This window comes from Xenopus laevis, chromosome 3S (genome assembly GCF_017654675.1).
Source record: "Xenopus laevis strain J_2021 chromosome 3S, Xenopus_laevis_v10.1, whole genome shotgun sequence".
Classification (NCBI taxonomy): domain Eukaryota; kingdom Metazoa; phylum Chordata; class Amphibia; order Anura; family Pipidae; genus Xenopus; species Xenopus laevis.
In genome coordinates this window covers 3,172,153-3,294,048 of record NC_054376.1, presented here as the reverse complement: position 1 = coordinate 3,294,048, position 121,896 = coordinate 3,172,153, and the positions used below count along the sequence as shown (strand labels likewise).

Genomic DNA, 121,896 nt, shown 5'->3' with positions numbered 1-121,896 from the left:
ACCACTGATCTAGTCTGTGAAATTCCTCTTGCCAAATACTGGTCTCAAAGATTCTGAATACCTTTACAGTATTGGCTCTCACCGCCCTATAGGATTTCAAGTTCTTTTGAGTTGAGAAGGTTTGACTTCTGCAGTGTAAGGCCTGGGAGTCTTACCTTTGAACCCCAAGGAAGCTGGTGGGCTAAAAACTGATCATGCTTATTATATAATTCTCCCCACCCCAGATAGTTGCCTCGGCCAACACGCATTGCCAGGGCCCCTCTCTTCTTTAGATGCCCATCTTGCTCAAGTGTCATGAGACAAAAAATGTTGAAGGACAAGTCAGCATGTAAACCCAAGGACCGTTCCTGCAGGTTCTATCTATTGAGAACATCAGTGAGAATTAACGTTGTTCTTTTGTTTTCTTTTGGCAGTTTTCAAGGCATTTCCAGCTCCACCAATAAGTCACCTGGGGTGCTGGGTGGGTCATCAAAGAACAAAACAAAACCCATTTCAGCCATTGTGCATTTTCCTCTCATTTATTTATATATTGATTCATTTTTACAAACGTCAACCTGCACCCTGGAGTGTATAGACCACTGTGCCTTGACTGTATCCACAACACCTCCATCCTTATATATATATATAACATAGCGTCTTTCAATATTTTATGTGCCCACCTTAACCTACTCATGATATAATACTAACATTCACACATAGGGAGACCACAATGCATTGTTGAACCTTCTGTTACAGGATTACAGTGTTACATGTGGAATAGAAGATACTGGCCAGGGATCACCCTATGTTAGTCAGGCAGCAGATGGAATAACATAGGGAGAGTACAGTGGAGACTTCATTAACATTTACTCTGGAATACTGGGGGGATATAATTATTGATTTAAACTTGGGATGCACCGAATCCAGGATTCAGTTTCGGGATTCGGCGAACTGAATCCGAATCCTAATTTGCATATGCAAATTAAGAACAGGGAGGGAAATCGCTTGACTTTTTGTTTTCCCCTTCCAACTCCTAATTTGCATATGCAGATGCATATGCAAATTAGGATTCGGTTCGGTATTCGGATTCAAGGGTTCGGCCAGACCCAAAATAGTCGATTTGGTGCATCCCTCATTAAAACCTTAATACGTCATAGGGCCCATTTACAACCACAACTGCAGGTACAGTTCTCATGAACAGAAAGGCAGTTCATTAAAATATATAACAGCATTGACCAATTGCAAGGTTGCTTTGATTACACGTTGGTCAATAAAATTAGTTGAATTTGCAATGAGTCTGATAGTTAGGGCTTAATGACCCTAGCAACCAGGCAGTCATTTGGACAGTCTCTATTTTTTTGGTTGCTGGGGTCAGCGACGCCCCCCAACAACAGACAGCATTTATAATTAAAGGGGACATACACCTTCCATAGGGCCGTCAGTCAACAGCTGTAGAAGTGTGCAGCATAGCTCTACTCTGTTAATCCTTTATCTCATCATCACCAAACACATATTTTAAAACTCTGAACCCCTAAACAAGACAATGTCCTCCCTTCTCGTTACAATATAATATTAACAAGTGAAAATTGCATATTCCTCTCCGTATGTTACATAGCAATGAGATAACTGATAGAGCTCTCATTGGAGGGTCTTTTGTCATCTAGGGGCACCAAAGACTAGGGATATTTGTCCCCTTTAAAAGAACATAGTCAACTAATATTTCCTTTGTTTATTCCTCCCTAATACTGTATTTGGCACACAACATTATTGAATATATATATATATATACTGTAGCACCATATTCATTTGAGGCTTGGGACATTATTTCATTATTCATATTTTCATCATTCATATTCATTATTTGTTATTCCTTTAGATGAAGGCTGATGAAAGCTAATTGGCCAAAGGAGAGAGCTCCGCCCCTTGCTGAAAACCAAGGTGTTTAATTAATATATTCACAAAAATTACGAACACTCGAGTTCCCGATGTAAAATACAATATTACAGGCGGCTGATTTATTCTTTTCCGGTAATATTGGTACCTACTGGATACGTATCATCAGGAGGAAGTGCAGAGTATCCGTAATACATGGATAGATGGAATGGATAATACTGCAAGCTTTCACCCAGACTTTATTCCCTTCTCCAAGTCTATTAGTTGTATAGGGATAACTGCCTTTCTTATTTTATGGGATCTCGCTGTATAGGGTATGACCATACGAAGGTGGCTGTTCCTGCTGAATTGTGCTTAGTACAGGGGAATACCTATGCTGCCATAGTTTTATGGGATCTCTCTGTACAGAGAACTTAGGACGACTAGTAAAATTCAACTTTTGGGTGTTTCCAATCACACATCCCCACAGCCAAATGACCATAGCTTGTTGGTCATAAGTGATGACAACACAATGGGTTGGGTAGGGTGTGGGTTAGGAGAGAGTGGGTTTCTGATGTCAGCTTTATTGTCTATATTCAACTTGACATTATAAGTTAAACTTCCCCTTTAAATTGTATCATAAAGAATATTATTGCATCTTTACTTTCCCTTTAGGAGCTTGCATTATTATCCAGCTCAACCAACAAACCATCTTATTGTTTCATCCGTATGGATACAACCTAACACCACATTCACTGCTATATCCGACTTCGAGTGTACATGTTTGCAAGAGCGTGTAGCGTGAACACATCTTATTGGCAATTACTGTAAAAAGAGAGAGAGGCTTCTGCATAAGTGATCCCCAATTTTCCCATGAATTTAAATTATGAACTTTGTACACTGAATTGCTTGGATAGTTTGTTTCTTTATCCAGGAAGCTCTAATGTGGCCCCGTCGTATAGAAGGGCCCCCGATCTTGAGAGATAAATTTTGATAGACAAGTCACTGAAAACACTGAGGCACAGAAGAACCAGTTTTAACGCTTAGGATAAACGTGGATAATATGCTGTAAAAAAAAGAAATTTTTTGTTCAATATCCATCGTTAGTTTCCTGTAGACATAACGACATATTAGAGTGTGAATATTTTAGTAATACAGACATGGAATTAACTGGGGAGCCAAGGAGCCCTTTGAAAGTTTCTCCATGAAAGAGCCCGACATTATATCCAGGTCAACTTCCTTCTCTCCAATGGTTTCCCAAGTTCTAAGTGCGGGTGGAGAAGACCCAACGGTTCGTGTCCAAACAAGGTTCTTCGATTGCACATTCCGTATATGAGTGTAAAGTGCTATGGCATTATATTGAAATGGCAGCTTGCGTTTCGCCTTTTTTACCTTGCCGAGCCGATGTTTTTATATTGGCACATTAGGAGGTGCTTAAAAGTCTTCTTAAAGGTGGTGTTGCAGAGAGCGTAGCAAGCAGGGTTGATGGTGCTGTTGATATAACAAAGCCAGTAGCCTATTGTCCAAACGGTGTTGGGCACGCAGACGTCACAAAAGGTGTTGATTAAAACCATGACGTTGTACGGTGTCCAGGTGATAATGAACGCCAGCAGAATGGCCAAGATTGTCCTTGTGACTTTCTTTTCCCTGGAAGGTGGAAGCTTCTTCTTAGGAGGCTGTTTGGTCATTTTTACGATTTTGCGGGCAACGATGTTCTGTTTATCTTCTCCATTGCGTCCGTTGGCCCCTGGGACAATCTCCACGGTGGTATTAGAACAATTGCCCTTTGGGGACTTTGTCACTATTCGAATGCACGTGAGCTTAGAATTCTTTATCTTTGGATTGGGTTGAGATCCTGAAGCCTGCGGGACGTCTTTGGTGGCACCTTCATCCTTGGTGTTGATGACACTGACTGATGTGGAGTCATTGGAAATCTCTTTTTCTTCTCCTTCTGTCTGAACGCAGTTTTCAATCCCAGAATTGCTTGTGGCTTTGCCATTTTGGATTTTGCCGTGATCCAACCCATGTTCGTTGGCAGAAACATTGTTATTATTTGGTTTTACAATTTTTCCTTGGACATTGCTAGGAGATATTGGATCTTGATTGGGTGCTACCTCTTTTTTGCCCTTCTTTATCCGACTCTTGCTCGCTCGCGAAATCTGCCAGTACAATATGGTCATGATAATGACAGGTAGGTAGAAGGCAGCAATAGCTGTGCCGAATGTGACTGCAGCATTCGAGAAGAACTGAATGTAGCACTCACCTTCTGGAACAGTTCTCCCACCAACAATGAACTGCCAGAAAAGTATAGCAGGTGCCCACAGAATGAAAGAGAGAACCCAAGCGGCAGCGATCATCATACCTGCCATCTTGGTGGTTCGCCTCACTGGATAGGTTAGGGGTTTGGTGACACAGAAATACCTATCAAAGCTGATAATGAGAAGGTTCATAACCGAAGCATTGCTGACGACATAATCCAAGGCCAACCAAAGGTCGCACACCACAGGTCCTATTGGCCAGTACCCAATCACAGTGTAGAGAGTGTAGAGGTTCATGGAGAAGACACCGATGATCAAGTCAGCGCATGCTAAACTGAACAAAAAATAGTTGTTGACAGTCTGTAGGTGTCGGTTGACTTTTATGGAGACCATGACCAAGATGTTTCCGATGACGGTGACCAAGCTGAGGGAACCAGCTACAATCACAATGAAGACCACTTCTACAGTTTTGTAAGGGCTTCCCATCATGGTCTCATTTGTTGAGGAAACGTTGATTAGGCTTGAGTTATTCATGTTTGCAGATCAGACTTACACCTCCTTAATGACTTTCTAGACACCATTTACACCTGGGGGGAGAGAAGAAAAGGAAACTCATTACCCACCAGAGTAATAACACTGTTACCAAGTGTGAGTTAGAACATGGGACCTGCATTTTTTTATGCTTAAAGGCGAACTGCACCCAAAGTCTGTTTTTTGCCTAATGAATGAAAATGTTGTTCTAATCAACTTCCCAATAAACATGAATTAACTGTATTCAATAGTTTTAAAGTTACGTAGAAACGTAGTTGCTACTGAAAGCCATATGGGCCTGGCTGGTTAGGTTTTCAGTATTGCTGGTGAAACAATGTTGCAAACGTCAGCTGACCTGGGAGGAAGTGACATCAGTTACAGTGTTTCAAGAATTAGAACCAGAGAATGGCCAGACAGACGCTGCTTTCAGTAGCCATTACACTTACAAATAGCTCTAAAAGCAGCAAAAATGGTTAATGAATGTATATTGTAAAGATACGTAATTGTATGTTTTCTTTCAGTACACAAAAAACTGTTTTCAAATAGAGTAACATTTTAAAGAATTTAGGGTTAAAAACAAAGTTGTGCAGTTCTGCAACCTCAATTCCAAGCAGAGAGACTGACAATTTGACTCATTCTCCTCTGAACATAGGTTCTTGAATAATCCATTGAGTATTACAAACAGGGAATGGATGAACCATATCTCAAGGGAGGATCACAGAGTCTGCGATGTACATGGATGTAGAATCCAAATAAAAATACAGGATTCTTCTTCTTCTCTGTATATTTGTATTTATACATATGGGAGGAGGAGGTGCCATATTGATTCCCTTAGACAGTACAGTATGAGGGTATAGCTTATTGTGTGCCCAGAACATTCCTTCTCTGTATATTTGTATTTATACATATGGGAGGAGGAGGTGCCATATTGATTCCCTTAGACAGTACAGTATGAGGGTATAGCTTATTGTGTGCCCAGAACATTCCTTCTCTGTATATTTGTATTTATACATATGGGAGGAGGTGCCATATTGATTCCCTTAGACAGTACAGTATGAGGGTATAGCTTATTGTGTGCCCAGAACATTCCTTCTCTGTATATTTGTATTTATACATATGGGAGGAGGTGCCATATTGATTCCCTTAGACAGTACAGTATGAGGGTATAGCTTATTGTGTGCCCAGAACATTCCTTCTCTGTATATTTGTATTTATACATATGGGAGGAGGAGGTGCCATATTGATTCCCTTAGACAGTACAGTATGAGGGTATAGCTTATTGTGTGCCCAGAACATTCCTTTTCTGTATATTTGTATTTATACATATGGGAAGAGGTGCCATATTGATTCCCTTAGACAGTACAGTATGAGGGTATAGCTTATTGTGTGCCCAGAACATTCCTTCTCTGTATATTTGTATTTATACATATGGGAGGAGGCGGTGCCATATTGATTCCCTTAGACAGTACAGTATGAGGGTATAGCTTATTGTGTGCCCAGAACATTCCTTCTCTGTATATTTGTATTTATACATATGGGAGGAGGAGGTGCCATATTGATTCCCTTAGACAGTACAGTATGAGGGTATAGCTTATTGTGTGCCCAGAACATTCCTTCTCTGTATATTTGTATTTATACATATGGGAGGAGGTGCCATATTGATTCCCTTAGACAGTACAGTATGAGGGTATAGCTTATTGTGTGCCCAGAACATTCCTTCTCTGTATATTTGTATTTATACATATGGGAGGAGGAGGTGCCATATTGATTCCCTTAGACAGTACAGTATAAGGGTACAGCTTATTGTGTGCCCAGAACATTCCTTCTCTGTATATTTGTATTTATACATACGGGAGGAGGAGGTGCCATATTGATTCCCTTAGACAGTACAGTATAAGGGTACAGCTTATTGTGTGCCCAGAACATTCCATCTCTGTATATTTGTATTTATACATATGGGAGGAGGAGGTGCCATATTGATTCCCTTAGACAGTACAGTATGAGGGTATAGCTTATTGTGTGCCCAGAACATTCCTTCTCTGTATATTTGTATTTATACATATGGGAGGAGGAGGTGCCATATTGATTCCCTTAGACAGTACAGTATGAGGGTATAGCTTATTGTGTGCCCAGAACATTCCTTCTCTGTATATTTGTATTTATACATATGGGAGGAGGAGGTGCCATATTGATTCCCTTAGACAGTACAGTATTAGTGCAGGTAGGTCAGCCGTTGGCAAGAGGTGAAGGAAGAGCTGCTGTTGCTCCTCAGGGATGAAAAGGGAAGAAATCACAAAACCATTGATCCTGTTTGTTAGACTTGATAAGAGGATGGAGCAGCTCAGACAGATGTATTATTTATCAGAAGGGACTGGTGCTTAGTCTTTAGTGGATAATTGGAGACACGTTGGAAACCTTTCCTATTAGATCAATGCCATGGGCTGATCGTCTGCTTTATCTGGAGAACATTCCAGAGTCATTGTAAGGTTCCTCTCCATTTCATTAAACAATCGTGCGTATTGTGAATAGATAACGGAGGCATGTCATGGACATTAAGCCTACAGCTAAGGCCAGCTAGTCATTATCAAGGCTGGAGTAATTGAAAAGAGTGGTCTTGCTTTCAGATTGGGTGTTAATTCTCATCATGAAGAACACCTTTAGACACCAACATTTCCAAAATCATCTGATACCCCTACAGCATCAGATTGGGGGTTTGGGCCACAAGGCCTTTCACATCAGGGCCCCTGATCCCCCAAGGGCCTCACTCCCCAGCCACAAATTCCCCTCTATCCCCCCTTCCTAGTGATGCTGATATGGGTCATCAAGTTAAAAAAAAAACTTCCAAAAGCCTAACAATCAAATGTGTTAACAATTACAGTACGTCCCCAACCCATCTTAAAAGCCACCTACTTTCTTCTAAATCCCACCCCTAAGGAGGTCCATCTTACACCCCCCTACTGTACCCCCATGACCCCAATTGCACAAGGTTGGCTACATTTCTCCTAATTTAAACATGATTGTGTAGAGCATTATGTGTTTACTCATGGGTTCCACAGTTCTCCAACACTTTTTCATAATCAGAGTAATTGTTCCTCTAACCTCACATGCAGTACATTATAAGGGTATAGCTTATTGAAGTCACATATCAATGACATATCTAAAAATATTTTTAGTTATTTAATTCTATAAAAGCCCCACCCATGCCACAGTGGTGTAAACTATGGAAACCCTATGACAGTAATAAGGATAAGCCAAGCAAGCAGAGACCCCACATGTATTAGCATGTAAATAATATGGCATTAAGAATACTTTCTAGGAATTAAAAGGGTTCAAATATTTTGTTGAACATTTATAGGAAAATAAAGATGAATTCCCCTTAGAGCATATAAATTGTTAACCTAATGAAAGGAAATATCATTAGGAGCAACTTTCCAATTAACATTCATTACAAATTTTCATTGGTTTTAAAGTTATGGGTAAATGTCATTGCTATTGAAAGCTGTGTCTGTCTGGCCATTTCTCTCCTCCCGGCTCTGACTTTTGAAACAATGTTGCAAATCAGTTCTCTTCCAGCAGACAGGTCTGTGACTCTGCTGCTTCTGTTACATTGTATCAAATGTCACCCAGGCGGAGACTAAAAATGGCCGCACAGACACAGCGTTCAATAGAAATGACATTTACCCATAACTTTAAAACCGTTAAAAAATGTTAATGAACGTATATGGGGAAGTTGCTTAGAATGATATTATCTTTCATTGGGCAAATATTTATTTTGAGGTTTACATCCCCTTTAATGCCTATGAAAATGAAATGAAAAAAATATAAACAAGGAATCATTGGACACTAAAGGCACTGTTTCACTGTGGCCCCTTGATTCAATTTTAAGGGGGTTATTGATGATCACTACTCTCAAAAGGAATGCAATGCGGAGTGCATATTGGATATTCATTAAAGTACTTGAGTCCAAATGTGCTCCAACACTCCCACATTCTGCCTCTTCGGTTGATTAGTTGCCCAACTGTGGGGGGCAATTGCAGGGAGCATGGCCTTAAAGGGGTTGTTCATTGTTATTCATTATTGTTATTATTACTTTTTATTACTTATATTTCTATTCAGAACTCTCCTATTCATATCTCAGATCAGATCATGGTTGCTAGGGTAATTCAAACCCTAGCAACCAGATTGCGAAAACTGCAAACTCGAGAGCTGCTGAATAAAAATTGAAATAACTCAAAAACCACAAATAATAAAAAATGAAAACCAATTGCAAATTGTCTCAGAATATCCCTCTCTACATCCTACTTACAGTTAACACCCCCTTTAATTAAGGGGAAAAGATGCTGCATTGTGGTTTATAAAATAAAAATATGCAATTTTATATATATATGACATCTATAGTTGTAACTAAGCGCATAAAAGGTTCCTGTTGAGGAAGAACATGCATTATCCATATGGTCATTTTATTTCATGCTGCTCCCGTTTCTCTTTGCAAGTTCTTCCCCATGTTTGAGGTGCTCATGGCTTTCCCCTAAGCCCAGGGCAGTGGGGTGTCACTATACAATGCTGTCGAAAGCTGGGGGTGCATGGCTGCTCCACGTCCCATTCCCTTGCAGTGAGAGATTGGCTAATGCACAGCTAACAACACATTCACTTCTCTTTGCAAGTGAATAGAAGTAAATGCATTGCTAACGGTGTCTTACCCCACGACTCGTCTTCTGTGGTCACAAACATATCGTGGCGGCAATCACAGTCTTCCTCGTCGCTCAAACGCTTTATAACTTCTGGGCACCAAAATAGTGATTTTTTTTTAAAAAATGATCCCAGAATTGATAAAATTCCAATCATAGATGTTCCATGTGGTTTCTGTTTCCAAAGGAAGAGCAAATCTTGGTTTTCTGAGATTCGGAAGATTCGGTGCAGAATGTTTACAACTTGTGCCAAATGCCCCAATGCAACATGTGCCAGATAAACTGAAGTAACATGAGCTAAATACACCAATGCAACATGTGCCACATACACTGAAGTAATATGAGCCAAATACACCAATGCAGCATGTGCCAGATGCCCCAATGCAACATGTGCCATATACACCAACGCAACATGTGTCAGGTGCCCCAATGCAACACATGTCAAATGTCCCAATGCAACATATGCCAAATACATTAAAAGTAACATGAGCCAGATACACCAATGCATCATGCACCCGAAACACCAATGCAGCATGCACCTGATGCACCAATGCAGCATGTGCCCGATGCCCCAATGCAACATGTGCCAGATACACTGAAGTAACATGTGCTAGGTACACCAATGCAGTATGCACTAGATGTCTCAGTGCAACATGTGTCATATACACCAATGCAACATGTATTAATGCACTGTAACTGCATATACTTTTAAACTGTTTTATAAGCTCTTATTTGGTGCATTAGTGTTTATTATTGTTATTTAACATTGAGGAGAAGGATAGAATTGATAAAATGGTAAGAAATGTCCAATGGTAACCCATAGCAACCAATCAGATATTTTCGATCAATGAATGAAATCCAGAAGTCCAGTTGGCTGCAGGGAGTAACAATATAGCAGATAGACAGATAGATCGATAGATGATATACAGACAGAGGGACAGACGTATGGATAGATGGCTCGATAGATTATGGATACACACACACATATTCACATATACACATAGATGATAGATAGATAGAGAGAGAGAGAGAGAGAGAGAGAGAGAGAGAGAGAGAGAGAGAGAGAGAGAGAGATACAGAGAGAGAGATACAGAGAGAGAGAGAGAGAGACAGAGAGAGAGAGAGACAGACAGACAGAGAGATTTGATTTGACAGACAGAGAGACAGACATAGAGAGAGAGAGAGAGAGGGAGAGAGAGAGACAGATAAATAGAGAGAGAGGGAGAGATAAAGAGAGAGAGAGAGAGCGAGAGAGAGATACAGAGAGAGAGATACAGAGAGAGAGATACAGAGAGAGAGAGAGAGAGAGAGAGAGATACAGAGAGAGATACAGAGAGAGAGAGAGATACAGAGAGAGAGATACAGAGAGAGAGATGGATAGACAGAGATAGATAGATAGATAGATAGATAGATAGATAGATAGATAGATAGATAGATAGATAGATACAGAGAGAGAGAGAGAGAGAGAGAGAGAGAGAGAGAGAGAGATTGAGAGAGAGAGAGAGAGAGAGAGAGAGAGAGAGAAGAAGGACTGAAAGACAGTCAGTGAGAGTGAGAAATAGAGAGAGATACTGTAGATAGATGGAAAGCTGAAGCAAGAGAGTGAGTGAGTCTGTTCTGGCAGAGATATACAGTATATAAATATATATATATAAGTATAAATAACAGGGATCCGTTTGGGTTTGATATCATTATGTATATATTAGTAAATACTCATGTTTATTTATGTGTAAATATGGACATTAGGCAACTTATTAACTCAGCACTAACTCCACAGAGGGATTTAAGGAGCCGCTCACTAAAAATACATTCCTGAATATTCTGTCATTTCATCCGGTGCTGATTTATCTGGAGCAGAAATTCTCATTTTAAACAAAGTCATAAAAAAAAAAAAGGTTTCAGGTCTTTGATAAATGCGAGAAATAAACATAGAATTTATCGGGGATACAAAGTAACACATTCAGGAACATCTGTATCGTTTCTTTTTATACTTTAATTCACAAGAAACCCCTTTTCGTTAATTGGCTTGAGGAGCCCCTAAAGGGGTTTGACTCACTTGCGCCCCCTGTTGAAGGGAAACATATTTTCCATTTCCAGTTTCAAACCTTTATTTGCCAGAGACTCTCAGGGAAGTTCATTGGTTTGGGAGAAGAAATTCCACCCCCGGTGGGGCGACTGGGATCCGTCACTAGTGAAATAATAATAATAATAATAATAATATAAATGAAATCCTTTTGGCTTCTCTCTCTCTTCCTCCGCAAGCCACGACTTCTCCCCGGCTGCTCCCAGGACATGAATCATTTATGAACCTGCTTCCACGTTGCCCTGGGCTTCTGAATCTTTAGTCACCCAGCGGCCGCAGCCCCGCAAGGACATTCTATTTAATATTCGCCTCGGCTGCATCAATGTCAGGTCTGTTATTTGGAGCAGAGAACGACAACAACTGAACTACAAGTCAACACTGAGGCAGGAGAAAAGGGGCTTGGACTTAAACCCCCATATTCTGCCATATTTGAAAGTGGGGTACAGGGGTGTAACTACAGAAGAAGCAGACCCAGCGGCTGCAGGGGGGCCTAGGAGGTGCAGGGGGCCCCATGAAGTCCTTATTAAAGGATAAGTAAACCTTTAAAATAAATGAATGTAGAATTGATGAAGGGGCTATTCTAAGCACTTATTTCATTTATATTCATTATTTATTTTATTTTTATTCCAAGATATTAAGGGATACATGTGCTGTTAATATGAATGAATTTTGTTACAACAGCGCCACCTGCTGGTCAGTTTCCCACCAGTCTGACCACCAAGTAGTCAAGGAAGTTGTCAGGAGAAAGAAAGAGGCTGATGTTCTTCTGCTTAGGAAAGATTTGAGAAAGGTTTCTAATTGTTTTCCTAAGCAGAAGAACATCAGCCTCTTTCTTTCTCCTGACAACTTCCTTGACTACTTGGTGGTCAGACTGGTCAGAAACTGACCAGCAGGTGGCGCTGTTGGAACAAAATTCATTCATATTAACAGTACGTGTATCCCTTAATATCTTGGAATAAAAAGAAAATAAATAATGAATGTAAATGACAAAAGTGCTTAGAATAACACTCTCATCAATTTTACACTCATCGTATGGAGGAGATGCAGTTGGCATTTGGGGTGGGGGGTCCCTAGGTGACCCCGGTTACCCAAGATGGATACTGCTCGGATGCAGCACTTGAAGGCCTAAGAGCAAACAATCCCTTGCGTTCGTATATGAGGGTTTATATCCCTATGTCATTGGAGAGTAGAAATTCTGAATGTAACCAATGAAAGAGCAGGGGTTCCTGCGAGCAATCTAACTGGCAAAATACAATATATAGGTAAAAAAAAACAAAAAGTAGAGTAGCTGTATGCACACAATGTCCCTTGAAATCTTTAGGCAAGGGCTTGTGTTGAAGATTTCCCCTTTAAAAAGAATTTTCCCATAATATTTCCCCATATATTTTTTGCTTCTATAACCTCCCCCACCACCAGCAGGTCAGGGAAGTCTCCATATACATTTGATTCCGTTCCATTATCTTATTGACTCGTCATTGGAAAATTGTAGCCAATCCACAAAATAATGCTCGGCCGGGGGGCAAAGAGGCAATGTCAGCTACACGGGGAGAAGCTCGGGGGCAACAATAAAGGAAAAATTAATATTCCATCAGCCAAATTCACAGGAATTGGAGGGGGTTGGTTTGAAACAGATAAATCAGGTTATATAGAGAATGACCAATGAGCTCCCTCTAGTGGCTGTAGCAGGTAACTGAGAAATCCCTTTGATCGGACGTAAAGTTCCATTGTTTGAATTGGGACTTGCTCAGAGGCAGGTCAGTGTGCAGGGGGTCCCCACACTAAGATTTTTCTTGCAAAGGGGGTGGTGGTGTCAGGTTACACGGATGGACAGTCGCCCAGTCTGATTACCCCTTTGATTAGGGTTTCTGTACTTATCACAGGGACCCCCTTTAGATTGTAAGCTCTTGGGATCAACGGACTCGAATCTTACTGTTTCATCCCGTAACCCTTGTTTGTTAATTGATTGTAAGACCCTCCTCCCTCCTTGATATCAAGCCCTGCCCTGTATGAATAAATGATGATGATGATAAATTGCGCTGTCCAATCGTTAACGCCCTTTCTCATGGGAACAAGCGCAGGGTATATATATATATATATCACACGTGCCATTGACTGATGTCAGCTTGGAATTCTGCTCCGGAATGCTGAGTTTATTTGCTGTGCGTCGGCTCGGGGGTGCAGGGAGTTACAGTCCAATAACAATTGAAGGCCAACGTGTGCCATAAACTCAGGGAATCAAACAGATTCTGTCATTTCTCTTCCAACCGTATCCCCCCCCCCCACCAGACATTAGTTGGCTGTGCCGATCAATACAGCCTGGGCTAACTGACATGTGACAGAGAGGGGGGGTCCCTAGGTGAAACTGTCAGTTATAGTTATATATGTTCTCTGCCTTAAGGGGATTTTCTATTATACAACTGGCAGATATCAAGAGACAGAACAAAGGAACGGAGAGAGAAAACTGCCCCCCAAAACCCTGGCAGTGAACAGACAGATAAATGTTACGGACAGATCTCAGTTGGTGGCAACTTCTCATGAGATTAAACATTATACAGAATTTGACCCCCAGGGGGGCACCGATACTCCGCAGACTGTCACAACCGGCAGCAAATCAGCTTGGAAAGGCGAACAAGAGGCGACAGTTGCGCTGAACTCAGGTGCGTCAATGTGCTCTGATCCCTCTGATATGGAATGAAATAACTCAATGCACATGAAGTAGAGTAAGGAGATAAAGCCCCCCAGGTCTGGCTAAGGATTCTGGGATTAATAGTGAAAACAATTAAAAAGAAAATAATTAACAAAAGGGACAACGTGTGGGATGTAGAGCCTCTGAGCCACCTTTAGGGCAGAGACACGCGCTGCTATTCCGGGAGATTAGTCGCCCATCGAGAAATCGCCTCAACTGTCTTCCCGTCGCTAGAATGTAAATCAGCAACGGGATAGCACTCGAATCGCTCCGTTTTCCTAAGTCGTCCGAAATTTCCTTGTGAGGCAACTTTGGCCGACTTCCCAAAACAAAGCATTCCAAGTGCCATCCCACTGGCATTTTACATTCTAGCCTTCGGGACGGCACTCGGATCACTTTGGCTTTCTGAAGTCACCGAAAGTCTCCACTTGAGGCAACTTTGGGCGATTTACATTCTAGCCGTCAGGATGGCACTCGAAACGCTTCGGCTTTCCGAAGTCGCCCAAAGTTTCCACGTCAGGCAACTTCGGAAAACGAAGCGTTCCGAGTGCCATCCAGCTGGCATTTTACATTCTAGCCTTCGGGACGGCACTCGGATCACTTTGGCTTTCTGAAGTCACCGAAAGTCTCCACTTGAGGCAACTTTGGGCGATTTACATTCTAGCTATCGGGATGGCACTTGGATTGCGTCGGCTTTCCCCGAAGTTTCCTTGTGAGGCAACTTTGGGTGACTTCCCAAAACGAAGCGATCCGTCCCACTGGCAATTTACATTCTAGCCGACGAATGGCACTTGGATCACTTCGGATTTCTGAAGATGCCCCCAAAGTTTCCACGTGAGGCAACTTGGGACGACTTCAGAAAACTAAGCGCTCAAAGTGCCATCCCGCTGGCAATTTACATTCCAAAGTCGCCCAAAGTTTTCTCGTGAGGCAACTTCGGGCGACTTCTTCCCAAAACGAAACGTTCTGAGTCTGAGCGCTAGAATATAAATCACCGGCGGAAATGTAGTTTGGGGAGAGTAGTCGCCCGGAAAAGAAGCGATTTGTCGCCGGGCGACTTATCTCCCAAAACAGCGGCGTTTGTCTCTACCCTTAAACCTCAAAGGGAAGGTGGGGTAAAGGAGGTGCAACGATAGTGTCTGAGTATCTGAATCAATTGGAAGGTACCAAATGTCTCCTTGGCATGGGGGGGTCCAGTGGGTTCTGATTTATAGTTGCACAAGGAAACTGGTTAGTTGTCAGTTTCACAGCAGGTTAAGTGACAGTAACTAATGTCTGAAACAGATCGACCCCCTCCTAAGGTTTGTGGGGCAGAGGAGACTAAAAGGATTGGGCAGAGGGATCCATTTATGTCAAGATATGAAGCTGGAATTATCCTTCCCCCGTTTTATCTATTGTGACTTTATCCCCTTGGGGCCCAAAGAGCTTTGGAGATGTCAGAGAAGTGTCCAAGGACATCACTTACTTTCCCAAGGTCACAACATAAGGAAACTAAAGTCTCCAGCTTCAAATGTCGGACTAAAGTCACAGCCTTTATATGTGATTCCATTAATTTGATCCCAGAGACTATTATCCACTGTTACTATAGGCACCATCTCTCCCTACTATACCTGCTATCTCACAGTCACACTCCCTTCCCAGAGACTATTATCCACTGTTACTATAGACCCCATCTCTCCCTACTATACCTGCTATCCCACAGTCACACTCCCTTCCCAGAGACTATTATCCCGCTGTTACTATAGACACCATCTCTCCCTACTATACCTGCTATCCCACAGTCACACTCCCTTCCCAGAGACTATTATCCACTGTTACTATAGACACCATCTCTCCCTACTATACCTGCTATCCCACAGTCACACTCCCTTCCCAGAGAATATTATCCACTGTTACTATAGACACCATCTCTCCCTACTATACCTGCTATCCCACAGTCACACTCCCTTCCCAGAGACTATTATCCACTGTTACTATAGACACATCTCTCCTACTATACCTGCTATCCCACAGTCACACTCCCTTCCCAGAGACTATTATCCCACTGTTACTATAGGCACCATCTCTCCCTACTATACCTGCTATCCCACAGTCACACTCCCTTCCCAGAGACTATTATCCACTGTTACTATAGACACCATCTCTCCCTACTATACCTGCTATCCCACAGTCACACTCCCTTCCCAGAGACTATTATCCAATGTTACTATAGGCACCATCTCTCCCTACTATACCTGCTATCCCACAGTCACACTCCCTTCCCAGAGACTATTATCCACTGTTACTATAGGCACCATCTCTCCCTACTATACCTGCTATCCCACAGTCACACTCCCTTCCCAGAGACTATTATCCCACTGTTACTATAGACACCATCTCTCCCTACTATACCTGCTATCCCACAGTCACACTCCCTTCCCAGAGACTATTATCCCACTGTTACTATAGACACCATCTCTCCCTACTATACCTGCTATCCTACAGTAACACTCCCTTCCCAGAGACTATTATCCCACTGTTACTATAGGCACCATCTCTCCCTACTATACCTGCTATCCCACAGTCACACTCCCTTCCCAGAGACTATTATCACACTGTTACTATAGGCACCATCTCTCCCTACTATACCTGCTATCCCACAGTCACACTCCCTTCCCAGAGACTATTATCCCACTGTTACTATAGGCACCATCTCTCCCTACTATACCTGCTATCCCACAGTCACACTCCCTTCCCAGAGATTATTATCCACTGTTACTATAGACACCATCTCTCCATACTATACCTGCTATCCCACAGTCACACTCCCTTCCCAGAGACTATTATCCATTGTTACTATAGACACCATCTCTCCCTACTATACCTGCTATCCCACAGTCACACTCCCTTCCCAGAGACTATTATCCCCTGTTACTATAGACACCATCTCTCCCTACTATACCTGCTATCCCACAGTCACACTCCCTTCCCAGAGACTATTATCCACTGTTACTATAGGCACCATCTCTCCCTACTATACCTGCTATCCCACAGTCACACTCCCTTCCCAGAGACTATTATCCACTGTTACTATAGACACCATCTCTCCCTACTATACCTGCTATCCCACAGTCACACTCCCTTCCCAGAGACTATTATCCACTGTTACTATAGACACATCTCTCCCTACTATACCTGCTATCCCACAGTCTCACTCCCTTCCCAGAGACTATTATCCCACTGTTACTATAGGCACCATCTCTCCCTACTATACCTGCTATCCCACAGTCACACTCCCTTCCCAGAGACTATTATCCCCTGTTACTATAGACACCATCTCTCCCTACTATACCTGCTATCCCACAGTCACACTCCCTTCCCAGAGACTATTATCCACTGTTACTATAGACACCATCTCTCCCTACTATACCTGCTATCCCACAGTCACACTCCCTTCCCAGAGACTATTATCCACTGTTACTATAGACACCATCTCTCCCTACTATACCTGCTATCCCACAGTCACACTCCCTTCCCAGAGACTATTATCCACTGTTACTATAGACACCATCTCTCCCTACTATACCTGCTATCCCACAGTCACATTCCCTTCCCAGAGACTATTATCCACTGTTACTATAGACACCATCTCTCCCTACTATACCTGCTAATTTTCTCTGCTTTGATGCCCTCAAGCCCAACTGGGGAAACCAATGTGGAGACTATGGTCTCAAATTATGGGAATGAGTATAAAACTAGATGAATTAAACAAACAGCGCTAAATATTGGGATCCAGTAAGAAGGAATATTCTCATTGTGAGTGTGCAGTGAATGGACTCAGGTAGCAGATACCTCTCATGTAATTACGTAGGCGGATTCCTTGTTTTGATTCAATCATCGTGGCTAAGTCTGACACGTTATTGATGGAAAAATGTTCTATCATAACAAATGTTTATTAGGATGTATTAGTGACTGTGTATATATATATATATATATAGATAATTAATAGGACACGCTCAAAAATAAAATATAAATAATAATTAATGTGAAGCTTCCATGAACCTCTCTGCTGCAGTTTATTTTCTGCCATGAGCAGATTTTCACCTGAGCTGTTGGATGTCCCAGGAGACAAGACTCAATAAGACTCTCGTGCCTATAGAATGGGGTTTTTCTACAGGAAATTTGTGTTAATGGGACCACTAGAACTCAATTAATTCTGTTACATTATTACAATTCCAAAGCTTCCTCTTAATGCTCCAGGATTCATTAACTTGATATGGAAATTACTATTGTTTTCATTGCTATCAACCATCTACATGTTTCCTGCAAAGTATCATCAGCGCCATTAATATTTCCCCAAACAATCATTGTGGCTCACTGATTTTGCTCAGTCATTTGAATATTTAATGTGGGAGAATCTCTTTAATACACACAGAGCTGAGATTCCAACCACAAACATTGTTCTTCTATTGCTAAAGGCAAATCTGCATGTCTGGCCTGAGGTTTCTTCTTGTAAACTGAACTCAACATGATCAGACTGGTCCATTAATAACTCAAGATAAAACAGATAATAGTCTCTGGGAAGGGAGTGTGACTGTGGGATAGCAGGTATAGTAGGGAGAGATGTGTCTATAGTAACAGTGGATAATAGTCTCTGGGAAGGGAGTGTGACTGTGGGATAGCAGGTATAGTAGGGAGAGATGTGTCTATAGTAACAGTGGATAATAGTCTCTGGGAAGGGAGTGTGACTGTGGGATAGCAGGTATAGTAGGGAGAGATGGTGTCTATAGTAACAGTGGATAATAGTCTCTGGGAAGGGAGTGTAACTGTGGGATAGCAGGTATAGTAGGGAGAGATGTGTCTATAGTAACAGTGGATAATAGTCTCTGGGAAGGGAGTGTGACTGTGGGATAGCAGGTATAGTAGGGAGAGATGGTGCCTATAGTAACAGTGGATAATAGTCTCTGGGAAGGGAGTGTAACTGTGGGATAGCAGGTATAGTAGGGAGAGATGTGTCTATAGTAACAGTGGATAATAGTCTCTGGGAAGGGAGTGTAACTGTGGGATAGCAGGTATAGTAAGGAGAGATGTGTCTATAGTAACAGTGGATAATAGTCTCTGGGAAGGGAGTGTGACTGTGGGATAGCAGGTATAGTAGGGAGAGATGGTGCCTATAGTAACAGTGGGTAATAGTCTCTGGGAAGGGAGTGTGACTGTGGGATAGCAGGTATAGTAGGGAGAGATGGTGTCTATAGTAACAGTTGATAATAGTCTCTGGGAAGGGAGTGTGACTGTGGGATAGCAGGTATAGTAGGGAGAGATGGTGCCTATAGTAACAGTGGATAATAGTCTCTGGGAAGGGAGTGTGACTGTGGGATAGCAGGTATAGTAGGGAGAGATGGTGCCTATAGTAACAGTGGATAATAGTCTCTGGGAAGGGAGTGTGACTGTGGGATAACAGGTATAGTAGGGAGAGATGGTGCCTATAGTAACAGTGGATAATAGTCTCTGGGAAGGGAGTGTGACTGTGGGATAGCAGGTATAGTAGGGAGAGATGGTGCCTATAGTAACAGTGGATAATAGTCTCTGGGAAGGGAGTGTGACTGTGGGATAGCAGGTATAGTAGGGAGAGATGGTGCCTATAGTAACAGTGGATAATAGTCTCTGGGAAGGGAGTGTGACTGTGGGATAGCAGGTATAGTAGGGAGAGATGGTGCCTATAGTAACAGTGGATAATAGTCTCTGGGAAGGGAGTGTGACTGTGGGATAGCAGGTATAGTAGGGGGAGAGAGTAGGGGTGAGGTTCTAACCTAAAACAGTGTTACAATGGGTCCCCAGTCTACCCATTAGTATATCACTGATATTAGTCTGTACCCCCAGACTACACTGGGCCCTGCTAAGTGTGTGTTTGTATAATAACATCAGGTTGATGATACAATGTGTCCCCTCCCCGGTCACACAAACCCGAGGGTCCCCAGAGTGACGTGAGGATGTCCCTTCCCATCACATTAAAGGTCAATGGAGAAGTTTGTTGGGAAGGAAATTCCCGGCGGCTGGAGGCTGCTCAGCCGAGCTCCACTCCAATGAGATTTTCACAAATTCAATTCATGGAAAAACAACATCCTTGTAGCCTTATTCACCCTGAAATGAGCTCCCAGTTCACCCAATGGGACACTGAAGTTCACTGCCCCGTTCTGTCTCCAGTGGAACCAGCTCTTAAAGGAAAAGCGCTAATGGACTCGATCAGTGCACTGACCCATGGACCTCGGCCAGAGAGCTTGCTGTTATTTCCCATAGGGCCCTGTAACTAACAGCACTAGTTGTGTGTTATTGTGTTATGTGTTCACAGAGATAAGAGTGGATGATCATGTTATAATAACTCTGCAACCCTGGCACCATCTTGCCTTAGTAACTACCTATAGAGGGCTGTTCCTGCTGAACTCTCTATAGTGTCCTTGCTGCTCCTATGTCTGACATACTCCACCATAACTGTACGGAAAGACATGGGAGCTGATAACGAAGGTTCTCGCCAGGCTGTCTAAGAACAATGGCGCTTTACGCAAGGCCGAACCTGCATAAGATTAATAGATCCTTGTATTTGTGATTTTCAACCTTAAACACCATCTTTAGTCTCATTTATCAGCGCCAGGAAGGGAGAATCACACCCTGCTGCCTGATATGGGGACTTCAGAACTCCCTGGATCTTTAAGGGTTAAACGGCAGGAATTTAAAGCACGTGAGGCTGCAACCAGTGTTTCTGATAAGGTTCCATTGAACTATTCACATTTAATCCCTTTGCTGAACCGAAAAACTGAAACTCAGAGAATAAATATTAATAAGGAACATGGGCACTTGCTCTTCCCTTTATTACTATTATCCTTTATTTATATAGCGCCAACATATTCCACAGCGATGTACATTGATTATACAGCAGTCCCTACCCCAGTGGTGCTTAAATCTCATTTCCAAGGGCCCCCCTCTACCATAGGACCCTCTGTACCCCCCAGATGGCAGCCCGGGGGCCCCATGATGTCCATTGGCTCTCTATTTATCCTCTAGGCTTTACTTCCCCTTGAAAAAGGGCGATGGAGACAGAACTAAAGGCATTTCGAGAGAGACACGGATCCGATCAGACTCATTAAGATTCAAGAGAGGCCGACGCGCACCCACATAATCTCCCATTTAACCTCATTTACATAAACAACCGCTCCCTTGTGCCACAAAACGAGGACTCGCTGTTTAAGAGATTACGCCGGACGCCATTCACCGCCAGACCTTAAATACTCTATAAACTGTTAAAGCAACAGGAAGATTCCCCTTAAAGGGATGGTTCGCCTTTAAATTAACTTCTAGTATGTCATAGAATTCCAAGTAACTTTTCAATTGGTCTTCATTTTTACTGTTCTGTCGTTTTTGAATTATTTGCCTTCTTCTTCTAACTCTTTCCAGCTTTCAAACGGAGGGTCACTGACCCCATGTAAAAACAACTGCTCTGTAAGGCTACAAATGTATTGTTATTGCTAATTTTTATTCCTCATCTATTCAGACCCTCTCCTGTTCATATTCCAGTCTCTTATTCAAATCAATGTGTGGTTGCTAGGGGAATTCGCACCCTAGCAACCAGATGGCTGAAATTACAAACTGGAGAGCTGCTGAATAAAAAGCTAAATAACTCAAAAAAAAATACAAATAATAAAAAATGAAAACCAATTGCATATTGTCTCAGAATATCACTCTCTACGTCATACTAACAGCTCATTTAAAGGGGAACAACCCCTTTCATTTCAATCTTTTCTGAGGGCTCAGGGCTCATTGCAGGGGATTTGCAGAGAAATGGATACGGTAACGGGGTGCAGCTAATTACACCGTCTAATGAAGTTTAATGTCCCTTGTGATCCCCCCCAATTAGATTGGGGAATGGAACATCCCGGAAAAGAAATCTATTATTGGGGTAATGGAACAAAAGGTGCAATGTTTTCTGCAGGTCCAGTAACCCATAGCAACCAATCAGCCGGTGGCATTTATTGGCCCATAAACACGCAAATAATGTTAAACTGATTCCAGAAGGAACAGCACTGGACGTGTTGCGCTTTAAGCAGCTTTCTGATTGGTCGAGTCTCCCTTCTTAATAAATCCCTGTGCTTCATACCCCTCCTCCGAGCTTTCCAACAGCCACAAGCCAGAGGGCCACGGAGACAGCTGAGATAAGGCAGGTCCCCCTGTAGGGCCACACAAGGGCCCGTCACATGTCTAAGCAAATAGGATTCCAGTGAGTGACTTGGACTTACTCCAAAATCCGATTCCAAGAGACTGAGCACGTGCAGAAATCCATGGAAATCCAATATAACACAGAGATAATGGGAATGGGAAGCAGTATCTACCCACAATGCACTGGGGAACGGGTTTAATACAGGGAAATTACAGAAGATAAAGGAATAATTGGGTTTAAAAAGAAACATAATTAATATTGAACTGACTCAGAGTCTCTCCGTGCCTGATGATATCTCTCATGCATCAATCACTAGGGAGCTGCCATGATAACGTAACGCACTTAGCGCTGGGGGTGGGATCAGTCCCTCTGATATTGATCACATGGGCTCGGGATGCCAAGGGACTGGCACGTGCCAAAGCATTTCCCTATTCTCTACTTGTGAAATGATAGATGGGAAGGAAGGTTATGTTTAAAGGGGAAATAAACCCCAATGGAAAAATAATTTCTAAAAGACAGAGAAGGGCAGAGAAGCCAATACACACCATGATACAGAGCAAAGGGGGATCCAACGCTTCCATGACAGGGGTTGTTCTGTGACCATATAAAGGCACAAGGCTGCAGGCTGAGTTATACAGGGAACTCTGAGTATCACTCATGTATTATAAGGGATAATGTACCCCCTACTGTAAATGATAAGGATATTAGAAGTCACTGAGGGGTTGTTCTGTGACCATATAAAGGCACAAGGCTGCAGGCTGAGTTATACAGGGAACTCTGAGTATCACTCATGTATTATAAGGGATAATGTACCCCCTACTGTAAATGATAAGGATATTAGAAGTCACTGAGGGGTTGTTCTGTGACCATATAAAGGCACAAGGCTGCAGGCTGAGTTATACAGGGAACTCTGAGTATCACTCATGTATTATAAGGGATAATGTACCCCCTACTGTAAATGATAAGGATATTAGAAGTCACTGAGGGGTTGTTCTGTGACCATATAAAGGCACAAGGCTGCAGGCTGAGTTATACAGGGAACTCTGAGTATCACTCATGTATTATAAGGGATAATGTACCCCCTACTGTAAATGATAAGGATATTAGAAGTCACTGAGGGGTTGTTCTGTGACCATATAAAGGCACAAGGCTGCAGGCTGAGTTATACAGGGAACTCTGAGTATCACTCATGTATTATAAGGGATAATGTACCCCCTACTGTAAATGATAAGGATATTAGAAGTCACTGAGGGGTTGTTCTGTGACCATATAAAGGCACAAGGCTGCAGGCTGAGTTATACAGGGAACTCTGAGTATCACTCATGTATTATAAGGGATAATGTACCCCCTACTGTAAATGATAAGGATATTAGAAGTCACTGAGGGGTTGTTCTGTGACCATATAAAGGCACAAGGCTGCAGGCTGAGTTATACAGGGAACTCTGAGTATCACTCATGTATTATAAGGGATAATGTAGCCCCTACTGTAAATGATAAGGATATTAGAAGTCACTGAGGGGTTGTTCTGTGACTATATAAAGGCACAAGGCTGCAGGCTGAGTTATACAGGGAACTCTGAGTATCACTCATGTATTATAAGGGATAATGTACCCCCTACTGTAAATGATAAGGATATTAGAAGTCACTGAGGGGTTGTTCTGTGACCATATAAAGGCACAAGGCTGCAGGCTGAGTTATACAGGGAACTCTGAGTATCACTCATGTATTATAAGGGATAATGTACCCCCTACTGTAAATGATAAGGATATTAGAATCACAAGCCACAATTTGAAGAGACCCCCTCCCCAGAAAGACCAACATGGAATATCCCTTTTACTTTAAACAGATTAAGAGAATATTGTTGCCCTTCACATCATGTCAAGGGGAAAGTGTTGGAAGAGTTACTGGCTGCTCTGCTGTTACCTCTCAGCTGCACCAGCAGAATAACATGAAATCTTCAAAGGCAAAGGGCTGCCATTAAGATTCCTGACACATCCTGGTGCCGTGGTTAGTGTCTCCATTACCAGAAATAATTCTCTTTATAGATACATTCTTGTTGAAGCAAAGGAAAGAGTTTGACCTTGGCTTCAGAGTCCGTTGGGCTCAATCGAACTTCCATCATTTCAGCGTTAAAATATTTATGGGTTTATTTATGGGTTTATATCCCCTTTAACTCTCTACTTAACGCAGGGAATTAAAGGGGATATAAACCCATACATATTTTGCCTAATGAAATTAAATGTATTAAATGTATACTAAGCACAATTCAGCAGGAACAGTCCCCTAATTTGCTCATAGTCTGTACAGAGAGATCCAATAAAACTATGGCAGCATAGGTATTCCCTGTACTAAGCACAATTCAGCAGGAACAGTCCCTAAGTTTGCTCATAGTCTGTACAGAGAGATCCCATAAAACTATGGCACATAGGTATTCCCTGTACTAAGCACAATTCAGCAGGAACAGTCCCTAAGTTTGCTCATAGTCTGTACAGAGAGATCCCATAAAACTATGGCACATAGGTATTCCCTGTACTAAGCACAATTCAGCAGGAACAGTCCCTAAGTTTGCTCATAGTCTGTACAGAGCAATCCCATAAAACTATGGCAGCATATATAAATAAAATATATATTGCCTATTTTATGAACTACTCTGCATTGTGACATTAGTCATTGCATGTTTCTTTAATTTCCCACTATTGTGACATTATTCATTGTTTTATGAATTCCCTCCATTGTGATGTTAGTAAACACATTTTATAAATTAATCACTTTTTGTAACACAGTTCAACACCTGTTTATGAAATGCCCTCCATTGTGAAAATGTTCCCTTAAATCATCCCAAATGTGACATGTCAACACTTGTTTTATGAATTTCCCTCCATTGTGACATTAGTTAACACCTGTTCTATGAATTCTCCTCTTTTGTGACATTAGTCAGCACCTTTTTTATGAATTTTCCTCCATTGTGACATAGCCAGAACCTCTTTTATGACTTCTCCTCCATTGTGACATTGATCTGCACCTCTTTTTTGACTTTTCCTACATTGTGATATTAGTCAACACCTGTTTAATGAATTTCCCTCCATTGTGATATTAGTCAACACCTGTTTTATAAATTCTCCTCCATTGTGACATTAACCAGCACCTCTTTTTTGAATTCTCCTCCATTGTGACATTAATCTGCACCTCTTTTTTGAATTTCCCTCCATTGTGATATTAGTCAGCACCTCTTGTATTAATTATCCTCTATTGTGACATTAATCAACATCTCGTCTCCATTGTGACATTAGTTAGCACCTCTTTCTTGAATTCTTCTCCATTATGACATTAATCTGCACCTCTTTTTTGAATTTCCCTCCCTTGTGATATTAGTCAGCACCTCTTGTATTAATTATCCTCTGTTGTGGCATTAATCAACACCCATTTTTTTTTAATTCTGCTCCATTGTGACATGAGTCAACATTACCATTAGTCATTCTTGGCTATATGAATTTCTCCCAACTGTCTCCCAACCTCCCCTGTGACATTAGTCGTTGCTTATTTATGAATATCTCTTCATTGTGACATTAGCCAATAGCTGTTTTATGAAGTTCCCTCTGTTGTGACATTAGTCAGCACCTCTTTTTACGATTTCCCCTCCATTGTGACATCAATCAACACCTATTTTGTGAATTAGCCTCCATTTTTATACTATTTAACACCTGTTTTATGGATTTTCCTCTGTCGTGACATAATCCAGCTCCTCTTTTATTTTGTGAATTTCCCTCCATTGTGACATTAATCAACACGTTTTATGAATTAGCCTCCATTGTTATACTATTCGACACTTGTTTTATGAATTTTACTCTGTCGCGACATAAGTCAGCTCCTCTTTTATTTTGTGAATTTCTCTCCATTGTGACATTAATCAACACCTCTTTTATGCATTAACTTCCATTGTGACATCAGTCAATATCTGTTTAATGAACTCTCCTCCATTGTGACATTAGTCAATATCTATTTAATGCATTTCCCTCATTGTGATCTTCCATTGTGACATTACTCTTTGCCTAACCTTGAGTGTGTGAGCTGTGTAACTGTTTAAATTAGGAATATCTTTTTCACTCCCAATCCCCCCCCCCCAAACTTTCTATTCTTGTTCCACTGGGACAGAGAGGGTTAAATAAACAGAAATTTAAATCAATGGGGCAGAAAATGCTCAGAAAGAAAATGGAGTTGAGGCCGAGAGTAATAAAAATGCCACATCCAGCCGCCAGTTAGCGCCACTGTCATGGACCGGCCCAATATATCACAATGCATTATATATATCTGGTGTTTCTGTGTATTATACAGCCCTCCTGCTGTATGGAATATGCCACAGATTAACACTGTGGCTGGGAAATAGGGTGTCAGGCAGCAAGGGGAAAGGGTGGGAATGTCGGAAGGAATCCCTAGTAATGATACGGATGCTGAGCTTGCACTCTCCTCTCCCTCTCTCCCTCTCTCCCTCTCTCCCTCTCTCCCTCTTTCCAAGAGGAGAGTGTTGGAAGGGTTACTGTCTGCTCTCTCTCATTTCCCTACAGAAATAGGGATTGGTAACACTAGATAGGTACCTAATATATAGAGACAAGAGGAAAGTGTTGGAAGGGTTACTGTCTGCTCTCTCTCATTTCCCTACAGAAATAGGGATTGGTAACACTAGGTAGGTACCTAATATATAGAGACAAGAGGAAAGTGTTGGAAGGGTTACTGTCTGCTCTCTCTCTCATTTCCCTACAGAAATAGGGATTGGTAACACTAGATAGGTACCTAATATATAGAGACAAGAGGAAAGTGTTGGAAGGGTTACTGTCTGCTCTCTCTCATTTCCCTACAGAAATAAGGATTGGTAACACTAGATAGGTACCTAATATATAGAGACAAGAGGAAAGTGTTGGAAGGGTTACTGTCTGCTCTCTCTCATTTCCCTACAGAAATAGGGATTGGTAGTACTAGATAGGTACCTAATATATAGAGACAAGAGGAAAGTGTTGGAAGGGTTACTGTCTGCTCTCTCTCATTTCCCTACAGAAATAAGGATTGGTAACACTAGATAGGTACCTAATATATAGAGACAAGAGGAAAGTGTTGGAAGGGTTACTGTCTGCTCTCTCTCATTTCCCTACAGAAATAAGGATTGGTAACACTAGATAGGTACCTAATATATAGAGACAAGAGGAAAGTGTTGGAAGGGTTACTGTCTGCTCTCTCTCATTTCCCTACAGAAATAGGGATTGGTAACACTAGATAGGTACCTAATATATAGAGACAAGAGGAAAGTGTTGGAAGGGTTACTGTCTGCTCTCTCTCATTTACCTACAGAAATAGGGATTGGTAACACTAGATAGGTACCTAATATATAGAGACAAGAGGAAAGTGTTGGAAGGGTTACTGTCTGCTCTGCTTTCCCCCTCCCTAGAGTAATTGGTAGCAGTTTCTCATAGAATAAATAAAATGCCCACAGTGCATTAAGTGACAAATGAGAGAAAGAGCAGCCTGACGTGACTTTGCTTAGAGAAGAATGAGCCAGCACTCAGCCACGGGGACTCTTCCTGCGCCAGTAAATAAACGCTCTATGGCCTTTGATCAGATTGTGCCTCGGAGGTGTCGACAATATTTCGTTTTATTGGATAACGCGGTGAGATTTCTCTTTAGGGATAAACAAGAGAAGCGCAGGGATATTACCTTTATTGGATATAGATTTGTATCAGCAGAAAATGATTAAACGCCTATAGGATAAAGATAGAAAATGATTTCCGGGAGAGAGGACTTTGTGTGCGTAGGCAAGGCCTACCCTGGCGATTGTGAGATTGGGGGCGAAAGTCTGCGTGGGGATCTATTGTATATAGAATGAGTGGCTCTTCTACATGGAACCCCCAGATGTTCTTTAGCTGTAACTCCCAGAAACTCCTGGCTACCTTTGCTTTACTGTACACACCATCAGAGTTACAGTTCCTTAGCCCTGGGCTCCCAGGTTGGTGGGAGCCCAATTAAAAAACAAACTCAATTGCCTGGTCCCACCCCTGATCCACAAACCATCAGTACCCATTAGGCCCCCTCCGAAAAAAATCTTTGGAGGGAGCCCAGTGCACATGAATCCCTACCTGCCCCCCGTCTGTCTACTCTGTGCCACCTCCCATCCCCCACCGGCCCGATAGTTGGAACTATAGAAGAACTAGACCCATTGCTCTATATTACACCATTGCTCCCTGCAGAGTAGAGTTGCCTCCTTTCCTCCAGACTAACTCTGTGTGAGGAGGCGGGTCTGTGACGTATTGGGAGGCGGGGTTGTGATGTAGTGACGTATAGGGGGCATGATGTGCCGTCGAGGGGTGGAGCCATGACGTGGCGGACGACGGTTGTCCAATCACCACATCAATCTCGGGGAATCCTGCCTGGTTTTCTTAGTTTGTAAAAACTGGACAGGTGGCAACTGTACTACAGAGGCTGCTATTTATTAGCCTATCAATCATCAGGAACCCCTGGGTGGTAATCCTGCCCACAAGTAGAAGGGCCCCCAAAGGGAAAAAAATTCCCCTCGACATACCCTTGATTTCCATTATACTAAAACCCCATCCACGATCCACCCAAACACTGGCTACTTTTATACAAGCTGTGTCCCTTTTCCCAATTTAGGAATTGCACCCTCTTGGGGCCTCATGGTATCCCCTGACTAAACCCCGCCCACTCCCCTACAAGCCCTTCCCACTTTGTATCCCACATACTGAACCTTTTGTTGACTGGACTCCCTGTCCCCTCAATAGCAGCTCTGGTTGCAGTTCCTTAACCTGACACCAGGGGATGGTGAGACTGGGGGCAATGGAGCCTGCGTGGGCAGGGTCAGATGTGGGGGCACCAGTGCTGTTGTCTCAGGGGCCCCCAGCCACAACCCCTTTCAATCCACGCACCCCCGTTTGCTCCTGCTCGAGCATGTTTTTCTTTATTACCTTGTTTTTGGCACATAATTGTGCCAGGCACAGACAAGCCCCCACACTACACGGGCCTTGAGGACGTTGAACTAAACAAGTTACAGTCTCCAAGGCTCCGGGACCCAGTCAGCCCCTGTCATTATGATGGATATTTCCAGGTACCGGAGCTGCCAGCAGAACCTTTGCCATTAATAAGCTCTGTCTATTGGACTGCCAGCGGCTGAGGGGTCCCTGTCACAGAGGTGGGCCCCTACCCCTGCCCAACATAAAGAAATGAGTGGGGTCAGAGCCCGGCAGCAACACTCAGATGCATTAAACACTGTCAGCCCATCAATCACAAGCTCAGGGGGCAAAATACACAATTACACACAATGCAGCGATAGACTATGAGAAATAGGAACATTGGAGCTCCAAGTGGAGACGTCATCCATAATAAAATTAAAGGCGCATTGCACCGTCACAAATTGTATTCTTTTCAAACAGCGCACGCCAAATAACGACTTTTCCCAGCTGCTTTTTATTGTTTACTTTTGACCGTTTCCCGGAAATTTACATTTAAAATATAAACTGTCTCCTTTTCCTCCAGTGCCATGTTTCCCTCGGCAGCCCAGTAAGACCGCCCCTCTTTATAAATTGTTACAGATTGATACAACAGGAGCCTCTACTGAGCATGCTCCCCGAGCTGCCCTGGAACTGACAGTAAAGGAAGGAACTAATTGATACATTAAATTGTATCACTGAAGAGTCAATGGCAGCTTACACAGTGGTGGGAGCAATTAAAGGGGTTGTAAACTTTTAGTATGATGTAGAGAGGGACATTCTGAGACAATTTGCAATTGGTTTTCATTTTTTATTATTTGTGGTTATTTAGCTTTTTATTCAGCAGCTCTCCAGTTTGTAATTTCAGCCATCTGGTTGCTAGGATCCAAATCCCCCTAGCAACCATACACTGATTTGGATAAGAGACTGGAATATGAATAAGAGAGGCCTGAATAGAAGGATGAGTAATAAAAAGCATCAATAACAATAAATGTGTAGCCTTGCAGAACATTTTTTTTTAGATGGGGTCAGTGACCCCCCCATTTGAGAAAGTCAAAAGAAAAAAAAGCAATTTATTAAAAAATATAAAAAAAATAAAAAATGAAGACCAACTGAAAGGATGCTTGGCCATTTTATAACGTACTAAAATTTGAGGTAAAATAACCTCTGACACGACTATAAGAATTTTATATTTATAATGCCCAAATTACTGCAGATGTGGGCACAGCATTTATTAATTAAGTGCGGCAAGAAATGCGCCAAATTAAAACATTCGGAGATCCAGATTTTCTTCAATTGTCTCGTCTTTATAATCTCCGGGACAGATTGTACTGAGAAATGTTATGCTGGGAAATTAATCTTGTTAATAAAAAACAAGTCTGTCAGCAAATGTAAATTGCATCAGTCTTAATTAATGATCGTTTGGTTAAGTAATTAGAAATCTACAGGCGTTAATACAGCAAGGTATTGGGCGGGGGGTTAAATATTTGTAACCCTTCAGCTGTGCTTGAGTTTCAAATCCCAGTGGTGCTTTAATTTAACTACAACTTTATCTGCTGCACAAGTTACATTATCCCTTATATACTCACAGTTCCCTGTATAACTCAGCCTGCAGCCTTGTGCCTTTATATGGTCACAGAACAACCCCTCAGTGACTTCTAATATCCTTATCATTTACAGTAGGGGGTACATTATCCCTTATAATACATGAGTGATACTCAGAGTTCCCTGTATAACTCAGCCTGCGGCCTTGTGTCTTTATATGGTCACAGAACAACCCCTCAGTGACTTCTAATATCCTTATCATTTACAGTAGGGGGTACATTATCCCTTATAATACATGAGTGATACTCAGAGTTCCCTGTATAACTCAGCCTGCAGCCTTGTGCCTTTATATGGTCACAGAACAACCCCTCAGTGACTTCTAATATCCTTATCATTTACAGTAGGGGGTACATTATCCCTTATAATACATGAGTTATACTCAGAGTTCCCTGTATAACTCAGCCTGCAGCCTTGTGCCTTTATATGGTCACAGAACAACCCCTCAGTGACTTCTAATATCCTTATCATTTACAGTAGGGGGTACATTATCCCTTATAATACATGAGTGATACTCAGAGTTCCCTGTATAACTCAGCCTGCAGCCTTGTGCCTTTATATGGTCACAGAACAACCCCTCAGTGACTTCTAATATCCTTATCATTTACAGTAGGGGGTACATTATCCCTTATAATACATGAGTGATACTCAGAGTTCCCTGTATAACTCAGCCTGCGGCCTTGTGTCTTTATATGGTCACAGAACAACCCCTCAGTGACTTCTAATATCCTTATCATTTACAGTAGGGGGTACATTATCCCTTATAATACATGAGTGATACTCAGAGTTCCCTGTATAACTCAGCCTGCAGCCTTGTGCCTTTATATGGTCACAGAACAACCCCTCAGTGACTTCTAATATCCTTATCATTTACAGTAGGGGGTACATTATCCCTTATAATACATGAGTTATACTCAGAGTTCCCTGTATAACTCAGCCTGCAGCCTTGTGCCTTTATATGGTCACAGAACAACCCCTCAGTGACTTCTAATATCCTTATCATTTACAGTAGGGGGTACATTATCCCTTATAATACATGAGTGATACTCAGAGTTCCCTGTATAACTCAGCCTGCAGCCTTGTGCCTTTATATGGTCACAGAACAACCCCTCAGTGACTTCTAATATCCTTATCATTTACAGTAGGGGGTACATTATCCCTTATAATACATGAGTGATACTCAGAGTTCCCTGTATAACTCAGCCTGCGGCCTTGTGTCTTTATATGGTCACAGAACAACCCCTCAGTGACTTCTAATATCCTTATCATTTACAGTAGGGGGTACATTATCCCTTATAATACATGAGTGATACTCAGAGTTCCCTGTATAACTCAGCCTGCAGCCTTGTGCCTTTATATGGTCACAGAACAACCCCTCAGTTAATTCTAATATTGTTTTATGGGATTTCTCTGTACAGACTATGAGCAAACTTAGGGGACTGTTCCTGCTGAATTGTGCTTAGTACAGGGAATACCTATACTGCCATAGTTTTATGGGATCTCTCTGTACAGACTATGAGCAAACTTAGGGGACTGTTCCTGCTGAATTGTGCTTAGTACAGGGAATACCTATACTGCCATAGTTTTAGGCAAGAATAAGCGAAATGCCCTTTCAGTAAGTCCTTATTGTCCCCCAGAGCCCTAAAAGTCCTAAAGAGTCTGTTGAGTGATGTTGAAGCCGACAGCATTAATCTCTCTCCTGTCTTCTTCCAATCACCTTAATCCTCATTGACACTAACACTGCATTATCGAGACTTGACACTTGATAAAGGGCAATTTGGCTCGAAAAACATGTAGGGTCACATTTACTAAGCTCGAGTGAAGGATTTGAATGAAAAAAACTTTGAATTTCGAAGTATTTTTTTGGGTGCTTCAAGCATCGAATAGGCTACTACAACCTTCGACTTCGATTGGAATGATTCAAACTAAAAATCGTTCGACTATTCGACCATTCGGTAGTCGAAGTACTGTCTGTTTAAAAAATACTTCGACTACCTACTTCCGCAGTTTAAACCTACCGAGGTTCAATGTTAGGCTATGGGGACCTTCCCCAGCACACAGCTTTTTATGATCGAAGAAAAATCGTTCGATCGATTAAAATCCTTTGAATCGTTCGATTCGAAGGATTTTATTGTTTGATTGAACGATTTTACTTTGAGGGTCGAATACGAGGGTTTATTAACCCTCGAAATTTAACCCTTGATAAATCTGCCCCGTAGTGTCAAATAAAGGAAATTTTGCACTCTACGCGTTGATATTGATGATATTGTACCTTGGATGGGATACAGGAGCAGAACCATAGGGTTAATAAGCTACGGGAAAGACATCAGATCCAGTGGAGAAAAAGTGATTTTCACTGCATTAGTGAGACTTGACTCATAATGGGGAAATAAAGCATCAAAAACCCATTACCTCCTTATATAAAATCATTATCATTTTTAAAGGGGAAGTTAAACCAAAAAAAGCATACATTGAAATAAATGTAATTCTAATCACCATTCCAATATACTTTATATTGATAGAATATGTATAATACTTCAATTATGAAGTTTCGGTGCTTTTCCTCCAGCCAAGACTGCAATTCCCCACACGTCCCCCTTCCCCATTCTGGGGTTATCAGAGCTGCAAAAAAGAGAGAATAATAACCGGCATGGCATTTTGGGAAATGGAGTCTTGGATGGAGAAGATGTGACAGTCCCTACATTGATTTAAAGGTACAGGAAGAGCAGAGACGAGAAAGGGACAGACACAATGACAGTTACACAGAACTATAAACCCAGTGAGAATGAGGAATGAATGGATATTGGGAAGTTGTATCAGGAGTCAGAAGCAGCAGTGCAGAGAAGAGAAAGGGACAGACACAATGACAGTTACACAGAACTATAAACCCAGTGAGAATGAGGAATGAATGGATATTGGGAAGTTGTATCAGGAGTCAGAGGCAGCAGTGCAGAGAAGAGAAAGGGACAGACACAATGACAGTTACACAGAACTATAAACCCAGTGAGAATGAGGAATGAATGGATATTGGGAAGTTGTATCAGGAGTCAGAGGCAGCAGTGCAGAGAAGAGAAAGGGACAGACACAATGACAGTTACACAGAACTATAAACCCAGTGAGAATGAGGAATGAATGGATATTGGGAAGTTGTATCAGGAGTCAGAAGCAGCAGTGCAGAGAAGAGAAAGGGACAGACACAATGACAGTTACACAGAACTATAAACCCAGTGAGAATGAGGAATGAATGGATATTGGGAAGTTGTATCAGGAGTCAGAAGCAACAGTGCAGAGAAGAGAAAGGGACAGACACAATGACAGTTACACAGAACTATTAACCCAGTGAGAATGAGGAATGAATGGATATTGGGAAGTTGTATCAGGAGTCAGAGGCAGCAGTGCAGAGAAAGGGACAGACACAATGACAGTTACACAGAACTATAAACCCAGTGAGAAGTAGGAATGAATGGATATTGGGAAGTTGTATCAGGAGTCAGAAGCAGCAGTGCAGAGAAAGGGACAGACACAATGACAGTTACACAGAACTATAAACCCAGTGAGAATGAGGAATGAATGGATATTGGGAAGTTGTATCAGGAGTCAGAAGCAGCAGTGCAGAGAAAGGGACAGACACAATGACAGTTACACAGAACTATAAACCCAGTGAGAATGAGGAATGAATGGATATTGGGAAGTTGTATCAGGAGTCAGAAGCAGCAGTGCAGAGAAGAGAAAGGGACAGACACAATGACAGTTACACAGAACTATAAACCCAGTGAGAATGAGGAATGAATGGATATTGGGAAGTTGTATCAGGAGTCAGAAGCAGCAGTGCAGAGAAGAGAAAGGGACAGACACAATGACAGTTACACAGAACTATAAACCCAGTGAGAATGAGGAATGAATGGATATTGGGAAGTTGTATCAGGAGTCAGAAGCAGCAGTGCAGAGAAGAGAAAGGGACAGACACAATGACAGTTACACAGAACTATTAACCCAGTGAGAATGAGGAATGAATGGATATTGGGAAGTTGTATCAGGAGTCAGAGGCAGCAGTGCAGAGAAAGGGACAGACACAATGACAGTTACACAGAACTATAAACCCAGTGAGAAGTAGGAATGAATGGATATTGGGAAGTTGTATCAGGAGTCAGAAGCAGCAGTGCAGAGAAAGGGACAGACACAATGACAGTTACACAGAACTATAAACCCAGTGAGAATGAGGAATGAATGGATATTGGGAAGTTGTATCAGGAGTCAGAAGCAGCAGTGCAGAGAAAGGGACAGACACAATGACAGTTACACAGAACTATAAACCCAGTGAGAATGAGGAATGAATGGATATTGGGAAGTTGTATCAGGAGTCAGAAGCAGCAGTGCAGAGAAGAGAAAGGGACAGACACAATGACAGTTACACAGAACTATAAACCCAGTGAGAATGAGGAATGAATGGATATTGGGAAGTTGTATCAGGAGTCAGAAGCAGCAGTGCAGAGAAAGGGACAGACACAATGACAGTTACACAGAACTATAAACCCAGTGAGAATGAGGAATGAATGGATATTGGGAAGTTGTATCAGGAGTCAGAAGCAGCAGTGCAGAGAAGAGAAAGGGACAGACACAATGACAGTTACACAGAACTATAAACCCAGTGAGAATGAGGAATGAATGGATATTGGGAAACTGCTTAGTATAATATTATTTCCAAAAGCAGCACACTCAGCCAGGCACCCATTATTACCTCTGTGTGAACAAGAATTACTCTCCCTTAGGAGCTGCCAAATGAACCACAGACGCTATTTTTAGAACAGCAAAGACCCCGCTTTTGACCTGAATATTTTAACATAAATACATTCCATGTTTGAGCTTCTGACACCTGGAGATTCCTGCTCCTGCGCTGCACCATCATTATGGGAGATCTGAAGCACCCGCATAGGCAAGTAGGACCCAGATGCACAGGAGTCAGAGTGGGATTCACTCCTATCAGCTCTGAGCTATAATCTCATAATATACTGTCTAAGGGAATCAATATGGCACCTTCCTTCTCCCATATGTAGTTAGAGATGGTGTCTATAGTAACAGTGGGATAATAGTCTCTGGGAAGGGAGTGTGACTGTGGGATAGCAGGTATAGTAGGGAGAGATGGTGTCTATAGTAACAGTGGATAATAGTCTCTGGGAAGGGAGTGTGACTGTGGGATAGCAGGTATAGTAGGGAGAGATGGTGCCTATAGTAACAGTGGATAATAGTCTCTGGGAAGGGAGTGTGACTGTGGGATAGCAGGTATAGTAGGGAGAGATGTGTCTATAGTAACAGTGGATAATAGTCTCTGGGAAGGGAGTGTGACTGTGGGATAGCAGGTATAGTAGGGAGAGATGTGTCTATAGTAACAGTGGGATAATAGTCTCTGGGAAGGGAGTGTGACTGTGGGATAGCAGGTATAGTAGGGAGAGATGTGTCTATAGTAACAGTGGGATAATAGTCTCTGGGAAGGGAGTGTGACTGTGGGATAGCAGGTATAGTAGGGAGAGATGGTGTCTATAGTAACAGTGGATAATAGTCTCTGGGAAGGGAGCGTGACTGTGGGATAGCAGGTATAGTAGGGAGAGATGTGTCTATAGTAACAGTGGATAATAGTCTCTGGGAAGGGAGTGTGACTGTGGGATAGCAGGTATAGTAGGGAGAGATGTGTCTATAGTAACAGTGGATAATAGTCTCTGGGAAGGGAGTGTGACTGTGGGATAGCAGGTATAGTAGGGAGAGATGGTGTCTATAGTAACAGTGGATAATAGTCTCTGGGAAGGGAGTGTGACTGTGGGATAGCAGGTATAGTAGGGAGAGATGGTGTCTATAGTAACAGTGGATAATAGTCTCTGGGAAGGGAGTGTGACTGTGGGATAGCAGGTATAGTAGGGAGAGATGGTGCCTATAGTAACAGTGGGATAATAGTCTCTGGGAAGGGAGTGTGACTGTGGGATAGCAGGTATAGTAGGGAGAGATGGTGCCTATAGTAACAGTGGATAATAGTCTCTGGGAAGGGAGTGTGACTGTGGGATAGCAGGTATAGTAGGGAGAGATGGTGTCTATAGTAACAGTGGGATAATAGTCTCTGGGAAGGGAGTGTGACTGTGGGATAGCAGGTATAGTAGGGAGAGATGGTGTCTATAGTAACAGTGGATAATAGTCTCTGGGAAGGGAGTGTGACTGTGGGATAGCAGGTATAGTAGGGAGAGATGTGTCTATAGTAACAGTGGGATAATAGTCTCTGGGAAGGGAGTGTGACTGTGGGATAGCAGGTATAGTAGGGAGAGATGGTGTCTATAGTAACAGTGGATAATAGTCTCTGGGAAGGGAGTGTGACTGTGGGATAGCAGGTATAGTAGGGAGAGATGGTGTCTATAGTAACAGTGGATAATAGTCTCTGGGAAGGGAGCGTGACTGTGGGATAGCAGGTATAGTAGGGAGAGATGTGTCTATAGTAACAGTGGGATAATAGTCTCTGGGAAGGGAGTGTGACTGTGGGATAGCAGGTATAGTAGGGAGAGATGGTGTCTATAGTAACAGTGGATAATAGTCTCTGGGAAGGGAGTGTGACTGTGGGATAGCAGGTATAGTAGGGAGAGATGTGTCTATAGTAACAGTGGATAATAGTCTCTGGGAAGGGAGTGTGACTGTGGGATAGCAGGTATAGTAGGGAGAGATGGTGTCTATAGTAACAGTGGATAATAGTCTCTGGGAAGGGAGTGTGACTGTGGGATAGCAGGTATAGTAGGGAGAGATGGTGTCTATAGTAACAGTGGATAATAGTCTCTGGGAAGGGAGTGTGACTGTGGGATAGCAGGTATAGTAGGGAGAGATGGTGCCTATAGTAACAGTGGGATAATAGTCTCTGGGAAGGGAGTGTGACTGTGGGATAGCAGGTATAGTAGGGAGAGATGGTGCCTATAGTAACAGTGGATAATAGTCTCTGGGAAGGGAGTGTGACTGTGGGATAGCAGGTACAGTAGGGAGAGATGGTGTCTATAGTAACAGTGGGATAATAGTCTCTGGGAAGGGAGTGTGACTGTGGGATAGCAGGTACAGTAGGGAGAGATGGTGTCTATAGTAACAGTGGGATAATAGTCTCTGGGAAGGGAGTGTGACTGTGGGATAGCAGGTATAGTAGGGAGAGATGGTGTCTATAGTAACAGTGGATAATAGTCTCTGGGAAGGGAGTGTGACTGTGGGATAGCAGGTATAGTAGGGAGAGATGTGTCTATAGTAACAGTGGGATAATAGTCTCTGGGAAGGGAGTGTGACTGTGGGATAGCAGGTATAGTAGGGAGAGATGGAGTCTATAGTAACAGTGGATAATAGTCTCTGAGAAGGGAGTGTGACTGTGGGATAGCAGGTATAGTAGGGAGAGATGGTGTCTATAGTAACAGTGGATAATAGTCTCTGGGAAGGGAGTGTGACTGTGGGATAGCAGGTATAGTAGGGAGAGATGGTGTCTATAGTAACAGTGGATAATAGTCTCTGGGAAGGGAGCGTGACTGTGGGATAGCAGGTATAGTAGGGAGAGATGTGTCTATAGTAACAGTGGGATAATAGTCTCTGGGAAGGGAGTGTGACTGTGGGATAGCAGGTATAGTAGGGAGAGATGGTGTCTATAGTAACAGTGGATAATAGTCTCTGGGAAGGGAGCGTGACTGTGGGATAGCAGGTATAGTAGGGAGAGATGTGTCTATAGTAACAGTGGATAATAGTCTCTGGGAAGGGAGTGTGACTGTGGGATAGCAGGTATAGTAGGGAGAGATGTGTCTATAGTAACAGTGGATAATAGTCTCTGGGAAGGGAGTGTGACTGTGGGATAGCAGGTATAGTAGGGAGAGATGGTGTCTATAGTAACAGTGGATAATAGTCTCTGGGAAGGGAGTGTGACTGTGGGATAGCAGGTATAGTAGGGAGAGATGGTGTCTATAGTAACAGTGGATAATAGTCTCTGGGAAGGGAGTGTGACTGTGGGATAGCAGGTATAGTAGGGAGAGATGGTGCCTATAGTAACAGTGGGATAATAGTCTCTGGGAAGGGAGTGTGACTGTGGGATAGCAGGTATAGTAGGGAGAGATGGTGCCTATAGTAACAGTGGATAATAGTCTCTGGGAAGGGAGTGTGACTGTGGGATAGCAGGTATAGTAGGGAGAGATGGTGTCTATAGTAACAGTGGGATAATAGTCTCTGGGAAGGGAGTGTGACTGTGGGATAGCAGGTATAGTAGGGAGAGATGGTGTCTATAGTAACAGTGGATAATAGTCTCTGGGAAGGGAGTGTGACTGTGGGATAGCAGGTATAGTAGGGAGAGATGTGTCTATAGTAACAGTGGGATAATAGTCTCTGGGAAGGGAGTGTGACTGTGGGATAGCAGGTATAGTAGGGAGAGATGGTGTCTATAGTAACAGTGGATAATAGTCTCTGGGAAGGGAGTGTGACTGTGGGATAGCAGGTATAGTAGGGAGAGATGGTGTCTATAGTAACAGTGGATAATAGTCTCTGGGAAGGGAGCGTGACTGTGGGATAGCAGGTATAGTAGGGAGAGATGTGTCTATAGTAACAGTGGGATAATAGTCTCTGGGAAGGGAGTGTGACTGTGGGATAGCAGGTATAGTAGGGAGAGATGGTGTCTATAGTAACAGTGGATAATAGTCTCTGGGAAGGGAGCGTGACTGTGGGATAGCAGGTATAGTAGGGAGAGATGTGTCTATAGTAACAGTGGATAATAGTCTCTGGGAAGGGAGTGTGACTGTGGATAGCAGGTATAGTAGGGAGAGATGTGTCTATAGTAACAGTGGATAATAGTCTCTGGGAAGGGAGTGTGACTGTGGGATAGCAGGTATAGTAGGGAGAGATGGTGTCTATAGTAACAGTGGATAATAGTCTCTGGGAAGGGAGTGTGACTGTGGGATAGCAGGTATAGTAGGGAGAGATGGTGTCTATAGTAACAGTGGATAATAGTCTCTGGGAAGGGAGTGTGACTGTGGGATAGCAGGTATAGTAGGGAGAGATGGTGCCTATAGTAACAGTGGGATAATAGTCTCTGGGAAGGGAGTGTGACTGTGGGATAGCAGGTATAGTAGGGAGAGATGGTGCCTATAGTAACAGTGGATAATAGTCTCTGGGAAGGGAGTGTGACTGTGGGATAGCAGGTACAGTAGGGAGAGATGGTGTCTATAGTAACAGTGGGATAATAGTCTCTGGGAAGGGAGTGTGACTGTGGGATAGCAGGTACAGTAGGGAGAGATGGTGTCTATAGTAACAGTGGGATAATAGTCTCTGGGAAGGGAGTGTGACTGTGGGATAGCAGGTATAGTAGGGAGAGATGGTGTCTATAGTAACAGTGGATAATAGTCTCTGGGAAGGGAGTGTGACTGTGGGATAGCAGGTATAGTAGGGAGAGATGGTGCCTATAGTAACAGTGGGATAATAGTCTCTGGGAAGGGAGTGTGACTGTGGGATAGCAGGTATAGTAGGGAGAGATGGTGCCTATAGTAACAGTGGATAATAGTCTCTGGGAAGGGAGTGTGACTGTGGGATAGCAGGTATAGTAGGGAGAGATGTGTCTATAGTAACAGTGGATAATAGTCTCTGGGAAGGGAGTGTGACTGTGGGATAGCAGGTATAGTAGGGAGAGATGGTGTCTATAGTAACAGTGGATAATAGTCTCTGGGAAGGGAGTGTGACTGTGGGATAGCAGGTATAGTAGGGAGAGATGGAGTCTATAGTAACAGTGGATAATAGTCTCTGGGAAGGGAGTGTGACTGTGGGATAGCAGGTATAGTAGGGAGAGATGTGTCTATAGTAACAGTGGATAATAGTCTCTGGAGATACCAAATACCAGACCAGAGATACCAGGAGAAACCAGATTCTAGACCAGAGATTCCAGACTGAGGATACCAGGAGAAGCCAGATACCAGACCAGAGATACAATACCAGGCCTGGGCTGGCAATCTGTGGGTTCTGGCAAATGCCAGATGGGCTGCTTAAAGGTGCCATAGAAAGTCAGGTTTTAGTTGGCTGGTGGTGGCTATTTGGTCCTCTGTGTACCTGAAATGCCAGGGCCTATTTTAATTCTCAGTCCAGGCCTGTACCATACTGGGGATACCAGCAGAAACCAGATACCAGACCATAGATACCAGGATAAACCAGATACCAGGAGAAACCTGATCCCAGACCAGAGATACCAGGAGAAGCCAGATATCAGACCAGAAATACCAGGAGAAGCCAGATATCAGACCAGAGATTCCAGACTGGGGATACCAGCAGAAACCAGATACCAGACCAGAGATACTAGGAGAAACCTGGACAAAGGTCCACTGATCATCTGGCAACCTCAGCAAATGAGCAGACCACACTGATAAGGTCTCATCCATCCCCACAAGGTGTTAAGTCCATTTTCATTGTGTCTCCTCTTCTGTTCACTCTTCCTGCTTCCAAACAGATCCCGCTAGAGGCTAATGTTCCTGTGCTGAACATAAATATTTAATGTGCATCACGTCTCCTGCACAACTGTCACTTCATTCGCTGCGCTGAAGCTATTTACCCATTGCATTTCTGTTCATACCTCTCTGTTAGCCTCAAGTTCTGTTTATTAGCCACACCAGACACGATAGCCTTTAGGAGTGGTTTGAGTTTGGGGTCATAAGACTAAGTCCATTAGTGTTGTCACGTTGACGGCATTGACCGTAACGAGGTCCATTACTCTATGGTTGATGGCACAAGGAGTGTTTCACTGGCATGGGCCCCCAAGAGAGATCCAGGGTGATCAAAGCATACTTACCCATTAGAATGTGAAGGACTTTGCCATCAACACCACCCTTTGCACCATCTCCTGCTCTCTACCTCTCATATAATGTTGCCCTTAGTTAGACTGGTCCTGAAGCATTTGAATGTTCTGATTGGGTACAGTCAGATCAGTCCTGCAATAATTGTGAATATGCTGAAGTGTAGCACATTGTAGTGCCACACAGTAATCATTTTTAGAAGAGTAGAAGAGTAGACATACGGTTCCAGATGGTCTAGTTTTGAGGATATTCCAGAATGGGTTTGATGAGAGAGGAGGAACCTGACTGCACAGATCCCTGACTACAACCCATCTTGTGAGATGAATTGGAACCCTGATTGTGAGCCTGATCCCCAACATCAGTGCCCAACCTCAATAATGATCTTGTGGCTGAATGGAAGCAACTCCCAGCAACAATATTCCACCATCCAGTGGGAACCTTCCCAGAAGAGTAGAGTCAACTTTATATTAATTAATTGGTTTGGGAATGTGATGTTGGACAGGTTGGTGTGTGTTTATCTACAGGACTCTTTGGGCCCAGGGCCTCCAATATTAATGCTGTTTTTATTGTGTTTTTAACATTCTGCTCCTCATTGTGACATCACTACTGAAATCGCCCGGATCCTCCCAGCGGAAGCATTTATATCCATCCACTTACCCTGATTTGAGATTCACAAGTGGATTCCTGGCGATTTCTAATCATGGAAATTCCCAGCACGTGAAACGTGAGCCAATTGATACTTTAACCTGCGAAGCCTTGATACACAAAAGCGTGAAATGTATTTAATTAAGGGGATTTAGACCGTAGAAGGGACGGAATTTCGGCATTCCACAGCTGCACATTCAGCATAAAATAAAAATTTGTAGAGATTAAAAAAATTAATCTCTTTTTGGCAGGAGGGACATTTTTGCTTTATTTGAAGCCTTGTCCCGAGGCTCCGAGCCGGCACCAATTGGAGGCCCTTATTAAAAATCAAAAGGGCTATGGAATTGCTTTGCTCTGATCGTTTTGGGTAAAACAGAGATGAACATATGCGCGTGGGTTAGGGCGAGCAGATGTCCCAAACTCATTAAATAGAGGCTTTCAATTCCGACTGTCAGCTTGCGACGCTCTATGAAGAACTGACTCAGTGTTGAAGCCTTAGTATTTCCGCCAGAGCTGCCCAAGGTTTGGGGAAATGGGGTCCCTAGAAAGTACATTGTGCTCCTAGACTTGAGGGGTAAGGAGCCCATAGTTGACTACCTGAAGCAATTCTTTGTGCAGCTGGAATCAGACACCAAATTATATGGGTTCATTTTGCTCAACGGTTAAAGAAGTCTAGACCCAAAGGCCCATGTCTCCAGCCCAATTTGGCACAAAGTACAGTTGGGATATGAATAAAGATTGATTGGTCGGTTTGTTTTGGGAATACACTCAGCTTTTACCCAGTCATTTCCCACAGGACATTAGATTATTTGTGGGTTTTCCATTGGACATTTATCCAGTGCCAGGCCTTAGGCAACCAGTAGCATCGCCTCCCTCCCCATGACGCCCGAGCGAAGAAGTACGAGCCCACGCGTAAGAACGAGTAAATAGACGCGGACTGTCCCTCTATACAGGGCACACATGAGGGGAATGGAGACAGGGTCCTGGACTAGGGGTAAGAGGCAAAAAAGGTAGATCAAATGTATAAAAAATAAAAAAAAATAAAATGAAAAAAATTATATATATATATATATATATATATATATATATATATATATATATAAAACCTTGTGTGAGAAGCACTAATACTGTTTCAGCAGAAGCCAAAGAATGTTCAAGTCTTATTGCCATCTGTCTGTAGGAATCCTATTTCTCTTTAATGGATTAGTGGCATCATGAATGTGTAGTATTCTTTATAAATAAGACAGATTTACACTTTTTATTATAAGTTTGTACAGAACGAGAATGATGCAAAGAAAATAACTATCCACTCCACTACTGTGCTAAAGAGGTCTGTAACCATATAAAGGCACAAGGCTGCAGGCTGAGTTATACAGGGAACTCTGAGTATCACTCATGTATTATAAGGGATAATGTACCCCCTACTGTAAATGATAAGGATATTAGAAGTCACTGAGGGGTTGTTCTGTGACCATATAAAGGCACAAGGCTGCAGGCTGAGTTATACAGGGAACTCTGAGTATCACTCATGTATTATAAGGGATAATGTACCCCCTACTGTAAATGATAAGGATATTAGAAGTCACTGAGGGGTTGTTCTGTGACCATATAAAGGCACAAGGCTGCAGGCTGAGTTATACAGGGAACTCTGAGTATCACTCATGTATTATAAGGGATAATGTACCCCCTACTGTAAATGATAAGGATATTAGAAGTCACTGAGGGGTTGTTCTGTGACCATATAAAGACACAAGGCTGCAGGCTGAGTTATACAGGGAACTCTGAGTATCACTCATGTATTATAAGGGATAATGTACCCCCTACTGTAAATGATAAGGATATTAGAAGTCACTGAGGGGTTGTTCTGTGACCATATAAAGGCACAAGGCTGCAGACTAAGTTATACAGGGAACTCTGAGTATCACTCATGTATTATAAGGGATAATGTACCCCCTACTGTAAATGATAAGGATATTAGAAGTCACTGAGGGGTTGTTCTGTGACCATATAAAGGCACAAGGCTGCAGGCTGAGTTATACAGGGAACTCTGAGTATCACTCATGTATTATAAGGGATAATGTACCCCCTACTGTAAATGATAAGGATATTAGAAGTCACTGAGGGGTTGTTCTGTGACCATATAAAGGCACAAGGCTGCAGGCTGAGTTATACAGGGAACTCTGAGTATCACTCGTGTATTATAAGGGATAATGTACCCCCTACTGTAAATGATAAGGATATTAGAAGTCACTGAGGGGTTGTTCTGTGACCATATAAAGACACAAGGCTGCAGGCTGAGTTATACAGGGAACTCTGAGTATCACTCATGTATTATAAGGGATAATGTACCCCCTACTGTAAATGATAAGGATATTAGAAGTCACTGAGGGGTTGTTCTGTGACCATATAAAGGCACAAGGCTGCAGGCTGAGTTATACAGGGAACTCTAAGTATCACTCATGTATTATAAGGGATAATGTACCCCCTACTATAACGTAAATATTAAAATCCCACCATAATCGCCATTCATGTTGGGGTCCCACTAGGGGGTCGAGGTTTAGAACATCTGTAACTTGATATATGATTACCGTTAACAGAGACTTTTTTAAGCAGAAAGAAATACAATTCACTGATGAAGGTTAATCAGAACAGGCAGCTCAGGAATATTCACCAATACGCCCCTTAGGCGTGACGATACCATTTCCATGCAGCGCCCCTTTATTATTCACTTCTTAGTAAATTGTGTATCAGCCTAATGCATTAACCTGGCCAGAAGAGAAACACTTATGAAGCCTTGGGCCTTAATTATAGATCTTAACGGAGCCTGACACTCAATAGGCCATTGCCGCAGCTGCTTGGAGCAAGAGCTTGAGATCTTTGAAACCTTTTTCTCCAGGGACAGAGATCCTTGTCGCAATATCCTGCGTTTCGCTTAAAGGGAAATTAAGATATATATATATATATATATATATATATATATATATATATATATATATATATATATATATATATATATTTATATTTATTTATATAAGTAGGTTTTTATCTTTCATTTTTTTTTCCAAGCGCCGTTGTTTTTATTCTTCGCCTTTGATCACGGCGGCGCTGCGGGTTTGAAGGCAACTGCGAGATGAAAGACCCGCGGCACTCAGAGACAGACATTAATCATAAAGATGTCACTTATTGAGTCTACAGTCTCTTCCCTCAGTATTTGTACTTATATACGGGGATGGGTGCGGGGATGGGTGCTGCCATATAGATGGTCCTGTCATAGCAAATATATATACAGAGGAGAAATTTGCTCTTTTAGGCACTGGTTGTGCTTTTTAAAGGTCAAGCCCCCATCTAGCTCTAAGCCCTGTTGGATCAGCCATAGTGTCAAGAATATTAAGACTGGCACCCAGGGTCGGACTGGGTCGGCAGGACATGGGAGAAACACCCTTTTTCCTTAGGGAGTTTAGTGGAGTAGTGGTAGTGGAGCTTCCCCAGCAATTGTGTCGGTGGAGCCTGCAACTGGGGTGTGGGTCCCCCAGCAGCAGTCCTGGTGGGCCCTGAACTAGAGTCCTGCACAGGTCCAATTGGAAAGACTCGTGCCCAACTCAGACCAACTGGCCCCTAACCTGACCCACCCCCAACACATCCCCCTACCTGGACCCTATAAGTTAAACTTACCTTCCAACCCAAAATCGGAAGTGACTTTACCATAGACTGGAAGTGACGTCACTCTGGCACCCATTCATCCGAGAATGTGCCAAAAAAATTGGCTACAACACTAGGGAGGGCCGGCTGGGTATCCGGGCGGGTTACCCATGGACTACCCATATGGTAAGGGAATCAGGAACTTTCTACCCAGAACCCCACCTACTTGGTATTCCGCTGGTACCCACCGATTGTGGACTCTACTCTGGACACCCCAGTCCAACATTTCTGGCACCCAGAATATATTGTAGTCTATTGCCACTTTTTCTTCTGCAACTTTTTCTGCACCAAATTCATTGGAGTATATAAGCATTTTTGGAAGACAACTCTTTTATGAAATCTTTTTTTTGGGGTAGTGGAGAGAGGAAGGTGTATATATATATATATATATATATATATATATATATATATATATATATATATATATATATATATATATATATAAAACACACCTATATATATAAATGTGATGGCAGTGTTTCAGTGGGGAAGTTTAGTAGAGAGGGCTGGGAGGAAGTATCGGCACAATGAGGAGGGTACTAGATTGCTGCCCACCCTCATCCTGCCCTGAAATTAAAAAGTAAACTCAAACCCACCCAATCCAATCTACCCCACTCATTAGTCACGTGCAGGAAAAAGTCAACCCACACTGACCCTAAACTGTAAAAACCTTAAGCCACACTAACTGGCAAAATGTTGCCATTGTAGGACCCGTGCCCAACCTGGACCCACGTCTTCTCACTCTGTGTGCTCCTCTGGTTCCAAGGCATGTAATCTTTGGTAGTAGAGGAGGAATGCACTTCCCCAGTCAGACTCCAACCCAACCCTAAAGGTTGGCCAAATTTTCAATCTGACCCCGTCCAACCGGTGGTCAACCTGTGGGTCAACAGGGGTTTCCCGCACATCACTACCGCCCACATAGCATTTAAAACGATTCTAAAAAAACACAAGAATCAGCTCTGAAACTCATCGTTCCTGTTGCAAAGCAGAAATATAACCATTCTCGTAACCCTGATTGATCCACAGAGAGTTATTGTGAGTATTTTTCTCTCTCTCTGCCTAATAAGTATCGGCCTTTGTAGAGATGAGAGTATTCTCAGAGTGCAAACATTGATCTTATAGTCGAGCAGCCACCCGGGTGCCCCGTTCCTCCTGACATTTATTACTATCAATTTAACGGGCGGCCTTCTCTTGCCAAGGAACAATCCCTGAAGACGCAGCTATAGAAGAGGGAGGACAATTGACTTTCTCATTTCATGTAGCGTCTGCAAAGAGTCATTATGTTTTAACTACCGGTCAGGTGTGAAGGATATTTAAATAACAAAGAGCCTTTAGGTATTGACTAAGTTCTTCCCATTGAAAGCTGTTCCAACCCAGGGGAACGGCCATGGCTGAGATACCTCCAACGTCCCACCTATGGAGAACTTGCTCTATGGATTGAACACTGTCATGGGGGAACAGCAGGAGAAACGGCTTTCATATGGAGCCCCCATGTTCTCCTTTCAGCATCTCCATGGAAACGAGACCAGAATAGATTATCATTCTACATATAGGTCACAATTATCAGGAAGGAAGTTTATATCTTTAGGCAGAGAAAATTCTCTGGCTTGGCAGGTACAGCATGGAGGCCATCAGGATTTAGGATTAAACATTGCCGCACGTTCAAAGTGAATAATGTAATTGGTTTCTCGGGCTGTTCCCAGCATTCTCTTGGGACTGTCATTCAACCTCGAGGGTGAAGAAGAGTTAGGCATCCTCCATCCACCCCACCCCCCCAAATGTTTAGCATTTTTGGAAACTTTGAATGCAGAGCTTTTGTATTAGGGTGGTGACAACAACTATTAGACCAACAAGTCTCAGATGTTTAATTTATACTAAACCATCACTTTTTGGAAGTTTCACTAATGGAACTACTGAAAAGTATAGTAGAGGTCTTCAGGATTAGCCCCTAACGTCAACGGTTGCTCATAGTGTCGGACACTTTTTCTAATGTCCTCTTGAGTCTTCTAGGTGCACATCTTTGCTTTGGGCAGCACTAGGGGGCATGTCAATGGCATAACCTTCTGGGAAACAGCTCCAGGACACTGATACAGTATGTCTAGTTAAGTTCTGAGTTATCTAAAGAAACGTTGGAACTTATCAGAGCTAGTCCAAGTACTGATGGCACCCTGACTGCCTGATCTCCCCCCGGACAACTTACTTGATCTGACCCTCTCTAGAACCAACTCAGATTCTGCTTGGTTTGCATGACTCCATCAATGGTCCTTGCTCCTCTGGTTGCTCTATATTCACCCACTTCCACCTCTCATTTAGCCCCTTGTTGCCATAGGCCTCTGCTGCCTACCCCAAGTTCCTAAATGTGGCCAAAGTGCTTTATCAGGGTCATCATCATCAATGGCTGGACAGACTGGAGACCTGGGGCCTGGCTTCATAAAGCAATTCTGTATAATCCAAGTCCTTCAGGGTCAATGACAAAAGTATGATACAGTGGGCACCTTGCCTGCTCTGATACCTCCGTTCTTAGTGTAGCATTATTATGACCAATGAATAGGTTGGCCTTCAAATGATAAATTAGCAGTTTTGGCCAACATACTGCTAAAGTTCCTCCTCACTACCACCAGAAAGACCTCCCCTAAATGACATCATCATAGGGGCCCACGTTGAGGAGCAGGTTAGGGGCAGGTGTGGGTCAGCAAGCTAATAGGGATGTTAAGCTTGGGGTCCCCACTTTCGGGAGTCAGTGGGTGTAAAAGAGTCAATTTCATGGAAGGTGTATGCCTTTAATATCATTCACAAATTGATGAGTCTTCGGGAAACTGACCGATTGTCACTGGCACTCCATGAAATCGCTCCTCAGTACCCAGTGGGGTTATAATAATGAATAAGAAATGAATAATTGTGACCCACTAAAAACCTCCTACATCTATGGGAATTACCTGTAGGAGGTGGAAACTCAATAACAAGGTGAAAGATCCATTCGGTAAATTAGAGACTCCGGCAGCAGTTGCAGCAGCACCGAGTATCAATGTCTGTGTGAATCAGAGTAATAATATCTTTATGTTTAATTATGGAACGGAACATGGACCAATAAACTTCATAGGACTGTATTTGCTGCCAATTAACCCTTGACGGTTTGAGACCCCCGCTCTGTATTAACAAAGAGCTATGGGCAATTATGAGAGAAATTGTTTTGGTCTCCAGAGCAATCTCCTCGGGCCGTTGCTGTTAACTAACCACAAAGAACAATTTCATTGTACATTAGAGAGCATTAATAGGGTTCCCTAAAGTCAAAAGGGATCTATTCCTCTGTAGCCAAGCAGAAAATAGCTCTATAGATAGGGCTGCTGCCCCCACGTTCAATGATACGCTTTGGGATTTCCAATAAGCACAAAACTCTCCTTCGTCTTTGCCTGTCAAAATGTTCCTGCTGAATTGTGCTTAGTACAGGGAATACCTATGTTGCCATAGTTTTATGGGATCTCTCTGTACAGACTATGAGCAAACTTAGGGGACTGTTCCTGCTGAATTGTGCTTAGTACAGGGAATACCTATGCTGTCATAGTTTTATGGGATCTCTCTGTACAGACTATGAGCAAACTTAGGGGACTGTTCCTGCTGAATTGTGCTTAGTACAGGGAATACCTATGTGCCATTGTTTTATGGGATCTCTCTGTACAGACTATGAGCAAACTTAGGGGACTGTTCCTGCTGAATTGTGCTTAGTACAGGGAATACCTATGCTGCCATAGTTTTATAGGATCTCTCTGTACAGACTATGAGCAAACTTAGGGGCTGTTCCTGCTGAATTGTGCTTAGTACAGGGAATACCTATGCTGCTATAGTTTTATGGGATCTCTCTGTACAGACTATGAGCAAACTTAGGGGCTGTTCCTGCTGAATTGTGCTTAGTACAGGGAATACCTATGTGCCATAGTTTTATGGGATCTCTCTGTACAGACTATGAGCAAACTTAGGGGACTGTTCCTGCTGAATTGTGCTTAGTACAGGGAATACCTATGCTGCCATAGTTTTATGGGATCTCTCTGTACAGACTATGAGCAAACTTAGGGGCTGTTCCTGCTGAATTGTGCTTAGTACAGGGGAATACCTATGTGCCATAGTTTTATGGGATCTCTCTGTACAGACTATGAGCAAACTTAGGGGACTGTTCCTGCTGAATTGTGCTTAGTACAGGGAATACCTATGCTGCCATAGTTTTATGGGATCTCTCTGTACAGACTATGAGCAAACTTAGGGTCTGTTCCTGCTGAATTGTGCTTAGTACAGGGAATACCTATGCTGCCATAGTTTTATAGGATCTCTCTGTACAGACTATGAGCAAACTTAGGGGCTGTTCCTGCTGAATTGTGCTTAGTACAGGGAATACCTATGCTGCTATAGTTTTATGGGATCTCTCTGTACAGACTATGAGCAAACTTAGGGGCTGTTCCTGCTGAATTGTGCTTAGTACAGGGAATACCTATGTGCCATAGTTTTATGGGATCTCTCTGTACAGACTATGAGCAAACTTAGGGGACTGTTCCTGCTGAATTGTGCTTAGTACAGGGAATACCTATGCTGCCATAGTTTTATGGGATCTCTCTGTACAGACTATGAGCAAACTTAGGGACTGTTCCTGCTGAATTGTGCTTAGTACAGGGGAATACCTATGTGCCATAGTTTTATGGGATCTCTCTGTACAGACTATGAGCAAACTTAGGGGACTGTTCCTGCTGAATTGTGCTTAGTACAGGGAATACCTATGCTGCCATAGTTTTATGGGATCTCTCTGTACAGACTATGAGCAAACTTAGGGACTGTTCCTGCTGAATTGTGCTTAGTACAGGGAATACCTATGCTGCCATAGTTTTATGGGATCTCTCTGTACAGACTATGAGCAAACTTAGTGGCTGTTCCTACTGAATTGTGCTTAGTACAGGGAAATACCTATGCTGCCATAGTTTTAGGATAACTGAATGAATTAAACAAGGAAATGCATATTACAAATCTTTAGCCCCAAGCACAGAGCTATGACCATAGTTTTTTGCGGAATTTTGTGTTTTTTTAAACACCACCAGCACATATGTTGCTTTAATGAAGACCAAGTGGACCTCCAGAGGAGGAAAAACCAGACCTTTCACCTTCCAGATTGAGTAGAAAAGAGAACAAAGTCCTCTCAGAAGCCACAGCTGTTCCCCAACTCTTTTCAAAGGCAGTCGGCTTCGCGTTGGCTCTGTAGTCAGTCTGGGCTCCTATTTTTCATTTTTCAGTGTATAAACTAGAGGAGCCTTTGAAGGCTTAAGATGTATATAGAGAATTGCAAGCTGTTAACCCAGCCCTTCCCTCTCATTTACATTGTTCCTCCCGCAGAATGTGCCAATTGAACCCAGTCAGGAAGGATTCTGTGCCTCAAATGTCACAATATGGTACAATGTCGCCATTTAGTATGACAACAATTGAGCAGCAACGTGTCTTTTCTTTTATCCAATGAACTGGAGTCCAAGGGTCTTCTATAACAATGTACGCTGGGATTTCTGCTCTGCTATTGAGTTCTCATTTTCCTCTGCTTCTTATATTGACCCTTAGTCCATAATAGCCCAGGGCTACTTATTCAATAGACCTGTTAATGCTGGAGGTACAAGAATTTACATTATATGGCTTAGTGCTGCCCACCCATCATCTCATTCTCAAACCAAGGGCAACATGAAGATGCCCTTGTGTTGCTGCTATAACTGTCCCTACTTTTCTGGGAAGTTTGGAACATTGTTGCTGGGAATTGCCTCCATTCAGCCACAAGAGCATTAGTGAGGTTTGACAATGATGTCGGGACTCACAGTTGGGGTTCCAATACACACAGGGGTTCAGTTGGGTTGAGGTCAAGGTTGACCATTGCCATTGGTTCAATGTTTCACTGAAGAGCACTATACTGAAACCAAACTCCTCATTTTAGATAGGGAAGAAGCAGGGTCTTCACGAGAAGTGAAAGGTGCCCAACAATTAGGGATGTAGCGAAACTGTTCGCCGGCGAACTAGTTCGCGCGAACTTCGACTGTTCGCGTCCGCCGCAAGTTCGCGAACGTCGCGCGACGTTCGCCAATAGGCGTTCGCGTCAAAATCGTTCGACCATTCCACCATTCGATCGCTAATTCGATCGAACGATTAAAATCCTTCGATCGTTCGAATCGAACGATTTTCGGATGTTCGAACACATACTCGGCGGTTCGCTACATCCCTACCAACAATACAGGCTTTGGGGGAAGCCATTGTTAAAATTAATTAGCACTTAATGACAATTCAGCTGTGTCTTTCATGTGCTGGGTGTTTCATTTCAATAATTGTAATGCTGCAAGTTGGGCAACAAGAGGGTAAAATGTGAGTGTCTCCAACTTTACATGATACCTCCATCTTACACTACTGTCTCCACCTTACCCTACTGTCTCCATTGTGTCCTAATGTCTTTATCTTACCCTGCATCCTTCATCTTGTCCTACTATCTCCATCTTTCCCTACAGTCTTCATCTTGCTTTACTGTCTCTATTTTCTCCTACTGTCTCCATTGTGTCCTAAAGCCTTCATCTTGCTCTACTGTCTCCATCTTGTCCTACATCCTTTTCTTACCCTACTGTCTTCATCTTACCCGATTGTCTCCATCTTGCCCTACAGTTCCCATCTTGACCTACTTTCACCATTTTGCCCTCCTTTCTCCATACTGCCCCACTGTCTCCATCAAGCCCTACTTTCCCCATCTTGCCCTAAAGTTACCATCTCCTTTTACTATATCCCTCTTGCCCTACTGCTTCCGTCTTGCCCTACTGTCTCCATCTCTGTCCTACTGTCCCCATCTTGCACCACAGTCTCCATCTTGACCTACTGTCTCCATCTTGTCCTACTGTCGTCATCTTGTCCTACTGTCGTCATCTTACCCTACTGTCTCCTTGTCCTACTTTCTCCATCATGTCCTACTGTCTCCATCTTGCCCTACTGTCTCCATCTTGTCCTACTGTCTCCATCTTGTCCTACTGTCTCCATCTCGTCCTACTGTCTCCATCTTGTCCTACTGTCTCCATCTTGTCCTACTGTCTCCATCTTGTCCTACTGTCTCCCTCTTGTCCTACTGTCTCCATCTTGACCTACTGTCTCCATCTTGTCCTACTGTCTCCATCTTGTCCTACTGTCTTCATCTTGTCCTACTGTTTCCATCTTGCCCTACTGTCTCCATGTCTGTCCTACTGTCTCCATCTTGCCCTACTGTTTCCATCTTGACCTACTGTCTCCATCTTGTCCTACTGTCTCCATCTTGACCTACTGTCTCCATCTTGTCCTACTGTCTCCATCTTGTCCTACTGTCTCCATCTTGTCCTACTGTCTCCCTCTTGCCCTACTGTTTCCGTCTTGCCCTACTGTCTCCATCTCTGTCCTACTGTCCCCATCTTGCACCACAGTCTCCATCTTGACCTACTGTCTCCATCTTGTCCTACTGTCATCATCTTGTCCTACTGTCGTCATCCTACCCTACTGTCTCCATCTTGTCTTACTGTCTATATCTTGTCCTACTTTCTCCATCATGTCCTACGGTCTCCATCTTGCCCTACTGTCTCCATCTTGTCCTACTGTCTCCATCTTGTCCTACTGTCTCCATCTCGTCCTACTGTCTCCATCTTGTCCTACCGTCTCCATCTTGTCCTACCGTCTCCATCTTGTCCTACTGTCTCCATCTTGTCCTACTGTCTCCATCTTGACCTACTGTCTCCATCTTGTCCTACTGTCTCCATCTTGTCCTACTGTCTTCATCTTGTCCTACTGTTTCCATCTTGCCCTACTGTCTCCATGTCTGTCCTACTGTCTCCATCTTGCCCTACTGTCTCCATCTTGACCTACTGTCTCCATCTTGTCCTACTGTCTCCATCTTGACCTACTGTCTCCATCTTGTCCTACTGTCTCCATCTTGTCCTACTGTCTCCATCTTGTCCTACTGTCTCCCTCTTGCCCTACTGTTTCCGTCTTGCCCTACTGTCTCCATCTCTGTCCTACTGTCCCCATCTTGCACCACAGTCTCCATCTTGACCTACTGTCTCCATCTTGTCCTACTGTCGTCATCTTGTCCTACTGTCGTCATCCTACCCTACTGTCTCCATCTTGTCTTACTGTCTATATCTTGTCCTACTTTCTCCATCATGTCCTACTGTCTCCATCTTGCCCTACTGTCTCCATCTTGTCCTACTGTCTCCATCTTGTCCTACTGTCTCCATCTCGTCCTACTGTCTCCATCTTGTCCTACCATCTCCATCTTGTCCTACTGTCTCCATCTTGTCCTACTGTCTCCCTCTTGTCCTACTGTCTCCATCTTGACCTACTGTCTCCATCTTGTCCTACTGTCTCCATCTTGTCCTACTGTCTTCATCTTGTCCTACTGTTTCCATCTTGCCCTACTGTCTCCATGTCTGTCCTACTGTCTCCATCTTGCCCTACTGTCTCCATCTTGACCTACTGTCTCCATCTTGTCCTACTGTCTCCATCTTGACCTACTGTCTCCATCTTGTCCTACTGTCTCCATCTTGACCTACTGTCTCCATCTTGTCCTACTGTCTCCATCTTGATCTACTGTCTCCATCTTGTCCTACTGTCTCCATCTTGACCTACTGTCTCCATCTTGTCCTACTGTCTCCATCTTGACCTACTGTCTCCATCTTGTCTTACTGTCTTCATCTTGTCCTACTGTTTCCATCTTGCCCTACTGTCTCCATGTCTGTCCTACTGTCTCCATCTTGCCCTACTGTCTCCATCTTGTCCTACTGTTTCCATCTTGCCCTACTGTCTCCATGTCTGTCCTACTGTCTCCATCTTGCCCTACTGTCTCCATCTTGACCTACTGTCTCCATCTTGTCCTACTGTCTCCATCTTGACCTACTGTCTCCATCTTGTCCTACTGTCTCCATCTTGACCTACTGTCTCCATCTTGTCCTACTGTCTCCATCTTGATCTACTGTCTCCATCTTGTCCTACTGTCTCCATCTTGACCTACTGTCTCCATCTTGTCCTACTGTCTCCATCTTGACCTACTGTCTCCATCTTGTCTTACTGTCTTCATCTTGTCCTACTGTTTCCATCTTGCCCTACTGTCTCCATGTCTGTCCTACTGTCTCCATCTTGCCCTACTGTCTCCATCTTGTCCTACTGTCTCCATCTTGTCCTACTGTCTCCATCTTGACCTACTGTCTCCATCTTGTCCTACTGTCTTCATCTTGTCCTACTGTTTCCATCTTGCCCTACTGTCTCCATGTCTGTCCTACTGTCTCCATCTTGACCTACTGTCTCCATCTTGTCCTACTGTCTTCATCTTGTCCTACTGTTTCCATCTTGCCCTACTGTCTCCATGTCTGTCCTACTGTCTCCATCTTGTCCTACTGTCTCCATCTTGTCCTACTGTCTCCATCTTGTCCTACTGTCTCCATCTTGACCTACTGTCTCCATCTTGTCCTACTGTCTCCATCTTGTCCTACTGTCTCCATCTTGTCCTACTGTCTCCATCTTGTCCTACTGTCTCCATCTTGACCTACTGTCTCCATCTTGTCCTACAGTTTCCATCTTGCCCTACTGTCTCCATCTTGTCCTACAGTTTCCATCTTGCCCTACTGTCTCCATGTCTGTCCTACTGTCTCCATCTTGCATTACAATCACACCATTCTACCTTCTATTTTCAATTTGACCAGTTATACCTGCATTGCCTTCACTACTTAGACTTGCTGCTCTGCAGGACCCGATGATGTTCATGGCCCTGTGCCATTGTCCCTACTTGAAGACCTCAGACCCAGCACTTATATAGGGTGCAGATCATTTTGCTTCAAGCATTTTGTGCCACTTTATCATTAGTCCTGGAGCAGTAGGGACTATTTCTGATCTGTTTTCTCCTTTTGGTAAACACACCACACACTGCCAGGCTGTCAGTTACAATCTGCGTGTTCATTCTGTGCTTAAAATCCAAGTGACTGGTATCCAATAAAGGGTCAGTTCTGTAATGAATTGAATAGATGAACCAGCAATGGCAGGTCATGGTCAGAGAGACTTTTTGTTAACTAGAAGCCAGATGCCAGATATTCTTAGTCTCCTCCCTGCGGAGCTGACGCTTCGATTCTTTTGAACCAACCTTATATAAAATCTGCATGACTCGCATGACTCACCTTCAATCAACACAAGCAGATTTTAGGGGTTTATTAGGAGCCAGCCAAGCCTTGATTACTAATTAGCCATGTAGCAAGGAGATGTCATATTAAAATGGCAGGCCGCCCTGAAATGACTGTATATAACACATACATGGCACATACTGTATATAACACATACATGGCACATACTGTATATAACACATACATGGCACATACTGTATATAACACATACATGGCACATACTGTATATAACACATACATGGCACATACTGTATATAACACATACATGGCACATACTGTATATAACACATACATGGCACATACTGTATATAACACATACATGGCACATACTGTATATAACACATACATGGCACATACTGTATATAACACATACATGGCACATACTGTATATAACAACTGTAAGAAGAAGCTCCTGGTCCTAGTGTGTGTAAATGTGATAGGGACCTTAGATTGTAAGCTCCTCTGGGGTTTTATGGGAATAATGTTAAAAAAAAAACCATTGTGGAAAATGTCACCGATATAATAGTAAGTATAATATTAATTACAGCTTAGTAGTACTTGAAACAAATACTAGGTATGGCCATGGTAAACATATAACTAGTACAGAATACCAATAACTGGGTTTTCCGTGCAGACATTTTTTTTTTCTTTTCAAATATTTTTGGTTGTTATTGCTGCTTTTTTGAGCCTTAGGCTCCAAACTATAATTAAACTTTTAGCATTTGAAATATAAAGAAACCAATAAATTTCTATCTAACCTTCCCCTCCCCCCCCCCAAATCTCTGCCCTGTATTTTCTAGTCTTGCCTTGTGCCCGAGAGATATGGGGGACGCTGGAACATATTGTGCACATTCCAGACTCTGCGCTCGGCAACCAATCAAGCCGGCACATATTCACATTTTCTAATCACCAAGTTTACAATGTCTCCTAATGACAAGCATTAACCGGCAATTAGTAAAAGAGAAAACTGTCATTCTTTAACGGCGCTGCATATGGAGCTTCTGGCCTTGTGTTTGCTTTACACACGGGGAGAGACAAATCGCTGGACTGGGTTTACTGCTCACTCCAGAGAAAGGAAAGTAAGGAATTACTGTTGCTTTAAAGGATAAGTAAACCTTTAAGATAATTGAATGTAGAATTCTATGCACTTTTGTCATTTACATTCATTATTTATTTTCTTTTTATTCCAAGATATTAAGGGATACATGTGCTGTTAATATGAATGAATTTTGTTCCAACAGCGCCACCTGCTGGTCAGTTTCTGACCAGTCTGACCACCAAGTAGTCAAGGAAGTTGTCAGGAGAAAGAAAGAGGCTGCTCTGATGTTCTTCTGTTTAGGAAAACAATTAGAAACCTTTCTCAAATCTTTCCTAAGCAGAAGAACATCAGCCTCTTTCTTTCTCCTGACAACTTCCTTGACTACTTGGTGGTCAGACTGCTCAGAAACTGACCAGCAGGTGGCGCTGTTGGACCAAAATTCATTCATATTAACAGCACATGTATCCCTTAATATCTTGGAATAAAAACAAAATAAATAATGAATGTACATTACAAAAGTGCTTAGAATAGCCCCCTCATCAATTTTACATTCACTTATTTTAAAGGTTTACTTATCCTTTAAGTGATATTTTCAGCCTTAATCATCCCTATAAATACGGAACCCGCCGCTGCACCTTCCTCGTGGCTGCGTAAGCAGTTACTTTATATTTGTCGCAACTTAGAGGAAGATGATTCAGGCACAGTCTATATATATATATATATCTCCTACTGGGGAGGCTGCGCTGCTATTGTGCGCCGGGTACAAAGGTAGAAGCAGTTATTATATTATTATCTTGCCCCCGCATTCTTTGTGTGCAGACTCCTCGTATGGGGGATTTTTATAATTTTTTTTCATAATTGGATTTTATTTCGATTTTAGAACTTTTGATGGGAAACTTTTTCCTGCTTCCAGTTGTGCTGAGTATAGCATGAGTGGCTGCATTGCACATTTTATACCGTATACTTGAACTTATACGGTTAACTTCCCCTTTAAATTATATAAGGTGCTATGGAAAGGAACTGCACTCCATGAGGGATCAATATTGGGATCAATATGGGGGGCCATAATCACCCTACTAGATCTGCAGGCTCTGCTATTTATGCCAATGGTGAAACCAAATCTCTCCCTCCCCCATGGGTCTGCCAGTCACCTAGACAGAAGATAAAGAAGTGTAAGCACTGTGATCATATCGAGCCCAACCCATCTGTCCCCGAAACTCAGAAACCCGTCGCATGGAGCCTCTTAAACAAGCAAAACAGTCCTGGTGCCAAATTCCGAAGCAAAAGGGAGAGCGAAGCTTTACGGTAATCAAGAGTAGGTCCTACAATGGGCCCGCGTGTAAAAAAACGTGAAATTCAAACATTTTCACAAAAAAATGGTGCAATTTGAAAGTTTTCACGAAAAAATTGTGAAATTTGAGCATTTTCACGAGAAAATCGGAAATTGACGCGGATATTTGCTGAGAATTCGTGTCAGGCGAATTTATTCGCCCGTCACTAGTTACTTTGTATCAACTGCAAATGTGACGATTGAGGATGCGGATAATGGATCCATTTAAAATGTTCCACAGTCAGTAAAGAGGTTTTTCTAATCTATTCATTGTGGTAATGGATTTGATACAATGTGAATATCAGAAACTACATAAACTGGTTCCGTGTCATTACGAGTCTTTATTACATTATTATATTCCCTACGAGCAAATGTTTAGGGATACAATGACTTGCACAGAAATATCTTGTTTAACTCTTGTGTTGTACTATCTATTTATCATCTTTAAATCTATTTATCTATCAGTAATTTATAAGTGATATTTATGTGTTATCTAAGGGTTGTGTGCACAAATAGCTTCTTCATCACTATAGCAGGTATATGGTGCCTATAGTAACAGGCTATGGAGTGGACTGTGGGATAGCGGGATATAGTAACAGTGGATAATAGTCTCTGGAAGGGAGTGACTGTGGGAAGCAGGTATAGTAGGGAGAGATGTGCCTATAGTAACAGTGGTACGATAATAGTCTCTGGGAAGGGAGTGTGACTGTGGATAGCAGTATAGTAGGAGAGATAGTACCTATATAACAGGGATAATAGTCTCCTGTGGATAGCAGGTAGTAGGAGAGATGGTGCTATAGTAACAGTGGATAATAGTCTCTGACTGTGGATAGCAGTATAGTAGGGAGAGATGTCTATAGTAACAGTGGATAATAGTCTCTGGGAAGGGAGTGTGACTGTGGGGATAGCAGGTATAGTAGGGAGAGATGTGCCTATAGTAACAGTGGATAATAGTCTCTGGGAAGGGAGTGTGACTGTGGGATAGCAGGTATAGTTAGGGGGAGAGATGGTGCCTATAGTAACAGTGGATAATAGTCTCTGGGAAGGGAGTGTGACTGTGGGATAGCAGGTTATAGTAGGGAGAGATGTGTCTATAGTAACAGTGGATAATAGTCTCTGGGAAGGGAGTGTGACTGTGGGATAGCAGGTATAGTAGGGAGAGATGTGCCTTAGTAACAGTGGATAATAGTCTCTGGGAAGGGAGTGTGACTGTGGGATAGCAGGTATAGTAGGGAGAGCAGAGGGGTGCCTTATAAGTAACCGTGGATAATTAGGTCTCTTGGGAAAGGGAGTGTGGACTGTGGATAGCAGGTATAGTAGGGAGAGATTTGGTGTCTATAGTAAACAGTGGATAATAAGTCTCGGGGGAAGGGAAGTGTGACTGTGGGAAAGCAGGTATAGTAGGGAGAGATGGTGCCTATTAGTAACAGGGATAATAGTCTCTTGGGAAGGGAGTGGACTGTGGAGATAGCAGGTATAGTAGGGAGAGATAGTTACCCTATAGTAACAGTGGATAATAGGTCTCTGGGAAGGGAGTGTGACTTGTGGGGATAGCAGGTTATAGTAGGGAGAGATGGAGTTTACCTATTAGTGAACAGTGGATAATAGTCTCTGGGAAGGGAGTGGACTGTGGGATAGCAGGTTATAGTAGGGAGAGATGTGTCTATAGTAACAGTGGATAATAGTCTCTGGGAAGGGAGTGTGACTGTGGGATAGCAGGTATAGTAGGGAGAGATGGTGCTATAGTAACAGTGGATAATAGTCTCTGGGAAGGGAGTGTGACTGTGGGATAGCAGGTATAGTAGGGAGAGATGGTGCCTATAGTAACAGTGGATAATAGTCTCTGGGAAGGGAGTGTGACTGTGGGATAGCAGGTTATAGTAGGGAGAGATGTGTCTATAGTAACAGTGGATAATAGTCTCTGGGAAGGGAGTGTGACTGTGGGATAGCAGGTATAGTAGGGAGAGATGTGTCTATAGTAACAGTGGATAATAGTCTCTGGGAAGGGAGTGTGACTGTGGGATAGCAGGTATAGTAGGGAGAGATGGTGTCTATAGTGACAGTGGATAATAGTCTCTGGGAAGGGAGTGTGACTGTGGGATAGCAGGTATAGTAGGGAGAGATGGTGTCTATAGTAACAGTGGATAATAGTCTCTGGGAAGGGAGTGTGACTGTGGGATAGCAGGTATAGTAGGGAGAGATGGTGTCTATAGTAACAGTGGATAATAGTCTCTGGGAAGGGAGTGTGACTGTGGGATAGCAGGTATAGTAGGGAGAGATGGTGTCTATAGTAACAGTGGATAATAGTCTCTGGGAAGGGAGTGTGACTGTGGGATAGCAGGTATAGTAGGGAGAGATGGTGCCTATAGTAACAGTGGATAATAGTCTCTGGGAAGGGAGTGTGACTGTGGGATAGCAGGTATAGTAGGGAGAGATGGTGTCTATAGTAACAGTGGATAATAGTCTCTGGGAAGGGAGTGTGACTGTGGGATAGCAGGTATAGTAGGGAGAGATGGTGCCTATAGTAACAGTGGATAATAGTCTCTGGGAAGGGAGTGTGACTGTGGGATAGCAGGTATAGTAGGGAGAGATGGTGTCTATAGTAACAGTGGATAATAGTCTCTGGGAAGGGAGTGTGACTGTGGGATAGCAGGTATAGTAGGGAGAGATGGTGTCTATAGTAACAGTGGATAATAGTCTCTGGGAAGGGAGTGTGACTGTGGGATAGCAGGTATAGTAGGGAGAGATGTGTCTATAGTAACAGTGGATAATAATCTCTGGGAAGGGAGTGTGACTGTGGGATAGCAGGTATAGTAGGGAGAGATGGTGCCTATAGTAACAGTGGATAATAGTCTCTGGGAAGGGAGTGTGACTGTGGGATAGCAGGTATAGTAGGGAGAGATGGTGCCTATAGTAACAGTGGATAATAGTCTCTGGGAAGGGAGTGTGACTGTGGATAGCAGGTATAGTAGGAGAGATGGTGCCTATAGTAACAGTGGATAATAGTCTCTGGGAAGGGAGTGTGACTGTGGGATAGCAGGTATAGTAGGGAGAGATGGTGTCTATAGTAACAGTGGATAATAGTCTCTGGGAAGGGAAGTGTGACTGTGGGATAGCAGGTATTAGTAGGGAGAGATGTGTCTATAGTAACAGTGGATAATAGTCTCTGGGAAGGGAGTGTGACTGTGGTGGGATAGCAGGTATAGTAGGGAGAGATGGTTTTCTATAGTAACAGTGGATAATAGTCTCTGGAGGGAGTGTGACTGTGGGATAGCAGGTATAGTAGGGAGAGATGTGTCTATAGTAACAGTGGATAATAGTCTCTGGGAAGGGAGTGTGACTGTGGGATAGCAGGTATAGTAGGGAGAGATGGTGTCTATAGTAACAGTGGATAATAGTCTCTGGGAAGGGAGTGTGACTGTGGGATAGCAGGTATAGTAGGGAGAGATGTGTCTATAGTAACAGTGGGATGAAGCACAAGTCGCCATTTGAACCTGCTAGATATTTAGAGAGAAAAACATTCATCAGATCATATCTCTGCTCGTGGTGTACAGTATAGTAAAGTACAGATATAGTGTATATGTTCCCATGTCCCATTGAATATAATAATAATAATAATAATAATAATAATAATATAAATATCCGCACACACATCGCTGCTCAGAGGGTAATTGTACCAATTTTCCTTTCTCTGTTCGGCAGGAGGAATAATCCCTCCCCTGTCGGTTGCCATTATCCCGCTGGCAAAGGTTTCCAGGTGAAATCATCAAATTTCCATCAAATCCAAATGGAACATCAAGGTCATATTTGTAAAGTCTTTGGATTAAAAAGATACAATTTTTCATTGCACCACTGAGAGACTGATCCCCCCCCAACACGGATCCAGTAATGGATTCAACCTCTCTAAGGCTAAAGGGATTAGTGTAAAAATCATAAAATAAATCAGCTCCAGCAAATCCGCTGAAAAATATTCCATATTATTGGCCATTATTAGTGGCTAATTTAGACTTTCAACTAAAAGACTCACCACTAATAGCTGGTGTTCACTATATACTTCCTATACTCTCTATGGGACCCACTAATGCACCTCCCCCCTCCCATATGTATAAATACAAATATACAGAGAAGGAATGTTCTGGGCACACAATAAGCTATACCCTCATACTGTACTGTCTAAGGGAATCAATATGGCACCTCCTCCTCCCATATGTATAAATACAAATATACAGAGAAGGAATGTTCTGGGCACACAATAAGCTATACCCTCATACTGTACTGTCTAAGGGAATCAATATGGCACCTCCTCCTCCCATATGTATAAATACAAATATACAGAGAAGGAATGTTCTGGGCACACAATAAGCTATACCCTCATACTGTACTGTCTAAGGGAATCAATATGGCACCTCCCTCCTCCCATATGTATAAATACAAATATACAGAGAAGGAATGTTCTGGGCACACAATAAGCCATACCCTCATACTGTACTGTCTAAGGTAATCAATATGGCACCTCCTCCTCCCATATGTATAAATACAAATATACAGAGAAGGAATGTTCTGGGCACACAATAAGCTATACCCTCATACTGTACTGTCTAAGGGAATCAATATGGCACCTCCCTCCTCCCATATGTATAAATACAAATATACAGCGAAGGAATGTTCTGGGCACACAATAAGCTATACCCTCATACTGTACTGTCTAAGGAAATCAATATGGCACCTCCCTCCTCCCATATGTATAAATACAAATATACAGAGAAGGAATGTTCTGGGCACACAATAAGCTATACCCTCATACTGTACTGTCTAAGGGAATCAATATGGCACCTCCTCCTCCCATATGTATAAATACAAATATACAGAGAAGGAATGTTCTGGGCACACAATAAACTATACCCTCATACTGTACTGTCTAAGGGAATCAATATGGCACCTCCCTCCTCCCATATGTATAAATACAAATATACAGAGAAGGAATGTTCTGGGCACACTATAAATGATAATATAACAGCTGTGAATGATTTCTCTAGAGTTGGAGGGTACAGGGAACATATAGATCCAGTATGTCATTACCCAGAGTACAATGCTGGCAGCAAAGGGCTCAGCTTCTGGATATAATGTTGCCAGTTGAAGTTATAAATACTGCAGTGCCCATTCCACTTTCAGGGTGTTTTTTACCATTCCTGTACTTGAGAATTTATGGAAGAGGCAGGAGCCAAGTTGGCTAGCACTCAAACGCGCTCGGCAAATTAATATTGTAATGGTTTCTAGGTAAAGATTTATTTGCTGCACCAATTTTATGTCCAGAGATCTTGTTTCCTTCAAAAACAAAAATCATCTCCCTTCAAAGCAAAGATTGGGAGCTGCTGCCAAGGGTTAAACATCACCCATTAGTTCCGCCTTGGCAACAGTCACTTCCCAGGAAAACAGCAATGATTTAATAGATTGCAAGCTCCCATGCCAATTACGGTCATACATCTTCTACTCCAGTGAATAGGAGGGTGCGACTGTGGCACATTCACCTGTTGGTCAAAAACGTTCCCATGTGCCATAAACCCTGTAGAACAGATTTCATTTCCACCGTCTTATTTATTGCCTCTAAGTCGTTTCAGAAACGTGTCCATAATAGGGTTAATCCCTAGAGAGCGACACTTACTGCACAAACTGGAAATAGGATTTTTAATTTCTCTTAAAATTAAGGAATCGCCTGTAAAAAAACAAATTGTACTCTAAATCCAACATGCACCTAGAAGTATCTCCTCCAGCTCCCAATTAGTTAAAGTATAACTTTACCAGGTTTACAACTAATTTTATTCCAGTACTGAGGATAATCTGTCCTTCCCTGGCATTTTGGGAATAGAAAAATAGTAACAGTGGATAATAGTCTCTGGGAAGGGAGTGTGACTGTGGGATAGCAGGTATAGTAGGGAGAGATGGTGTCTATAGTAACAATAGGATAATAGTCTCTGGGAAGGGAGTGTGACTGTGGGATAGCAGGTATAGTAGGGAGAGATGGTGCCTATAGTAACAGTGGATAATAGTCTCTGGGAAGGGAGTGTGACTGTGGGATAGCAGGTATAGTAGGGAGAGATGGTGTCTATAGTAACAGTGGATAATAGTCTCTGGGAAGGGAGTGTGACTGTGGGATAGTAGGTATAGTAGGGAGAGATGGTGTCTATAGTAACAGTGGATAATAGTCTCTGGGAAGGGAGTTAGACTGTGGGATAGCAGGTATAGTAGGGAGAGATGTGTCTATAGTAACAGTGGATAATAGTCTCTGGGAAGGGAGTGTGACTGTGGGATAGCAGGTATAGTAGGGAGAGATGTGTCTATAGTAACAGTGGATAATAGTCTCTGGGAAGGGAGTGTGACTGTGGGATAGCAGGTATAGTAGGGAGAGATGTGTCTATAGTAACAGTGGATAATAGTCTCTGGGAAGGGAGTGTGACTGTGGGATAGCAGGTATAGTAGGGAGAGATGTGTCTATAGTAACAGTGGATAATAGTCTCTGGGAAGGGAGTGTGACTGTGGGATAGCAGGTATAGTAAAGGGAGATGGATAAGTTTCCTGGAACCTAAATCCATCCCTACATGTACACGTGTAAGAAATCATTATCTAAGTATAGAAGTCTAATGAGCTGGGGAATGGATGCACCAGACCTGCTCAAATATTGAACCACTCTGCTTGTTGTTAGATAATGTGACAGTAATTAGCAGCCCTGAATGTGAAGGTTTCATACACACAAGAATGTTTGAGTGAGGGGAAAATTAACATTGCCGTGTGCAGCATCCCACGTGCACTTAAAGGCAAAATATAGCATTTTTCTTAGAATGATTTATAATCCATGGGATTCACATAAACACTACGGTATGAGGCTATAGCTTATTGTGTGCCCAGAACATTCCTTCTCTGTATATTTGTATTTATACATATGGGAGGAGGAGGTGCCATATTGATTCCCTTAGACAGTACAGTATGAGGCTATAGCTTATTGTGTGCCCAGAACATTCCTTCTCTGTATATTGTATTTATACATATGGGAGGAGGGAGGTGCCATATTGATTCCCTTAGACAGTACAGTATGAGGGCTATAGCTTATTGTGTGCCCAGAACATTCCTTCTCTGTAATATTTGTATTTATACATATGGGAGGAGGAGGTGCCATATTGATTCCCTTAGACAGTACAGTATGAGGGTATAGCTTATTGTGTGCCCAGAACATTCCTTCTCTGTATATTGTATTTATACATATGGAGGAGGAGGTGCCATATTGATTCCCTTAGACAGTACAGTATGAGGGTATAGCTTATTGTGTGCCCAGAAACATTCCTTCTCTGTATATTTGTATTTATACATATGGGAGGAGGAGGTGCCATTATTGATTCCCTTAGACAGTGACAGTATGAGGGTATAGCTTATTGTGTGCCCAGAACATTCCTTCTCTGTATATTTGTATTTATACATTATGGGAGGAAGGAGGTGCCATATTGATTCCCTTAGACAGTACAGTATGAGGGTATAGCTTATTGGGTGCCCAGAACATTCCTTCTTTGTATATTGTATTTATACATATGGGAGGAGGTGCCATATTGGTTCCCTTAGACAGTACAGTATGAGGGTATAGCTTATTGTGTGCCCAGAACATTCCTTCTCTGTATATTTGTATTTATACATATGGGAGTAGAAGGTGCCATATTGATTCCCTTAGACAGTACAGTATGAGGTATAGCTTATTGTGTGCCCACAACATTCCTTCTCTGTATATTTGTATTTATACATATGGGAGGAGGAGGTGCCATATTGATTCCCTTAGACAGTACAGTATGAGGGTATAGCTTATTGTGTGCCCAGAACATTCCTTCTCTGTATATTTGTATTTATACATATGGGAGGAGGAGGTGCCATACTGATTCCCTTAGACAGTACAGTATGAGGGTATAGCTTATTGTGTGCCCAGAACATTCCTTCTTTGTATATTTGTATTTATACATATGGGAGGAGGTGCCATATTGATTCCCTTAGACAGTACAGTATGAGGGTATAGCTTATTGTGTGCCCAGAACATTCCTTCTCTGTATATTTGTATTTATACATATGGGAGGAGGAGGTGCCATATTGATTCCCTTAGACAGTACAGTATGAGGGTATAGCTTATTGTGTGCCCAGAACATTCCTTCTCTGTATATTTGTATTTATACATATGGGAGGAGGAGGTGCCATATTGATTCCCTTAGACAGTACAGTATGAGGGTATAGCTTATTGTGTGCCCAGAACATTCCTTCTCTGTATATTTGTATTTATACATATGGGAGGAGGAGGTGCCATATTGATTCCCTTAGACAGTACAGTATGAGGGTATAGCTTATTGTGTGCCCAGAACATTCCTTCTTTGTATATTTGTATTTATACATATGGGAGGAGGTGCCATATTGATTCCCTTAGACAGTACAGTATGAGGGTATAGCTTATTGTGTGCCCAGAACATTCCTTCTCTGTATATTTGTATTTATACATATGGGAGGAGGAGGTGCCATATTGATTCCCTTAGACAGTACAGTATGAGGGTATAGCTTATTGTGTGCCCAGAACATTCCTTCTCTGTATATTTGTATTTATACATATGGGAGGAGGAGGTGCCATATTGATTCCCTAGGACAGTACAGTATGAGGGTATAGCTTATTGTGTGCCCAGAACATTCCTTCTCTGTATATTTGTATTTATACATATGGGAGGAGGAGGTGCCATATTGATTCCCTTAGACAGTACAGTATGAGGGTATAGCTTATTGTGTGCCCAGAACATTCCTTCTCTGTATATTTGTATTTATACATATGGGAGGAGGAGGTGCCATATTGATTCCCTTAGACAGTACAGTATGAGGGTATAGCTTATTGTGTGCCCAGAACATTCCTTCTCTGTATATTTGTATTTCTACATATGGGAGGAGGAGGTGCCATATTGATTCCCTTAGACAGTACAGTATGAGGGTATAGCTTATTGTGTGCCCAGAACATTCCTTCTTTGTATATTTGTATTTATACATATGGGAGGAGGTGCCATATTGATTCCCTTAGACAGTACAGTATGAGGGTATAGCTTATTGTGTGCCCAGAACATTCCTTCTCTGTATATTTGTATTTATACATATGGGAGGAGGAGGTGCCATATTGATTCCCTTAGACAGTACAGTATGAGGGTATAGCTTATTGTGTGCCCAGAACATTCCTTCTCTGTATATTTGTATTTATACATATGGAGGAGGAGGTGCCATATTGATTCCCTAGGACAGTACAGTATGAGGGTATAGCTTATTGTGTGCCCAGAACATTCCTTCTCTGTATATTTGTATTTATACATATGGGAGGATGGAGGTGCCATATTGATTCCCTTAGGACAGTACAGTATGAGGGTATAGCTTATTGTGTGCCCAGAACATTCCTTCTCTGTATATTTGTATTTATACATATGGGAGGAGGAGGTGCCATACTGATTCCCTTAGACAGTACAGTATGAGGGTATAGCTTATTGTGTGCCCAGAACATTCCTTCTTTGTATATTTGTATTTATACATATGGGGAGGAGGTGCCATATTGATTCCCTTAGACAGTACAGTATGAGGGTATAGCTTATTGTGTGCCCAGAACATTCCTTCTCTGTATATTTGTATTTATACATATGGAGGAGGAGGTGCCATATTGATTCCCTTAGACAGTACAGTATGAGGGTATAGCTTATTGTGTGCCCAGAACATTCCTTCTCTGTATATTTGTATTTATACATATGGGAGGAGGAGGTGCCATATTGATTCCCTTAGACAGTACAGTATGAGGGTATAGCTTATTGTGTGCCCAGAAACATTCCTTCTCTGTATATTTGTATTTATACATATGGGAGGAGGAGGTGCCATATTGATTCCCTTAGACAGTACAGTATGAGGGTATAGCTTATTGTGTGCCCAGAACATTCCTTCTTTGTATATTTGTATTTATACATATGGGAGGAGGTGCCATATTGATTCCCTTAGACAGTACAGTATGACGGTATAGCTTATTGTGTGCCCAGAACATTCCTTCTCTGTATATTTGTATTTATACATATGGGAGGAGAAGGTGCCATATTGATTCCCTTAGACAGTACAGTATGAGGGTATAGCTTATTGTGTGCCCACAACATTCCTTCTCTGTATATTTGTATTTATACATATGGGAGGAGGAGGTGCCATATTGATTCCCTTAGACAGTACAGTATGAGGGTATAGCTTATTGTGTGCCCAGAACATTCCTTCTCTGTATATTTGTATTTATACATATGGGAGGAGGAGGTGCCATACTGATTCCCTTAGACAGTACAGTATGAGGGTATAGCTTATTGTGTGCCCAGAACATTCCTTCTTTGTATATTTGTATTTATACATATGGGAGGAGGTGCCATATTGATTCCCTTAGACAGTACAGTATGAGGGTATAGCTTATTGTGTGCCCAGAACATTCCTTCTCTGTATATTTGTATTTATACATATGGGAGGAGGAGGTGCCATATTGATTCCCTTAGACAGTACAGTATGAGGGTATAGCTTATTGTGTGCCCAGAACATTCCTTCTCTGTATATTTGTATTTATACATATGGGAGGAGGAGGTGCCATATTGATTCCCTTAGACAGTACAGTATGAGGGTATAGCTTATTGTGTGCCCAGAACATTCCTTCTCTGTATATTTGTATTTATACATATGGGAGGAGGAGGTGCCATATTGATTCCCTTAGACAGTACAGTATGAGGGTATAGCTTATTGTGTGCCCAGAACATTCCTTCTTTGTATATTTGTATTTATACATATGGGAGGAGGTGCCATATTGATTCCCTTAGACAGTACAGTATGAGGGTATAGCTTATTGTGTGCCCAGAACATTCCTTCTCTGTATATTTGTATTTATACATATGGGAGGAGGAGGTGCCATATTGATTCCCTTAGACAGTACAGTATGAGGGTATAGCTTATTGTGTGCCCAGAACATTCCTTCTCTGTATATTTGTATTTATACATATGGGAGGAGGAGGTGCCATACTGATTCCCTTAGACAGTACAGTATGAGGGTATAGCTTATTGTGTGCCCAGAACATTCCTTCTTTGTATATTTGTATTTATACATATGGGAGGAGGTGCCATATTGATTCCCTTAGACAGTACAGTATGAGGGTATAGCTTATTGTGTGCCCAGAACATTCCTTCTCTGTATATTTGTATTTATACATATGGGAGGAGGAGGTGCCATATTGATTCCCTTAGACAGTACAGTATGAGGGTATAGCTTATTGTGTGCCCAGAACATTCCTTCTCTGTATATTTGTATTTATACATATGGGAGGAGGAGGTGCCATATTGATTCCCTTAGACAGTACAGTATGAGGGTATAGCTTATTGTGTGCCCAGAACATTCCTTCTCTGTATATTTGTATTTATACATATGGGAGGAGGAGGTGCCATATTGATTCCCTTAGACAGTACAGTATGAGGGTATAGCTTATTGTGTGCCCAGAACATTCCTTCTTTGTATATTTGTATTTATACATATGGGAGGAGGTGCCATATTGATTCCCTTAGACAGTACAGTATGAGGGTATAGCTTATTGTGTGCCCAGAACATTCCTTCTCTGTATATTTGTATTTATACATATGGGAGGAGGAGGTGCCATATTGATTCCCTTAGACAGTACAGTATGAGGGTATAGCTTATTGTGTGCCCAGAACATTCCTTCTCTGTATATTTGTATTTATACATATGGGAGGAGGAGGTGCCATATTGATTCCCTAGGACAGTACAGTATGAGGGTATAGCTTATTGTGTGCCCAGAACATTCCTTCTCTGTATATTTGTATTTATACATATGGGAGGATGGAGGTGCCATATTGATTCCCTTAGACAGTACAGTATGAGGGTATAGCTTATTGTGTGCCCAGAACATTCCTTCTCTGTATATTTGTATTTATACATATGGGAGGAGGAGGTGCCATACTGATTCCCTTAGACAGTACAGTATGAGGGTATAGCTTATTGTGTGCCCAGAACATTCCTTCTTTGTATATTTGTATTTATACATATGGGAGGAGGTGCCATATTGATTCCCTTAGACAGTACAGTATGAGGGTATAGCTTATTGTGTGCCCAGAACATTCCTTCTCTGTATATTTGTATTTATACATATGGGAGGAGGAGGTGCCATATTGATTCCCTTAGACAGTACAGTATGAGGGTATAGCTTATTGTGTGCCCAGAACATTCCTTCTCTGTATATTTGTATTTATACATATGGGAGGAGGAGGTGCCATATTGATTCCCTTAGACAGTACAGTATGAGGGTATAGCTTATTGTGTGCCCAGAACATTCCTTCTCTGTATATTTGTATTTATACATATGGGAGGAGGAGGGTGCCATATTGATTCCCTTAGACAGTACAGTATGAGGGTATAGCTTATTGTGTGCCCAGAACATTCCTTCTTTGTATATTTGTATTTATACATATGGGAGGAGGTGCCATATTGATTCCCTTAGACAGTACAGTATGAGGGTATAGCTTATTGTGTGCCCAGAACATTCCTTCTCTGTATATTTGTATTTATACATATGGGAGGAGGAGGTGCCATATTGATTCCCTTAGACAGTACAGTATGAGGGTATAGCTTATTGTGTGCCCAGAACATTCCTTCTCTGTATATTTGTATTTATACATATGGGAGGAGGAGGTGCCATATTGATTCCCTAGGACAGTACAGTATGAGGGTATAGCTTATTGTGTGCCCAGAACATTCCTTCTCTGTATATTTGTATTTATACATATGGAGGATGGAGGTGCCATATTGATTCCCTTAGACAGTACAGTATGAGGGTATAGCTTATTGTGTGCCCAGAACATTCCTTCTCTGTATATTTGTATTTATACATATGGGAGGAGGAGGTGCCATATTGATTCCCTTAGACAGTACAGTATGAGGGTATAGCTTATTGTGTGCCCAGAACATTCCTTCTCTGTATATTTGTATTTATACATATGGGAGGAGGAGGTGCCATATTGATTCCCTTAGACAGTACAGTATGAGGGTATAGCTTATTGTGTGCCCAGAACATTCCTTCTTTGTATATTTGTATTTATACATATGGGAGGAGGTGCCATATTGATTCCCTTAGACAGCACAGTATGAGGGTATAGCTTATTGTGTGCCCAGAACATTCCTTCTCTGTATATTTGTATTTATACATATGGGAGGAGGAGGTGCCATATTGATTCCCTTAAACAGTACAGTATGAGGGTATAGCTAATTGTGTGCCAAGAACATTCCTTCTCTGTATATTTGTATTTATACATATGGGAGGAGGTGCCATATTGATTCCCTTAGACAGTACAGTATGAGGCTATAGCTTATTGTGTGCCCAGAACATTCCTTCTCTGTAAATGGGTATTTATACATATGGGAGGAGCTTACTAATGAATTTCAAACCCTCTTGTGTAGTGACTGCAGCAAGATGTATAATCCTGCACATCATGCTGGGGTAAATCCTTAGGCTCTCTGCATAGGGGGCGTCTAAGCAATTTGCCCCCGCCCCCGCTTACTTTTCTGCACTTGGCCTTTGCAAAGAGGAGGAATTGCTTGTTCTGAAAGCAAAAGGACGAGGATAGGGAGTACATGGCAGTTTAAAGGAGTACCCATAAAAAAAATCTAGAAGAAGACATAAAGGACAACCATATATCTCAAAATCCCACCTTTTAACAACTACATATGCCCTCAATGCAGTCTCATTCACTTCAGGTAAGATCTCCACTAAAATCCTCATCATCATCTGGGAGAAAGTGGAGCAAGATGGTTACAACAGGGCATGATGGTGACTGTAGAGCAAGTTCAAGTCAATAGGGTATGATGGAGAGTTGGGTAAGACAGTAAAAGTAGGGTACGATGAAATTAGTGGGGCATGATGGAGGCAGTAGGTTAAGATGGTGATGGTAGAGAAAGATAAAATTAACAGAGTATGATGGAGACAGTTGGGTAAGATGGTAACGGTAGGGCATGATGAAGGCAGTAGGGGTAAGATGGTGACAACAGAGCAATAGAAAATCAGTAGTGGATGATGGAGGTAGCAGGGTAAGATGGTGATGGTAGGGCAAGATGTAGTCAATAGGGCATGACGGTGACTTGTAGGGTAAGATGGCAACAGTAGGATATGATAGTGATAGTAGGGCAAGATGAAGGCAGTAGGGAGTTTTGTCCTAGGATAATCCACTAGTAAAGACATCCTTAACACCAGTCATAATTCATTAACAGCTGGAAGGATGCACAATAAACCTCCCTATAATGACACAATGTAGTAACAGGTCATTTGGTGATCATCAACGGATTCCCTTTCTGAACATCTCCCAAACCATCCCTGTGAGATATATAGAACATTGTTCCTTCTCTCCATCAACTTGATTTGATTCCTTTTCCACTACGCATCCAGACACTAAAGCCAAGTCAGGAGCCTCGTTTCCTCCGAAATGTGACAGCGTCAAGAGTTTGTTCATAGAGCAATGGATTCTGAAAGCCTCTGATGAAAAAATCAAGACGCTGGGGACAAAGCAAATCAGGGAACATCCAAGCGGACAATTGATGGGAGAAGCTATTTCTCTAAGAGGTCTTGACGTTCAATAAGGTGTCTGGAGAGATGGGAATTACTGTGTTTGGAAGCCCTTAGAAAAAGTGAAGTGGAGATCTGTTCAACCAGGAATGACAGCTTATGGCTTTATGATTATGTGGTCCTTCAGCCCAAGTTAACAGCCTAAAGTGATGGTGGGTGGGCATTTCATGTACATTTATCCGTAGATATACATTTAGGTTTGTGTAGGCATCAGTCATACCCAGAGTTCATTCTACAAACCCCTTCCATGAAGATCTAAAGATAGGGCCACCTTGCCTTGGCCTTAAAGTACAGAGGGTAGAGGGAGCCCCAATCTGCTCCAAATACACCCTCTTCCCTCAGGCAACAAAACTGATTATTTTATTATCTTTTTAAGTAAAAATACAATTATAATAACAGAAAGAACCCATAAATTCAAGCACGGCGGAAAAGGGAATGGATAATTGGCTGAAATCAAATGGACTTGCTGCGGTGAGACAGGTCGACGCGACGTGAGTGAAAATGTAATCTCGTAAAAACCTGGTGGAATAACATTTTCCCTGCCATTTGTCACAGCCTGTCCCCGGCACAGCTTCTAATTACACAGCAATGGAACAGGGTAGGGGTGGGAGTGGGCACATTGAAAGTAAATAAGTGTTTAGGCTGATAAGGTTGGCTAGCTGCATTCCTGGCTCCGTGCGTTCGGAGACGATAAGAGTGCACAATCGGAATATATCTGTGTGGCTTTGGTTTGATTCCACTCTATGTGGAGTCTTCTCATGTCTCTGTAGGGTTCCTGCCTAGGTTAAATAGGTTTAAATCTGACCCTGGTGGACACCTTCATTAGGCACTGCACTACGGCAGGGAGTTATGTGCTAAATAGCACGCTGGCTTTTAATAGAACGCACAGAGACCTAACGAGGCTTGGTATTTAGTAGACCCTGCACAGCCTAGGCAGGATAAAGTAGCACACAATAGCATGGCACACTGGTATTTAATAAACTCCACACTGCCCTAGTGGGGCACTAACCCCCAGAAGGGCCAGGTAGCACACCGCCAATTTGTAGACCCCAAAGCAAAGCAAAGTGGCATACCATTTAGAAGACCCTACGCAACCTCATTAGGGCAAACATTAGCATTTAGAAGACCGGACTCAGCCCAAGTAAGGCAGTAGACCACACAAAAGCTGGTACACCATGGGGATCACACAAAACCTCAGCAGGGCCAATTGGCAAAAAGGCTTTTAGAAGACCCCACAGAGCCCAAGCAGGGCAAAATATCACCCCCAGTGAATAGACTGTATCAGCCTATCAAGGTTGCACATGGGCTTCACGACACCGCAGTTGGGTATTTAGTAGACCCAATAAAGCCCAAGCAACATAGCACCCTTTCACCTAACAAACTGCACCAGCATATGACGGTAGCACATGGGCTTTACAAAACCCTAGTTGGGCAAGGTGGTAAACTGGCATTTAATAGACCCTCTAGTGAGAAGACTGCACCATACTGGCACCAGGAAAGGAAACGCAGAGTCTTAGATAAAGGCTCAAACAAATGATACTTTCTGTAACTCTGTTCTAGGTAAGGGGACATATATAAGTCCTGAGGATTGTGGCAAGAGATGGTGTGGAAACATCTTCTTCCCTGTCGTCAGCCACCAAAAATGGGTCGATCATGTTGATGGACACAAACCTACGGACTCAGAATATAACTTTTCCGTGTCAGTAATTCAAAAGTAGGAGCCTGACCAGCCACTTGTCAACCCAATTGCTTGATAAGGAAAACTGCCACCAAGCATGACAGATTGAGACCAGAACACTAATGTCTTCAGACCAGAACCCTAGTGTGTTGAGACCAGAGCACTAATGTCTTGAGATCAGAACTCTAATGTCTTGAGACCAGAACCCTAATGTCTTGAGACCAGAACCCTAATGACTTGAGACCAGAACTCTAATGTCTTGAGACCAGAACCCTAATGTCTTGAGACCAGAACTCTAATGTCTTGAGACCAGAACCCTAATGTCTTGAGATGAGAACACAGATGTCTTGAAACCAGAACCCTAATGTCTTGAGACCAGAACCCTAATGTCTTGAGATCAGAACCCTAATGTTTTGAGTCCAGAACCCTAGTGTCTTGCACCAAACTTCCCTGTGCTTGGGTTATTGGGGGGTACAATGTAGCACTGACTGCGGCATCCTTTGATCACGGGAAAATGTAGGTTTGTAATGGGAGGAAAGGAAAATATTCCTATAAAAAATGTTAATTTGTCCATTTCAAAAAAATTTTTTAAGGGATTAATCAGCTAATTTGTCTCCTTAGCTAAGGTGGCTTCTCCGACTGGGGGGGGGGGCAAATGACTCTCCAGCGGGTGGAAAGATCACTCTCTAATGTTCTTCAGAAGTCGTATTAAAGCGATACACTCCCCTTCCTATAAATTATTCATGGGGGAAACACAGTCGGAATATTCTTTTCAAGCCTCTAATTAGGAGATCAGAAAACCCCAGGCTTAATTGTCCATATATGAATTCATACATGGGATTTGCCGTACTCCTAACCCCTGCAGCCATGGAGCTGTCTCCGGAACTGTGTCGCTAGAGACCCATCTCTGCCAAGAGCTGTGCGGGGATTTAGGCACAAATAGGTCCTTTTGTCTTAGAAGTTAAATCCGTTTGTCCTTATAAAGTCACTTTCAAGAATAATACCTTGTTATTGACATAGGAGGAAGGGAAAGAGGGGAATCTGGGTGGAAAGGGGTGAATGAGAAGGTAAAATTGGAAAAATATCATAGAAAATGGCATTTTAATGAAAGCAGTGAGAAGAAACTGATGGAATATAAAGTAGAGCAGATGATGGTGTAAACAACAGAAACCCCATTACCTACAATATAAAGGTTTATCAGCAAACAGAAAAGAAGCGCCTTTCTTCTAATCCACTCAACACATTAAAGAGAATGCGAGGGGGGGGAGAGAAAATCTCAGCTCAGAGTCTGATCCCCAGTGCCCAGATCAATAGGATGGAGAGGAGAGAGGCGCAGAGAGACTTTATGTTTCACGTTGGATGAGAGATAATACGTTAAAATGATGTGTTAAACGCTGGCGGTTATTAGAAACCCAGTCATCAGGCTGAGCTATGGGGCTCCTCATGCAAAACACAAGCTGACTGATGACTAAACACAATGATGTACAACAGATGATTGGGCAACAGACCCCAGAGTCCAGCAGGGCAGTGTAAAGTACTAGTAACTCTACTAGGGAAGTAGTACCAGACAGCAGCGTGTTACACTGGTATTTCATAGAACCCACTAGTGGGGCAGGGAGGCACATGGTATTTAGTAGACCCCAAACATCCCCAGCAGTTTAAGGTGGCACAATAGCTTTTAACAGACCCCCACACACAACCCCATTAGGACAATATGACACTGTAGAGTTTAGTAGACCCCACACAGTCAGGGGCAAGTAGGATAAGATGGCACACTGGCATTTAATAAACTGCACAAACCCCAAGTAGGATAAGATGGCACATAGGAATTTAATGAATTGCACAAACCCCAAGTAGGATAAGATGACAAACTGGCATTTAATGAACTGCACAAAACCCAAGCAGGATAGGATGGCAAACTGGCATTTAATGAACTGCACAAAACCCAAGTAGGATAAGATGGCAAACTGGCATTTAATGAACTGCACAAAACCCAAGCAGGATAAGATGGCACACTGGCATTTAAACAGACCTCACACAACCCTAATGGAGCAGGGGGCACCCAGGCAATAGACAGACTGCACAAAAATGGAAGAGTGGCACCCTAACACCAGCATACAATAACCTTGTTTTCTCCCAGACTGGCAAGTGCATGTAAATAATAGACACATATATATATATATATACAGAATAAAGAAGGAATGGCAGAGCAGCCTACCTGTAGCAGAGTTGGAGCAAGTTGGCACAGGGAATGGCCAGTCATGAAGCAGAGCAGGAGTCGCATTCTGCCATGTCTCTCCCTGAGACAATGAGTAAATGGGTGTCGTGTGGCAGTGGGAATAGACTGACTGTCAGTAGCAGCAGCAACAGGAGCAGGAGCAGGCACGGGGGGACATTGTCCTTGATGGAACCTGCTGCTGTTACTGCCCAGAGAATGCGCTGACTGGGCTAAGGGGCTCAGGGCTGATAAAGAGCTGCTAATTCCTCCATCTGCTCCCGACCCCTCTAGTTCAGGTAGAGCTGTGTGAGGGGAGGGGTTGCACCCCGGGGGTCTCCAGTCTCAGCCTCCACCACTGAATGGGAGCGAATGAGGAGAGTCCCACCTGATTCAATGACCAAATAGACTGATCGACAGAGAACAGGGGGCTGGGAGCTGACACTCTCATTCATACAGGGAATGGGCTGGGAGGATAGAGACACTCTCTGCGAGACAGGGAAAGGACTGCCAGCAGCAGAATGGAAAAGGAATGGATTTGGATATACAGCATTGAGCTGACAGTACAGACATGGACACAGGGAAGTGCCAGAGAGCAGAAATTCTAACAGGTTTCCACTTGCTGCTCCAGCCTCTCCTCCAACGAGAGAAGCACTGCCCCCTGATTTGGGGTTCTAATTGGAAAGAACAAATACTGTCTCTTTAATCCATCTCTCTCTCTCTCTCTCTCTCTCTCTCTCTCTCTCTCTCTCTCTCTCTCTCTCTCTCTCTCTCTCTCTCTCTCTCAAAGACACACACTCCTCTCTTTCATTGAATCTCTAACATACCCCCTCTCTTATTGTGTGTGTTTCTGAAACAGTCACATTAAAGTGCTAAAGTGTGGCACCGTTGTGTGTGTGTGTGTATTCATGGTGTCTCTATCTCTGTGCCTGTGCGATATACAGTATATCCATGTATGAGCAAATGTGTTTTAGTGTGTGTATAAGTGTGTGTGTGTATTTGTATGGTGTTTACGTGGGTGTTATACTGGATATGTTCTATGGAAACTTTGGAGGCTGTTCCTGCTGAATTGTGCTTAGTACAGGGAATACCTATGTACCATAGTTTTATGGGATCTCTCTGTACAGACTATGAGTAAACTTAGGGGACTGTTCCTGCTGAATTGTGCTTAGTACAGGGAATACCTATGCTGCCATAGTTTTATGGGATCTCTCTGTACAGACTATGAGTAAACTTAGGGGACTGTTCCTGCTGAATTGTGCTTAGTACAGGGAATACCTATGCTGCCATAGTTTTATGGGATCTCTCTGTACAGACTATGAGCAAACTTAGGGACTGTTCCTGCTGAATTGTGCTTAGTACAGGGAATACCTTGTTCTGTATACAGGCTATGAAAAACCTTACAGGGAATACATAATCATTTAACACAATTTAACAGCAGCATTTAATCCCCTTTAATACTTCCACATCACATCCCCATCACTCGTTACATTGTATCCACAGCTGCGACATCAAACTGTAACTTTCTTTCCCAAAGCTCATTCCCAAAAATCTCACATCCGGTCGCTAATTCCAGCTTTACTGTTGGTCGCAGGGTTGACCCATCACTGTATTTATCTCGGGACTCAGCGATGCCCCTTCTGTTTGTGCAGACCCTCTTATCTACCCCTCCCCCAGCAGCAGTAGATTTAATGTTATTGGTATTTGTATAATAAACATATTATCATAATTACATACTGTAGGTATAGGAGGCAGAGATATTGGGGGGGGGGGTGTTGTGGGATTTCATGGAATGAAACATAATTAGTGCAATTATCAATAACAAAGAAGTAGACTTACATGTCAGGAGTTGATTGCAAGTCTCCCCTGTCAACATGAAAAGGGTTAGTTTACCTTTAAATTAACCTTTAGTGCGTTATACGTTTTTTAAAAAATGTATTTCTTATGGTTTATAAATTATTTGCCCTTTTCTGCTGCCTCTTTCCAGCTTTCAAAAGGGGGGAAGCACGCCCACTGGAATTATGGGAAGGGAGGCTGCATTATGGGTAAAAAAAAAAGGAAATGCGCCCAAAATTGCCTACAAATCCCTGATCTGGACCTGCTATTGGGCTAAAGTTGCCTGTTGTTTTATATTCCATGTTATGTCTGCTATTAACCCTGTGCTGTCCAGGTAGGACCCCTTCTGGATTGTTTGTAACACAACAGGAGGGCTTTGGGCAGTCATAGGGATAATTATGTCCAAACAACCTAAGACTTAAGCATAAGTAATTCATCAGGCTTTTACCCACAAACCTCTGCCTTGACCCCAGTTCTGGAGAGGCGCCTCTACAGGAGTTTCTGGGCCGACTGTGAGAGAACAATGGAGATTTAACCAAGACTGAAACTGCCGGCTGAACCAGTAATATCCTCACCAAAGCTTTGGGACTCATTCTACATTCACTTCCTATTTCCATTAATTTAGTATTATTTAAAAAACCTAGTGTTTTGGTTCGGTCGTTTCTGATTTCTTAGACTAAATTGAATAAATCTTTAATTTATTAATGGCCAGTTATTTTCCAATGTGTGTGTGTGAGGCTCAGTGCTGGGTTATTATTTCACGCTGTATCTCGTAACTTTAATTCCATCGCCCCCCCCCCCCCCATGGATTTATGCAGCGGAGCAGTCGGCTTGCCCGGATCTAATGGAAGGGAGTGATTTTAAAGGGCAAGTTAAAAGGCAAATCAAAGGGACACTATCACTTTTTTGGAGGCTGCCACTAGGTGGCGCATGCAGTGAACAACTGACAGCTGCAAAGGCGCCAGTTATCACTACCACTGTAATACTCAATACTCACTTACGCAAAAAAGGATGTCCCTGGTTTTGGACAGGGATCTCACTTGTGTGTCTGTTGCTTGTTCTCTCCCTATGATATTGGTGGGGTGCCTATCCCCCCATTCTCATACTTCATGCCCCCCCTGCTGAGCCAGGACCCAGTAGTGCCCCTGTATTTCCAGTGACCCCAGGTGCACAACAATAATGATACCTATCTAAGGGCATTTTCTGCCGAGTGCCAAATAAACGTCCGACTCCCTCGCTCATAGGAATCCATTGTGTATATAAATAGGATGCGGATTGCGGAAAAACCGTAACATCATCTAAATGATAATATTTACTGGTGAGAATTCATTGCTGTTTATCTGGGATTTCCAGGGAGATCAGTTTTTTACGGGATATTAATTATACAGTTAATCTAATTCTGATCATCACTCGGCGTATACAACATTTCATCTCGGCTCTTTCCTTGTGGGAGGGGACTCGGCTTTAGAGAGATGTTATTGTTTAGGATTGTGAGCTCTGCAGGGTTTCAGTCCTGTTCGAGGAGGTGATTGCATCCGAAGTGGTGGATACGATTTATCTCAAGCACTAGAAACGGTGAGAGTTTAGGGAACAGTGAAATGAGGGATCACTTACAACGGCAACTGCAGTATTGTCCCTCCTGTTTCTTGAGCAAAAATGGGGCCCTTGGGGTCACCATCAGAAATCACAGCAACCTTTCCTGTGCCCACCTCAGACCCTACCCAGACCTGATGGTGGCCCTAGGGGGCCCAGGAGACATCTTCATTTCCATTCATTTGGGTGCATTTCATGCCCAAAAGGCACTTGGTCAGGGGTGTTTGTTGTTTTGTGGAAAGTTTTCTGCTCCCCGAGATAAGGGTCTGAGGCTGATTCAATTTGGCAAGTTTAGTTACATTGGCTATATGTGACATCTTACTAGAAGAGGGCCCTTCATTTTGCAGCCTTGGTGGGCAGCCAAGGCTCCAGTCCAACCCAGTCACCACCCTCAAACACAGTTCTAGGGTTCCCTCTGTGGTCTTCAATAGACTTGCACCCAAAGAATCAAGTGAGGGTGTCATTTAGGGAGGTATATTGGTTGATGGAAACAGGATGAAAGCAGAAGTTTTAAACTGCTTCTTTTCACTGCCTCCTTAAAGGGGTTGTTCACCTTTAAATTGACTTTCAGCATGATATAGAGAGTGTTATTCCGAGACAATCTGCAATTGGTTTTCATTTTTTATTATTTCTGGTTTCTGAGTTATTGAGCTTTTTATTCGGAAGCTCTCCAGTTCTGAAGTTTCAGCAATCCGGTTGCTAGGGCCCAACTTACCCTTGCAACCAAGCTTTGATCTGAATAAGAAACGTGAATAGGAGAGGCCTGGATAGAAAGATGAGTATTGAAAAGTAGCAATTACAAAAACGTTGTACCCTCACAGAGCATTTGTTTTTAAGATGGGGTCAGTGACCCCTATATGAAAGCTGGAAAGAGTCAGATAAAGAAGGCAAATCATTCAAAACTCATAACGAAGGCCAGTTGAAAGCTGCTTCGAATTATCCATTCTATAACATACTAAAGGTTTAGTCAAAGGTGAACGTTCTAATTAAGAAGGATTTGTGGACTTTCCAAACTGCCCTTTAGATGGAGAAAACACGTCCAACGCTATAATCACATTAGTATTTACAGAGTATCTCGTAAGGAAGAAGGGAATTGATACAAGGATACACCAGGCTGTCGTAGGTCCCAGGCTCATGTTGGAGAATGACAGAAACAATGTTTCAAGAGCTGACAATTCTCTTTTCCTCATTAAATCTCCATTCCCCTTGACACATCTCTATTTTTTTTTTTTTAATATCCGAGGACCCGCAAAGCCCGGGAGGTAAGTCCTCGCTGAATACGGACCAGATCTCGACCCGGGAGCCCTGGTTAATGTTCATCACTGTCACATTTGTCCTGTTCTGGGGAGTTCCGCCTGCCATGTTCTTGCAGAGTAAATAAATGGTAATTTGATTCAAGCTGCATTATTCATTTGCCAATTGATTTATGCAGCAATTCAATTAGTCAGTGCATTTAGTCTGTGCCCAGGATTCTCTCTGAATGGCAGGGGGAGATGAAGTTCATACGGTGCCCTCAGAACTGCTCTTGCCTTCGGGATTCAGATTCAGGTCATTTAGAAACCCCCTTTGCTGCCAAGTCAGTTCAAAAAAGGGAGATGGCTCTCACATTGCAAACATTTAGGGCATAAGTTTACCCTATGCTGTATATGGAAATGATAGGAGTGGTATGTTCCTCGCCAACAACATTATAAGGCTGTCATTGGGCAATATTTCAATAAAAGGGAAGCAGTATGGAAGCCCCGACTTAAAGGGGGTGCTTCATCTTCACATTGACTTTTAGTATGTCATAGAATGGCTCATTTGAAGTAACTTTTCAATTGGTCTTCATTTTTTCTTTTGTATAGTTTTTGAATTATTTGCCTTCTTCTTCTGACTCTTCACGGCTTTCGAATGAGGGTCACTGACCCCATCTAGAAAACAAAGGCTCTGTAAGGCTACACAATTACTGTTATTGCTACTTATTACTCATCTTTCTATTTAGGTCCTCTCCTATTCATATTCCAGCCTCTCATTCAAATCAGTCCATGATTGCTAGGGGAATTTGAACCCCCTATGACAAAGACCCCAAAAAATTATATTTGAAAAGGGGAATAATATAGTAATATAATAAAAAATGTGAAGGAGAAATACAACCTCCTCATTTTACTGTGTGATCTTATTGGACAAGGAACCATGGTTGTCTATATTGGACATGGAAGTTATATCACAACCATAGACCTCTGGAGGACCCCAAGAGTCATTCCTAAACCACAGACACCTGTTTATCTGCCTAGGCTGCAGATAATGAGACAAAGACCCAACAAAAAAATTATGTGAAATAGAAATACAACCTTCTTATTTTACTGTGTGATTTTATTGGACAAGGAACTGTGATCATCTTTAGGACCTCAAGCTATGCCTATACCATAGACACCTATCTATGTACAAACTACATAGACTGATAATAATGACACATAGACCCTCAAAAAATAATATCTGAAAGGAGAAATACAATCTCTTCATTTAATCATGTGATTATATTGAACAAGGAAGTTATATCAGAGCTATAGACACTTGGAGGACCTCAAGAGTCACGCTTATACCATAGAGACCTGTCTATCTGCAAACTACATAGGCTGCTAATAATGACATATAGACCCCAAAAACTGAATATCTGAAAGGAGAAATACAACCTCTTCATTTTACAGTGTGATTATATTGAACAAGGAAACTATATTAGAACCATAGACCTCTGAAGGACCTCAAGAGTCATTCCTATACCATAGACACCTGTGACAAAGACCTCAAAAAAGGATATTTGAAAAGGGGAATAATATAGTAATATAATAAAGAACGTGAAAGAGAAATACAACCTCCTCATTTTACTGTGTGATTTTATTGGACAAGGAACCATGGTTGTCTATATTAGACAAGGTGATTATATCACAACCATAGACCTCTAGAGGACCCCAAAAGTAATTCCTAAACCATAGACACCTGTTTATCTACATGGGCTGCAGATAATGACACAAAGACCCCAAAAAAAGAATATCTGAAAGGAGAAATACAATCTCTTCATTTAACCATGTGATTATTTTGAACAAGGAAGTTATATCAGAACTATAGACACCTGGAGGACCTCAAGAGTCACTCCTATACCATAGAGACCTGTCTATCTGCATACTACATAGGCTGCTAATAATGACACATAGACCCCAAAAACTAAATATCTGAAAGGAGAAATACAACCTCTTCATTTTACAGTGTGATTATATTGAACAAGGAAACAATATCAGAACCATAGACCTCTGTAGGACCTCAAGAGTCATTCCTATGCCATAGACACCTGTGACAAAGACGTCAAAAAGGGATATTTGAGAGGGGAATAACATAGTAACATAATAAAGAATGTGAAAGAGAAATACAACCTCCTCCTTTTAATGTGTGATTTTATTGGACAAGGAACCATGGTCATCCTCTGGAGGACCTCAAGCCATTCCTATACCATAGACACCTGTTTATCTGCATAGGCTGCAGATAATAAGACAAAGACCCCAAGTATGTGAAATGGAAATACATTGGCCACATATGTCTGAAAACAATTTCTGATTGGCTGAGCCTTATTCCAAAGGTCTACAATAACATCACCAAAGGTCTACAATAACATCACCAAAGGTCTACAATAACATCAGAGGAGATGCATCACTTCCCAAGCCCAGCCGAAGCCAGTTCTTCTCTGCCTATGAGAATATGATTCACTCCTCTGGAAACTAATACTGGGAAAACTTTAGGTCCGAGCAGGGTTGCAGGGAGTTCAGGAAAGGGTTGTTTTAATTCTCTGAATGGCTACCTAGTTCATACAGATAAAAGGAGGTTGAAGTAGGTTCTTACACCCCACTGAAGTGCATCAGACCTGTGCCAAGTAGTGTTGCCGGAAAAGTCAATACTACTTTCCCATGTTTTCCCATGTTTGATCTGTAACATAGAATGTCCCGGCTGGAACGACAAAGCAATGAACATCCAGGCGAGACGCACAAGCCCAATTCATATACTCCGACCCAGAAAGAAAAGCACTTGCCGGCTGCTGTAAGTCTTGTACTTTCATTGTATGTACAAGGATTAAATCAATAGAGTGCCATTATATACACGACTTTTATCACCTTGAAACCCCACTGCTTTACATTACACATCCGGCACTACAATAACATTCTCTGCTTCTGTTTGATGAGCTGATTCTTTACACAGAGGCTCGACGAGCCCAATATATTCCAGTCTTGTGTCTTTCATCTGCCTCCGTCCTGGGGTTTTATGCCACATCAGCCCAAGAACTTCTTGTTAATGGAATTCCTATCAGTAACATCGTCCTCCGAATCTAATGAGCCGCCACATAAATCATTTGCCCGAACACAGGGGATGCAGTTGGTCTGTAGAATTCCAATAGAAGGATGAGACTGGGAAATCTGTATCTGGTACAATTATGGAAAACAATCAATATACTGAATCTATATATTCACTGAGTCCTAAGGGAACAGATGCTTGAATAGGAAAAGATATGAAGGAAAGTTGGTATAACTTTGTACATAATGAATATTCTCTTCCCAGATACTATTATCCACTGTTACTATAGACACATCTCTCCCTACTATACCTGCTATCCCACAGTCACACTCCCTTCCCAGAGACTATTATCCACTGTTACTATAGACACATCTCTCCCTACTATACCTGCTATCCCACAGTCACACTCCCTTCCCAGAGACTATTATCCACTGTTACTATAGGCACCATCTCTCCCTACTATACCTGCTATCCCACAGTCACACTCCCTTCCCAAAGACTATTATCCACTGTTACTATAGGTACCATCTCTCCCTACTATACCTGCTATCCCACAGTCACACTCCCTTCCCAGAGACTATTATCCCACTGTTACTATAGGCACCATCTCTCCCTACTATACCTGCTATCCCACAGTCACACTCCCTTCCCAGAGACTATTATCCACTGTTACTATAGACACCATCTCTCCCTACTATCCCACAGTCACACTCCCTTCCCAGAGACTATTATCCACTGTTACTATAGACACCATCTCTCCCTACTATACCTGCTATCCCACAGTCACACTCCCTTCCCAGAGACTATTATCCACTGTTACTATAGGCACTATCTCTCCCTACTATACCTGCTATCCCACAGTCACACTCCCTTCCCAGAGACTATTATCCCACTGTTACTATAGGCACCATCTCTCCCTACTATACCTGCTATCCCACAGTCACACTCCTTCCCAGAGACTATTATCCCACTGTTACTATAGACACCATCTCTCCCTACTATACCTGCTATCCCACAGTCACACTCCCTTCCCAGAGACTATTATGCACTGTTACTATAGACACCATCTCTCCCTACTATACCTGTTATCCCACAGTCATACTCCCTTCCCAGAGACTATTATCCACTGTTACTATAGGCACCATCTCTCCCTACTATACCTGCTATCCCACAGTCACACTCCCTTCCCAGAGACTATTATCCACTGTTACTATAGGCACCATCTCTCCCTACTATACCTGCTATCTCACAGTCACACTCCCTTCCCAGAGACTATTATCCACTGTTACTATAGACACCATCTCTCCCTACTATACCTGCTATCCCACAGTCACACTCCCTTCCCAGAGACTATTATCCACTGTTACTATAGGCACCATCTCTCCCTACTATACCTGCTATCCCACAGTCACACTCCCTTCCCAGAGACTATTATCCACTGTTACTATAGGCACCATCTCTCCCTACTATACTTGCTATCTCACAGTCACACTCCCTTCCCAGAGACTATTATCCACTGTTACTATAGACACCATCTCTCCCTACTATACCTGCTATCCCACAGTCACACTCCCTTCCCAGAGACTATTATCCCACTGTTACTATAGACACCCTCTCTCCCTACTATACCTGCTATCCCACAGTCACACTCCCTTCCCAGAGACTATTATCCACTGTTACTATAGACACATCTCTCCCTACTATACCTGCTATCCCACAGTCACACTCCCTTCCCAGAGACTATTATCCACTGTTACTATAGACACCATCTCTCCCTACTATACCTGCTATCCCACAGTCACACTCCCTTCCCAGAGACTATTATCCCACTGTTACTATAGACACCCTCTCTCCCTACTATACCTGCTATCCCACAGTCACACTCCCTTCCCAGAGACTATTATCCACTGTTACTATAGACACCATCTCTCCCTACTATACCTGCTATCCCACAGTCACTCTCCCTTCCCAGAGACTATTATCCACTGTTACTATAGACATTCAAATGATCCCATAACATTGTTCTCCCCTTCAGGTCCCATCAGGCAGTCACAATGGGCTTTTATAGGTAATACTTTCCATTACGTGCACGGTCTCTGATTACTTTATTATACAGAACATTCCCGCCAGTGGTTCAGAAATTGTGTGTAGGGAAACCCAAAGGGAAATATTTATATACATTGTTGCAGGGGAATTTCTACTCATATTGCTGTTTTATGCTGACTTTGCACTTATACATTTTCATCTCATTAAAGGTCTGACACATTTGGTTCGGCGAAGCTTCAAGTAGAATTCAATTGGCGGAAGCATCAAGTGCAAGTTCCGTTAATAAACAAACTGCTCAGCAGGGGAGGGGGACAAGATGTTATTTGAAATCCCCACCAGGCTGCAGAGGAGTCAGGACCATAACTTGTGCCTTCCTTTAGTTTGTAATGTGGGAATAATTGCCCTGCAGCTTTGTAGCCCTTACTGACCTCCAATTCCAAGAATGCCTTGAGAGTGACTGGAAAGAAAACAAAGAGCAGTAGGAAGATGAGGAGAATTTGCATAATTTCACGTTCCCAGGACCAGACACAACTTCAGCGCCTAGAACATGGGTTCAACTAAACCAATAGAACCTGCCCAGTCACCTCTCTGCTTTTACCAATGTAAAGACGGTCTGGACAATTTGGAGCAGTCGTCTTCAAACATTTTGGGATTAGTAGTCTATTTAACAGGTTACAATTAAATAAAACAAATCAATCACCTCTATTTCCAGGAGTACCAATGGGATCCAATAAACCTTCCCTAAATTTACCCCAATTGATCTTCAGACGGCGTCCCCTTATTTCATAGAAATCTTATATATATATATATATATATATATATATATATATATATATATATATATAACAAACAAGGGAAAGTTGTGCTCACCACTAGTTTTTAAAACCATTAGGCGGGGGTGCAATGAGGGTGTGACCACAAAATACATATAGACAAATACAAGAGTCCTCTGCACTCAACCCATTATCAATATATTTAAGACAGAGACATTTTGTGCTACTGCTACTGAAAAATGCCTTACCCTTTAAACAAAACAGGGATTGTTTGTCCATATATTGCAATATATTTAAGCTGAACAACTACGTCAAAGTCATCCCATATCTGGCCAGTCCTATGCTCAATTTTCATCTGATTCATTAAGAATTCTATGGTTTAATTATACATTTTATAAAAGGGACGAATACGTTTTACCTGCAACTTACTCGCTGCTTTCAAAGTAAAACTCCCAAACTTGGCTGCCCTTTTATTAGACACCAGTGGGATCACCTGACTATAGTTGGAGGGGGTGGGAGCTACAACATGGAGCTGGTCACTGCTCTTGTAGAACTATAACAAACAAGGGAAAGTTGTGCTCACCACTAGTTTTTAAAAAATATATTGATAATGGGTTGAGTGCAGAGGAATCTTGTATTTGTCTATATGTATTTTGTGGTCACACCCTCATTACACCCCCGCCTAATGGTTTTAAAAACTAGTGGTGAGCACAACTTTCCCTTGTTTGTTATAGTTCTACAAGAGCAGTGACCAGCTCCATGTTGTAGCTCCCACCCCCTCCAACTATAGTCAGGTGATCCCACTGGTGTCTAATAAAAGGGCAGCCAAGTTTGGGAGTTTTACTTTGAAAGCAGCGAGTAAGTTGCAGGTAAAACGTATTCGTCCCTTTTATAAAATGTATAATTAAACCATAGAATTCTTAATGAATCAGATGAAATTAAGCGTAGGACTGGCCAGATATGGGATGACTTTGACGTAGTTGGCCAGCTTAAATATATTGTAATATATGGACAAACAATCCCTGTTTTGTTTAAAGGGTAAGGCATTTTTCAGTAGCAGTAGCACAAAATGTCTCTGTCTTAAATATATTGATAATGGGTTGAGTGCAGAGGACTCTTGTATTTGTCTATATATATATATATATATATATATATATATATATATATATAGGAGAGTAACCCATGGATACCCAGGGTACAAATAAACACTCGCCCCAAATCTCCCCCTAACTGACCTTCAGACTGGGCCCCCTTAGCTCATAACAAGGTTACAGATATATAGAAACATTGGGGTGTCACCCTGCTATAGTTCCAGGGGTACCCAGGGTACAAATAAGCACTCACCCCAAATCTCCCCCTAACTGACCTTCAGACTGGGCCCCCTTAGCTCATAACAAGGTTACAGATATATAGAAACATTGGGGTGTCACCCTGCTATAGTTCCAGGGGTACCCAGGGTACATATAAACACTCACCCCAAATCTCCCCCTAACTGACCTTCAGACTGGGCCCCCTTAGCTCATAACAAGGTTACAGATATATAGAAACATTGGGGTGTCACCCTGCTATAGTTCCAGGGGTACCCAGGGCACAAATAAGCACTCACCCCAAATCTCCCCCTAACTGGCCTTCAGACTGGGCCCCCTTAGCTCATAACAAGGTTACAGATATATAGAAACATTGGGGTGTCACCCTGCTATAGTTCCAGGGGTACCCAGGGCACAAATAAGCACTCACCCCAAATCTCCCCCTAACTGGCCTTCAGACTGGGCCCCCTTAGCTCATAACAAGGTTACAGATATATAGAAACATTGGGGTGTCACCCTGCTATAGTTCCAGGGGTACCCAGGGCACAAATAAGCACTCACCCCAAATCTCCCCCTAACTGGCCTTCAGACTGGGCCCCCTTAGCTCATAACAAGGTTACAGATATATAGAAACATTGGGGTGTCACCCTGTTATAGTTCCAGGGGTACCCAGGGTACAAATAAACACTCACCCCAAATCTCCCCCTAACTGACCTTCAGACTGGGGAAGAATCTGTGCAGCCACTGGGACAGAATGTTCTGTTATACAGATAGCTAGAATCTCAGTTGCCATAAAGCAGGACAGGACTGCTGCTTACAATGGGGATCAGATAGGATCTGTGCAGCCACTGGGACAGAATGTTCTGTTATACAGATAGCTAGAATCTCAGCTGCCATAAAGCAGGACAGGACTGCTGCTTACAATGGGGATCAGATAGGATCTGTGCAGCCACTGGGACAGAATGTTCTGTTATACAGATGAAAATAAACTATATAAATATATATGTGTGCTTTTTGTGCCAAGCAATTAGACACGTTTTATTAAACCCTTCACATTAAATGCGCAGCGCTCACCAAATGCTTAAAAACGCTTGATGTACGTGGAGCTCGGCTGAAGGATCAGGGTAATACAGGCCCTGTCACAAGAACACAACAATTTCTCAGTTTAATTAGTTGGGGCAAACTTGAAATCTGCATGAAATGTGTTTGGTGTTTTGCATCCAGCATAGAAAATTACAAAGAGAAACAACTCAAAGGAAAGGCAGAGAGAAATAAAAAAAGCAAAATGGGATTAGCCACAGAAATAAGAATGTTTAGCACGAAAGATCATCAGAAAAATAAATGGAAGTAAGAGATTTCTTATTAGTAGAACCGCCCGACCCCTCCGCTTCTGTTAAGGTAAAACTCCCAGCATCCTTAGTTAAACACTTGGATTTTTTCTGGCAAGAACAATGATTTGGACAAGACTAATATTATTTATATTGTTTCCACCTTTTCCTACTGTCACTCATCTCTCCCTACTATGTCCCTTCCCAGAGACTATTATCCACTGTTACTATAGACACCATCTCTCCCTACTATACCTGCTATCCCACAGTCACACTCCCTTCCCAGAGACTATTATCCACTGTTACTATAGGCACCATCTCTCCCTACTATACCTGCTATCCCACAGTCACACTCCCTTCCCAGAGACTATTATCCACTGTTACTATAGGCACCATCTCTCCCTACTATACCTGTTATCCCACAGTCACACTCCCTTCCCAGAGACTATTATCCACTGTTACTATAGACACCATCTCTCCCTACTATACCTGCTATCCCACAGTCACACTCCCTTCCCAGAGACTATTATCCACTGTTACTATAGACACCATCTCTCCCTACTATACCTGCTATCCCACAGTCACACTCCCTTCCCAGAGACTATTATCCCACTGTTACTATAGACACATCTCTCCCTACTATACCTGCTATCCCACAGTCACACTCCCTTACCAGAGACTACTTGTTGTTTTCCTATGTTGTTACATAGAAATGTGGAGTTGCTGATCCCCAGAGACACTCTCAAGGCAGGAGATTTATCACCTGTGATTATAGATGATATTGTGACCGATTTGTCCTAATTGTTTCCTTCTTACCATATAGTTGATATACAGTATATTGAGACCTCCTGGGACCTGACTTCTTTCTCAATACCCTTGGATCTATTTCTATTATCAGTCTGGATTTATGGACCAGTTTTCCTCCAGCTTTAAGGGAGGGAAACTTGTCATTTAGATAATTGTTGTTGCTTATTAAAGGCAATTGAAACTCTAGGAGGAGGCATTATATCATCTTCTGGGATGAGAAGTAGAATGTTATTGTATTGCAGATACTATCATCAGCCAAATGCTCCACATGTTCTTAGAGCTGAGGTCTTGTATTCAAGTCTGATCAGGGCAATATCTCAGTGAAGGTCTCTATATATTGGTGTTGGGTTTACTCTCATGGCTTTGGTTTCCTACACTGATCTAAGATACACAGAGGCAGTGTAAATGGAAGGAGAATTGGAATTGGAATATGCTACAGGGAAATGCGTCTGTAATCTCTAATGGGGCAAGGAATGATGAGAGTGATTAAACATTCTCTCTCAAGTGCTGATTAACTTGTCAGCTCTGTGTATAGTAGAGATGAAGGCAGAGTTACCCTATGAGGAATTAACTGTCTGATGAATGTTACACCCAGGAATGCAGCTTAGCAACTGGCTCAAGGAATAACTATCTATAAAAATCTGAGATATGACCTTATGATGGATTGCCTTCTGGGATACATCGGAGCTGACCATGAACGATACAGTCCTGAAAAAAGATACAAGATGTCACTCTGGAAAAATATATATCTGAGATAGCCTGAGATATCACTTTGGGATAAATATCTGAGATAGCCTGAGATATCACTTTGGGATAAATATCTGAGATAGAACGAGATATCACTTTGGGATAAATATCTGAGATGACCTGAGATATCACTTTGGGATAAATATCTGAGATAGCCTGAGATATCACTTTGGGATAAATATCTGAGATAGAACGAGATATCACTTTGGGATAAATATCTGAGATGACCTGAGATATCACTTTGGGATAAATATCTGAGATGACCTGAGATATCACTTTGGGATAAATATCTGAGATAGAACGAGATATCACTTTGGGATAAATATCTGAGATGACCTGAGATATCACTTTGGGATAAATATCTGAGATAGAACCGAGATATCACTTTGGGATAAATCATCATCTGAGAATGACCTGAGATATCACTTTGGATAAACTATCCTGAGATAGCCTCGAGATATCACCAATTTGAATTAAATCTGAGACACTAGATAAGCAGAGACGAAGATATCACTTGGGAATAAATTCATCTGCAGAAATAGAACCGACCGATCATCACTTAGGATCAAGATCATCTGAAGTACTCGCCTGACATATCACTTTGGGATAATATCTGAGATAGAACGAGATATCACTTTGGGATAAATATCTGAGATGACCTGAGATATCACTTTGGGATAAATATCTGAGATAGCCTGAGATATCACTTTGGGATAAATATCTGAGATAGAACGAGATATCACTTTGGGATAAATATCTGAGATAGAACGAGATATCACTTTGGGATAAATATCTGAGATAGCCTGAGATATCACTTTGGGATAAATATCTGAGATAGAACGAGATATCACTTTGGGATAAATATCTGAGATGACCTGAGATATCACTTTGGGATAAATATCTGAGATGACCTGAGATATCACTTTGGGATAAATATCTGAGATAGAACAGATATCACTTTGGGATAAATATCTGAGATAGAACGAGATATCACTTTGGGATAAATATCTGAGATGACCTGAGATATCACTTTGGGATAAATATCTGAGATAGAACGAGATATCACTTTGGGATAAATATCTGAGATAGAACGAGATATCACTTTGGGATAAATATCTGAGATAGAACGAGATATCACTTTGGGATAAATATCTGAGATAGATGGAGATATCACTTTGGGATAAATATCTGAGATTGAACGAGATATCACTTTGGGATAAATATCTGAGATAGAGCGAGATATCACTTTGGGATAAATATCTGAGATAGAACGAGATATCACTTTGGGATAAATATCTGAGATAGAACGAGATATCACTTTGGGATAAATATCTGAGATAGAACGAGATATCACTTTGGATAAATATCTGGGATAGAACGAGATATCACTTTGGGATAAATATCTGAGATAGAACGAGATATCACTTTGGGATAAATATCTGGGATAGAACGAGATATCACTATGGGATAAATATCTGAGATAGAACGAGATATCACTATGGGATAAATATCTGAGATAGAACGAGATATCACTTTGGGATAAATATCTGAGATAGAACGAGATATCACTTTGGGATAAATATCTGGGATAGAACGAGATATCACTTTGGGATAAATATCTGAGATAGAACGAGATATCACTTTGGGATAAATATCTGAGATAGAACGAGATATCACTTTGGGATAAATATCTGAGATAGAACGAGATATCACTTTGGGATAAATATCTGGGATAGAACGAGATATCACTTTGGGATAAATATCTGAGATAGAACGAGATATCACTTTGGGATAAATATCTGGGATAGAACGAGATATCACTTTGGGATAAATATCTGAGATAGAACGAGATATCACTATGGGATAAATATCTGAGATAGAACGAGATATCACTATGGGATAAATATCTGAGATAGAACGAGATATCACTTTGGGATAAATATCTGAGATAGAACGAGATATCACTTTGGGATAAATATCTGAGATAGAACAGATATCACTTTGGGATAAATATCTGAGATAGAACGAGATATCACTTTGGGATAAATATCTGAGATGACCTGAGATATCACTTTGGGATAAATATCTGAGATAGAACGAGATATCACTTTGGGATAAATATCTGAGATAGAACGAGATATCACTTTGGGATAAATATCTGAGATAGAACGAGATACCACTTTGGGATAAATATCTGAGATAGAACGAGATATCACTTTGGGATAAATATCTGAGATAGAACGAGATATCACTTTGGGATAAATATCTGAGATAGAACGAGATACCACTTTGGGATAAATATCTGAGATAGAACGAGATATCACTTTGGGATAAATGTCTGAGGTAGACTGAGATATCACTTTGGGATAAATATCTGAGATAGAAAAAGATATCACTTTGGGATAAATATCTGAGATAGAACGAGATATCACTTTGGGATAAATTTTTGAGATAGAACGAGATATCACATTGGTATAAATATCTGAGATAGAACGAGATATCACTTTGGGATAAATATCTGAGATAGAATGAGATATCACTTTGGGATAAATATCTGAGATAGAACGAGATATCACTTTGGAATAAATATCTCAGATAGCCTGAGATATCACTTTGGGATAAATATCTGAGATAGATGGAGATATCACTTTGGGATAAATATCTGAGATTGAACGAGATATCACTTTGGGATAAATATCTGAGATAGAGCGAGATATCACTTTGGGATAAATATCTGAGTTAGAACGAGATATCACTTTGGGATAAATATCTGAGTTAGAACGAGATATCACTTTGGGATAAATATCTGAGATAGAACGAGATATCACTTTGGGATAAATATCTGGGATAGAACGAGATATCACTTTGGGATAAATATCTGAGATAGAACGAGATATCACTTTGGGATAAATATCTGGGATAGAACGAGATATCACTATGGGATAAATATCTGAGATAGAACGAGATATCACTATGGGATAAATATCTGAGATAGAACGAGATATCACTTTGGGATAAATATCTGAGATAGAACGAGATATCACTTTGGGATAAATATCTGGAATAGAACGAGATATCACTTTGGGATAAATATCTGAGATAGAACGAGATATCACTTTGGGATAAATATCTGAGATAGAACGAGATATCACTTTGGGATAAATATCTGAGATAGAACGAGATATCACTTTGGGATAAATATCTGGGATAGAACGAGATATCACTTTGGGATAAATATCTGAGATAGAACGAGATATCACTTTGGGATAAATATCTGGGATAGAACGAGATATCACTTTGGGATAAATATCTGAGATAGAACGAGATATCACTATGGGATAAATATCTGAGATAGAACGAGATATCACTATGGGATAAATATCTGAGATAGAACGAGATATCACTTTGGGATAAATATCTGGCATAACCTGAGGCCTGACCTGACCTCTCGTCTGACTTCAGCCACAATTCTGTCTGAACCTTCTCTATGCATCACTTCTGGATCTCTCCATCATGTCCAAGTTTCTTGTCAGCCCACAGTAGAAAGTCCTCGGGCCCCAAAAGGGCATCAGTGAAGAGCAGTGCCTCCTTAAGGAAAAGAGAGAGATTTCCCAAGCAGTCTCCGGGTTTCCTACAATACAGATGGTAACACTATGTGGCTTCATGTATAAATAAAAGTTCTTTGCAGAGAGAGACCCATCTCAGGTATTTGATTGAGTGTTTTGGGAAGAATCTTCATAGCACCGATATAATTATATTGTTGTTGTCTGCGAGGGAGACGTTAAAAGTCGCTTTGTGCAAACAGCGCAGAGATGTTTATCAGACAGATCGGCTTTTCCCTGTAACTGTCAGCTCGTTCTACAACTGTCAGCTCTGGGTGTAATTGTATTACAGGCTGCTGGATCCCCTTCTGTCCCCCACCCGTAACCAAGTAAAGGATCCAATTCCCTGGAGATTCTAATCAAGTGGTTTGGGTCCAGCAGTGAGAGATGTGGGTTCTTCAACAACTGGCTTCTCACAGTGTCTCCTAAAACATAAAGGCAGGGGCCAAACAGACTTTGTGGGGCACAGATATATAATAAGTGCCCAGAACTATAGGGAGGCTATAGGGGGGCTGATTTACCCTTGGTTCTGTAACTGTATCTTTTCTATACATTTTATATTTCCTATTTATCTTCCCATTGGATCAAATCCTACAGAGTGGACAGGAGTGAAACTATAGCAGCATAGATATTCCCTGTACTAAGCACAATTCAGCAGGAACAGTCCCTAAGTTTGCTCATAGTCTGTACAGAGAGATCCCATAAAACTATGGCAGCATAGGTATTCCCTGTACTAAGCACAATTCAGCAGGAACAGTCCCCTAAGTTTGCTCATAGTCTGTACAGAGAGATCCCATAAAACTATGGCAACATAGGTATTCCCCTGTACTAAGCACAATTCAGCAGGAACAGCCCCTAAGTTTGCTCATAGTCTGTACAGAGAGATCCCATAAAACTATGGCAGCATAGGTATTCCCTGTACTAAGCACAATTCAGCAGGAACAGTCCCCTAAGTTTGCTCATAGTCTGTACAGAGAGATCCCATAAAACTATGGTACATAGGTATTCCCTGTACTAAGCACAATTCAGCAGGAACAGCCCCTAAGTTTGCTCATAGTCTGTACAGAGAGATCCCATAAAACTATGGTACATAGGTATTCCCCTGTACTAAGCACAATTCAGCATTATAAGTTTCCCCACTTACTCCCCCCTGAAATGTCAAAATGAATGAAGCATTAAAATCCAAGAGGAATAAAAACCTTATGCAACTCCTTTTATATAAACATCAGCCCCTGCTCCTTATTCTTAACCCTTTGGCTGGTGGGTTTCCAGATTGTAAATTCATTTAATACAATTGCAGCTCAGGGATGGGGGGAGGGGGGGTGTTGGATCGAGTTCTTTATTCTACACTGATATATTGTATCTCCCAATGGATCACAGATGAAATAGAAATTTTCACTCTAGTGTCTCTTAAAAGGCCGGTCCACAACCCAGACGCTTATAAGCTTTATAATGTAAGTGCAAACAATCTGCGTTCCCGAAACTCACATGCAAATGGGACTTAATATAATATAATATATATAAGTATATATACACCTGCTGAAGGTATACGGGCCTTGCGGGAGCAATACGTCTCCAAGCGCAGAGACACGGGGCAACCAGAAACCAATCAGGTTAACGACCTATTGAATGGGTTAATAAACTAGTTGTTACTTCTTATGCCTTTTGCTTTCACTGATTCAGTTATATCACAAAACACTTGTATAGAGAATTCAATGCATGATTGACAGTTGCTATGGGTGGCAGTGGTATAACAGTCTGATTAAATCCATATATACTGTATATTTATTATTCTCTGCACTAGGGATACACTATGTCTCCAGCCGCTTGTGCCGAATTTCAGGCTGAGGGTCTCTTGGGACTTACAGGCTGATATGAACACGAACCCATCTGGTTTTATATGCAAGTTTATGGGTGGTTTCTGGGTCATGCAATATTCCAGCAATATAACTGGTAGGAAAAGAAAAAGCTGGGGCAGCTGAGCCGGGTGCTGGAATCAGAACGGAGGAAAGGGAGTGCAGTTGGGTGAATAATTGGTGCACATGCACTGACCTGTATTATCATCTGGGCAAATCTATATCTACATTCCTGTCTGATATGTCCCCATACTGACATGGGACTATTGATTGCAATGAACTATTCAGATGTACAGTATGAGGGTATAGCTTATTGTGTGCCCAGAACATTCCTTCTCTGTATATTTGTATTTATACATATGGGAGGAGGTGCCATATTGATTCCCTTAGACAGTACAGTATGAGGGTATAGCTTATTGTGTCCCAAACATTCCTTCTCTGTATATTTGTATTTATACATATGGGAGGGGAGGTGCCATATTGATTCCCTTAGACATACAGTATGAGGGTATAGCTTATTGTGTGCCCAGAACATTCCTTCTCTGTATATTTGTATTATAACATATGGAGGAGGAGGTGCCATATTGATTCCCTTAGACAGTACAGTATGAGGGTATAAGCTTATTTTTGCCCAGAACATTCCTTCTCTGTATATTTGTATTTATACATATGGGAGGAGGAGTGCCATATTGATTCCCTTAGACAGTACAGTATGAGGGTATAGCTTATTGTGTGCCCAGAACATTCCTTCTCTGTATATTTGTATTTTATACATATGGAGGAGGAGGTGCCATATTGATTCCTTAAGACAGTACAGTATGAGGGTATATAGCTTATTGTGTGCCACAGAAACATTCCTTCTCTGTATATTTGTATTTATACATATGGGAGGAGGTGCCATATTGAATTCCCTTAGACAGTACAGTATTGAGGGTATAGCTATTGTGTGCCCAGAACATTCCTTCTCTGTATATTTTATTTATACATATGGGAGGAGGAGGTGCCATATTCATTCCCTTAGACAGTACAGTATGAGGTATAGCTTATTGTGTGCCCAGAACATTCCTTCTCTGTATATTTGTATTTATACATATGGAGGAGGAGGTGCCATATTGATTCCCTTAGACAGTACAGTATGAGGGTATAGCTTATTGTGTGCCCAGAACATTCCTTCTCTGTATATTTGTATTTATACATATGGGAGGAGGAGGTGCCATATTGATTCCCTTAGACAGTACAGTATGAGGTATAGCTTATTGTGTGCCCAGAACATTCCTTCTCTGTATTTTTGTATTTATACATATGGAGGAGGAGGTGCCATATTGATTCCCTTAGACAGTACAGTATGAGGGTATAGCTTATGTGTGCCCAGAACATTCCTTCTCTGTATATTTGTATTTATACATATGGAGGAGGAGTGCCATATTGATTCCCTTAGACAGTACAGTATGAGGGTATAGCTTATTGTGTCCCAGAACATTCCTTCTCTGTATATATTGTATTTATACATATGGGAGGAGGAGGTGCCATATTGATTCCCTTAGACAGTACAGTATGAGGGTATAGCTTATTGTGTGCCCAGAACATTCCTTCTCTGTATATTTGTATTTATACATATGGGAGGAGGAGGTGCCATATTATTCCCTTAGACAGTACAGTATGAGGTATAGCTATTGTGTGCCCAGAACATTCCTTCTCTGTATATTTGTATTTATACATATGGGAGGAGGAGTGCCATATTGATTCCCTTAGACAGTACAGTATGAGGTATAGCTTATTGTGTGCCCAGAACATTCCTTCTCTGTATATTTGTATTATACATTATGGGAGGAGGTGCCATATTGATTCCTTAGACAGTACAGTATGAGGTATAGCTTATTGTGTGCCCAGAACATTCCTTCTCTGTATATTTGTATTTATACATATGGGAGGAGGAGGTGCCATATTTATTCCCTAGACAGTTACAGTATGAGGGTATAGCTTATTGTGTGCCCAGAACATTCCTTCTCTGTATATTGTATTTATACATATGGGAGGAGGAGGTGCCATATTGATTCCCTTAACAGTACAGTATGAGGTATAGCTTATTGTGTGCCCAGAACATTCCTTCTCTGTATATTTGTATTTATACATATGGGAGGAGGAGGTGCCATATTGATTCCCTTAGACAGTACAGTATGAGGTTATAGCTTATTGTGTGCCCAGAACATTCCTTCTCTGTATATTTTATTTAAAACAATGGAGGAGGAGGTGCCATATTGATTCCCTTAGACAGTACAGTATGAGGGTATAAGCTTATTGTGTGCCCAGAACATTCCTTCTCTGTATATTTGTATTATACATATGGAGGAGGTGCCATATTGATTCCCTTAGACAGTACAGTATGAGGGTATAGCTTATTGTGCCCAGAACATTCCTTCTCTGTATATTTGTATTTATACATATGGAGGAGGAGGTGCCATATTGATTCCCTTAGACAGTACAGTATGAGGGTATAGCTTATTGTGTGCCCAGAACATTCCTCTCTGTATATTTGTATTTATACATATGGGGAGGAGGTGCCATATTGATTCCCTTAGACAGTACAGTATGAGGGTATAGCTTATTGTGTCCCAGAACATTCCTTCTCTGTATATTTGTATTTATACATATGGGAGGAGGAGGTGCCATATTGATTCCCTTAGACAGTACAGTATGAGGGTATAGCTTATTGTGTGCCCAGAACATTCCTTCTCTGTATATTTGTATTTATACATATGGGAGGAGGTGCCATATTGATTCCCTTAGACAGTACAGTATGAGGTATAGCTTATTGTTGCCCAGAACATTCCTTCTCTGTATATTGTATTTATACATATGGGAGGAGGAGGTGCCATATTGATTCCCTAGACAGTACAGTATGAGGTATAGCTTATTGTGTGCCCAGAACATTCCTTCTCTGTATATTTGTATTATACATATGGGAGGAGGAGTGCCATATTGATTCCCTTAGACAGTACAGTATGAGGTTAGCTTATTGTGTGCCCAGAACATTCCTTCTCTGTATATTTGTATTTATACATATGGGAGGAGAGTGCCATATTGATTCCCTTAGACAGTACAGTATAAAGGTATAAAAAATGAGGGGTTCATGCATCAAGCACATGCTTGATTTGGGTCTGGGAAATGTTTGGTCTGGTTGGCCAAATGTGTGTAACCAGGCTCAAGACGGTCACCTGTATCACATCTCCACATTCTCTAAAAATATGAATGGAACCGCATGCAAGAAAAATACAGGTTACGGGGTATAATAACACTTTATTAAATTCATTGTCAAGTGCTGGAAAATGCTAATAAATCCCCAACCCCGGAGAGACCTGTTGAACTGCCGAAGTTATTCTTGTACGGATACATAAAGCAGAAGAGAACATCTGACCAAATGGGTTTTACGCAATCAATGGAAGGAATCAATTTACAGCAGAAAGAGAGAAAGAATCTCATTATCATGGTCCCACCACCCTCCACCAATAACGGAGGGACAATTAAAGCTGCTGGTGAGATTCATCGATGACGTTCCCAACTCACTAATCTTTTTCTCTAAGTCATTTGTGGGCGTCAGAATTGCTGTTATTGCTTCCGCTATAGGAATATATATGTTTCATGTAATAAAGTTCAATGTTTTGGGGAAGGTCTAAGCGGGGATCTTCTGCAATTAGGAGCCCCATGTCTTCAAGGGGTTCTAAATGAACAAATCATAAAGTCCCCTGTCCTGATTGGAAAAAGAACCAATGGGCAATAAGTAGGCTTCTCTCTACACAAGTAGTTCCCAAACTATAGGCCTAGAGCAGTGATCCCCAACCAGTAGCTCGTGAGCAACATGTTGCTCTCCAACCCCTTGGATGTTGCTCCCAGTGGCCTCAAAGCAGGTGCTTATTTTTGAATTCCAGGCTTGGAGACAAGTTTTAGTTGTATAAAAACAAGGTGCACTACCAAACAGAGTCTCAATGTAGGTTGACAATCCTTATAGAGGCTACTAAATGGCCAATCACAACACTTATTTGGCACCTCAAGAACATTTTCCATGCTAGTGTTGCTCCCCAACTCTTTTTACTTCTGAATGTTGCTCACTGGTTCCAAAGGTTGGGGATCCCTGGCCTAGAGTATCTAAAGACAGTAGAAGACCATCCAGTCTTGAAGGTGTACATTCCAGGGTTGTATCATTGACTGCAGCTGACATGCACCAAGTGAACCAGGAGCTAAGCCCAATTATTGACATCATGTGACGCCACCATTTACCAAAACTGACGCTACTTGAAATCTGTATTGGTCCATTGGGCGCAAATTACGGTAGACGCAAACAGGAAATTACGTGGCTCTATAGGGTTTCACATACCTTTATATTTATTTAGTAATATATTTCCTTCTATTCCTCTCTCTCTTCTCCTAAAATCAAATATAATATCAGATTCTCGCCTCCCCGGCTCTCGTTTCGGTTTCTATTTTTGGCATTCTCTTGCCGGTGTAATCACCTCCCCCACGCCACCTCATTATTTCAGTTCTAGTTCAAATATTTAAACACCCCATGGTCTCATTAACTTCTTCTCCTGAACTCCGCACTGATGAAACGTCCCTTCAATTTCCTGAAATCCCACCGATGTGATTTCCCCACCTGAGCCGCCTTTTATCCTGAGGATCTTTCCCACAGATACGGAGAGGGATATTTCATCTCGCTGTCCGTGTTTCCGGGCTTCAGCGGAGGATTTGTGCTGTCAAATGGATTCACTTGTCTGCTGTCAGCAAATATCCAGGATCTGCAACTTTTTGATTGGGACTCTACAAGGCAGATAAGAGCCTGTGACCTTCAGCCTCTGCAGAGGCCGAGTGTTGCTCATTTTACTCTGAAACCCACATAAGGTTTTATCTCTTCCATTAAAGGAGAATGAATGGTTTAAAAACTGGGTGATGCCACTATGTTGTGTGCCACCCAGGGAGGCATATCTCTCTTCCATACCAATAGCACTTTATTTGAACTGAGGGATAGAGTTGCCAACTGTTCAACCTGGAAGGTCCAAGACCTGCTTGGGATATCAGTCTCATGGAGCAACCTCAATCACTTTAGCCAATCTGCCAAATCCTCAGCCATACATGGCATAACCCGCCCCATCCTCCTCAAACCCTCATCACCCTGCCCCCCATGTCATTGTCCCCTCCACATGATGTCATTGACTCCGCCTGCTTCATGTCTCCAATTGGTTTTACACAATTGAAAAGGTGTCAACCCTACTGAGGGTTTGGGTGGTGACATGTCCGTCAGCCATTGGGCTCTGTGGGGGGGGGGGGTCCAACATATTGGAACTCATCCAGTGTATAAACCTTTTCTCCATTCTCCTTTAATTGCATTCACACCATGACTTTATTATATATGTCCTATAGTTCTTCCCAGGGTTACCTGTTGATGGGGGATCCACCAAGACTGGATTTTGGTTGGGTTGTCCAGTTCAAGATTGTCTAGGATTCTGTTCTAAAATGTCATTGGCCCTTCCTCTGATATCATCAACCTGCCCCGTTAGTGGCATCACCCCACTCCCTTGATGTCACCACCTGGTTCTATAGACCAGGACTGGAGGGAACCCAAACACTTTATCTAGAAAGCTCCAAAGTTCAAGAATGTCAGTGTCAGACTGTGGTTCCTGGAAGAACCTGACCTCCAGGGACCCCCCACTGCCATTGCAAACTAGGGCCAACGTCCCCCACCCTCAACTTGTGGTGCCACAGACTGATAGCCCTAATGCCAGGGACAGGCAGTGGGATGAGCCTGAAGGACCATGGTCCACCTGGAGTTTTTCTGGTACACTGGTGGCCCAGTCCAACCCTTCTCCCAAGAAGAAGAAACATTACACTATGAAGCTGCACCAGATAATCCCATTTATGTCTTAAAGGGGTAAAGCCGCAGCACTGCAGATATCGCATGTAATGTACAGACGCAGAACCTCAAATGCCGAATTCTAATGCAGCCTCTCCATTGTCAGTTGATTGTCGTGTTCCTTCCTAGATCCCTTCCTTTCCTGCATCTCCCCCATGTGATACGTGTGACAAAATGTCATAATTTGTTCCTGGGCTGAAAGGAAACTATTTTGGTCCCAGTATAAGAGAATATAAATGTTCATGCGGGTGGGGGGGTGAGTGGTGGTGGGGGGGGATGTCATATCAATCAGACAAAAGGAGTGTCGCTCCATCCATCCCGATTCCGAGCCGAAGAACATTTCCATTTAAGTAGAAGACGGGAGAATTACAGAGGAGAGACACACAAGGAACGTAGAAAGTCAATCTTTTAATTAGAACAAAACCTCGTTAGGTTGTACCACTCTAGGGGTGTTGAGAGCGTGGGAACACAAAGCGCCCCCAGATATTTTTAACTTTCCTACTAATATGTTGCGTGTATTTCACTTCATGTAGAGACGCGTTTTACACGGGAACATCTTGGAGCTGCCTCCAGTTGAATGTGAATTCGGGTTGTATCCAGGTTCTTAAAGAGATACTGACACCAGAAAATAAACTTTTTTAATATCGATCACAACATTATCTTTGTATGTTATTTATAATTCTGCCATTAAAGTATCTGCCTGTGAGGGGGCTGCCATATTGGTGCAGCAGGAGTCCGTCAGCATTAGAAACTCTAACTGACAGGTTAAGAACAGACAGTCAGGTTGGCAAAATTGTCAGTTTTAGGAACTTCAAGTAATAATTATTTACAAAAGTATCAGCTAATGATCAACATGACCTATAGGTAACTTTTCATGAAGATTAATATTTTGAAAATGACATTTTTAGTGTCGGTATCACTTTAAATCTCTGATTGGCTTCAGCTTGGTCTACATCTAGAACATGGAATGTTTGGGTGGTCTGGCAGGTCATATGTCATTCTACAACCTGGAGTAACTCAGGGTACAGGCTGCTCTAGAATGTAAAATGGTTTAATGCATTGATTGGCTAAAGGTTGTTCCAGAACTTAGAAGGTTCTAATGCCTCAACTGGAGAAAGGTTGGTTTATACCTGTTAATGGTCCAGTTCTCCAAGCAATGGATTTCCTTTCCATACCAATGTTATTTCAACCTACAGTATATAATACAAATATTAGGGCAAATTTACTTACCTCCGAAGTTGCGCCAGCGTTGACTTCGCCGCATTTCACCAGTCGAAGTTTCGCCAGGGCGCCGCTTATTCACTAAAATCCAAAGTTGCGCTCCGGGAGGCGAAAGGTAGCGAAGTTGCGCTAGTGTAACTTTGCTTAGCTTGACGAATTAACGCCTAATTTGCATACGGCGCCGAGTTAAAGTACAATGGACGTATATGTAGCAGCAAATACATTCCACTACACAAGCCTGGGAAAGATTCATAAGATAAAATAGAGTTGTTATTTCGCCCTATACAAGTGCCCATTGTATAGTTTAGGTGCCATATGTTAGGAAATGTAGAGGAGAAGAAGGGAACCCGAAAAAAAACTTTACGATCTTTTTCAGCCTATCACCCTTAAAAAAGTAAAAGACGCCAGTGTTTTTTGGGACTTATAAAAAATTTCAACATTTTTTAAAGCAAGCCCTATCTACTCTATTGCACTTCGCCTGGTCTGAGGTGGTGAAGTCAAGTCTGGCGCAAGACGTAACGGTCAGAAAATTATATATATATATATATATATATAAAACTATATTTGCTGAATAAAACACAAGGAGAGAGAGGAGCGAGCGACTTTTATTCTGATAGGGGGTTCGTGCAAAATGTTATCAGGAGTCGCAATGTTTCATGTCGGAGACAAATATATCCCTATAGTGGGACCAAGAATGTCTATATATGGCATTGTGCTATTTATTCATGAGTAAATACATACCCTAGATAGAAGGGGGACCTTAAGGTTAAACATATTTCAGGCAATGGACATTTCTAATAAATATACTGTAAATATACTATAACATTATACACTGACTAATACCCAATAAGGAAGCGCACTGACTTAACCAATCACATGCCTGGCTGCTTGTTTCATGGGAACCTGCTCTTCCAATCAATCCTTCTACTCATAACTCTCCCCAGTCTCCACGGAGGAGTCACAAGCAAAACTGTCCCCTTCCCTCTTTCCCTCGAAATTAAATTATAGGAAACTTCCCAATATCCATTCATTCCTCATTCTCTTCTCTGCACTGCTGCCTCTGACTCCTGATACAACTTCCCAATATCCATTCATTCCTCATTCTCACTGGGTTTATAGTTCTGTGTAACTGTCATTGTGTCTGTCCCTTTCTCTTCTCTGCACTGCTGCTTCTGACTCCTGATACAACTTCCAATATCCATTCATTCCTCATTCTCACTGGGTTTATAGTTCTGTGTAACTGTCATTGTGTCTGTCCCTTTCTCTTCTCTGCACTGCTGCTTCTGACTCCTGATACAACTTCCCAATATCCATTCATTCCTCATTCTCACTGGGTTTATAGTTCTGTGTAACTGTCATTGTGTCTGTCCCTTTCTCTGCACTGCTGCTTCTGACTCCTGATACAACTTCCCAATATCCATTCATTCCTCATTCTCACTGGGTTTATAGTTCTGTGTAACTGTCATTGTGTCTGTCCCTTTCTCTGCACTGCTGCCCCTGACTCCTGATACAACTCCTTCCTGCACTTCGTCAGTTGATACAGTGAAGGCTGGCGCTTATTTTGAACTTTCTATGATTCTTGAGCTCAGTAACTTTATATTATGCTGATTGGGGGAAGGGAAGGGGGTACAAAACAGGCCCTGACAATAAAATGAATGCTGCTGTCAATAGGAATAAGTCCTACAGATAATTACGCAGAGCGCCGACGCTTCGGGACGCCCTTCGTATATTTTGATACGTTTTCCTTCTAATTATCAACAAAAGACGTTCTTGTGGGAAAACATGCGTTTGGGAAAATAAATAACCGGTGATTAAAGGGAGCGTGGCCGGCATGTGCAATTATTGGCAATTATTTTGGCACGACACGCGCTCATATAAGAGAGAAGAATAAGTGGGACAGGGGCGAGGGGTGGATCAGCCATTGTGTTCCAGGCGTACGGAATGGCTCAGACGTGTGAGCGCTTCTCGCCGAACAAAGGGACCAAACAACAAGATCTCCCAAAAATACACTTCTCTCCTACACGGGGGAGTCCAAAGCCTGTTGTACATCATTAGCCGCATCACACTCGGGGGGAGCTCTCAGAACAATCACAATAAGGACCCGAATGAGAATCCACCTGCCAACTTTATACAGAAATATATTTGTCCTTTTAACTGTGACAAATTCTCATCTTTCCTCGAGTTCCACAGTTTCCCTCTTCACAATCGATGTTTCATTTGGGCTCATTCAACTAAGTTCCAACTCTTCAACTTCAGCATGTTTATAATGAGTATAAAAAAGGCCAGTTAGGGGGAGATTTGGGGTGAGTGCTTATTTGTACCCTGGATACCCCTAGAACTATAGCAGGGAGACACCCCAATGTTTCTCTATATCTGTAACCTTGTTATGAGCTAAGGGGGCCCAGTCTGAAGGTCAGTTAGGGGGAGATTTGGGGTGAGTGTTTATTTGTACCCTGGTACCCCTGGAACTATAGCAGGGTGACACCCAATGTTTCTATATATCTGTAACCTTGTTATGAGCTAAGGGGGCCCAGTCTGAAGGTCAGTTAGGGGGAGATTTGGGGTGAGTGTTTATTTGTACCCCTGGGTACCCCTGGAACTATAGCAGGGTGACACCCCAATGTTTCTATATATCTGTAACCTTGTTATGAGCTAAGGGAGCCCAGTCTGAAGGCCAGTTAGGGGGAGATTTGGGGTGAGTGCTTATTCGTACCCTGGGTACCCCTGGAACTATAGCAGGGTGACACCCCAATGTTTTTATATATCTGTAACCTTGTTATGAGCTAAGGGGGCCCAGTCTGAAGGTCAGTTAGGGGGAGATTTGGGGTGAGTGCTTATTTGTGCCCTGGGTACCCCTGGAACTATAGCAGGGTGACACCCCAATGTTTCTATATATCTGTAACCTTGTTATGAGCTAAGGGGGCCCAGTCTGAAGGTCAGTTAGGGGGAGATTTGGGGTGAGTGCTTATTTGTACCCTGGGTACCCCTGGAACTATAGCAGGGTGACTGTTACCCCAATGTTTCTATATATCTGTAACCTTGTTATGAGCTAAGGGGGCCCAGTCTGAAAACCAGTGACTTGCACTTTCTTCTTCCTTTATTCATCTGGAAAAGAGATGTTGGACAGACAGGTGTGCAGATACTTGTTCCCCACATATATATATTTTATATATCAGAGAGAGAAACAAGTGAGTTACGTTCCCCCATGAGAATAATCATTTTGCTTTGTAATCCATGCTGATGCCAGGCCAAATATTGTTTTACTTCCCAGCTATAGGCAGGTAGAGATCACAGGAAAGATGTACCACACATTGTGCCCGGAGGGATGAATTACATCAAGCACATCATTGGTAGAAGAAGGGACATGTCAACATTGTACAGACAAATGAATAGGGGAAAGAAATGTTGGGATGAGGGAGACTAGAAAGTATAGGGGACAGAGAAGTAAATGAAATAAGGTAGAGTAAGAGGAGTTTTTGGGGTAGGATAAATAGATACAACAGCTTTAAACCAAGTTCCATGGATGAGTTTACAAGGGTCCTGAACCTAGGTCTCTGTAGTACTGAGCCAACACTGCACCCTGTATAATGTATCCATGGAGTAACCTACTCTTTATATCCCTAATGGAAGGAGTCATTTCCTTCCACTTATCATTATCTCTGCTTCCTTTGTACCATGAAACAGCAGTGCCACCTCGCTTTATGGCGGAGGTCTTTCAAATATCAGAGTCACAGTCTCAGAAGTTCCCTGTTAGGACTGAATACTCTTTCTGTGAAAGCACAAGGGAGTGCAAATACTGTGACAGATTTAGGTAGGGGAGTGGGAGGAATAAGAGAGCTCGGATGAGGCTCGGCAGCCAAATTTAGATAAGAGAGTGGGAGTGATGAGAAAGAAACAAACTTTTAATAAACAAAATAATGTGCCCAAGTCAAACCTTAACATTGACGGTGCATCAGGAGCATTTTCCACCAGCAATTTTGAGGTGGTGGATAAACAACTAAACATGACTGGGTCCAGTACCCTAATTTCTTCACGGAGAGACCCAACAAAGCAACTTTTTATTCCTGTTTAGCAATTCACTTGCAAAGTTATGTTCAGCAACGAGAAACCTAATCAATCTCAACTCGCTTGTAAAGATATGGATTTCTGTCCTAAGCGGCAACACTCAAAGCGCCGTTCCGGATCGACCCACGCAAATCTCTAGTAAAAACATTCATCTTCCCTTTGAAGAGAAGGTTTGTAGCAAGTACAAAAACATGCTGAATATGGCTACTCCTGAACGCATCTGAACCTCATACGTAAGTATTTCAAGAACATTATCGATATTGAGTATTCATGGGGCAAGCTTTGTGCCCATGTTCGTTCCACATCTTTCAACATTAGAAAAGCACGTAGACATAATCTCGTTTGTGATTATTACAGCAAAAATCCACAGCTAATGCCCCACTTTGATACTCAGTTGAACAATACATGGAAGCCATATGCAAATTCAACCACCAATATAAGTCCCTCAGCCTGACTGACCCCCTACAAGTGAATGCAGCGAATGATACGTTTATTACAACTTCCCAGTCCCATTCGAACTTCGACCGGGTTCAAAGTGAGAACGTTGACATTGACACAATTCAGTCACATCTCAAGCTCATTAAATCTAAAAAGGGACATCTTGCTGCCATGGTAACAACGTGTCTAGCAAGGAATGTGAGACTTTGATTGATTTAGCTGATTTAGCATCTAGAAGAACATTAAGTGTGGTTGCATTGTTGTTATGAATAGGGAAATGTAGAAGGAGGAGGCCCTTAGACCCTATGAGTGGTGGGTAGAGCAAGTCTAGCAAATATTGAAGAAGAAGACATTGGAGCACCGATTGTTCCAGTATTGACTAGCAACCAAAAGTTCACTAAGTTTGGGTTGATATATAGTTTGGATACAGTTGTCCTTGGGTGAGTATGTGGATTTGCATTATACTCATAATGAAATGATTGGTTGCATTTAAAGAGTCTACCCAGTTCATTTACCTTTTGGGATAAGTCAAGTGAAGGGACACATTTAGTTGGGTAAAGTTGAGCGTTCCTCAGTTGTGCATGAGAAGGTTACTGGAAGCCAGGGCTACATGGAGAAGATATGATAGAACACTTTGCCCTAGAATATCCCGATATGTTTATGAGAATAACTTGAAGAGTGGATGATAGGGACTAGACCTTACATTATGTCCAACCAGTGTTTTGTAAGTTAAGTATCTTCCTGGGTTAATGACAAAGGAGGTGCCCTTAATTTACAAGCCATGCGTCTTCTGCCGAGTCTAAACTCAACGCCATCAGCCGCCCCTCGATTGATTGACTAGGCCCTCTCTCCAGATTGTTTAGGGTAATGGATATGACATCTGCAACAATGTTGATGAGTGAAAATGTAGATTTACACAGTTCGTCTGGCTCGGAACTCAGCAATTGAATTGTTGCTTTCCTGTCTAGCTTCTAAATTGTCTATTCAAGGGAGAATGTGGGCATCTGAGACTTGCCTGGTGCCCTTTTTTACTCACCTCAGCCCAGGTGTATCTTCAACTTTTATCTTTTTAAACTATAGACCAACTGCAAACTCCCTTAAAGTGCAATTGTGCTTATCAGCCCTTCGGTGCTTTCCTATATGGGAGCTGACCAGGGTGCTGAAATGCTTTTCTAATGGATTGTTACGTGGGTGATTTATTTCACCTGCTACATTAGCCACTAAGCAAAAATTATGGTTTTCTGCTGTGTGCTCTAATGACTTCTTAAACTATAAGGTTTACTTAAAGGGCAACATTCAAAGAAACTTTATTAGCTGAATTCAGCAACCAGATAGTAGTTACATTTCAGGGAGAGATGGTGCCTATAGTAACAGTGGATAATAGTCTCTGGGAAGGGAGTGTGACTGTGGGATAGCAGGTATAGTAGGGAGAGATGGTGTCTATAGTAACAGTGGATAATAGTCTCTGGGAAGGGAGTGTGACTGTGGGATAGCAGGTATAGTAGGGAGAGATGGTGTCTATAGTAACAGTGGATAATAGTCTCTGGGAAGGGAGTGTGACTGTGGGATAGCAGGTATAGTAGGGAGAGATGGTGTCTCTAGTAACAGTGGGATAATAGTCTCTGGGAAGGGAGTGTGACTGTGGGATAGCAGGTATAGTAGGTAGATATGGTGCCTATAGTAACAGTGGATAATAGTCTCTGGGAAGGGAGTGTGACTGTGGGATAGCAGGTATAGTAGGGAGAGATGGTGTCTATAGTAACAGTGGATAATAGTCTCTGGGAAGGGAGTGTGACTGTGGATAGCAGGTATAGTAGGGAGAGATGGTGTCTATAGTAACAGTGGATAATAGTCTCTGGGAAGGGAGTGTGACTGTGGGATAGCAGGTATAGTAGAGAGAGAGATGGTGCCTATAGTAACAGTGGATAATAGTCTCTGGGAAGGGAGTGTGACTGTGGGATAGCAGGTATAGTAGGGAGAGATGGTGTCTATAGTAACAGTGGGATAATAGTCTCTGGAAGGGAGTGTGACTGTGGGATAGCAGGTATAGTAGGGAGAGATGGTGCCTATAGTAACAGTGGATAATAGTCTCTGGAAGGGAGTGTGACTGTGGGATAGCAGGTATAGTAGGGAGAGATGGTGTCTATAGTAACAGTGGATAATAGTCTCTGGGAAGGGAGTGTGACTGTGGGATAGCAGGTATAGTAGGGAGAGATGTGTCTATAGTAACAGTGGATAATAGTCTCTGGGAAGGGAGTGTGACTGTGGGATAGCAGGTATAGTAGGGAGAGATGGGCCTATAGTAACAGTGGATAATAGTCTCTGGGAAGGGAGTGTGACTGTGGGATAGCAGGTATAGTAGGGAGAGATGTGTCTATAGTAACAGTGGATAATAGTCTCTGGGAAGGGAGTGTGACTGTGGGATAGCAGGTATAGTAGGGAGAGATGGTGTCTATAGTAACAGTGGATAATAGTCTCTGGGAAGGGAGTGTGACTGTGGGATAGCAGGTATAGTAGGGAGAGATGGTGTCTATAGTAACAGTGGATAATAGTCTCTGGGAAGGGAGTGTGACTGTGGGATAGCAAGTAGAGTTTAGTACAGCTATTACTTTTAAATAAAAGTTCTATCTAACAGGAATATTTTGATCCCCCATGAGATTATTTGTATTAACAACCTTTCACTTGGTGATTAACTTGAATCAGAGTCTCGAGGAAACCACCGTTGGGTCTCTCTTTTAACAGTTGGAAGTCTGGTTAAATAAAGATTTGCTTAATCTCAGGATAATCTCTAAAGGAAGTAGAATTACACAGGTAACATTGTATTACTGAATGAAGGATAAATGATTGTGTAAGAGAATGGAGGCCATTGTATTCCACCGGAAAGCTGATATTGCTTTATACAGAGATTGTGCCCTGGTGGGAATCAAACTCAGGATCAAAGAGTTTATTGAATCTGTTTATACAGTAGTTGAATGTTCATATAGTTAGTGGGTTGGTGGAGTCCATATGGGGATAGCTGCCCTCGTCAACAAGTGATCACCAATACCAATCAGGGCTGTATTTATATAATTGCACAAAATATCTTATACTGGAAATATGTCGGCAATTACATTTCCATTCTGAAAATGAATTTACCGAGAGATGAAACATTTTGCTGGAACAGCTCGGGGGGCCTGGCGCAGTAATATTCTCTTTTATCTTGGAGATACAGGTACAGGTATATCACAGAATATGTTGGACCTGTTTAAACATATGGACTTGTTTTGCTTTTCTTTCCATGTTTCCCAGATACATCTGTTGCCGTATGGGTTTTTTTTGTTCTTTCTTCCTAATTTTGCACTGTTGTTTCTGTTTTTTGCATTTGGACACACATAATAGACATTATCATGAATAAACTTGGCCTCCAGGGGCTCCTCATTATATCCACGGGCCCCTCTAAGAGCCACAGATTTCAGAGTATTGGGTTGAGAAATCTCTAAGACAAATGATGAGACAAGACCCTCCCTCAGGGGGACCCAAAACCTTGGCTTGACCGTTTCAGTTTGGGAGATATTTGAGGCTTGTTGGCTCTTCTAACTCCAGGTGGTGAGAGGCACAAAGGTGCAAATTAGTGAATACAGGGTACCCCTTGAGAGATCACTCCTTTGTGCCCCTAAGTGCATCTGTATTTTCAAGAGGGGCAGTAATAAATGACCTCCTGATTCACTGCCATGAACATTCTTGGAACCTTAATTGAAACAGAAATGTTTTGCACCAAAGGGTCTGGGACCAGGAACTCGCTGGTTTCAAACAGGGACATGTTATATATTTGCCACTGCTCCTCCTGCTTGAGCCCAAGGAGACTGATTCGGTTAGTGCCTCCAATTCCTTATTCCCTCAGTTATGCTCCTTGTCCATCTATGGGCAGGGATTATTTTTATTATTATTATGTTAAAGGGTTATTTAAGGCCGGTTCCCCATCTCCCCAATGCTGGATCATTGGCCAACCTGCCCTATCCTACCATGTTCCTGGTCTTGATCTGGTCCAGTTGCTGCAAAATTGTTCCTGGTTCCCTGCTCCTGCCTAGTAAGTCCTGCTCCTGTCCCTACTCAACCTCTCCAAGTTGTCCCTTTCCCTCTGGTTCTGACTCTCTAGTCTGACCTTTGCCTATTTTCAGACTCGCAAGTCCTCTGCCTGTCCCGACCTTCCCGGCCTGTGTCCTGGTTAACGTTTGTCTCCTGCCTACCCTTTCCCAAGACACTGCAGATTAGCAGATCCTGTATCTCTTTATTCCATCGCTTTATATGAGCTGCAATATCTGATCCAATGCAGATGAATTGATCTTGAGGAGAGACATGGCAGCTATTCTCTAGGTCTGTCACTATCCCCCAACCTCATTCCTTATTTATCCTTATTCATCCCCTCTGTGTGAGGAATAACATGGAAACAAAAAATATCGAATAACACTGAATGTTATTACAGCTTTGACCAGGAATGTGGAGTAATTGGCATTCAGTTTGCAGGAATCAGCATTCTGTTCTCTCATCTGTAATGGAACCTCCTCATATTCCTGCATTTGTCACTGTGCTGCAATGTGTCAACAGAAAACCCAGAACATCAAGGAACAATGATGGCTTTAGGGGGGTACACTGGGTTACTGCTGTATGGTTTGTGGGGACATCCAGATGTTATGCAGAGGTCACTGATTGCAATCCACATTCTATCTGTATAACAGAACATTCTGTCCCAGTTGCTGCACAGATCCTATCTGATCCCCATTGTAAGCAGCAGTCCTGTCCTGCTTTATGGCTGAGATTCTAGCTATCTGTATAACAGAACATTCTGTCCCAGTGGCTGCACAGATCCTATCTGATCCCCATTGTAAGCAGCAGTCCTGTCCTGCTTTATGGCAGCTGAGATTCTAGCTATCTGTATAACAGAACATTCTGTCCCAGTGGCTGCACAGATACTATCTGATCCCCATTGTAAGCAACAGTCCTGTCCTGCTTTATGGCAGCTGAGATTCTAGCTATCTGTATAACAGAACATTCTGTCCCAGTGGCTGCACAGATCCTATCTGATCCCCATTGTAAGCAGCAGTCCTGTCCTGCTTTATGGCAGCTGAGATTCTAGCTATCTGTATAACAGAACATTCTGTCCCAGTGGCTGCACAGATACTATCTGATCCCCATTGTAAGCAACAGTCCTGTCCTGCTTTATGGCAGCTGAGATTCTAGCTATCTGTATAACAGAACATTCTGTCCCAGTGGCTGCACAGATCCTATCTGATCCCCATTGTAAGCAGCAGTCCTGTCCTGCTTTATGGCAGCTGAGATTCTAGCTATCTGTATAACAGAACATTCTGTCCCAGTGGCTGCACAGATCCTATCTGATCCCCATTGTAAGCAGCAGTCCTGTCCTGCTTTATGGCAGCTGAGATTCTAGCTATCTGTATAACAGAACATTCTGTCCCAGTGGCTGCAGAGATCCTATCTGATCCCCATTGTAAGCAGCAGTCCTCTCCTGCTTTATGGCAGCTGAGATTCTAGCTATCTGTATAACAGAACATTCTGTCCCAGTGGCTGCACAGATCCTATCTGATCCCCATTGTAAGCAGCAGTCCTGTCCTGCTTTATGGCTGAGATTCTAGCTATCTGTATAACAGAACATTCTGTCCCAGTGGCTGCACAGATCCTATCTGATCCCCATTGTAAGCAGCAGTCCTGTCCTGCTTTATGGCAGCTGAGATTCTAGCTATCTGTATAACAGAACATTCTGTCCCAGTGGCTGCACAGATCCTATCTGATCCCCATTGGAAGCAGCAGTCCTGTCCTGCTTTATGGCAGCTGAGATTCTAGCTATCTGTATAACAGAACATTCTGTCCCAGTGGCTGCACAGATCCTATCTGATCCCCATTGTAAGCAGCAGTCCTGTCCTGCTTTATGGCAGCTGAGATTCTAGCTATCTGTATAACAGAACATTCTGTCCCAGTGGCAGCACAGATCCTATCTGATCCCCATTGTAAGCAACAGTCCTGTCCTGCTTTATGGCAGCTGAGATTCTAGCTATCTGTATAACAGAACATTCTGTCCCAGTGGCTGCACAGATCCTATCTGATCCCCATTGTAAGCAGCAGTCCTGTCCTGCTTTATGGCAGCTGAGATTCTAGCTATCTGTATAACAGAACATTCTGTCCCAGTGGCTGCACAGATCCTATCTGATCCCCATTGTAAGCAGCAGTCCTGTCCTGCTTTATGGCAGCTGAGATTCTAGCTATCTGTATAACAGAACATTCTGTCCCAGTGGCTGCACAGATCCTATCTGATCCCCATTGTAAGCAGCAGTCCTGTCCTGCTTTATGGCAGCTGAGATTCTAGCTATCTGTATAACAGAACATTCTGTCCCATAGTTAGTGATTCTGCCTGACCCCATTTCTTACATGGCTCATAGTTCATCAATAGCTTAAGGGGGGTAGGACAGTTGTTATAAATAATGGGACTCTATAAAGTCAGTATGGCCCCGGGTCCCACCACTAATAAAAATAGCCCTAAGGGTCTCCTGCAGACATTCCCTGCACCCCACCCAGTGCCTGTTATTCTATATTAATAAGCGATTGTACCTTTGTAGTTAATTCTTTTGATGTTGCGGAACATTCCATGAAACGTAGATATGATCAGTTTTCCGCTTGAAAAAAAATACTTCTGAAAGAAAAGGAAAAGCCTTATCATTTTCTTCAAAAGCCTCGTCGCCAACGTGCGCCAATCCCCAGGAACGGCCCGGGCACCTACCTGCCCCTCTTCAACCCAATTATTTCTATTCAGGGAGATCAGAGAGGAGGATTTAATAAGCCAAACAGAATTACAGACCAAATAGAGAATGTAGGTAATTGGGATGGAAACGAGGGGAGCAGACAATTAATGATGGATCTTTCCAATCGCAGAAATGGGCAGAAGAACGACAAAATATCGGAAACATCTTCAGTAATGTAATTGCTAATTGAAAGCAGTGTCTGTCTGTCCCTTATTCTCAGCATTGCTACTCCTGGCTTAGGGGACTGTTCCTGCTGAATTGTGCTTAGTACAGGGAATACCTATGTACCATAGTTTTATGGGATCTCTCTGTACAGACTATGAGCAAACTTAGGGACTGTTCCTGCTGAATTGTGCTAGTACAGGAATACCTATGTGCCATAGTTTTATGGATCTCTCTGTACAGACTATGAGCAAACTTAGGACTGTTCCTGCTGAATTGTGCTTAGTACAGGGAATACTATGCTGCCATAGTTTATGGGATCTCTCTGTACAGACTATGAGCAAACTAGGACTGTTCCTGCTGAATTGTGCTTAGTACAGGAATACCTATGCTGCCATAGTTTTATGGATCTTCTGTACAGACTATAGCAAACTTAGGACTGTTCCTGCTGAATTGTGCTTAGACAGGGAATACTATGTGCCATAGTTTATGGATCTCTCTGTACAGACTATGAGCAACTTAGGGACTGTTCTGCTGAATTGCTTAGTACAGGAATACCTATGCTGCCATAGTTTATGGGATTCTCTGTACAGATAGACAGAATTACTATGCTGCCATAGTTTTATGGATTCTCTGTACAGACTATGAGCAAACTTAGGGACTGTTCCTGCTGAATTGTGCTTAGTACAGGGAATACTATGTGCCAAGTTTTATGGGATCTCTCTGTACAGACTTGGCAAACTTAGGGACTGTTCCTGCTGAATTTGCTACTTAGTACAGGGAATTACCTATTGCTTGCATAGTTTATGGGATCTCTGCTGTAGGACTATGAGCTATAGCAAACTTAGGGACTGTTCCTGCTGAATTGTGCTTAGTACAGGAATACCTATGCTGCCATAGTTTTATGGGATCTCTCTGTACAGACTATGAGCAAACTTAGGGACTGTTCCTGCTGAATTGTGCTTAGTACAGGAATACCTATGCTGCATAGTTTTATGGGATCTTCTGTACAGACTATGAGCAAACTTAGGGACTGTTCCTGCTGAATTGTGCTTAGTACAGGAATACCTATGTGCATAGTTTTATGGATCTCTCTGTACAGACTATGAGCAAACTTAGGGACTGTTCCTGCTGAATTGTGCTTAGTACAGGGAATACCTATGCTGCATAGTTTTATGGGATCTCTCTGTACAGACTATGAGCAAACTTAGGGACTGTTCCTGCTGAATTGTGCTTAGTACAGGGAATACCTATGTGCCATAGTTTTATGGATCTCTCTGTACAGACTATAGCAAACTTAGGGACTGTTCCTGCTGAATTGTGCTTAGTACAGGAATACCTATGCTGCCATAGTTTATGGATCTCTCTGTACAGACTATGAGCAAACTAGGACTGTTCCTGCTGAATTGTGCTTAGTACAGGGAATACCTATGCTGCCATAGTTTTATGGATCTCTCTGTACAGACTATGAGCAAACTTAGGGACTGTTCCTGCTGAATTGTGCTTAGTACAGGGAATACCTATGCTGCCATAGTTTTATGGATCTCTCTGTACAGACTATGAGCAAACTTAGGCTGTTCCTGCTGAATTGTGCTTAGTACAGGGAATCCTATGCTGCCATAGTTTTATGGGATCTCTCTACAGACTATGAGCAAACTTAGGGACTGTTCTGCTGAATTGTGCTTAGTACAGGGAATACCTATGCTGCCATAGTTTTATGGACTCTCTGTACAGACTATGAGCAAACTTAGGACTGTTCCTGCTGAATTGTGCTTAGTACAGGGAATACCTATGTGCCATAGTTTATGGATCTCTCTGTACAGACTATAGCAAACTTAGGGACTGTTCCTGCTGAATTGTGCTTAGTACAGGAATACCTATGTGCCATAGTTTTATGGGATCTCTCTGTACAGACTATGAGCAACTTAGGGACTGTTCCTGCTGAATTGTGCTTAGTACAGGGAATACCTATGCTGCCATAGTTTTATGGGATCTCTCTGTACAGACTATAGCAAACTTAGGGACTTTCCTGCTGAATTGTGCTTAGTACAGGGAATACCTATGCTGCCATAGTTTTATGGGATCTCTCTGTACAGACTATGAGCAAACTTGGGACTGTTCTGCTGAATTGTGCTTAGTACAGGAATACCTATGCTGCCATAGTTTTATGGATCTCTCTGTACAGACTATGAGCAAACTTAGGGACTGTTCCTGCTGAATTGTGCTTAGTACAGGGAATACCTATGTGCCATAGTTTTATGGGATCTCTCTGTACAGACTATGAGCAAACTTAGGGACTGTTCCTGCTGAATTGTGCTTAGTACAGGGAATACCTATCTGCCATAGTTTTATGGGATCTCTCTGTACAGACTATGAGCAAATTAGGGACTGTTCCTGCTGAATTGTGCTTAGTACAGGGAATACCTATGCTGCCATAGTTTTATGGGATCTCTCTGTACAGACTATGAGCAAACTTAGGGACTGTTCTGCTGAATTGTGCTTAGTACAGGGAATACCTATACTGCCATAGTTTTATGGGATCTCTCTGTACAGACTATGAGCAAATTTAGGGACTGTTCCTGCTGAATTGTGCTTAGTACAGGGAATACCTATGCTGCCATAGTTTTATGGGATCTCTCTGTACAGACTATGAGCAAACTTAGAGGACTGTTCCTGCTGAATTGTGCTTAGTACAGGGAATACCTATGCTGCCATAGTTTTATGGGATCTCTCTGTACAGACTATGAGCAAACTTAGGGTCTGTTCCTGCTGAATTGTGCTTAGTACAGGGAATACCTATGTACCATAGTTTTATGGGATCTCTCTGTACAGACTATGAGCAAACTTAGAGGACTGTTCCTGCTGAATTGTGCTTAGTACAGGGAATACCTATACTGCCATAGTTTTATGGGATCTCTCTGTACAGACTATGAGCAAATTTAGGGACTGTTCCTGCTGAATTGTGCTTAGTACAGGAATACCTATGCTGCCATAGTTTTATGGGATCTCTCTGTACAGACTATGAGCAAACTTAGGGGTCTGTTCCTGCTGAATTGTGCTTAGTACAGGGAATACCTATGCTGCCATAGTTTTATGGGATCTCTCTGTACAGACTATGAGCAAACTTAGAGGACTGTTCCTGCTGAATTGTGCTTAGTACAGGGAATACCTATGCTGCCATAGTTTTATGGGATCTCTCTGTACAGACTATGAGCAAACTTTGGGGACTGTTCCTGCTGAATTGTGCTTAGTACAGGGAATACCTATGCTGCCATAGTTTTATGGGATCTCTCTGTACAGACTATGAGCAAACTTAGAGGACTGTTCCTGCTGAATTGTGCTTAGTACAGGGAATACCTATGCTGCCATAGTTTTATGGGATCTCTCTGTACAGACTATGAGCAAACTTTGGGGACTGTTCCTGCTGAATTGTGCTTAGTACAGGGAATACCTATGCTGCCATAGTTTTATGGGATCTCTCTGTACAGACTATGAGCAAACTTAGGGGTCTGTTCCTGCTGAATTGTGCTTAGTACAGGGAATACCTATGCTGCCATAGTTTTATGGGATCTCTCTGTACAGACTATGAGCAAACTTAGAGGACTGTTCCTGCTGAATTGTGCTTAGTACAGGGAATACCTATGCTGCCATAGTTTTATGGGATCTCTCTGTACAGACTATGAGCAAACTTTGGGGACTGTTCCTGCTGAATTGTGCTTAGTACAGGGAATACCTATGCTGCCATAGTTTTATGGGATCTCTCTGTACAGACTATGAGCAAACTTAGAGGACTGTTCCTGCTGAATTGTGCTTAGTACAGGGAATACCTATGCTGCCATAGTTTTATGGGATCTCTCTGTACAGACTATGAGCAAACTTTGGGGACTGTTCCTGCTGAATTGTGCTTAGTACAGGGAATACCTATGCTACCATAGTTTTATGGGATCTCTCTGTACAGACTATGAGCAAATTTAGGGACTGTTCCTGCTGAATTGTGCTTAGTACAGGGAATACCTATACTGCCATAGTTATACCACCAGCGGGTTCAGGTTATGGATAGAATGCTAAGAGTTGAGCTTGTTGGATTATTTTTGCCCTTTGTTGACTTTTACCAATGAAAAATTAAAAAAATGAAAAATTGCAATTTATCTGTTTAATTAAATATTGTTTTCAGGAGACTGTGACATGATGGAGAATAAAAGAGAGAAATGTTTTCTTATGAGAGGCACAATGAATCTTTTCCCATTGAGGAGGAGGGAGCAAGTAATTAGGGAGCTGATATAAACTTGGATTAGGGGACAGTCTATTCTCTGGGAATTGCACAGATTGGAAGAGAACAAAGGGAGGGGCCCCATCTCTCTCTGCTGTGGGCGCTGATTTCAAGGGAAAGTAAGATGAATGTTACTGGGAATCTCGGTCGCTATGAATATTGCCGTCTGGGAGGGAAGACAAATGGTTTAATGAGGCAACAGTTATAGAACCACATGAAGCTTAACGATGACAAATATATGTCACCAACCCACCACCCTTGGTTTATTTATGGGAAGTGAGACAGTCACATGTTCAGCAACGACCTATAGAAATGTCCCCTGTTCCCCAAACACAACATTCTTTAATGGACATTGAGATTTGCTTTCCAGGCGAGATCAATTAAATTCACCAACCTAAAAAAAAGTCTGTGCATAACCTACTCCACGATAACTCCACTTCCTACTTGTGTGCTGAACCCTACTCAGATCTGGTGTAAGGGGTGGGGCTGCTCCGCTACTGGCTCAATTTTTTGGACACGTGGTTTCCACCTACTGGTCGGGAGATGACATTGCACCATAAAGATTTTACAAGTATTAATGGCATATTTGATTATTCAAGAGTGAGATAAGAAGTCTGCTCAAAAAAAAGGACTTGACTTATCCCACGGGTGGAACAAGGCAGCGTCACAGGCCCCACTTTTTACAGTAGGGGGTACATTATCCCTTATAATACATGAGTGATACTCAGAGTTCCCTGTATAACTCAGCCTGCAGCCTTGTGCCTTTATATGGTCACAGAACAACCCCTCAGTGACTTCTAATATCCTTATCATTTACAGTAGGGGGTACATTATCCCTTATAATACATGAGTGATACTCAGAGTTCCCTGTATAACTCAGCCTGCAGCCTTGTGCCTTTATATGGTCACAGAACAACCCCTCAGTGACTTCTAATATCCTTATCATTTACAGTAGGGGGTACATTATCCCTTATAATACATGAGTGATACTCAGAGTTCCCTGTATAACTCAGCCTGCAGCCTTGTGCCTTTATATGGTCACAGAACAACCCCTCAGTGACTTCTAATATCCTTATCATTTACAGTAGGGGGTACATTATCCCTTATAATACATGAGTGATACTCAGAGTTCCCTGTATAACTCAGCCTGCAGCCTTGTGCCTTTATATGGTCACAGAACAACCCCTCAGTGACTTCTAATATCCTTATCATTTACAGTAGGGGGTACATTATCCCTTATAATACATGAGTGATACTTAGAGTTCCCTGTATAACTCAGCCTGCAGCCTTGTGCCTTTAGAGATTTTGTATAGTCAAAAATAGCCACATGCAGATTCCAGACACTCATCAAAGGTTATAACTAAGTATTGATGGAATATCTCTGTTGGGGTGCCCACATTTATGCACCTGTCTAATTTAGTTATGATGCATATTTTCTGTTAATCCAATAAACTCGATGTCACTGCTGAAATACTACTGTTTCCATAAGGCAAGTTATATATTAAAAGGAAGTTGCTACTTTGAAAGCTCAGCCAATGAGAAACAAAACTCCAGAGAATTAAGAGGGGTTCCCAAACTTTTTCATATGACTCTCTATGCACTTATACACGAGGCACAACTGCAGCCAATCAGATCAGTCGCTTGGGGCAGATGTATGTCAAAGAGTATATATATATATGTGTATAT

General features: G+C 42.3%; 1 protein-coding gene across 1 annotated transcript; it reads right to left on the bottom strand.

Moving 5' to 3' along the window:
- Nucleotides 1-991: 991 nt before the first annotated feature.
- On the bottom strand, nt 992-77,637 carry chrm2.S (cholinergic receptor, muscarinic 2 S homeolog). Its single transcript, XM_041587879.1, has 2 exons — nt 77,153-77,637; nt 992-4,696 (listed from the first exon to the last, which is right to left on the bottom strand). The coding sequence occupies exon 2, from the start codon at nt 4,641-4,643 to the stop codon at nt 3,240-3,242; it is 1,404 nt and encodes a 467-aa protein (XP_041443813.1). The 5' UTR covers nt 4,644-4,696; nt 77,153-77,637; the 3' UTR covers nt 992-3,239.
- Nucleotides 77,638-121,896: the final 44,259 nt, after the last annotated feature.

What these genes read in the sequence shown, in the direction of transcription:
- chrm2.S (XM_041587879.1), bottom strand. Translation starts at nt 4,643, where the DNA reads ATGAATAACTCAAGCCTAATCAACGTTTCCTCAACAAATGAGACCATG.